The sequence below is a fragment of the Lemur catta genome, chromosome 3 (assembly GCF_020740605.2).
Source record: "Lemur catta isolate mLemCat1 chromosome 3, mLemCat1.pri, whole genome shotgun sequence".
Taxonomy (NCBI): Eukaryota; Metazoa; Chordata; class Mammalia; order Primates; family Lemuridae; genus Lemur; species Lemur catta.
The window spans coordinates 31,777,306-31,899,201 of record NC_059130.1 but is presented as its reverse complement, the minus strand read 5'-3'; the positions used below and the strand labels follow the sequence as shown (position 1 = coordinate 31,899,201).

Genomic DNA, 121,896 nt, shown 5'->3' with positions numbered 1-121,896 from the left:
TAATAGTTTGTGAAATGAGATATTCTAATTTTTGTTTCATGAAATGAAAATAAACACATTCATGTATCTTACTTCTTTTATTCCTTCCGTTTAAATGATTATGGGTACAAATAAATCAAACTTTTAAAAAGCAAATCTATGAGGTCAGGAATAAAATCTTCTCATATTGTGAAAAACTCTACAGCAAAAATCAGGATAGTTTGTTGATTTAAAGGCTGTTAAAAATTGATGAAGTTGTTGAGTTATATTTCCTAGAGATAAGTTGAAGAAAGAACATATTCATGCCCTGAGTTTTTGAAGCTCTGCAAAGGCCTGAAGAATGGGCAACTCAGAATTCCTTCCTGATTTTTGATTCTCAGAAACTATAAAATCTAAAACTAATCAAAGAAAAAGCCACCATCTTAAAATGCTCTTTCTTTTATATCTGTTTTTTTTTCAATATTTTCATCAAAATACCTTGCTTTCATTTTTTTGAAGTCTTATTGAGTAACTTTGAGAGTCATTGCCCCCAAAACTGCTGAGTCACCCAGTATCTGTGAAAGTTAGCAGCTCCCTAAGCTGAATATGTCCCCTGTCTCCTGAAGATAATGTTGATTTTAATGCTGATTGTCTATGGCTGGCGGGTTTCTGGGATCAAGCAAGAGGCACCCTCCCCTTTTTTTTGAGTCTTTGCCACATAACGTTTCTGCCATTCCTATTTTAATTAGACTAGACAGTTCCACGTGAATTGTCTGTCTTTCTCTCTCTCCCTCTCTCTCTCTCTCTCTCTGATATATTTTATCTCACCAGGTTCTACACTTTTAGGAAAAATGGAGCACTTTCCAAAGGAAACTGTGAGTACATAATTAAGCAGTCTCCTTTAAACTTTCTATACTCTCTTTCACAGGATAATTGATATTTTTTTTGGCTTTTAAGAAGTAGAGAATTTTAATTTTAACTCTCTTTTTCTGACTTTCTAACATTAAGCAATACCCTTACGTCTATATATAGCACCAAAACCTAGCAATGACTTAAGTTCATTCCCACAGAGAAAAACTAGGTAGTTGGAGCAAAACAATACCCATAAAGATTTGAGTCTCCATGGAATTGTCTAATTCTATAGTCAGACTAGTAATTGCAATTCACAGAGTAACAATTATAGTTAGGAGGAATAAAGGGAGACAAAAATTTAAACCCTATATTAAATGCTGTGGCTGAGGTAAGCTAGGGAAAATGGTGCCCATATCCAGATAAATGAAGGTGAACCCTATGATGATTTTGCTGGATCTTGTTACAAACAGGTTAGCTACTTCTATGGGAAAAGGATACTTTATGTTGTTTGATAGTATAAGGTTTTATGTTTCAAAAACCAATTACAGAGATGCTAATAATTTGAAATTTGTGATAATTGGGTAGAGGATGGCAGAATGCTTGATTTGTAGTATTTGTGAATAAAGCAAATTAAAAAAGTAAACAATATGTAAGCTTTATTTTTAAGTATGGAGAAAATAATATTTCATACTATTGCATGTAATATCATTCACTAAGTTAATTGCAAGTCGTTCTTAGTTATTTGTTAAGTTCAGAATGATCAGCACTTGTCCATACCATGTTAGCCTTTGAAAGCAATAAAATTACATTTCTATCTACAATTCTGAATTTTTGCTAATTTAAACCTTTTCCCTCATCAGTTCAATTTAATTCTACATATAGGACTTAGTAAATGTTAGTACAAATTTATGTGAAAAGTTGGCAGAGTCTTCTGGATAATCAAGAAGTTTTAGCCTAAACAGTAACTATACATGGTTAAAAATTACATACACTACAGACCTTCTAACAATAGGCATTCACAGGCTTAAGGATATCTGAATGTAGGTCCAACATGAGTAAATGCTTTGGGATGTGTAAGAGGGGTAGCATACTTGAGATTTGAGAACTAGCAATAGATAGAAACTTTTTAACTTGCAGGTTATGGAGAGCAGTGGGCCAAAAGTTTTGGAAACAGCTGAAGAGATCCAGGAGAGGCGTCAAGAGGTGTTGACTCGGTACCGGAGGTTCAAGGAGCTGGTTGCTGAGAGGGGTCAGAAGCTTGAGGAGTCCTATCACTACCAGGTTTTCAGACGAGATGCAGATGACCTGGAGAAGTGGATCCTGGAGAAACTCAAAATTGCAGATGATAAGAGCTATGAAGACACAACTAATATACAGGTCACTGTGTTCCATTGACTTCCACAGAGCAGACCCTAAGATCTCTAAGGAGGAAAACAGGTTTTTCTTGGTGTTAACGTTAAAGGGTGGGTGTGGGTACAATTGGATTCCATTTAGAAACAAAACAAAATGAAAATAAGCCAGGGGAGTGGGAAGTTAATTGAATTAAGAGAAAATCTAAAGGTGCATTTCCCTTTATAAAGTTGGAGGGGTGAGACAGAGAAAAGAAAAAAACAAACAAAAAGTATTAGTTTGTCATTCATTGAAGGCACAGAACTGTGCCTTATAATGAACTTACATTCAGATCGTACATTCCCGTAATATAAGTGTTTATCTGGTTAACTGTAGGGAGGCAATGTAATAGATAGATTAGACTATCTGTTAGGGACAGGAATTCTGCCTCTAAATAGCCCATGTCTTCAATTCCTTCAACTTCAGGGTCTTATTTGCAAAGGAAACTCATTCTAGATAGCATTTAATGGATGCAATATTCATCTGAAATTAAGCTATGGGGAAAACAGTAACTGAAAGTTCAAAGAATTTCTGATAAGCCATGTGATTTCAATATTTCATGACATTCAGAATGGAATTAAAGAGTCATCAGTGCTTTCTGAAGCAACTGTTCTCCACTTTTCTCAGGAAGACATGAGTTCACCAGATTTTTTCCTAGAGTTTTTCCAAATTGCTATTCATGGGTCTTGTTAAGTGCAAATGAGAGGTCCCAGTAGAAGAAGTTTGGTGGAAGCTGCCTCCCTTTCTGTTCACCTAGAATCATCATGATTGGGAGGAAGGATTACATATGCCTGAAAGTGGTAACTGATGTTGGACAGGAAGCACCTAGAATAAGAGCAAAGTATTATACTATATTAAATAGATCAATTAGTACCTAACAAGAACAGAGCCCAGAATGCAAAAAAAACCTCTTAATTAAAAAAAAAAACATTATTACAACCATCATCCTTCTCATTGTGCCCTACTTTCAATAGAACTCAGCTATGTCTCTTTTCTGAAGAGGGAAAACCCTACACCCCTTTATTATTCTAGGGTCTATTGAGTCTTGAAAATAACAAGGTATTTATTGAAAATTCCCTAAGACAAAAATGGGGACAGGAAAAGGCTTTCTCTGTGGCCTCTGACTTTGAGCCTGGGACCCTTTGAGAACCTGTGTTCAGTGGCTCTACCTAGAGCGAACATTTCCCACCATGACTTGGCCTCATTAGCCATAAACTCTGATTTCTACACTTCAGGGGAAATATCAGAAGCACCAATCCTTTGCAGCAGAGGTGCAAGCAAAATCAAGAGTCATTCCTGACCTGGAAGAAATCAGGGAAGTCCGATTTGCTGAGGGTCATTTTGCCCATGAGGACACCAAGGTAAACATATGGTAGGGCTCTTTCTAATTGCTGATTATGTTGTCTGGATTTTAATTGGTTATACCAGATGTAAACATTGATGTAGCTGGGTTGGAGCCAAGGCTCCTGCCTCTTATCTTCCACGGGGTTGAGGGAGAAAAAAATGATGGGATGTTTTTGTGTTCCTTGGAGTGAAGAAAAGAACTATGATACAAACGCTGCCATTAAGTGGCATAACATTCCTCCTCATGTCACTGCAGAAGAAGCTGGCTCAAGATCAAGCCCCCTTCAGCCTGTTCCATACCTTCCACATGAACTGGCTTTTTCAAATGTTCTTTCTAATTATTTCTTCTGACCTCAGTGTCTTTGTCCCTTAAATTCTTCAAACAAGGAATGCTCTCTTATTTGAATCTTCTCCACAATCTTTCTCCCTTTGTCTTTGATGCCTCTTTCTTTTCACACCCCACAGTCTATAACTACTATTGTACCTCTCCAAATTCCCCCCTCCCATTACTTCAAAAAAATCCTAAAATTCCATGTGTTTAGAAAACTTCCCTGAATACCTAGAACTGACGATCACCACCATTTTAATAAGCATTTACCACTCTGTAACCCATTATTAATGTATCAGGTATTTTCTGACTTAATCCACATACTCTTCTAATGTTTGTGCTAATGTGGTCAATTCAGAATCTTTTTGTGTGAGTGAACTTTTTATTGCCTATGTATTTTTTAAATTGTCAAAGCAAATTTGCATTACCTATTTTAAAACCGGGGCTGGTCTTTCTATGTGTAACATCAAAATTCTAGCCCATTTTACTGTCAGCAAAACACAGTCAGGGCACACAGACTTTAACCAGAATAGAGTCTTCTTATAAAGAAGAAATCATTAAAATGAAATCTCAAAACTTATTTATTTCTATAAAATGGAAATAATTTTACATTATTTATAGTTTTGTGTGTGACCAACCCCTACATTAATTAAAATATTTGGAAAATGTTGGAAACATTGTCACATTTGTCATAATCACCAAGGCTATCTCAGACAGTATCCCACTGCAGGGTTCGGAAAGAAATGTGGTTCACATGCTACTCTAAGCAATGGAGTAGTTGAAATAGATAAGATTCTTAAAGATATTACATAGATGGTACCTTCAATTTCACAACATAGATAACACATAATGGTCTGAGCTAACCCGGTATTCAAAGTCATCTATACAGTCTTAAACTACTCAGTTGCAAAATACTCTTACTGTTTTGATGACTACGATTTCTTTATAACTTAGGAAAGTTGTAGCTCTTATACTTCGTGGCAGACAGTTCATGCTAAATTATTTTTATGCTTTTGCCATTGCTATTTTCTGTGCTTAGAGCAAGATATGCTTATCATTTACCTGTCAAAAATCTCTGTTCCTTTAGACTCAGTTCAAATGAGCACTTTTTATGCATCCTTCCTCTTTCCCATTGTATTGTTTGTAATTATTCCATCTTCTAAAACCCCAAGGCAATTTTACAAAATTTTCTCTTATGGAAGATCATATTTGGCTTGGTTTAATAGCTATTTCCTTATATATCTGATTTCCTCCTTTAAATATTTGTTGATCAATGAATGCATGCATGAATGAGAGAGAAATTTGTATCCAAGTTCCTTTCTGCACAAGTCTCTGAGTCTGTCCCTGCTCCACAGCCTCTGTGCCTCAGTGATTCTGCCTCTCTTCCCCAAAGGCCCATCTGGAGGAACTGCGCCGCCTGTGGGACCTGCTGCTGGAGGTGACCCAGGAGAAGGGCTCCCTGCTTCTGCGGGCCTTGAAGCTCCAGCAGTACTTACAGGAGTGCGCTGACATCTTAGAGTGGATCGGAGACAAGGTATAGGACTTAACAGCAAGCACATAGGACCTCTCTCCTCTCTGTGCTGGGTACTCCATAGGCACTTACTGCAGACTATTCACAAAAAAGTCAGGGTGTCTGTTCCTTGACTTTGTTCCTTGGAAGACAGAGGAATTTTGACTATTTAAGAGTATTCCAGAGGCGAACATTGTAGGGGGTAAGTCTAAATGTATGGACCTGAGTATGGAGAAGGCAAGACTTACACAAAGCCCATGCATTGGAAGATGATCTAGGCTCACCCCTCCTTCTGCCTTCTTGATCTTTAACTCCTTCTCCTATGTTTTTGCTCTTATTCTGGGGCCTGGCTGAGAGTATTGCTGACACTTTCTCTAATGTCTTATCTCTCAGTGCCTATAATTGTGGGTTTTTTTTTATTTTTCAAAATACTTAAAGAATAATCTGAGAGTTAGGACTGAAGATTAACACAAGCAAGTGCCTAGTGAAATGATTTTGTGATACTCTGTATATTGCATTGAATAGAAAGGAGATGAATTTATTCCTCATGCTCCAAAACTCAATAGGGTGCTTCCAGAGGCTTTGGCCAACAATGACCCCAATTTTGCTAAATGATTGCCTCAAAGAGCACTGTTCCCTGGTCCAGGGTACTATCTCAGGAAATACACTCCTACTTCTGGCTCTTCCCAGGAGGGGTTCTCCCAGCTCCTCATGTGTTTCCATCTGAGCTATCCTGGGAATGCAAGCAGGGGTTTGGCTCTTTTGACCTGCAGGAATGCCTAAGTAATTGTTGATGACTGAATGAACTTTCTGTATCTATAGGAGGCTATAGTAACGTCAGTGGAGCTTGGTGAAGACTGGGAGCGTGCAGAAGTTCTGCATAAGAAGTTTGAAGAGTTCCAAGTGGACCTGGCAGCTCGAGAGGGGAGAGTGGACCGAGTGAACCAATATGCCAACGAGTGTGCCCAGGTGAGGTGGGAGCAAAAGAGCCATTCCAGGGAAAGGGCTCTGATCCATAGTGAGAACTTCTGCACATTGGTAGGTGGGATATGAGCGAGATGGGACATTGTGAGAAAACACGGAGTAACATGCTCTGATTGGTTTCCTCTTGCCTCTGGATACACCCCTTGTCAGTCTGTGGAAATGGAATCTGTGTGTGTGTGTGTGTGTGTGTGTGTGTGTGTGTGTTTGTGTATAGAGGGATTAAATTCACAATAAGCAAGAAGAAAACTTTTGTACCAGGCAGTACTAATGTTTATGGGGAATTTTCCTTAATAAAGTAACAAGTATAAAGTAGCATAGAATATAAAATAATGTTGGGCTATCATAATATACTTATACAATATCATTATATATCATTATTTTGGGGGGATGAGGAAGGGAAAGGAGGTAGACTTACTTTTATTTACTTTAGAAAATACTTAAATAAGTTTGAAATCTCTGAGCAGACAAAGGCTCAGTGTTGAAATAATGACCATAGTATATGCAAGAAAACTGGGGAACCAGTTTTTTGAGATACATATATACACAGACATATGTGTATATACATATATGAAATATTCCTATCAAATAAATAAACAACAGTCGGCTACATTGTGCTTTTGAACGTATGGTTTCATTATTATTGCAGGTCTACAGTCAGAATGATCTTCCTGTGTTAATAGAACCAAGATTTCAGGGTGAATAAGTGCCGGAGTAAGAAAAAGAACCTATGTTTTCCAATTTTTTAGGCCACATTTCCTATAGTCCTTAAATTTCCTCTCGCCACCACTTTTCTTTTATTATGGAGGTATTTCATTTATCTATTATTTTCTAACAAATCACCATGAAACTTAAAACAACAAACATCTTATTTGTTCCTAATTCGGTGAGTCAGATGCTTCAGCTGCTCAGCTGGGCTGTTCTCCTGGTCGCCCCTGGTGTCTCATGCGGCTGAAGTTATTCAGTGGCTCAGCTAGAGTCAAGGATTTAAGGGGGGCTCAATCCCACATCTGGGGCCCTGGTGAGGACAATGAGGATTCTTCTGTGTAGTCTCTCACCGTTCAGTAGACCATGCTTCTTTATGTGCCAGTGTTCCATGAAGGTAAGGGCAGAAGCTGAAAGGCTTCTTGAGGCCCAGGTGCTGGAGCCCATAGAAAGTTACTTCTGCCACATGCTGTTGGTAAACAAGTCAAAGGCCTTTTCAGACCCAAGACTTGAGGAGACAGATTCCACCTTTGGAAGGGAGAAGTGGCAAAATGGCGTGGCTTTTTTTCCAATCTACTACAGAAATGATGAATCCAATGCATTTAGAATATATCTGCTTGCTTTTTTGGAGTGGGGCCTACACTGCCATAATGGAAAGGACTATGCACTCAAGAAGGAGAATGTAGAAAATACTGTCGGGGGAGGCTTGGGAAAGGAAACGGAAGTGGGAAGAACCGGGGACAGGAAGAATGAGCAGGTGGGCATATGAGAATTCTTCAAAATTGCAAAGTATCAAAACAAGCTGATGCTACTAGTTTAATCTAGTATTCACAGATCTCTTTGCCTCAGATTGTTTGCAAAAATGTCTAAAATTTTCTGTAAAATCATATGTGTAAGCATGTGTCTATAATTCTGGGAAGAGAGAAATGGCTTTCATTGGATTTTTAAAGGTGTTAGGACCATAAAAGAGTGAAGAATCACAGTACTAGAGTTTGGGAAAATAACTCATATTTCACAACGGGAATTTTTCTCTTCTTTTCTCTGGCTTCCAGGATTTCCAGTGGATTTGGCAAACATAAAAAAGGTAGAGATCTGAAAATAACACCACGGCTGGGCAGCATGTGTTAGTCGGCTAGTTCAGTGCTGTGGGCACAGGACACAATCAATGTCTGGCTGGTTGGTTTTCTAGGTGTTGGTAATGTGAACCAGGTTAGAGCTAGGGAGCAGGGTTATAGTTTCTGGCTACAATGGTCCATCTCCACTTCTGACAAAGTATGAATCAATGTAAAAGGAGACTTGTTTAAATGATTTTTCATGTAATCTCATCTTTGCATAACTCCAGTGTTGGTTTCCTTCCGCAGGAGAACCATCCTGAGCTGCCCTTGATTCAGTTTAAGCAGAATGAGGTGAATGCTGCCTGGGAGCGTCTCCACGGTCTGGCTCTCCAGAGACGAAAAACCCTGTCTGATGCTGCAGACCTCCAGCGATTCAAACGGTATGGATCTGGCCACTGCTTTGCAGAAAACTTTAAAATAGCATCATGTTTGTTATTTGTATTAGCTTCCTTTTACTCTTGTTAGCAATTAGTGGTCAATACTTCAAACCAAAGATATCATGTGCTTGCCTTTGAGACAGCAAGGGAGGGGGTAGTTAAGTCAATATTGTGAAGATTGGAGATCAAAGAAATAAAAAAATAGCATTGGTGATTTAGTGATGGAAGCTCTGCAGAGGCAAGGAAAGCAGATTGAGAATTAGGTGGTGGTGGAAGGTGGAGTTGGGAAGAAGAAAAGCATTCATAAAGAGCGTACCAAGTTATGCAAAGTATCTTTGGAAGATCAACTGTCAGGAGATCTAGGTTCTTAATATCTCAATGGAAACAACTATGAAGCAAGAACATCTTATATTACTTTTTATTCGTATGTGGGAAGGCAAGGGAATTGCTCTTGAGTGACCCAAGGTGGTCCTGGCTGTGTGCTCTGTTGCACTGCTTGCTGTGCAATGCTACCATCTTCTTTGGTTGGAACTCTTGCCAATCTCTGACAGGGATGTGACTGAAGCCATCCAATGGATCAAGGAGAAGGAACCTCTACTCAGCTCTGAGGACTATGGCCAAGACCTTGTTAGCTCTGAGGCACTGTTTCACAGTCACAAGGGACTTGAGAGAAACCTTGCAGTCATGAACGACAAGGTAAGTCACTATCAGAGGAGTGGCTGGCCCCTTGAGCTAAAAGAGGCATTTGGGGGTTATCTTGCCTAGCAGCATGCCCCCAGAGGGCCTAATAAAGTCACTCTTTTCAATGAAGGAAAAATTCAGTGACACCTGAATATACCTCCTTATTTTAATTCATAACTTTTACATGGATACTGGATACTCCTTATTTTTATTTAAATTATTTGTATTTATTTATTATTTTTTGGGGGGAAACATAAGTTTTTTTTTTATTTCAGCTTATTATGGGGGTACAAATGCTCAGGTTATATATATTGCCCATGTCCCATCCATCCCCCTGAGTCAGAGCATCAAGCGTGTCCATTCCCCAGACAGTGCACCTGACACTCACCAAGTAGTCATACCCCCATCACCTCCCCCCACCCCCCATCTGCCCGAGTCAGCACCTTCAGAAATGGCCATTCCCCAGACGGTGCACAACACACTCATCATGTAGGCATACACCCATCCCCTCCCCCCACCCCCGTCTCAGTCTGATATCCAATTGGTATCCTTCCCCGAGGTACATTTAGGTGATGATCAGGGAAACCAATTTTCTGGTGAGTACATGTGATGCTTGTTTTTCCATTCTTTGGATACTTCACTTAACATAATGGGTTCCAATTCTCTCCAGGAGAACCAAAGAGATGTTGTATCACTGTTATTTCTTATAGCTGAGTAATACTCCGTGGTATACATATACCATAGTTTACTAATCCATTCGTGGATTGATGGGCACTTGGGTTGTTTCCACATCTTTGCGATTGTGAATTGTGCTGCTATAAACATTCAGGTGTAGATGTCTTTTTTATAGAATCACTTTTGTTCTTCTGGGTAGATGACCAATAATGGGATTGCTGGATCGAATGGTAGGTCTACTTGAATCTGTATAAGGTATCTCCATATTGTTTTCCATAGGGGTTGTACTAGTTTACAGTCCCACCGTCAGTGTATAAGTGTTCCTGTCTCTCCGCATCCACGCCAACATGTGTTGTTTTGGGATTTTTTGATAAAGGCCATGCTTACTGGGGTTAAGTGGTATCTCATAGTGGTTTTGATTTGCATTTCCCTGATGATTAGAGATGTTGAACATTTTTTCATATGTTTGTTAGCCATTTTTATATCTTCTTTTGAAAAATTTCTATTCATGTCCTTTGCCCACTTTTTGATAGGGTTGTTCGATTTTTTCTTACTGATTTTCCTCAGTTCTAAATATATTCTTGTTATCAGTCCTTTATCTGATGTGTAGTATGCGAAAATTTTTTCTCATTCTGTAGGTTGTCTGTTTACTCTCATGACTGTTTCTTTGGCTGTGCAAAAGCTTTTTAATTTGATCAGGTCCCGTTTACTTATCTTTGTTGTTGCTGTGATTGCCTTAGGGGTCTTCTTCATAAATTCTTTGCCTAGGCCAATGTCTGTAAGAGTCTTTCCTACATTTTCTTCTAGAATTCTAATAGTTTCCCACCTAAGGTTTAAGTCTGTTATCCACTGTGATTTGATTTTTGTGAGAGGTGAAAGCTGTGGGTCCTATTTTAGTCTTCTACATGTGGCTATCCAGTTTTCCCTGCACCATTTATTAAATAAGGAATCTTTTCCCCAGAGTATGTCTTTGTCTGCTTTGTCAAAGATTAGATGGGTATATGAGGATGGTTTTATATTTGGATTTTCTGTTCTGTTCCACTGGTCTGTGTCCCTGAACTTGTGCCAATACCAGGCAGTTTTAATAATCACAGCTTTGTAGTATAGTTTGAAGTCTGGCAAATTAATACCTCTCATTTTGTTTTTGTTGCTTAAAATTGCTTTTGCTAAATGGGATCTTCTCTGGTTCCATACAAAGCATAAAATTATTCTTTCTATATCTGTCAAAAATGATGTTGGTAATTTAATACGGATTGCATTGAATCTGTAGATAACTTTGGGCAGTATAGACATTTTAACAATGTTGATTCTTCGGATCCACGAGCATGGTATGGTTTTCCACCTATTTACATGTTGTGCGATTTCCTTCCTCAGTGTTTCGTAGTTCTCCCTATAGAGGTCCTTTACCATATTCCTAGGTATTTTATTTTCTTTGTTGGTATTTTGAAGGGTATTGAGTCCTTAATTTGGTTCTCCGTTTGACTGTTATTGGCATATGTGAATGCCTCTGATTTGTGTATATTGATTTTGTATCCCGAGATGTTACTGAATTCATTGATCAATTCCAGGACTCTCTTGGTTGAATCCTTGGGGTTTTCTAGATATAACATCATATCATCAGCAAAGAATGAGAGTTTGATCTCTTCTTTCCCTATTTGGACTCCCTTGATTCTGCTCTCTTGTCTAATAGCTCTCGCAAGGACTTCCAATACTATGTTGAAAAGTAAGGGGGACAGTGGGCAGCCTTGTCTGGTTCCAGTTCAAAGTGGGAATGCTTTCAATTTTTCCCCATTCAGTATGATGTTGGCTGTGGGTTTGTCATATATGGCTTGTATCATTTTTAGATAGGCCCCATCTATGCCTATTTTGTTAAGCGTTCTTATCATAAAAGGGTGTTGAATTTTGTCAAATGCTTTTTCTGCATCTATTGAGAGGATCATATGATCTTTATTTTTGCTTCTATTTATGTGGTGAATTACATTTATAGATTTGCATATGTTAAACCATCCCTGCATCTCTGAGATGAAGCCCACTTTGTCATGATGGATTATTTTTTTGATAAGCACTTGTATTCGATTTGCTAGAATTTTATTGAGAATTTTTGCATCCATATTCATAAGAGATATTGGTCTGTAGTTTTCTTTTTTTGTTGCATCCTTTCCTGGTTTTGGTATTAAAATTATGTTGGCTTGGTAAAAAGTGTTGGGGAGAATTCCATCCTTCTCGACATTGGAGAATAGTTTATGTAGGATGGGCAGTTCTTCTTTGTAGGTATGGTAAAATTCAGGTATGAACCCATCTGGTCCAGGGATTTTCTTTTTGGGAAGGTTTTTTATTGCTGTTTCAATTTCAGATCTAGATATTGGTCTATTCAGGAATTTTATTTCTTCCTGGCTGAGCCTGGGAAGGCTGTGTGTTTCTAAAAATTTGTCCATTTCCTCCTCATTTTCAAATTTGTGTGCATAAAGATTTTTGTAAAATTCATAGATGTCATGTATCTCTGTGGCATCGGTCGTGATTTCTCCTTTCATGTTCCTGATGCAGGTTATTACAGTTTTTTGTTTTCTGCTCTTGGTTAGCCTAGCCAGAGGTGTGTGAATCTTGTTTATGTTTTCAAAGAACCAACTTTTTGATTTATTAATCTCCCTTATGGTTTGTTTGTTGTCCTTTTCATTCAGTTCTGATTTGATCTTAATAATTTGTCTCCTTCTGCTGGGTTTGGGGTCGGTCTGTTCTTCCTTCTCCAGCTCTTTGAGTCTATTTATTAGATTGTCTGTTTGTAAGTTTTCTGTCTTTTTGATATAGGCATTTATGGAAATAAATTTTACTCTCAGGACTGCTTTAGTTGTGTCTCACAGATTTTGGTAAGTTGTGTCTCCATTGTCGTTTAATTCAAAGAATCTTTTGATTTCCGTCTTGATTTCTTCATTTATAAAATAATCATTCAGGAGAAGGTTGTTTAGCTTCCATGACTTTGAGTAAGAATGAGAATATCTGTTAGTGTTCATTATTACTTTTATTCCACTGTGATCTGAGAAGATGCATGGTATAATCTCTATTTTTTAAAATTGTGTAAGATATGCTTTATGTCCTAGGATATGGTCAATCTTGGAGAATGTCCCATGAGCTGATGAGAAGAAAATATATTCAGTGGATTTTGGGTAGAATGTACTGTAGATGTCAGTCAGGCCCATTTGTTCTAGCATTCTATTTAAGTCCATTATTTCTTTGTTTATTTTTTGTTTGGAGGCTCTGTCCTGTACTGTCCATGGCATGTTAAAGTCTCTGACTATTAAAGTTCTGTTATCTATCATTTTGTTCAAATCAAGTAGGGTTTGCTTCAAGAATTTGGGTGCACGTAAGTTGGGTGCATATATATTAAGTATAGTTATATCTTCTTGTTGAATTGTACCCTTCACCAATATATAGTAACCATCTTTGTCTTTCATTACTTTTATTGATTTAAAAACTAAGTTATTGGAGATTAAAACCACCACGCCAGGTTTCTTTTGGCTTCCATTTGCTTGAAATATCGATTTCCACCCTTTTATTTTCAGTCTAAATGTATCCTTGCAGGTTAGATGAGTTTCCTGAAGACAGCAGATACTTGGCTTGTATTTTTTTAACCATTGGGCCAGTCTGTGTCTCTTGAGTGGGGAATTCAATTCATTCACATTTAATGAGAGAATTGATAAGTGAGACTGATTTCTGTTCCTCATGTTGGGTTGAATTTCATTATTCTGTTTTCTCACTTGAGCCATTGTGATAACTGGGTTTTTATCTTTTCTTGAGTAGTTTTATATTTGTGGGTCTTTCTTGTGCTGGTCTGTGTGTAGCTCTGTTTTGAGTACTTCTTGGAGAGCTGGTCTTGTCTTGGTGAATTCTCTGAGTTTTTGTTTATCTGAGAATGTCTTAATTTCACCTTCATATATAAAGCTGAGCTTAGCTGGGTATAAGATTCTAGGCTGGGCATTATTCTGTTTCAGAAGAGTGAGAATGGGGCCCCAGTCTCTTCTTGCTTGTAAGGTTTCAGTTGAGAAATCTGGCATAATTCGGATGGATTTTCCTTTGTATGTTACTTGTTTCTTTCTCCTTACAGCTTGAAGAGGGGTCTCTTTAGTGGAAACTTTGGTGAGTCTGATAACTGCATGATGTGGTGTCTTCCTATTTTGTATGAATCTCCCAGGGGTTCTTTGAGCTTCTTGAACCTGTATATCTAGAGTTTTGGCAAGGCCTGGGAAATTTTCCTTAATTATGTCTTCAAATAGCTTATCCAACCCTTGCTTATTGTCTTCTTCACCCTCAGAAATGCCGATAACTCTCATGTTAGGCTTCTTCACATAATCCCACATGTCTTGTAGACCCTGGTCTTTTATTTCTCTGCTCTATCTCTGTGACTGACTTATTTAATTGGAAAGTGTTATCTTCAAACTCTGAGATTCTTTCTTCTGTTTGATCTACCGTGCTCTTGAGACTTTCCACTGTGTTTTGTAGCTCCCTGAATAAATTCTTCATTTCTAGGAGTTCAGTTTGATTTTTCTTCAATATTTAGATTTCTTTAGTGAATTTTTCTTCCAAATCCTGGATCTTTTTTGTGGTATCTTTGTGTTGGTTATCCATTTTTTCTTGCAGAATATTCAGCTTATTGATGATCCATGTTTGAAATTCTTCCTGTGTCATGTTGCTATTTTGAGTCTGGTTTGTGTCAATTGGTAGAGAACTAGTAATCCTCTTTGAGGGAAAGATTTCAGCTTGATTCTTTATACTCCCAGAGTTCTTTCGCTGAGCCCTTCCCATCTGGATCAATCCTTAGTTCCCTTCTTTCAGCTTTAGGCTGGACAGAGGCATGCTGTGCACACTGATCTTGGGCTGTGCAGCAGCCCAGGTAAGCGGCCTCCTCTGTCACTAGGGGGAGCCCTTCACGTGTTGTTCAGGATTTTGCTACTTCAGCTGGGGGGCTGCTCCTGTTGGGTCCAGCTCCAGAGAATTAATTTGGCCCGAAACTGGTTTGAGAGTCCTGTCACTGGGCTATTCTAATTGCAGACGGAAAGTGACTTTTTCCTTGCCTCTTCCTCTCCCAAGGTGGTTTCTGGCTCTCTCTGCGTGAAAGACAGTGGCTAGGGGGAAGGGGGTGCCCGCGTTCACGCAGCGCCCTGGCTGCTGCAGCTCCTGGGGGTAATGTTCCACCCTGCCCCAATGTCCGCAAGGTATACGCTCCACTTCCTCACAACTGGGGAAGCACTCAGTGTTCATGCAAAGGCAGAGCTCCTAGTGGGGGTCCACAGACTAGGGGATGGAGCCACCCAGGGAGCCGCCCAGTTCCCAATCCCTCCCCAGTGGCTAGGCTGTGGACCGCGACAATGGTGGCTGCCTGCTGCCAGTCGCTGACACTGGGGGCGAATGTTCAGGATCCGGCAGGGGCTGGAGGAGCCAGGGATTGAGGGAGCCCGGCCGCCTGACTAAAGGAGACAGTTCGGCATCCCCCAGGTGTCTTTCACTGCAGCCCAGCGCAAACCCTCTCCCACCAGTTGCAGTCCGCCCACAGGGCTCTGGGGTCCAAAATGCCTCCCGCTATTGTCTTCTCTCCACAGAGCCCTGTATCTCTCATGGTGATTCTGCACCAGCCTAATTGAGTGGGTGTGGAGGTCAGTGGGGAAACAAGCTGCTTTCCTGTGGGACTGAAGCCCCCTGACTCGCTGGTGAGGCGGGTACAGCCGTCCCATGCTCCCCTCTCTATTGTCCATCCCGCACTCTCCAGATTTTCATGATCTGATTTCCCGTTCATTTCAGTCTTTTCTTGCTCTCTGTGTCCCACGCTGATTCTCCGTGGATTCACACTGCTGTTCTTGTGGAGGAGCGATCCTCTAGCGTTGTGGCAGACTGAGATCCATGCCTTCCTCCCCAGGAGCACAAATCCAGGAGGTCACCACCACTCCACCATCATTTCCCAATGATCTAAATTATTTATATTTAAATATACATACATGACTTATATTGTATGGTGTTTTTCTAACATATTTCACAATTTAAAAACAAAAAGTGCATACCTCCAAGGATGGTTTCCTAATCTCACTCAATGAAATACCTCATGGTCGGAGAGTCTTTTCTTTTATCTAATCACGCTTTTTTCTGTTGCAACTGAATCCTCTTTCTTTTTGTTCTTCACTCAGTAGATCAGAAAAGTATTTTCTTCTTTTCCTCTTATAATAAATTCTGAGACTTGCTAAACCCACCCTTAAATTCCCTTTTAAAAGCTGGGAAATCCTAGTTTCTATATCTAGAAGAGTGGGCACAGGCACACTAGAACTTGGAACAAGCCTACTTTCTTGAACGATTCCTGCCCTTTACTTCTTCCCCTTCACAACTTTAGCTATGACATAGACACATTACTACTGAGTATGCATGGGACAGTCAGCCCACAGAAAGACCCACACTCACTGTGCTTTACTTATAGCCCTGTCCCTGTGAACGGTTTCTACAAACTCTCACCTTTTTACTTCTTTTATTCTTCCTTGTGTTTGTTTTTGTTTTCGTTTTTTTTATCCTAATGGTGAACAATAAAATCCCATGATTTGATGAATAATAGTAATGAAATTCCACACCCTAGACAAGATCTGATTATAGTGGAGTATGACGAAAGGGGTAATAACATGTGCAAAGTACCCATATCCAAGTTTTGCCCTCGTAACCCAGCTACTCAGGAATTGTGCTTAAAATGGTCTGGCATTACTGGAATTTTCTTGGCCTCCTTGGTGGAAATGTCTTTCTAACTCCCATAATAATAATTAGGGAAATGGTATAGTGGTGGTGAAGGAGAAACTGAGGTGAAAACCTTGCTCTGAGACTTAATAGTTGAATAACTTTGAACCAATACTTTACCTTTTAGTTTTCACATAAAAGGGGAATAAGAATAATTTCTACCTCATAATATTATTAAAGGAAAAATATAAAATGAGAAAATGCATGTAAAGTGATTAGCACAATGAGATAAAAAGTACTCAGTAAATTGTAATTATTAATATAGTGTGTTAGTGTCATAATATATCAGTATAAATATATTTATAAATTATCATTACTCATAGGATTGTTTTGGTATACTTCTTTCACAAATCTTTGCCAAGAGGAGTCAGAATCCTCAGATTCCCTACTAGGTTTCTTTTTCATCCCAAAGGTGAAGGAGTTATGTGCCAAAGCAGACAAGCTTATGCTTTCCCATCCTTCAGATGCACCTCAGATCCAGCAGATGAAAGAAGATTTGGTCTCCAACTGGGAGCACATTCGCGCCTTGGCTACCAGGAGATATGCAAAACTGCAGGCTTCTTATTGGTGGGAAATTCCTCCTCTCTGTGGCTCTGCCTATCTCTATAGGACACAGATACAATATCAAAAGCAGAACTAAGTGTGAAAGGAGTGAAATAGCAAGGGAATCAGCTCCACTGCCTGCTCAGTAGGGGCAAAAGATTCAATTTACCAAAGGAAATTTTTTGTGGACTGGTATAATATAGTAGTCCCTACTTATCCATGGTTTCAATTACCCAAGGTCAACTGCAGTCTGAAAATACCAAATACAAAATTGCAGAAATAAACAATTCGTAAGTTTTAAATTGTGCACCATTTTAAGTAGTATGGTGAAATCACTTGCTGTTCCGCTGCCTCCACCTGGGACGTGAGTCATTCCCTTGTCCAGCCCATTAGTCAGTCACTTAGTAGCTATCTAAGTTATCAGATCAACTGTTGTAATATTACAGTGCTTCTGTTCAAGTAATCCTTACCTTACTTAATAGTTCTATTTTATTATTGGTTATTGTTGTTAATCTCTTAGTGTGTCTAATTTATATGTCAAACTTTATCATGGATATGTAATTATAGTATATAAAACATAGGGTTCAGTACTATCCTGAATGTCAGGCTTGCACTTGGGAGAGGGTTGGAACTTTTCCCTGTGGATAAGGGGGTACTGCTGTACTAAGCATCACACCTCCGCTCACCTCCATCCTGCTGTCTTCCCATCGTTTGTATAGTCGTGGGATGCTATGGAGAGACTCATAACTCTGGAAAAGCAGCTGAAGAAACATTTCAAAATCCTGCTTCTAGCTAAGGAGCTGAAATAAATTTTCAAGCTGAAGAGCATGAAATAACTCCAGTATTATTTCCTGAAGGTGGATTAAAAGCTTACAAAACACCCTGATAACAGGCATCATTTCAGGAGTTAATTCTTATGCTTAGTCTTCAATAACCAGAAGATAGTATTTATCTTATTGTTATGATTTCAAACGAAATGATGAACATTTAATCTTTTGGAATAGGTAACTATTTTTGCAGTTTTTATTTTTTATTAATAGAGTTAAAGGAGAGCTAAGATATATGAGGAATCTTAACCCTAATTTTAGTCCCCTCTTACCATAGGGTGCTTCCTGTTATTTATATGGCATGCATTCATTTATTGCTGCATTATGAGTACTTTATTCCATTTCAAATACTTATGGGGTAGGTGTGACCTTGTAGTGATGGAGAAGTAATGCCCACATGTCACATCACACAATGACACACCTACCCTAGGAATATACAACCTGGGGTGAAGGCATGACAACCTGCACCACTAGAAGAACTAGTCCTACAGTCCCCAACCCCTGGGCTGCCCACCAGTATAAGTCCATGGCCTATTAAGAACTGTGCTGCACAGCAGGCGAGCAGTGGGAGAGAAAAGCGTCATCTGTATTTACAGCTGTTCCCCATCGATCATATCACGCCTGAGCTCCGCCTCCTGTCAGCTCAGCAGTGGCCTTAGATTCTCATAGGAGCGTGATCCCTACTGCAAACTGCGCATGCCAGGGATCTAGATTGTGCTCTCCATATAAGAATCTAATGCCTGATGATCTGAGGTGGAGCTGAGGCAGTGATGCTAGTCCTGGGGAGCGCTGCAAATACAGATTATCATTAACAGAGAGGTTTGACTGCACAGAGACCATAATAAATCAACTGCTTGCAGACTCATATCAAAACCCTATCAGTGGGTGGCAAGTGACAATGTAATAATAATAGAAATAAACTGCACAATAAATGTATTACACTTGAATCATCCTGAACCCATCATCCCCCACTGGTCCATGGAAAAATTGTTTTCCATGAAACCAATCTCTGGTGCCAAAATGGTCAGGGGCAGCTTAACTAGACTGTAAGTAACAGGAAGTACATCAGGGAAGGAGAGGGCTAGGATTAGAGTGAGGAGGACCTCACACATCTTAGCTCAACCCAACCCTAACTCTTTGTTCAGAGTTCTTTCACATCAGGTTTCTCCCTCCTGTCCTTTACCTCACCTTTCCCACAGGTACCAGCGGTTCTTGTCTGACTACGATGAGCTTTCAGGCTGGATGAAGGAGAAGACCGCTCTGATCAATGCTGATGAGCTGCCAACTGATGTGGCCGGTGGGGAAGTCCTGCTAGACAGGCATCAGCAGCATAAGGTAGAATGCAAAGGCCTCCCCAGCAGGAGGAGGGGGCAGGTGATTTGGTTCAATACCAGGAATGGCAGGAGGCTTCTTGCTGCATTTTGAGACTTTGTGTCTTGTGGCCACAGCACGAGATTGACTCCTATGATGACCGATTTCAATCTGCTGATGAGACTGGTCAGTCCCTCCTGGATGCCAATCATGAAGCTTCTGAGGAAGTTCGGGAGAAGGTAATCTAGTTTAACAGAGTTTGTGAAATTTTGATGGCATATTTAGCCCTTATTTAATCTCATAATAATATGATAATCTCTGAGTGGGAGGAGGATAGAAGTCATCTAAACATGTTAATAATATGGACCCAGATTTATGGTGCTCCCTTTGACATATAGTCATCCATCATTATCCACGGGGGATTGGTTCAAAGATCTCCCTGGGATGCCAAAATCCATGGATGGTTAAGTCCCTGATATAAAATAGTGTAATATTTGCATATAACCTCTGTACATCCTCCCATGTGCTTTAAGTCATCTCTGGATTTGTAATACCCAATACAACGTAAATGCTGTGTAAATAATTGTTATACTGCATTGTTTAGGGAATAATTACAAGAAAAGAAAAGTCTGAACATGTTTATACAAATGCATTTTTTTCCCATATATTTTGTATCCATAGTCGGTTGAATCCACAGATGTGAAACCCACAGATGTGGAGGGCTAACTACGCTGTTTTAGTCAAATTGAATCACTTGAAATTCTCACAACACAGTGTCTGCTTCCTCACATCTGAGCTTTTATGTTACCAAGCCTCTGACTTCTACCTAATATGAAACAGCCATACCATTTTGCCTTTGGATATATGCTCTGTTTTGTCACCTTTCCATGATCATCTCTAGACTATAAATTCCATAAGGACTGCACCTATTTCATCTGTGGATTCCCTAGTACTTAGCACAGTGCCAGGAACATGGCTGGCACCTATACCTTTTCTTCTCTCCTCTGTACAACATCAAATTAAGCTGTTTTTCTACATCTGTGTTTTTCAAATTTACATTAAGTAACAGGAAAACTTTAAGCACTCACAACTCCACTGGATGAAGACAACAGGTTTGCCATCATTCTAACCTCCGGGATCACAGGGCCTCTCTCCAGCCCCCTGATTCAGAGAGATTTTACTCCAGTCACAAAGTATAGGAACTCCTTGGGATGATAATAACAATAAGATGTGCAGGCCTCTTTGTTTCTCAATAGATGCCAGGCACAGCCTCCAGCACTATGCAACGTGTGAGGTTGAGATAGGTAGGTTTTGAATTCTCCCAGAACTCTGTGGGGATATTATAATATAGATTTTTATTAGTAATAAGTTTCTGCCAGAGGAATAGCAGAACCCTAAGTCCTTGAAAACTTACCTGTTATCCTGTGATTCTCAGATTTTGTGCTGCTCCTTTGGTGGAGTTAACACAGAAGCAGCTATAGTAAGTTGCAATTTCTTGGGTAGATGCTTGACCAGAAACAAAGGATTTTTTATGGATTTGAGAATGTCTCTTTTCTCTTTCCTTTGTGGTTCTAATTTTTCTTTCAGAATAAAATGCAAACTTCCTGGTCTGACATTTTAAGTGCTCTACGAATTTCATCAAATGCCCACCCTTTTTTAGATGCTGCATTTTTCTCTAGAGCTCATGGTACAATCTAACAATTACTTGGAGTTCGTATAATAACATTTTCTCATGGCTTCATGTCCTCCTACAATCCTGCTACCTGCTCCCAGCCCTTGGTACCTGCTTTCTGGTACAATAGTTCCTATGTTTTTTCATACTTCTACTCCCTGGTTCTTCCTACCAGAATTAGTCTTTTCTTGGTTCTTGATACATATTAAGTGTATTGTACTTCTCTCATGGCATTTTTTCCTAGGTAAAATCATTTATTTGCTTAGATGTTGAAACCTTAAGAGAAAAGCCTATTTCATATTCATTTTTGTATCCTTGAAATGGATTTGCATTTATTAGATGCTCAATAAATGTAGAATAACATAAATGATCTTCCTAATATACTGTCTTTTCCCTTCCAAAGATGGCAATACTTGCCAACAACTGGGCTGCCCTGCTGGAACTATGGGACAAGCGTCAGCATCAGTATGAGCAGTGCTTGAACTTGCACCTTTTCTACAGAGACAGCGAGCAAGTGGACAGTTGGATGAGTAGACAAGAGGTAGTGGGAGGGGTCCAACCAACCTCTAGAAATCAATTCTTCCACCCCGCACTTACCAGCATGACTACTATGAGCTCCCTCATAACCACTTCTGTGGGCCAAAACTTGTCATGGGAACTAGAGAATTATCCAAAGAAGAAAAGATAGGCCCTTTCTATAAGGCTACTACTATAATTCCCTCATGAACAAATGCATATAAAAATACTTAAATACATAGCAGAGAGGCTTTAAGCATAACTGAGCATAAGGCAAAAAGAACATCAACTTTATAAGGGCTCAAGAAGACAAAAATGTGACTTGATTGGGGAATTCCCTGTGGATAGACCCAGAAATATAGGTAAGAAAATGGCATAAGAACATTGGGAAGGAGGCTTGAAGCTCCTACTGTTTGAGGTCAGTCTCTATCTACTGCCCTAATTTGTGGTAATTCCTGGCTTGTTCTCCAACCATCTCCTCTCCTTCCTTACTTAGTCCTTGTGTCAGAGGTATTCCAAGAGGAATGCTTCTCACTAGTGAGGCATTGCTGGGGTGTGTGTGCCTTTCTGTCTTCTATAGGCCTTCCTGGAAAACGAGGATCTGGGAAACTCGCTCGGCAGCGTAGAAGCCCTTCTTCAGAAGCATGATGACTTTGAGGAAGCCTTTACTGCCCAAGAAGAGAAGATTACAGTAAGAAATGGGCTGTAATTTGGGCATTGTCTTCCTGTTTGTATACATCATCTCAGACAATACCTGTTCCTAGACAGAATCACTCCTTTGTACAGAAAAAAAAAGGAAGGGGGAAGAAAAGGAATCATTCCTATGACTACCAGAAATAGCATGAGGATTATTCTTAATCAAGTTAAATCCTTGTTTTATTGTTAGTAGTATTTATTTATGTGTTTTTAAACTCTTTGATTTAATTTTGTAAACATACAAAATGTTGATATAGCATTAAAGCCAAACTTCATACTTATTTTTAAAAGAAAAAAAAGTTAAAATACCCAAAAAAAGAATTACACCCATTTTTATCAACATGCTTCTTGGTCTACAAAGCATATTTGGAAAGATTTTCAAAATGGCACATCATTTTATTTCTTTCTGATGAAGTGCATGATTGTTGTTTTATTGTTTTTTTCCTCTCTAGTAATATCTTAATATAGTTTTCTCTTCTCTAGTAATATGTAGATATCTAAGTAATGTCTACTCTTTTCCTTCATAGCATATTTTTCCTTAATAATATATCTTCATCTTTGTGTTTCTCATCTAAGCTACTATAGAGTTTTCCTGTGAATCTTAATTACAGTGTCCAGAAGACTTGTCAATATATAGACAGGATTCAAAGGAGTGTGAGGAAGACATCATGGGTCCAATATATTATATATCTTTGGCTGTCTCCTAGGATGGTGCTGTCTTCAACTCCCCCTTCCCACATGTACAAACATACTACCATCACTCGCAGCAACAACAATCAAATTCCAAGTCTTCTTTGTTAATCTCCAATCAATTTGGAGCTTAATGTGGTCCATTATTAATCTATATGCATGTTCTTTCTGTTGATTCTCATTGGAGAAAGGCTAACACTGTAAAATAATTTATTCTGTGTAAAGTGCTATCATTTATTTTAGGTGATTTTCCCATTTTCCTAAAGCTCTAGCAATTTGAGAGATTATGGATAAATGCAGATAAAAATTTGCCTCTGCAATTTCTGACTCCTCTCCCCATGTAGCTGGAGGTATAAATGTAGATGTAGATACAGATATGTATCCTAGAAGAATAGATGGATAGACAGACTTGTACCACTGGACATGACTGTATCATTAATAATGTTTCCTCTTGATATTTAAGCACATGTCAAATATTTACCTTGTAGTGACATATGAATTCATTTACTGTAGCCTGGATATATATTGTGACACAGAAAAAGTAATTGACATGCCTAAGGTATATATTTTGAAATATAATTTATAACAGAAATCTCAATGAGGACCTAGATCTTCTGACCTTCCAATTTGTTCTCTTCCAATGTTGTTATGTTTCATCTTTAAACAGTTATTCAAACTGAGTGATCACAGAGGGAAAACCACTCTATTTTTTTTTTTCAGACATTAGACAAGACTGCAACCAAATTGATTGACAATGACCATTATGATTCAAAAAACATTGCTTCTATCCGTGATGGGGTATGTCCAAGGGCCCAGAGCTTCTGCCTTTCTGTGCACTGGGGTCAGGGAAACTCTTAGGGGTATGATGACCAGGGTGGAAGTTGAATCTCATGTACCCATGTTTGGTTTTGCTGACAGTGAGTTTGCTCATGGTTTTTGCAGCTGTTGGCCCGGCGGGATGCCCTACGGGAAAGGGCTGCCACTCGACGGAAATTGCTGGAGGATTCATTGCTTTTGCAACAACTGTATCAGGATTCAGATGACCTAAAGAACTGGATCAACAAAAAGAAAAAGTTGGCAGATGATGAAGATTACAAGGTAGGTAGGGGTTTCAGGCCCTGGATATACTTATGAAGAGTTAGTTTCATGGAATTACGATCTTGGAGCCGAATGGATTTCAGTGTTCAGCTGGTGATCCACACTTTATAGATGAGGAAATAGAGGCTCAGAAAAGGGCAACGACTCCCCCAAGACTATATATCCAGTTACAAATCAAGAATCTATATTCTGGTTTTCCTACACCCTGCTGTTCCTCACCCCTTTCCTCTAGCACAGCTTCCAGTGTTTCTTAACAGAATGGAGGAAGGGTAGGGATGATCTTTATTAGCTGCTCTGCCCCTTTACTGGCTCTTCTGCTCCCCCGAACTCCTATAGCAGGAAAATATTGTGTCTAATCCCAGAAATAGGTTCAAAGTTTTTGAAAGCAACTGGAAACTCAAAAATATCCTAAAAGTTTGACATAATACAGACATATAATGTTGTGGCTGGAAGGGAGCAATCCCTTATTTTATAGATGAGGGAACTAGGCTCTGAGCTGATAAGTAAATTGCCCAAAGCTATCAATTTATTTAGAAGGTAGTTTAACATAAAGGTTAGAAGCACAAACTCTGGAGAAGGTGCACCTGGGCTTAATTTCTTACTTTAGTTTGTGTGACTATGGAAATTCCTGAATTATCTCTAAGCCATAGATTTCTCTTTCTTGGAGTTGTACTAAACACATATTTTGTACTCAAAAATGTTACATAATGTAAACTATTATGCACACACATGTATACTCACAAACCTTAACATTTACCATCAGGGCTAGAATTACTCTCTTGATTTCTAGGCCAGTGTCTCCTGAAAGTGTTTACTTTTCCAGATATCATTTGGTCTTAAGTGTGTACTCACTATCCTTTTGTTCTTATATCTTGATAGATCTATGAACACTTATCTGTACCTTTCATTCTGTGAAACTAGATCGTAAGTGTTTGCATTCTCTAGAGGAATTATGGCACCAGTGTATGTTGAATAAACAGATCTCTCTATGGGGCTAATAAGTGGATGATCCATGTACTAGGAACAGAATGGAAAATAATCCTCACCTTTCATGACAGCTCCAACTGAGTGTTAATGCTTGCATGGGATGTCATATTCAAAATGATCTTCAGGCAGTATCTGGGCTCAATGGAAATAAATGCTGGATTGGTTAGCCACATCTGCCACATGCAGAAGGAGAGATGGGTCACATGAGTTTTCCAAGCACTGGACTAGTGCAGTTCTCCCTTGTATCCTCTTCTTAGTACAGTGAGATTTATAGTGAGAAGTAACCCCCATCCTTAAAATTTCTGCCCCTCATTCTTCAAGTAATGTTTTCTTCCTCTTCCCCCATCTTGTCTTAGGACACACAGAACTTGAAGAGCCGGGTTCAAAAACAGCAAGTCTTTGAAGAGGAACTGGCAGCTAACGAGATCCTACTCAATAATCTAGAGAAGACTGGCCAGGAGATGATCGAGGATGGTCACTACGCCTCTGACAATGTGGCTGCTCGTCTGAGTGAAGTTGCCAGCCTCTGGAAGGAGCTGTTGGAGGCTACAGCACAGAAAGGTAAGAAGCAGAGGTCTTGGTGAAAGGCCAGTTCCTAAATTCTGAAACCTGCTACATTCATCTCTCCCACCATGAATTTATCTGGTGACCTCTATGAAAAGGGATGCTGCTCATTTGCTTCCCTATGTCTTCCTTTGATGGGAAAGAAGTTTTTAAAATCCAGCCTAAACTTATCACACTACATCTTAACAAAATTTTATGTTTTCTTCATGTATGTAGATTTTTTTTTTCTGGATGAAATTAATTTTGTTTTCTTTACTTTTCTAATATTATTTTTTTCTTTCCCTTAAAGATCTATTCATGAACTATAAATTCAGTATTGGCTGTGTACCTAAATCTAGTGCACATATTTTGGTTCCATAAACTATATAAGACATTATGGCCCAAGTGATTATATTAGACATTCAAAGATTGTTGGTGTCCCATGTGATGATCCTATAATATTTTATTCTTATAGATCTTGATCATTTGTTGCTTCTTTTAACCTATCTAAAAGTGTTCAAGCTCTGCTGTAAGCTCTGAAAAAAATTCCCACATGTCTTCTTGAATAGTCTCTATTTATATTTTATGATCCATATACTAGGAAGGGGATGAAAAATAATTCTCACCTTTCATGACAGCTCCAACTGAGTGTTAATGCTTGCATGGAGTGTCATATTCCTCCATACACCTCTTACTTTGGAAAATTGACCAATTGTCAGCAATTAACACAGATAATGTGTTTTCTCTGTCAGTGCATCCCTTGTTATGGACATCAGCCTAGAAACATGACTCTGTCCTGGTTACAAAGAGATATGTCATACTTATGTTTTTGGATGTCATTCTGATTTTTGGTTTAGGTTAACAAAAATCCAAGTTGGCTATAACAATAAGATGGCATGACTACACCCTATTGGGAGACATATTGCTTTGCAGAATGCAAATAATTGCTATCATGTCACATTTAAAGAATTTAGCTGAACAGAGTATGAGTGATAAATTTTCTGGAAAAGAAAACTCTGGGGCATGGTTTGTGACAAAGAACAGGCACTATGAGGGGGCATATCAAAGTTCAGTGAAAGACATTTATTAAAAGAAACTTCCAAATATCAGAACTGAACCAACATCACATATTATGCTTCTCTTAGAAAGCAGGGTGTTCAGTTTTGAATTTCTTTGAAAAAGAGGTCTGAATAGAGAGTAACAAATAACGTATGAAAATACCAAAGATGGTTAAATATCTGACACAGAAAAACCATACCTCACCAGGGAATATAACTTATTGTTTATTTTTACTTTTAGAATACCACTAAATTCAAAAACAATTCTATCATCAAAATTCTACAAATTTAAATGGACTTCCTCTCTTTGGAATATCAAAAGAATGAGAACGGACGCGCTTGGGACTCTGACTCAGGGGGATGGGTGGGACATGGAAAATGTATATAACCTAAACTTATGTACCCCCATGATGAGCTGAAATAAAAAAAAAAAAGTTAATAAAAAAAATATATTATATTGCTTATTGCTTTCTAAATTGAGGGAAAATGTATTATAGTGCAGACAGGAGCAGTTATGACACTTAATGTCTTATAGCAATTGTCTTCTCCCAGGGACCCAGTTGCATGAAGCTAACAAGCAGCTGCAATTTGAAAACAATGCAGAAGACCTGCAGCGCTGGCTGGAGGAGGTGGAGTGGCAGGTCACCTCAGAAGATTATGGGAAAGGCCTGGCCGATGTGCAGAACAGACTAAGGAAACACGGCCTCCTGGAGTCGGCTGTGGCTGCTCGTCAGGTTTGCTGTTAGCTCTTTGGCCAATCACGGGCAATTGGTGCATACGTTCTGAGCACACCCATGATAAGTAATTATTATTATTATTAAGAGAGCAAAGAACCAAAGGTAAAAATTTAAAATTTTTAGTTGGCCAACTACCTCATCCCAGGATCTCCTCCAATCCAGCCAGGACACCTGAGTGCCCTGTGTCTCTTGTCAGAATCCTGTGGCTGATGTAAGACTTTATTGACTCTTCTAAACCTAACACTCTTCTCTCAGTCCAAAAATCTGAGTTTTATGTATAACCTTGTCACTTATTAGTTAGGTGATTTTTGGTAGGTCATTTTACTTTTCTGTGACTCAATATCCTCATCTGCAAAATAAGGGTTTGGGATAAAATTGCCTTTTCCTGTTCTGATATTCTGTGACTCAAACTTTGAAAATATTTTGAATCTTACCATTTTTTTTCAGTTCAGAAAATCGAAACCCACTAAAGTAAAGTACCTTTCCCAATGTCACAAAGAAAATTAACAACAGGGACAGGACTATGATAAGGTCCAAGCTCCTAGTTTCAGGAATATTTTCCCCAACATCCCACCAGACTGATATTTAAAATAAATTTATCCAAGATGTTTCTAGATCATGAATACTATATTATAAGTTTTGGAAGAATTCAGTGAAAATCCACTCCCAGTGACTCAATTTCTCATCCCAGGAATGCTAGCTTGTATTTAAAAATAATTCTGCTGTTCCCTCAAAGGTTCCATTACTCTGTCTTGTTAAAATACATTTTCATGTTGTCTGCTCTTTGGTCATTCTGAGTTAAATGAGAAAGACACAATAATCTATAAAAAACAGAAAAAAAGTCATTTATATGGCTTTAGGGATAGCTCCATGGGGCTTTAAATAGAGTAAAATGCTGCAGGTAAGAAAATCATACAAAGAAGGCTTTGAAATCTAAGTGGAGGAAGAGAGTTTCAAAGGACGGAAAGATAAAATTTGTTTACTTTTTAATTTAAAAGTAAAAAATAAAAAAAGACATTTTGAAGAAGATGAACCATGTATGTAATCAATTAAGAAACAGAAGAATAGGAGTGTGTGGCTTCATTTGGGAAAGTTAGGGCAGCTGATCACCAGGAACTGGTTCTCCTAGTGGGAGCAGAGGCTAAGATACGATGCTTGCAAAGGAAATTTTAGATACGGAATGTTAAAGTTGGAAAAGATCTTCAATATCCTTTAGCCCAAAGTATTCATTAAATAGATGAGGAAACTAAGATCAGAACAGGTAAAAGAACTTTCTCAGGATCAAATGGCAATGGAATGGCAGCCAAGAAAAAAAGCCAGGTCTACTATCTCCCTCGCCTGTGGCACCTGGCACTACATTAGAAGTTTTCAGAGAGTACAGTGGATCCACAATGATAATGATAGTGACTGTGTTTGAAAATCACTCTATTATGCTTTCCAGTGTCCTCAGAAATGAGAACAGATGGCTAGTGAGAGATTTTAATTTTAATTGTTTACAGATTCTTTAATTTTTTTATGAAGAAGTGAGTATATGTTTTAAGAAGCTATTGATAGCCAATTTTTTTTCCAAAGTGAGAAGAGGTAGATCAAACTCTTTATAGATTGAGCACTGGATGGCAAGCTAGAATAAGTTAAACCAATGCCTAATGTCCCTATACTTCCTGAAGAACTTTTCTTATTTACCAACCCCCACTAACCCCCTCCCCCTAAAAAAACCATAAACAAGTAAAACAAGCAGATGGACAAAAATTTGGGGTGCTGTGTTTCTGCCAGGCCAGTTATAGTTGACCTCACTAATCAAAATGGAATGTATCTCTTATAACTATTTTACCACATTGGCATGCAACAAAAATTTTATTTATAGGAAGATCCAGCAGAATCTTGTTTCTGAATCCCTTCATTCTCATATATGGCCCAAGTGGGGATAACTAGGTAGTGGCCAAGGCAATGTCTTCACATCTCTCTTTCCGAGGTTCTGACACTTGTTTTTTGTAACATCACATTTCATTTCATAGATATTGTTCCTGCTATGCAACAATCGTAAGCCTGAGGAGTTTCCATTTATTTATAGTTTTAGGTCATTCTAAAGAGAGAGAAAGAATATGGATGGGGAACTGAGATAGGAAAAGGCTGCTTCTTTTTTCTTTGGGGCCTAAATTTATCAACACTGCCATTTAAAGCTCTGCAGTTCTGATTTTTCTGATTTCCTTGAAGCATTCTATAAATATTTTGTCCTTTCTAAAATGTGTTTTGAGAACTACTTTGCTATAAATTGTCCTCAGTTTAATGAGTGGTCTTCAATGTAGCCACCCCTCCCACTCCGTTTCTCTGACTTAGACAGAGGTCCTAACACAGCTCATATGGGAGCTGATTCTCCCATGCCCCCTTCCTTCCATACCAAACTGCAATCACTTCCCTCTCAATGATGTAATTTCCTGACACCCATTCTATTTCTCCCTCAGGATCAGGTAGACACTCTCACAGAACTGGCTGCATATTTTGAAGAAACAGGCCATCCTGAGTCTGGGAACATAAGGGCAAGGCAGGAGTCCTTAGTAACCCGGTTTGAAGCTCTGAAAGAGCCACTGGCCACCAGGAAGAAGAAGCTCATTGACCTACTCCGTCTGCAGCAGATCTGTAGAGACACAGAAGATGAGGAGGCCTGGATCCAGGAGACTGAACCCTCAGCAGCTTCAACCTACCTTGGTTAGTACAGCCTGAGCAGGCTGAGCCATAAGGAGACACCCAGGTCTGCAGATTGTTTGAGATCTGAGATAACAGTGGTGAGGGGGTGGAAAGTTTTCTCTCAGCTTTTCCCCCTCAGACTCATGAAAATTTTGTGCAGTCTCCCATAAAAGTATTTTAAAAAAATACTAAAAAATTCACCTCCTAAAACTAGACATGAACAATGCCGTGAATTTAGGACCTCTGGGAAAAGCTAGAGTGTTCACCTTTTTGCTGCTTGCTCTGAAACTGAAGTTATTGTGAAGGTCCTTGGCTGAGCAGACATGGTTAATGTTTGAGACACTAAGAGTTTCCATCTAGGTTGTTGGTGGCTGCCTTTTATAAACTATATGAGCTATTTGTTACTAGGATAAAAGGAGTGAAGTAGCAAAGTATAATATATCTTTTCCTTTGAAAGGTAATAGTCACCAGTGTCAGTGCCAAGACATTTACACTGAAGTACAGATAAAAAACCCACATAAATGCAGTGCAACTTTGTGCGTGTGTTTGGGAGCATCAGAGGGGCTGGACAATGAGGGAAAGGACAGGGTTAGTCTGGGAAAACTTTATAGAAGAGAAAATCCTGAGGCTTATGGGAAAGATACAGAGAGTTTCTGGAGAGGTATTTTGAATGGGAAATATTGGGAAAGAAAGTTTTGAGGGGAACAAGGTAAATCATGGTTAGGAGATAGGGAAGATGAAGCAGACAGCAGGAACTGGGAATCTTATAGGATGGAGGAAGTCAACAGCAGGTGGCATTTTTGTGTGCTTGTTAAAGCCATGCAGTAAGTGAAGTACTTTTATAAGCTATTTCTAATCATTACAAATAAATCTTCAAACTGGTAATGTTTTGCCTTTTTCATGGTGAGAAAACTTACATTTAGGGGATTTAATAACTTTCTGAAGTATATAGAAATTAACAAGTGGAAGATCCTGCTTTGTATACCAAAAGAAAATTGGTTGCATAATATTGGACATTTGAGCTAAGAATTTACTTGCCTTTCTACCTACCTTCCAACAAAAATAGTGATTTCTCCATTGTCTTTTGTATGATAATGAATTGAAATCTCTTAGTACAAGAGGCAAGGGCAAAAACAAAGATGAGTACAGTTAACTCAGACAGATATTATACATTTAAGGACGTCCAATGAATGATTAGTACTTTACTAGGAAGAACCTTTAGATCCAAGGTTTCCAAAAAAAGTGAGGCACACTACTTCCATACACCAGGATGATCTCAAACCTTGAAATTTCCTTTGTCTGTAGGCAAGGACCTGATTGCCTCCAAGAATCTTCTAAACAGGCATGAGGTCATTCTGGCAGACATCAACAACCATGAGCCACGCATTCAAGCAATAACAGAGACGGGAAACAAAATGGTAGAGGAAGGTACGTATGATTCAGACCTAGTTGATCAAAAAATCACTCTGCCAGACCTCTGGGAAGAAGTTTGTATAATCTTAGGGTTTCAAGAGAATTTAAAAATAACTGATTCATTTTCCCACCCAATTCTCTTTGGGCATTTCTGATAGATGAGTATAGAGCTTTGTTTGTATATTCCAATAACAGGAATTATCCAACCTCATGAGCCAGTATTCCATATTTAGTAAACCCAAAATTATTAAAATAAAATGTTTTACCCTAATCATCAATATGCTTTTCTGTAGAAGTTACAGAATTCAGAGTCTAAGTTCCAAAACCCTGCAAAACAGACCAGGTCCCTTTCTCACGTGGAAGCTCCCAGGTCTGTGAAGATAGATCTAAGGATTGCAGTATCTTATTATGTATACAGTAAACAGTGCCATTACTTTACATTTTTCACTTTATGTGGTTTCAATGCCTCTTTTCAGTCCTAGTCTTCCCTATTCAGAAATTCCTGCTGTTTAAATATGATGTTTAGAACTGCATGTCATAGGCCAGGTGTGGTACAAGCAATTCAGATTACATAAGGATTTTCCTTCTGTTGATTGATGATCAATTGCTGCTAGCCAATATCCAGTTTTCAAAGAGTAGGTTAAAATTCAGTATGCTGAGCAAAAGTTCAGATCCCAACTGAGTGACTCAGGCAGACAAATGTTTATTTGGGATTCCTATGTTACTATAGAAACTTGCCTTTTTTTTCCCTTGAAATCTCTGACTGTAGTTGTGGATTTTGTATATTTCTTTGTCCAGTTCTATTGGTTTTTGTTTCATGTATTTTTGAAGCTCTGTTATTATGTGCACGTACACTAAGGATTGTTATTAATATGTCTTTGATTAAGCTAAATCTTTATATTATGAAATACTCATCTTTATTTCTAGTGATATTCTTTGTTCTGATGTCTATTTAGTGTGACTTTAAGATATCTTTTTGATTAGTTTTTGCATAGTACTTATTTCTCCATCCTTTTCCTTGAATTGTTTTTTTTTTTTAATGTATATATTTAAACTAGGTTTCTTACTCAGTTGGGGAGACTGAGGGGAGGAGATGGGTAGGTTCTTTTTGGGTTAGCCCTCCCTGAACTGCATGCCAGAAACTGCCCAAGGAATAAGCTGTGACAATTATAGGACATATTTCTTTCCCTTCTCTCAGGAGTCATAATCCTCTACTCATTGTCTGAAATTCTTTGTATCTTAGTTTGTTCTGTTTACTCATTGTTGAGGGTGAAAGAGCAATTCCTATAATGATAAATCCTTTATAGGAAGAAATGGAAATCTGTTGATTTTTCTGTTCAATTTAGAGAAGATGTGTTTTTGGAACTCTGAGTATTATCCACACATGAGTGTTCTGTTTTCAGGGTGTCTTTCACTATACCAACCCATTCACTACCACACATACATGTCTATCCCCAATTAGTACCTAGTACTGCTTCATCTGGCTTAGGAAACTCCAATTCCTAGAGAACTTAAGAAAAATGTGACATTGACTAAAATATAGCACCATCCCCATGCCTCTATTTTTATTTCCCAGATTATTAAATGATTATATAATAGAGTAGACGTTAATGATGGTCATAATCATTTTTTAATAACTGCTCCGTAGAACATTTTGCTGCAGAAGATGTAGCCTCTAGGGTCAAGAGTTTGAACCAGAACATGGAGTCTCTCCGTGCTCGAGCAGCTAGACGGCAGAATGATCTTAAGGCCAATGTCCAGTTCCAGCAGTACCTGGCTGACCTGCACGAAGCAGAAGTGTGGATTAGAGAAAAGGAGCCTATTGTAGACAACACTAACTATGGGGCTGATGAAGAGGCAGCTGGGGTAAGGTGGAGGGGGGGTTGAACATTGTCTAGTGAATCCTCACAAAAGGCTACTAAATTATTAATTTGGGGTTTGCTTAGGTTGTGGGACAGCTATAGATTGTGCTAGATTATTTGGGGTTCCCAGAGCCATCACCTTTGGCCTTTAGCAGTTGGGATTCCCTCAGAATTGACAGGGATCCCAAAAGATACACCACATTTTTCTAATCCCACAGAGATTCCTAGATTCTTTAAAGATTACCCAAATCCAAAAGGTGTGGCCAGAGATTTATGCCTGTCTTGGTCCCATCCTAAACTTCCCAGAAAAACCTTGGGCTTTCAATAAACCAACCATGGTTCTGTTGTTTTATGATATTGACACCTTAATTACTTTATTAAAATTGAATCAACCAGATGTTGGGGCAAGAAGAACCTCAAAGATCACAATTACCCTTTATATCTGTTTCTTTGTTTTGTTCATTGTCCTACAAGAAGCTGGTATAGTATTTCACAAACCTTTAGTACTAGAAATAATTGGAATGCACATTTAAAGTTACGCTAGATGTTTATCCTACAAAGTAGCATTATTAACAGCATCCTCTTTCAGCTATGATGTGTGTTGATAAAAATGCCTGTGCAAACCTGAGTTAATTTTGATTTCAGAAAATACATTAAAATTGTTATTTATTTATTAACTCCTATTTTCTTGAGCCTTGAAAATTTGGGCTAAAAAGGATTTTATAATAGATGGAAAATGGCTCTTACCAGGATTTAAGGCAGTCAGCATAACCCAAAATAATAGCAGTTGAATCATCCCCTGGGTTTGCTTAGTGTTCCTATCTTCATTCTGATGATCTTGTCATCAACACATACAGGCTCTTCTAAAGAAGCATGAAGCCTTCCTAGTGGATCTCAATGCATTCGGAAAAAGTATGGAAGCTTTACGGGATCAGGCAGAAGACTGCCAGGTAAGATGAACTTAGTGATGACAAGAATTGCACTTCGACAGAAGAAAAGGAATTCTCTTTATCAATGATTTTTACTTCTTACAACCCAGAAAACAATTGCAAAGAAAATACTAAGTTCTATGGTCCTTATAGGCAGTCAGGAATTGTAGCATCTGCAGAGATTTAGTACAAAAGAAGTTGTCAATAAATGTTATCATGTGTTCATTGGTGTCTTTTTGGCTTTTTCTTTCTTCCTTTTTATACTTCTACCCTTCTTGCTTTCTTTCCTTCTTTCCTACTTTTCTTTGTCTGCATCTCTTCTTATCTTCCTTTCTAATTCTCTTACTTAATTCTCTAGGGTTTTTTTATACCAACATTTACTAAATATCTACTGTATGCAAGTAGAATAAAAAATAATCTGGATTTGCAGGAAAATTAGTCTATTAGGAAGCCAGAAATTCAAGCACTATGTACATATAATAAATGTATGAACAGCAAAAAGAGTTTTGAAGAAAGAAGTCTTCTGTTCTCCTGAAATAAGAGCACTAGGAGATAGGAAAATTTTCTTAGCTGAGGTGATCCATTTTATCTGAGTTAATAAAGAAAAAAAAGATGGGTGGTTTACTATGCAGATAGGGAGGATAAGAGCTTTTCTAGTTAATAAGTCATGAGACCAAATGCACAAAGGCATAAAACAATCAAGTGTATTTGGGAAATGGGAAATACAATTGGTTAAGAATGTGAGGATGGCTCAGGTACTAGGTGAAAGGGAGTGTCGTGAAGATTGATGAAGCTGGAATCAAATAAATGATATAAAGGTGTTTCCTGTGGGTAGTGGAAGAAAAAAAGAGATACACTTCTTACAATCAAGTAATTCTTTCTAATGAGAGACTCTGAATTCACACACTTGGAGTAGACAAAAGACATAGACTCAGCGTGGTCAGGCAATATATATTTACATAGCTTGTATACTGTGCCTTGGCCAGGCTGTACACACTGGGTGCCCAAACAAGAACAGGTGGATTTATGCTTTGTAAGTTATGGGGAAATAGAGTACTTGAAGGATATGAGATCAGGGGTATCTGTGAAGGGAGGTACATCTTCAACTCCAATCTGAAGAAGGGGTGGGTCATTGTTTAGAAAGAGGGGTTATATTTTGCTCATTGTCTTAGAGATATGATATTTGCAAAGGTAAACATCAGAGAAAACTCTACCTTGGAGTGCAGGATGCTTTCTAAAGAGAGACAAAATATCTTTAATAACCTCAGCCAATGTTCTCAATTTTTAAAATTTTGTGGCTTTTCCTCTGAAAAGGAAGGTCCAGAGCTCCTTCACACAGTGACTTAAAGGCCAGAGGATGGGAAAAATTTTCAGTGGAGGCCCAGGAAAAGGGGAAGATGATGATGGATAGTGTGTCTTTCGCTTTCTGAAAAATTTTCTGAAATATTGGTGTATATAATCTTCTTGGACATTCTTAGGGAATGCATATTTACCCCTTCCACTTTAAGAACCAGTTGATTAGAGCATTTAATATGTTTCTAACAAACTACACGTATTCACTTTTTTGCTCTGCATTTATGCTTCCCAACCTGCCTATCCCCTTGTGTTAGAGTGGATCGGTATCTCTGACGACCACATATTTTAACCTCTGCATCCTCATGAGAGGTTCCAGCCAGAGGCTACTCTCTCCTAGGAGGGCCCGGGAACTGCCCACCGTTGGTGGGCTCTGCAGGGAGATATGGGTGACTGACATAGGCTTCCTGTTTTTGTTTAGCAACTACAGGCTATGCCAGTGGATGAGGCTGCTCGAGAAGAGAGAGTTGTGGCTTTATATAACTTTGAGGCCCGCAGCCCTCTAGAAGTCACCATGAAGAAAGATGATATCTTAACTCTACTGAGTTCCATCCACAAGGTGACTTTTCCTTCTAACCTTCTTTCCAGCAAGAGTGGCTCTTCCAGAGTCATCTCTCCCAACCCTGCCAGATATATGTGTTGTTTTCATCACCCATCCCTTTGCCTCTTAAATAACTATAACTGACTGAGTAGTATCTTTCCTCCAGATATTGTGCAAGAACCTATACATATCTGTTGGAATGATAATACAAACTTTACATTTAAAGACATGAAGAATAAAGTTAAATAATTAGCCCAAAGATATAGTAGATATGAATGACAATTCTATAATATATTTACAGAACTAAATTGTCCCCTTTGTCCCTTCTCTTAGCTTGTTCCTCTTCTGTGCAAATGTTCCTAGTGATGAAACAACACTGTCTGGGTTTAGGAGGAGTCTGAAGACTAGTATTTAATCAACTTGATTTTCTTTAGATCTTATGTCTGTGAGAACAGTGGTAAAATATTGGTTGGGATTTTTACTATTCTTTCCCTAAGAACTCAAGTAATTTTTTATACTCTAATACCTACTTAATCTCCAAAAGTCCTTGAGAAGAAAAGAAGAGAGTTTGGGATATTGTTACTCTAAAGGTAAAAGAACTTTTGGGGAGGCAAGCTATTTAATTGTCAAATAAGCTATATGCCAGGCCCTTTTTTCTCTTTGTCTAGGCCTCTTTACTTCACCATATTATTCTCTGAAGAAATTAACTACAGAGAGGTCCGTAAAGTCTAGCAAAACTAAAAAAATAAAAAATAAAAAAATTACATAAATGAATTCCAGAGCAATTCACAATTTTTAGGACCTCTGGAAATTTTTTTTTGTGCAATATTGTCATGCACATATGCTCTACCCCCAAGAAATCTAATTAGACCTGACTCCATGTGCTTTTTGTAAATTTCTGGTGAACAAAGTGCCCCAGCATTAGAAGAGCTGTCTTTGGTGTTTGAAAAAGTTAAGTGTCTAAAATCAAATGTCAGATTACTTGATTTCAGAACCTTACCTCTGCAATTCCTCAATTACTTTCTTTGTAATATGTAAAAATTACGTGCCTCTCCATAGAGACGGTTAGCTTCTCTTGGCCATCAGTCTGTGCCTGTGCCTAGAGACGTGGTTAAAGGTGTTGAAGCCTCTCCTATTTGTTCCACGAAGTAAGGTAGGAGTGGGGGTCTACTCTCCCTTCAGGACTGGTGGAAGGTTGAAGCTGATGATCACCAGGGCTTTGTCCCAGCTTGCTTTGTCAGAAGGCTGGCTCCTGATGAGTTCCCAATGCTCCCACGGCGGCGGCGAGAAGAGCCAGGCAGCATCACCCAGCGCCAGGAGCAGATTGAAAACCAGTAAGTTCTGGAGGCTACAGAACTGGACAATGTTTGGCCAAACATTTCCTATTGGCTGTAGACTCTGTAACTGTTAGGTTAGAGATGCCATAGCAAATTCTCAGATGTTAAGAACTGAAAGTAAATCTAGGATTCTTTAAACATTTCAGTTTTTTATGAGGAAAGGCAGCCCCAAAACCATTAAGTCAATTGCCTGAGGTCAGACACTTACAGAGCCATGTCTTCTGCCTCCCTACCCACATTCTTTCAAGGTCATTAAAAAGTCAATCTCCTGACATTCCTATGAACTTTGTTTATTATACCAGGCTGTTTCATATCCAGTTGTCAGTTGTCATGTAAAAATTTTATGTTTATAGAATGAGATGTTGTCAGTCATACTGTTGGGTCATTGACAATTTTATTATTTTTAAACGCAATACTATGTGTTCACCTCTCTGCTCCTCAGGCCCTTTTCCTTCTATCTTTGTTTCTTCCTCTCTTTTACTGATCTTCTTTTGATTTTTCCTCCCTCTCCTTTTTGTCTCTTTTATTCTTTACTTTTCCCACTCTGCCTCTACTCTTCCATTTTTTATCCAACTTTTATTCCCCTTTTCCCATTCTCTTGACATCTCCACCCAGGTACCATTCCCTCCTGGATCGGGCAGAAGAACGCAGACGTCGTCTATTGCAACGTTACAATGAATTTTTGCTGGCCTATGAGGCAGGAGACATGTTGGATTGGATTAGAGAGAAAAAGGCAGAAAACACTGATGTGGTACTAGATGATGTTTGGGAACTGCAGAAAAAGTTTGATGAGTTCCAAACGGTGAGAAAGAGGAACCTTTTCCTGACACCTTTTTTAGGGGTTGTCATTGTTTCCTTTTATCCCCATCTACTTCCACATAAACCTTTAATTTATTTCACACTTGTTAAATATCCTCCCCAAAACTATTGAGAGCTCTGCAGTTCAGATATTCCCCTGGGTATTGTAGTTGTCAAAACTTGGAAGGGAAATGCAAAGGAAGTTAGTTACCCTAACTGTGCAGCCTGAAGTCCCTGCCACTCCAAAATCCTGCTTGAAGTTCCAGTCTCCCTGAATTCTTCAAAACATGCCCTATACCATACTGTGTTCCCGATGCCCAGCTTGAGATGAAGTGTTGTGAGACAGTCTTTAAAGCAATGTACACTGTCTAGGGAATGGACACTCTTGAAGCTCAGACTTGGGGGGATGGAAGAGCACCAGCAATATATACAACCTGAACTTTTGTACCCCCATAATAAGCTGAAATAAAAAAAAAAAAGAAAAAAGAAAAAAAAAGTCTAATCATCGGGCATAGGTTGGGGCAGAAAAAGGGAAAGAACAACCTGACTTTACAGCCAGACAATTTCTAAGGTTTTGCCTACATAAAACCTTTTCATTGTCCTTTCTTCTCTCAGATTTATTCCATTGTCTTAACTAGAAGTGAGTGTACATTCCTTCCTTTCTTTCTCTTATGATACCCTCTACATGGAATTCTTTATCTCTCGCTACTTATGGGTTGAGGGAAAACTCCCTAGAGCTGTTTCTTACAACATCTCTTAACACAGGCAGATTGTAACTCAGTTAATGAAATTCTATAAAGGTGGAGATTTTGTAGTAATAGTAAAGAATATTACACAGCTCAGGTATAAATCACTCTGATGGCATAACTTAGTCCAGGGGAGATTTTAAGAAATCTAGAAAAATGTATACGCTTCTTCATACTCAAGCTACATATTAGTTCTCTTGGCAAGTTTTGGATAGCCCCTAGATGTCAGGGTGTTTAAGAGCAGTCTTCTCAGTGGCAGTTTAATGGAGGGCAGCTAAGTGTGCATAACAAGTGAGGTTCATATCTTTACTATTTAGCCAAGTAGGGGCAGAGATGAGCAGGCAAGAGTGGTGGACTCTTGAGAAGGGGATTTACATTGCTTTGGACAAATTTTCTTATCCAGGATTTGAAAACCAATGAGCCTCGGCTAAGGGATATCAACAAAATAGCTGATGATCTGCTATTTGAAGAACTTCTAACACCAGAAGGAGCTCAAATCCAGCAGGTAACTAAGACTCCCTCCACTCCTCCTCACCACCAGGGTGGGCTTTGGGAGTCCTCATTTCACTCTAATATACTCAACTTTATGTTCTGGAGATTAGCTAGGACATGCAGGATGTAATGGCAGTTTAGAACTGATGACAGGAAAGGCCAAAGACAATAGTCCAAATAGTATATCCATTTTTGTTGTCTAAATGAACTTAATTAAAGCAGGTTCACTTATAAACATTTGTTGATTGTCCTCTGTGCTCTCACATGGGTACTTTTATAGAAGGGATGGAAGGAGACAAAAGCATTCAGGGTTTCATATCCATAAATATGAAAAATATTCATATTTACCTTCAAGTGGCAGTGTTAGAAATGTTAGAACATATGGCAGTGGACATCAAGAAAATTGGGTTTAAGTGCTGGCTCTATCCTTGCCTGACTGTGTCCTTGGGCAAGTCACTTCATTTCTAAGGACCTCAGTTTTCACATCTGAAAAGCAAGAGTGATGGACAGCACAATTTCCAAATTTCCTTTTAATTTTCTGTACCAGGTTCTATAAAATTGAACACAAAGTTCTTGCCTTCCACCTCCACCCAAAAGTATAACTTTTAGACTGAAGTTATTTGAACTGACCTAAAATTCTTAAATTACAACACAGGCTCTCCTCCCTCTCACCACCACACACACGTAAGAAATTCTCAAATACATGAATGCAAAGAAAATGCAGATAAAGAAGCTTATTAGTGAGAGGGGGTTAATCAAGAAAGTTTATTGAAAGAGAAAGGTTCTAATAAACATAGCGAAGAAGGAGAAGAATATAGAGCAGCAGAGATGGGGGAGGGGACATTCTTCATCTGGACCTATTTTTCCATATAAGATCTGGACCTATTTTTCCATATAAGACCTAATGAACATTCATGAATGTCCAGTCTAGCTCTCTGGGTTCATAAACAGTGAGGATGAGTTTTCTGCCTCTTTTTGTGTTGGTTGTTATGGGATAAATGGGAGAAGGAATATGCAGGGGAACAATGTACTTGCCTCCTACAAAAAGTAGGGCTCTAATAGGCTGCTAGGTATATTCAATAGAAGATATGGAAAGGTATTATGCTTGTCTTAGAGAAATGTGATAGCTCCTAACTACCAAGGCAACACTTTCCAATCAATTTTCTTAGTTTGGAATCTTGACTCTGGCAACAAGCATCTGCTCCAGGATTCATGGTTCCACCCCAGTACATCCTTTGGGGAAGAAATCCCTTTCTCTACTGCTCTGGCAAAAACGAGCCACAACCTCAAGCGTTCAAAAAAAGAAGTAAAGCTATGCAATTTCTGAAGAAGACAAGAACAAGCATGATTTAAATCCCACCCAGTCTTCAGACACCACTGGGGTATCTGAGTTAGTTCTTTGTCTCCAGTCTGATGTGTCTGCCTCTTTCAGGAATTGAATGTCCGTTGGGGTTCCTTGCAGAGGCTCGCAGATGAGCAGCGGGAGCTGCTGGGCAGTGCCCATGCTGTCCAGATGTTTCACAGGTAAGAATTTTAACTCGAAAAGGCAGTGCTGCTCTAGAACCTAGTCACAATACTGCCAAATGTAGTCCCTGTGGTAGAACCATAGCTATCAGTTTAACCCTCCTCCCTGAGACACAGACAATTTGCCAGTAGGAGATCAGGTTTCTCATTAGTAGATTCTCTCTGGATACACAGGATACTCCCAGACAACCAACTTCAATTTTCTAATACCTCGGCTTGGGCCCTGGAACATAATTAATAGTCTATACATGTTTCCATGATAGTGAATGAAAATTAAAGTAGAAACAAGAAGTTTCAGAATCACATTTCTGAATTATAAGTAGACTGTAGAGGGCAACAGACATCACATTGAACTTAACTGCTCATTCAACATTATTTTGTTTGATTTTTCAAACCTTTGTTGACACCAAGAAACACACACAATCATACAAACGAAGCAGAAACCAAACACCTTCACTGTATACAATGTATTTTTGAAGATGTGGGGAAGGAAAACTGAGACTCAGATGGGTCTGGCTGTTCAGACAGCTTAAGATGGAAATCTGTGAAATATAATGGGTAGGCATGTCATTCTTCAGTCAGACCACCTGCTTCAAACTTAGGCTCCACCATTAGGCAGTGATGCAATCTTGAGACTGAGGCCCTTTTTAGGCCTCAGCTTTCTGATATGGATCATGGGAATGGTAATAGTAATTATGCCTCTAGGAGTTGTGAAGGCTAAATGAGCCTAAGTGTTTAGCACATTACAATGATAATGGTGGTAGCGGTGTTGTTGTTGTTGTTGTTGGTGGTGGTGGTAATGATGACTTTCTTGTGAGCCTGCTTGTCTGCCTCTGGTACACATAAGTGTTTAGCACATTACAATGATAATGGTGGTAGCGGTGTTGTTGTTGTTGTTGGTGGTGGTGGTGGTAATGATGACTTTCTTGTGAGCCTGCTTGTCTGCCTCTGGTACACATCCTAACTCCTAAACTCTCCACTCTCTTGTGTACCAGAGAAGCAGATGACACGAAGGAGCAGATTGAGAAGAAGTGCCAGGCTCTCAGTGCTGCAGACCCTGGCTCAGACCTGTTCAGTGTTCAGGCCCTTCAGCGACAGCATGAGGGATTTGAGAGAGACCTTCTGCCCCTGGGGGAAAAGGTGAGATGTGCTTCCAAGCTTTTTCAACACTTTTCTCTTCATGTTTATGCCTACACCAATGCTCACTTCTTTGTTTCTCTCTCCCAGTTCCGTAGTCTTATATTCTTTTTATCTTGCAACATACTTGTTCTTGTACCTGTCCCTAAGTCAAGACCTCTAAAAGCACATGCCCCACGAGCATTAGCATGGGGAAAAATGTATTGAACTCCCAGTGTGTAAGTGAGTACTCTGTGTCCCTTGCCTCTTTAGTGGGTTCCAAGCGACCAGAACTTGTGGCAGCTGGTTGTGGGCCGATAGTGAGGATATATAGCACATGTCCATATGCCTGAGCATGGACAGGATAGTCAGGCTTATGCCTGAGCATGGTGTAATGTTTTCTCAGTCAGGAATTGAATGAGTTTAACTCTGCCCCAACCCAAAAGTGAACTCTGGACCTTACCAGATACACTCAGAGGCATCAAACAGTTTGACATTATCATGCAGAGCGAAAAGAAGCCCAGAAGATGTCTATATTAGAAAGATTTTCACATGAAGAATGAGGATCCTTGGGTTCTGTAAGTGATGTCACAATTAACCAGAAGAATCACTTAACCACCCTTTCCCACAATTTTTTTCTCTTAAAAAGAAGTATGGTAATATCAATTTTGACTGCTTCAGGGAGTTATCATGTAGCCTGAATGTTGATGTTATTTTACATAGTATTAAGACATGGTTGTATATCACTGATGTCTGTTTGGGGAGATGAATACCAGGACTCAAACTCTTCTTTTGCTAAGATTCAGGTGCACCTCTAGGCTGATTATCAGAGCTCTTGCACCTCTCCAGGTGACCATATTGGGGGAGACAGCAGAGCGTCTCAGTGAGTCCCATCCAGATGCCACTGAGGACCTGCAGAGACAGCGCCTGGAGCTGAATGAGGCATGGGATGACTTGCAAGGGCGCACACAGGATCGTAAAGAAGGCCTAAATGAGTCCCAGAAATTCTACCTGTTCCTCAACAAGGCCAGGTAAACCTTAAAAGGCAGACTTCCACCAGGTCTGGCCCCTGAGGAGAGCTTCTAGGAGCAGTCTTGGTGCCGATGCTGTTCACTGCTAGGTGTGGAAGGCACTACTGTGTCCAAGTCTCATTTCTTATAAGGCACAAAAATTTCAGATTCAATGCTTCAAGCCATAAAATATTGAAGTTTGAAGGAATGTGAGGCCATCTAGGTTAAATTAGGCAAGCTTCTGTAAATGTATACTGGACACAAGGTACTGTGTTGTGGGGTGTTGGGGCTTTTGTTCAACTGAAGAGGCAGAGTAGAATATGAATAACTATGGTAGAAGATAATAAGGGCTGAAACATCCTAATAAACAGTGGGAGTCCAGAGGTGAAGAGAACAGGTGATGCCTTATAGATAAGGTGGCATTTCACTGCACCTTATCGGTCAGGATTTTAACAGAAGAGAAACCTACTCATGTCACCAGAACTGTGCAAACAAAGGCACATGGATCAGAAAGGTACAGAATGTTCATGAAGCAGGGGCAGCTAGAAGTGTGGGTTTGGTATGTTGGGCGTGAGGGGAAGAAGCAACAAGAGATATACTTAGAAATGTTGGGACCAAATCCTAGAGAATTTTCACTGTCTTGCTAGAGTCTAGATATTATCACAATCCAAAATTCATCTTGCAAATGTCCACTTCGTGGAACAGTTCCCACATTCTGTCCCATTGTATCAATCTCCCAGGAGGAGCATTAGAGTAGGAAGTCCAGGAAGCAGTAGCTCACAATGTAATATTTTTGAAGCAAAAAGGAAGCAATTTTGGCAAATGATTATAGTTACTCTTGACAGCCACCTCTCCAATTTAAAAACTCTGTAAAGCTGTAGTTTTTCACGTACTATAAATAAATAGCACATTCTCTAGAGTTAAGGTTTCCTATTAAGCAAAGAGTAAATACATTCTATATGAGATGCATAATTTATCATATATACTTTTAAGTTAATGTATGGTTGATATTTGACTTCTGGGAGGATAGACCTTAATCTAACTACTTGACTGCTAAAACAATAGGAAACAGGCCTTGATTTTTATCAACATTGTATGTGTTGGGGGTGTGTATAGTAGGCAGAGGCATGTGCTGGATTCTGTTGGAAATAAAATAGGAGAGTCTCCATAATAAGATATGTGTTTAAGCCCCAGAAATGACTTCAAAGGAACAGTAATTGACAGTAGTAATGGAATATGTACCAGTCCAAGATTCCAGAGGTCTGGGTTCTAGTCCAGATGTCTGCTTTTACTTCTATCACCGGGCAAATTACTCACCTTCCCTAGGCTGACTTCCTTATCTCCAAAAGGATAGCAGAAGTATTCCACTGCAAGAATTGAAAGAGATAATGTATATGAAGAGATTTTCAAGTGCAAAGAATTGTTGTCATTAGATGAGAGAGGGACAATAGCAAAACTAAGATCTGTGAAACATACAGAGCCAGATAACAAATGCTATTCTGTAAATGTTTTTTAGAGAGGGGGAAAGCTATAGAACACACACCTCACAGAAAGTTGAAAGGGATTTTTTTTTTTTTTGTCAACCCCAATATGTCTATTTCTTTAGGGACCTACAGAATTGGTTCAGTGGCATTGGTGCCATGGTGTCATCAAAGGAGCTGGCTGAAGACTTAACTGGCACAGAGATCTTGCTGGACCGACACCAGGTATGGCTACAAAAGCCATAGCCACTGATTACTTGACCTAAAAACCTCTCCTCATTTTACAATTTTTCATGGAATTGACATCTTTAGTCTCTTACCCCTTTTTCCCACAGGAGCATCGAGCTGACATGGAGGCAGAGGCTCCTACCTTCCAGGCCTTAGAAGACTTTGGTGCAGAACTTATAGACGGTGGGCATCGTGCTAGCCCTGAAATTGAAAAAAAGCTTCAAGATGTCAGACTAGAGAGAGATGATTTGGAGAAGGCTTGGGAACAACGCAAGAAGATCCTAGACCAATGCCTTGAGTTGCAGGTACAGCAAATTTCCAATTGTTAGCAGATTTAGCCTCAGTCTGTTCCTTCTATACAATTTTACATGGTTATTATAGGCTCAGGTCACTAGATTTTTTATGTTGTGAATACAAGGGCATCTCTTGATTATCTGACATTGTACTCTGTTTTGTAGACTTATCATTGCTTTATGCTCAGCTCTCATCCCTGTTAGAAAAGCCAAACAAGATAGTGGTCAGCCCTGGATGTGAAGTGGGGTGATCATCATTTATTTATTGATGGAAGGATTTGTCAATTGATTTTTATAAAGAGCCTACTAAGTGAAGGCCCTGGTGCCACAAAGATTAGTAAGATAGTGATCCTTTTCTCAGGTAGTGAAATTAGACATATAGACAGATCTTTCTAGTACAGTGAGATGATTATCAATAAAACGAAACATATGAGTGCGTTTATGCTAAACAGGAAGAAGTGATTAAAGCTTCTGCGAGAAAAGAGTGGGGGTGTCATAGGCTACCCTGAAGGATAATGTTTAACAGAGTGTTAAAGCAATAACCAGCCACTATTCATGAGGCATAGGAAATGGGAAAGAATTGGAGATAGCTTATGTATAAAATTAAAGTGTGTATTCAGGTAAGAGTAAAAGTTTCAGTATAGCTAAGATGCATCATATGAGTGTTTCTTGGAAGATGGTGAACACCTCCTGTGTTCCCTTTTTGTCACTGTCACAGGAGAGGAGTAAAATTATTTCCTCTGCCCCCCTGGAATTAGTATATTGTCTGCTTCTAATTTTATTCCCCATAGTTGTTCCAAGTGGACTGTGATCAAGTTGAAAGCTGGATGGTGACACGTGAGAATTTCTTGAGGTCAGATGACAAGGGTTCTTTAGACAGTTTGGAGGCCTTGATGAGGAAACGTGATGATTTGGACAAAGCAATCACTGCTCAGGTAATAAATACTAATATAAGAGTTCTAATAATAACTATTAGTAGTAATAGCAGAAGTCCTACACATTTGTCTGATATTATGATTTATAAGTATTCTGATTCACATTTGCCTCTTACAGAGAACTCTGAGCAGGCAGGGCAGCTGGACATTTGACATTGTCTTACCCAAGTCACATGTGGCCATTGGACTTTCTTAGTTTAAGTCTGGGATTCTAAAACTCAACTCATAAAATTGGAAGTGATTTATACATTGTCTATTTCAACATCCCACTCAACACAGGATTCACCCTCTCCAAGGATCATAGGGAGTGTCTATTTTTTAGGGAACTCAGTACCACATATGTAGCCCATCTCAGTATAATTGTTGGATATCTCTCCTCTGGTTGAGTTGAAATCTACCTCCCTGTAAGGCATTTACTCTTTGGTCCTGGGTCTGTTCCCTGAATCCACAAAGGATATCTCTGTTCTTTTCTAGGAGGGAATCTGAGTTTGCACCAAGGGCCTAATCTTCAGGCTTGTGGGCTCTCTCCTTTTCCTTCATCTAGGAAGGGAAGATCACTGACCTGGAACATTTTGCTGAGCGGCTCATAGCTGATGACCATTATGCCAAGGAGGAGATTGCTGCTAGGCTCCAACGTGTGCTAGACAGGTCAGGCTGAGTGATTGTTTTGTGAGCTACAGGAGATGTAGCAAAATGGTGAATTTGATAGCATTAAAATGGAGAGGATACTCTGAGTTTTTGTCTTTTCTAGATGCCTAAAACTATCTTGACACTTCTGGAAACTCTCTAACCTAGATTTATAGAATGAAAGACATGGAAATTACCTTCAAAATTACCTGGCTTAAGCACTGTGTTTTATATCTGAAAGCAATGAGACTATGTGAGAGGAAAAGGGCAGGTTGGCAAATGGGAAGACCTGTAGACATGGCATCAGTGTGTGGGGTAAAGGGTAAAGGGCAGAGGATGATCTAGCTCCCTCCTCCAGATGGAGGGCTCTCAAAGCACAACTGATTTCTGAGAGAAAAAAGCTTGGAGACTATGCTGACCTAAAACAATTCTACCGTGACCTCGAGGAGCTAGAAGAATGGATCAGTGAGATGCTGCCCATGGCTTGTGATGAATCCTACAAAGACCCCACTAACATTCAGGCAAGTCCAAACGGGGAATCTCAGAAAATTTCACCATTTCTAAATTGTTGGTTGAATGATCATCCCCCTTTGCATTTTAACACTGTCTTATTGTTGAGCCACTGGGCCTGTCATCAGGGACTTGAGTCTAATGCAGAGTAGGTCCTTCAGAAGTCACCACCACCTTGATTATGGAAGAGATATTAAGCCTTCCTTTCAATCCCTTACCTTATTTCCCTAAGTAAGAGAGTAATTTAGTTTCTGCTCTCCTTACAGAGGAAATACCTAAAACATCAGACCTTTGAAAATGAGGTCAATAGCCTAGGTGAGCATGTGGAAGGAGTCATCAACCTGGGGAACTCCCTGATTGAGCGGAGCGCATGTGATGGCAATGAAGAAACCATGAAGGTAAGGGTTCTGCTCAGGATGAGTTTGGGATTGCAAAGACACATAATGATAAATCTTTTACTCTTTCAATGTTCCATGTATGGCTACGTAGGATACGTTCTGTGCTCAGTAGTTTTCCACCTGACTATTGCGCAAGGAAGGAAGAAAGCAGTGATGCTCAGATTTTATTGCTCTCATCATGCTTAGTACCTGGAACTCCAAGAAAGCTTTAGACTTAATTCCTAAGTCATATCATGCTTGTTTTACATTTCCTATCCCTTCTGCTGAGAGTTTTTTGGTATTTGGATGCCAGTTGCTATAATCAGCCCAGGACCCTTTGTTCAAACTTTTCCTTTCATCCAACACCCCTGTTGTTTTCCCAGGTAAAGCATAACTGGTTTGAAATGTGTAATATTCAAGTATCAGCAAATTTTGGCTAATCTGTACCTCCAGAATCTTCCTACATTATCCTCTCAAGTAGTCACGGGGCCCATGGTCCTAAAGACCCATAATGACCCCTCACTTTCTTTGGGTTAGGGGCAACTGGAAGAGCTGGAGAAACATTGGAAATACCTACTTGAGAGAACAATTGACAAAGGGCAGAAGCTCAACGAGGCTAGTCGCCAACAGAGGTTCAACACAGGCATCCGGGACTTTGAGTTCTGGCTCTCAGAGGTAATTGCATGTTGAAATGGTGGGAGGCAAGTAAGTTTAATAAATACTTGTCAGATAAATGAATTTATACATGAACAATTTCCTTGACGTTTCTTGGGAAAAGTCTTAGTATATAGTTGCTAATCGTGTTCTCCTTAAAGACAGTTTTCACCTGGCAGCTTTATTGCTTATTTCTCAATCCCCAGGCAGAGACACTGCTGGCCATGAAAGATCAGGCCAGGGACTTGGCTTCGGCAGGAAACCTGCTCAAGAAGCATCAGTTATTGGAAACAGAGATGTTGGCTCGAGAGGTAAATGTGCTAGAATCCCACTCCCCAGCAGAATGGAAAAGTTTCTGACTTTTCTCTATGCTGTCTTAGAAAATTATTCGAAAACATAGCCTTGTAACACTGACCTTAGTGTTCTCAACCAGCAGTCATTTCAATCAGGTCAAATCCACGGGCTGCAGAGACATTGTAACAGTCACTGGTATTCAATTATCACTAAACTATAGATTCTAAGACTGCAGGAAGTGGATCCTAAAAGCTATCTAATTTATCTTCTCACAGATGCATGCATATAAAATATCTTCTAAAGCTATATTTGATCTGGTCTTTGAAAGAAAATGAAAGTTTACCTTACAGAATTAGACAAAACAAAATCAGATAGGGCATGTGAAATTAAGTGGAACTATATGTATACACTCTGGAAACCCTGTGGAGGATTCCAGTTGCATCCTAATATCAACCAAAACTTTGTCCTGGTAGCAGTGATAAAAATCATGGCAGGTGTTAATTTCATCCTGGCAAATTTTATATCATCAGTTTTATTTGGTAATACAGATTACATAGAAAGGGCAGGAAGTCAAAGGCTTTCTAGGTTCAAGTCTTCAGGACTTGCTGCTATTTCCTGTGACATCACAAGGCATCTGGGTGAGAATGGGAATAGACATAGAAGAGTCTGGGTGTGTTCTGTGGGAAGCCTAAGAATGTTGCCAATAGAGTAGTTCTTGTTGAATATTTCAGTCAAAAAATCAATCAATCAATTTGTAACTGTCAAATTCAGTACTGTGAAGGAAGACAGTCATGTATGGGGACAAGTGATTGCTCACCAAGATCTTATATTCTCGTTGGAAAGGGAAGGCAAATATAGGGGGAAACATCACGAAGAGGAACAGGACACATAAAGCAAAATGTAAAGTTTAAGTAATGTAATCATGCTATCTATATTGTTCTCTCATTCGGCCCTTACCCAACCGTAACATACACTAATATGTATACAACTCATATTCAAATTCACTACCTTCAAAATCAACTTATTTGAGCCAGGCTTTCAACCAGAACCAGTAGTGGTTAAAGTCTGGGATCTGTGTAATACCTGTACTATGCTGTTCACTGAGCACACTGGCCTTTCTAGGATGCACTCAAGGACCTGAATAAGTTGGCTATGGATCTGCTCTCTAGTGGGACTTTCAACGTTGAACAGATTGAGGAGAAAATGGATAGTGTCAATAAGCGCTTCCTGAATGTCCAGAACTTGGCAGCTGCACACCACGAGAAACTGAAAGAGACTTATGCCTTGTTCCAGTTCTTCCAGGACTTAGATGATGAGGAATCCTGGATAGAGTATGTACCACCAACTCACAATGGGTGGATAATCCAAGAGAGTAGATAATCCACCAAACTCGTTCCCATGTATGTTGACATGAAATATGTAATTGTTTTATGAAGTTGGTATTAACTTCTTCATGTTTGCCTCGGTCTAAAGTTAATGTTGATTTTATTTTTCCCAAATTCCTTCACTGGATGCAGGCAGAGAGAGAGAGACAGGTGTGGAGAGAGTGAGGAGCAGTTACACATATGCTGGGAACAAAATTAAGAATTCATATATGTTTGTTGTCAATAGTTCATAGAAAGTGTAATGCTCACAGAGACAGCTGGACATTTATGGCCTACTCAGCTGACCAAGTCATTGTAACTATTCTTTCTATATCCAATGTATCTTATATGACACTGAATTAGACACCATACAGACAATGCTCCATAGTATCTGCCATGATTTCATTACCAAATCTAGTTGTGTTTTAAAAACTATGGTTGGGAAAATCTTAGCAAATCAAGTTATTTTTCCTACTTCCCATTTAACCTGCCTCATTGTGTTTCTCTTCTACAAATCTGCTGATTCTTATGAGTAATCAGTGAATTATAGGGAAGCATAGGGAAATAAATAAGACATTTTAAAAACCTTTTTAGAAGCCATAAGAAAATAATCTTGTCTATATAGTCTTTGACTATGCTTCATGGTGACGTTCAAACATTTTGCACTTGGAACCATCCAACTGCCATGACTCCTGTAATAGCTCTGTAGCCCATTCTCGCTAAATTTATTACTGATATTAATAGGTAGAAATAATAAAAGCCATGAAAGTCATATATAATTTTCACATTTTTTAAAAGAGAAATATTAGTTCATATTCTTGAACAAAAAAAGAGATAATACACAAGTAGACAGGAAAAGAGACTAATGAAAGGATGTCATAACTGTGTATAAGGTCATCATTATGTTATTTTAATTCATATTGGCATAAGTTGGAAGTTTTGCAAATGCCTCTGCCACTAATTGTATTTTTGGTTATTGACACCAAGATGTTCCATAATTTACAACCTCTACTCCCCCAAGTCACACACACGTTCTTAGAAAACTATTGCTTTCGGGTGACCTCAGATGTCTAAACTACACATTTTCTGTTTCCTTTCTTGGCCCCAGGGAGAAGTTGGTGCTAGTGAGCTCACAGGACTATGGGAGGGATCTGCAGGGTGTTCAAAACTTACTGAAGAAGCACAAACGCCTGGAGGGGGAGCTGGTGGCCCACGAGCCCGCCATCCAGGTAGGACTAGCATATCAGACCTGAAAAGAGAGAAATAATCTAATAACAGTCCCTAAAGTTATAGATAAATAAGGAGGGCGCTACAAAATGTGAAAGTAAGGTGCCAAAGTCACAGACAGTCATAGAGTTCACAAGTGTTCTTTTTTCTTCCACATTTTGTCTCCTATGAATTATGGACAGGGATGTACACTCTTCCCTGGAAGGAGCATTTCTAACACCCCTGGGCAGTTGTTGACAATTGGGATACAGGTTGGGACATCTGGCAAAGCTGTACTCGAGCCATATGGGAAGAACAAAACCCTGGCTCTAACTTGGCAGCAGGATCACTCTGTGACCATGAATAATCCACAAAGCAGATCATGGAGAGTAGCCTAGCACAAGAGCTGGGATATTTGCCAAAAGATCAATATTTAAGAAAGTTTAGCAAGGTAGATCTTGCTGCAGCTTTCTTCATTCTCCCAGGATTTCCAAGACCATCCTAAATCCCAAGGAGTTTATAAACTATCTGAAGGGTAGGAAAAGCTGGATGCTTTGCCAAGGAACTGTGGCTAAATGGGGAGAGACTGCGGAGTGATGTGTGTGGACACCATGTGTTTTTCAGAATGTGCTGGATATGGCAGAGAGGCTGGGAGACAAGGCTGCTGTGGAACAAGAGGAGATCCAGGAGCGACTGGCTCAGCTTGTTCAACACTGGGAGAAGCTCAAAGAGTTGGCCAAGGCTCGGTGAGTGGAGACTAGAAGGCCCAACTCTCTTGCTGGATTCCAGGTGTTAGGCTGGTGTTGGGAGCATCTTACATGTCTGTTCAGCATTGACTGTTCTCCCCAACTACCCATCTATCTCCGAAGTCCCTGCTCAAATGCCAAGTCTTCTATGAGTCTTTCCCCCATTCACCCTAGGCAGAGTGATCATTGCCTCTGTTCTGAATATACCTTTCCTCTTGCACTTAATGCAGCTATCTCTTATTTCTGTTTTCCTATGCATCTTATCCTTCATGCCATACTATTAGCCACATATCTGTTTTGCTTTCTCTCCCCAGTTTTAATATTATGTGCACCCTTATTAATGGAAGAAGGAAGGAGCATTTTTCTCCCTCACAGTCCTATAGCAAATATGAACCACATAGCCCTATGGACAAATGTAACAATTTCTGTCTATAATTCCATGCCTTTTGCCAGTAGGAAGACATTTCTTTCTGGGAAATCAAAGGGATCTTCTCACTCTTTTGTGATTCCTTCATCTTACAAGAAAGAAAGCAGCACTCAAAGTAAAAAGAGACACTGCTTTGCTGATGATATTCTCCAGCTCTGAAATCTCATTTCCTTTTGTTTGGTCAGGGTTATCTTCCTCCAGTAAAGTTTCCTAGAGAGTAGATGATGACATAAAATGAACTTCCAGGGAAGGTGTGTCCTCCATGTCAAAGGAGATATGCACTGCTGACCAGTAGGTTGTGCTCAAGCCCAGTTCAATTGTGTTTGCCTTGTGAGAATAAGCAGGTCTTCTTGGATCAGATTGTGGCACTCTACTATACGCCCACTGCTTTCCCATTCATTCTTTTCCTTTTGGGGGCTTACCACCCTATTATAGAGGGCTTCACTTGGAAGAGTCCCTAGAATACCTGCAATTCATGGGGAATGCTGAGGAAGAGGAAGCTTGGATCAGTGAAAAGGAAGCTATGGTTGCCCGAGGGGAATCTGGAGACACATTGGCTGCTACTCAGGTAAGGAACAGGAAGAATGGATCAATTTTATTCTCTTTAATTTGGATCTTTCCTTAAATAGTCAGTGTTTCCACCTGTAAAATTAGAACCTTTATCCTGGTGGGAAAAGGAGATGAGGGAGATATGGATAATTCTGACAGTTTAAACATGAAAAATTAAGGTCCAAAGATGTAAGTAATTTGTCCAAAGTCATGGAACCAATCAGCTGTGAAGGCAGGACTCAAATCTTTTTTATTTTATTATTATTATTTTTTTTATTTGAGGATATTATGGGGGTACAAACATCTTGGTTACATGTTATGACTTTGTCACACCCAAACCATGATTTGAGGCATGCCTTTCCCCGCTACATTGCTTACCATGTCCATTAGTTATGAGTTTACTCACCCCCAACCCCCAATCTCTGAAGAATATTACTACCATGTGGGCACCATAGTGTCGATCAGTCAGTGCCAATTTGATCGTGAGTAACTGTGGTGCCTATTCTTCCATTCTTGTGATACCTCACTTCGGAGGATGGGCTCAAGCTCTAGCCAGGAAAATGTAAGAGGTGCTAGATCACTGTCATTTCTTATGATTGAGTAATATTCCATTTTATACATATACCAAATTTTATTAAGCCACTCATAGATTGATGGGCACTTGGGTTGTTTCCACATCCTTGCAATAGTGAATTGTGCTGCCATAAAAATTCAGGTGCAGATGTCTTTATTATAGAATGTCTTTTGTTCTTTTGGGTAGATGCCTAATAGTGCTATTGCTGAGTCAAATGGTATTTCTATCTTTAGCTCTTTGAGGTATCTCTAAATTCTTTTCCACAGAGGTTGCACTGATTTGCAGTCCCACCAGCAGTGTAAGATTGTTCTTATTTATCCACATTCTCACCAGCATTTGTTGTTTTGGGATTTTTTGATAAAGGCCAGTCTCACTGGAGTTTGATGATATCTCATTGTGGTTTTGATTTGCATTTACCTAATGATTAGAGATGTTGAGCATTTTTTTATATGTTTCCTGACCATTATTCTGTCTTCTTTTGAAAAGTTTCTGTTCATATCTTTTGTCCATTTATTGATGGCATTCTTTGATTTTTTCTTGTTGATTTTTTTGAGTTCTACATAGATTCTTGTTATCAGCCCTTTATTGGATGTGTAGAGAGCAAATATTTTCTCCCATTCTGTAGGCTGTCTGTTTGCTCTAATGATAGCTTCCTTGGCTGCGCAAAAGCTTTTTACTTTGATCAGGTGCCATTTATTTATTTTTGTCGCTGCTGTGATTACTTTGGGGGTCTTCCTCAAAAATTCTTTACCTAGGCTGATTTCTGAAAGGGTCTTCCCTACATTTTCTTCTAGGATTCTTAAGGTTTCATGCCCTAGGTTTAAGTCTGTTATCTATCATGAATTGATTTTTGTTAAGAGGTGAGAGTTGGGGATCCAGTTTCAATCTTCTGTATGCAGTTATCCAGTTTTCCCAGCACCATTTGTTGAAAAGAGATTTTTTCCCCATTATATATTTTTGTCTGTTTTGTCAAAGATTAGATTACCATATGCAGATGGTTTCATCTCTGAATTCTCAGTCCTGTTCCAAACGTCTATACCTCTTGTTCTTGTGCTAGCACCATACTGTTTTAGTTGCTATAGCCCTGTAGTACAGCTTGAAGTCTGCTAGACTGATACCTCCTAGTTTGTTCTTTTTTTCTTAAGATTTCTTTGGCTATATGAGGTCTTCTCTGGTTCTATACAAAGTGTAGAATTATTTTTTCTAGATCTGTAAAGACTTATAATGGTACTTTGGTAAGGATTGCATTAATTCTGTAGATCACTTTAGGTAGTATGGACATTTTAACAATGTTGTCAAATATTAATACCATGATCTGTGATGTGTTTATGAGTCAAAGACATCATGGTTAAAGGTCTTTTCTTATAGGTTATAGGTTACAGGTTACAGATTTTCTAAGGATTTCCTTGAATCCTGATGTTTCAGTGATTTAGAAAAAAAAATATTCTATGTCTAAACATTCGTTGCAGTTTCTACAAAATATAATTTTAGGAGAAGAGCCTACAAGACAGAATAGTTCCACAGTTTACAGACACCCTTTTTTATTTCAAAGTATTAGGGGGTACAAATATTTTGGTTACATGGATTGCTTTTATAATGATTCAGTCATGGTTATGTGTGTCTGTATCCCAGTTAGTGTTCATTGTACCCATTAGGTAGGTTTTTTCCCATCCCTTTCTCCCCACATGCACATGTGTACTCATCGGTTAGTTCCAATTTAGTAGTAATTACATGTGGTGTTTGTTTTCCATTCTTTATATACTTCACTTAGGACAATGGTCTCTAGTTCCATCAACATTGTTGCAAAAGGCATTAAGTCATCCTTCTTCATTGATGAGTAGCATTCTGTGGTATACATATACCACATTTTGTTAATCCATTCATGAATTGACAGACGCTTGAGTTGTGCTGAGATAAACATTTAAGTGCAGGTGTCTTTTTGATAAAATGACTTCTTTTCTTTTGGATAAATACTCAATGGGGGATTGAGTAGATCAAATAGTAGGTCTACTTTTAGTTCTTTTATGTATTTCCATACTGTTTTCCATAGAGGTTGTACTACTTTGCAGTCCCACCTTTCTCTCTGCATCCATGCCAGCATCTATTGTTTTTGGACCTTTTAGAGACACTCTTTTAAATGCAGGATTGGGTTTTCCAATAAAGAAATGAACAAGTTCTCAGTGTGATTTTGAGTTAATACAGATTTTGACAGCTTTTGAGAGAGTTGTTATAAAACAGTAATGTTCTTACGACCTTGGGAACTGTGCTTAGTAACCTCAAAAATTTAGAATTTACCAAGAACTCTTTGTGGAAATTAATTTTCTTTATGTAATAAAATAAGGTAAAGTTTAGATTTTCAAAAGAAATCTTCAAACCTGTACAGCATATAATTCAAATTATCAACTCCACTTATTTGTAAATGTCTTTTAGAACATGTGTGTGCACACCACTGCACATGTTCAAGCATTTTAACACCTTATATCAAATACAATACTCTCAAGGGCTTTTATTAATCAAACTTTTTATTTGAAGAATTGTACACTCATGGTGTAGTTGTAACAAATAGTACAGAGAGATCCCATGTATCCTTTACCAAGTTTCCTCCAATGGACACATCAATAAAAATAATACAACATCATAACGAGGATATTGAAATTGTCATGATTCAGTGAGAATTCAGAACACTTCCATCACCACAAACATCCCTCATGTTGCTGGTTTATAACCACACCCACTTCCCTTCTGTCCCCATCTTGTTTTTGACCCCCGGCAATCACTAATCTGTTCTATATTTCTATGACTTTTTCATTTCAAGGATGTTATATAAATTAAATCATACAGTATATGACTTTTGAAGACTGGATTTTTCACTCACAGTAATACTCTCATGATTAATTGAGGTTGCTGTGTTTGACAATAGTTCATTTTTTTTTTTTACTGCTAAGTAGCGTTATTGTATGAGTATAACACAGTTTACCATTCACATGTTGAAATGCATCTGAACTTTTTCTACTTTTTGGCTGTTATGAAAAAGCTACTGTACATATTCATGTACATATTTTTATGCAACATAAGTCTTCATTTCTCAGATAAATGTTCAGGAGTCCAGTCACTGGACCACATGGTGACTGCTTGTTTAGTTTTTTTAGTTTTTTTTTTTTTTTGAGACAGAGTCTCACTTTGTTGCCCGGGCTAGAGTGAGTGTCGTGGCGTCAGCCTAGCTCACATCAACCTCAAACTCCTGGGCTTAAGCGATCCTACTGCCTCAGCCTCCTGAGTAGCTGGGACTACAGGCATGCGCCACCATGCCCGGCTAATTTTTTCTATATATTTTTAGTTGTCTGGCTAATTTTTTTCTATTTTTAGTAGAGACGGGGTCTCACTCTTGCTCAGGCTGGTCTTGAACTCCTGACCTCGAGCAATCCACCCGCCTTGGCCTCCCAGAGGGCTAGGATTACAGGAGTGAGCCACCGCGCCCGGCCTGCCTGTTTAGTTTTATACAAAATCAAACTGTTTCCTAGTTTGTATGGGCTATGTCATTTTACACTCCCACTAGCAATACATGAGTGATGTAGTTTCTTCATATCCTTCCTAGCATTTGGTGTTGTCACTATTTTTATTTTAGGCATGCTAATGAGTGTGTACAGATAGCCCATTGTAGTTTTAATGTGCATATTTTAATGGCTAATGATGCTTTATACATCTTTTCATGTGTTTATTTGATGTTCGTATATTTTATTAAGTGTATAATTAATATAATTATATTTTTATTAAGTGTATTTGTATCCTTTATTCGTTTTCTAATTGGACAATTTTTGTGTTTGTTGGTTTTGTTTTACTGTGATAATAACACTTAATATGAGATCTATCCTCTTAATAAATTTTTAAGTGTACTTCACATTATTGTTGACTATAGGTACACTGTTATACAGCAGATCTCTAGAGCTTATTCATCCTGTTTGACTTATATTTATTCCTGATGATTCATAACACCTCATTTTGCCCTCTCCTCAGTCCCTGGTAACTACCATTCCATTCTTTGAGTCTATGAATTTGACTAACTAATATAAGTGGAATCATGCTATAGTTCTTTCTATAACTGGCTTATTTCACTTAGCATAATGTCCTCAAAACCCATCCATGTTGTCACATATTGGAGAACTTTCTTCTTTTTTAAGGCTAAACAGTATTACATTGTAAGTATACACCACATATTTTTTATCCATTCGTCAATGGACATTTAGGTTGTTACCACATCTTGTCTATCGTGAACAGTACTGCAGTGAACATAAGAGTGTTACTATCTTGTCAAGATCCTGATTTCAATGCTTTTTGGATAAATATCTAGGAAAGGATTGCTGCATCATATGTTAACTCTATTTTCAATTTTTTAAAGAATGTTCATGCTGTTTCCTATAAGGGCTGCACCATTTTACACTTCAACCAATTAGTGCAAAGGTTCCAGTATCTCCACATCCTTGATAATAGTTGTTGCATTTTATTTTTTATTTATAGCCATTCTGACAGGTGTGATGTGATATCTCATTGTGGTTTAATTTGCATTTTCCTAATGATTTGTAATGTTGAGCATTTTTATATACCTTTGGGAACTTTATATATCTTCTTTGGAGAAATTTCTAATTTAATTCCTTAGCTCATTTTTAATTAAGTTATTAATTTTTATTATTGTATTTTAGTACTGAGTTATAGTAGTTCCTTATATATTTTGGACACTAACCTCTTATTAGATAAATTCCTTGCAAGAATTAACTCATTCTGTATATTGCCTTTTCACTCTGTTGATTATTTTCTTTGCTGTGCAGTTTTTTAGTTTTATGTAGTCCCATTTGTTTATTTTTGTTTTGGTTGGCTATAGTTTCAGTGTCATATCCACACAATCATTGTGAAGATCAATGTCATGAAACTTTCTATGTTTTCTTTCAGGAGTTTTACAGTTTCAGGTCTTACATTTAAGTCTTTAGTCAATTTTGAGCTGATTTGGGGGTATAGCATAAAACAAGGGTCCAATTTCATTCTTTTGCAAGTGGTAGTCCAGTTTTATCAACACCATTTGTTACAGAAACTGTCCTTTCTTTATTGGGTATTATTGACAATTTTGTCAAAGATCAGTTGACCTTCTATGTGTGGATTTATTTCTGGGTTCTCCATTTTTTTTCCATTGGTCATTCTATGTCTTTATGATAATACCATAGTATTTTGATTACTGTAGCTTTGTAATATATTTTAAAATCAAGAAATGTGATTCCCTCCAGCTTTGTTCTTCCTTGTGAAGATTGATTAGGCTATTCTTTGTCTTTTCTGTTTCTATATAAATTTTAGAATTGATTTTTCTATTTCTTAAAAAATGCTATCCAAGTTTTTTTTGGTAAGGATTGTATTGAATCTGTAAATCACTTTGGGTAGCATGTTAAATATTTTAACAATATTAAATCTTCTAATCTATGAACACAGAATGTCTTTTAATTTGTGTCTTTAATTTCTTTCATCAATGTTATATAAATTTCAGTGTATAAGCTTTTCACCTCCTCGGTTAAATTTATTTTTAAGTATTTTATTCTTTTTGACTTTATTTTAAAAAGAGATTGTTTTCTTACCTTCTTTTTCAGATAGTTTATTTTTAGTATATAGAAATGCAACTCATTTTTATGTGTTGATTTTTATCCTGTAATGTTGCTGATTGGTTTATTAGTTCTAATGATTTAGTATGGAGTCTCTAGGATTTTCTATAAAAGATCGTGTCATTTGCAACAGAGACAATTTTACTTCTTCCTTTCTGATTCTGGTGCATTTTATTTCTTTTTCTTGCCTATTTGCTCTGGCTAGGATTTCCAATGCTATGTTGAATAGAAGTAGGGAGAGTGGGCTTCTTTGCTTTGTTCCTGATCATAGAGGAAAACCTTTCAGTTTTTCAACATGGAGTATAATGTTAGCTGTGGGCAGAGCTGTTATCATGAAATTGTGCTGAATTTTGTCAAATGCTTTTTCTGCATCTGTTGAGATGATGATGTATTTTTTTAAGTTTTTCCTTTGCATATGTTGAGCCATCCTTGCATCTCAGGGATAAATCTCACTTGCTCATCGTATATGATCCTTTTAATGTGCTGTAGGATTCAGTTGCTAGTATTTTATTTAGGGTTTTTTGCATCTATATTCATAAAGAATATTTGTGTATATTTTTCTTTTTTTGTAGTGTCTTTGGTATCAGAGTAATGCTGGTCTTCTAAAAGGTATTTAGAAATGTTTCCTCTTCTTCAGTTCCCCCCCTTTTTTTAAATTTCAGCTTACTATGGGGGTACAAAAGTTCAGGTTATATATATTGCCCATGTCCCCCCCATTCCCCTCGAATCTGAGCTTCAAGCATGTCCATTCCCCAGACAGTGCACATCGCACTCATCATGTAGGTATACACGCATCTCCTCCCCCCACTCCCATCCCCCCGAGTCATCTATAAAAAAGACATCTGCACCCGAATGTTTATAGCAGCACAATTCACAATTGCAAAGATGTGGAAACAACCCAAATGCCCATCAATTCATGAATGGATTAGTAAAATGCGGTATATGTATACCATGGAATATTACTCAGCTATAAGAAATAATGGTGATATGGCATCTCTTTGGTTCTCCTGGAGAGAGTTGGAACCCATTCTATTAAGTGAAGTATCCAAAGAATGGAAAAATATGCACCACATGTACTCACCAGCAAATTGGTTTCCCTGATCATCACCTAAGTGCACATTTGGGAATAACACCAATTCGGTATCGGACAGAGGTGGGGGAAGGGGGGAGGGGATGGGTGTATATCTTCTTCAGTTTTTTGAAAATGTTTAAGAAGTATTGGCCTTTCTTTAAATATTTGTTTGAATTCTCCAATGAAGCCACCTGATCCTAGGCTTTCATTTGTTGAGAAGTTTTTAATTTCTGATTCAATTTCCATACTAGTTATAGGTATGTTCAGACTTTCTGTTTCTTCATGATTTAGTATTGATATGTTGTACATTTTAGGAATTTATCCATTTATTCTAGATTAATCAGTTTTTTGGCATATAATTGTTCATAGTAGTTTCTTATGACCCTTTCTTATTTCTGTGGCATCAGTTCTAATGTCTCTTCTTTCATTTCTGAATTGATTATTTGGAAATAGAAGGTAAAGATATTAAAGGGACCATATTTAATGCAGTATACATACATAAAACACATGGTTAATTCAGGCATCCAATCTTACAAAGTAGATTAGCTTTCTAATCTCTATTTACAGTTTCTGCAAAAAGATCCATAAAATATAACATGGCCCATCTTGTTTTAAAATGAATAACATATTATTTTAATGCCTCAGACCACCCTGGATTAAAAATTATTTTATTTTCAAATGGTAATTTTGAAAAGGTATAATAGTCATATGAATTCTGTTTCTTCTTTAGCCCGGGTCACTATGTTGTGTAGGAAAAAAAATTGATGGAGCATCTTTATGACAAGAGGGAGGCTAAGGCAGCAGTGGGAGCAGTGGAGTGGTGGGTGGTCATGGTGATGAGAACGGTATGGACATATGCTTCATCCTCACTTCTCTTGCATTCTGCCAGCTACACAGACATCATGTTTCCAGGGAGCAGTCAGAAAGAGAAGATTTGGAGTGATATTCAAAAACAGTTCTGTGTTCCCCTTACCCCTTATTTAGGCCCAGTTCTTAGTTTAGGATGTCCTTGATACTTAATACTTTTTTGCTAGATATAATGTTTTATAGGATTATATAAATCTCAATAAGGGGACATCTTTATATATCACCTTGATCAATGCCCTCATTTCAAAACTGAAAAAGCTTAAGATCATATAATAAGTTATAAACAGTATTGCTTGATTCCTTTGGCTATTTTTTCCAGTAAGATTGTCATCTTTAACACGTGAAGCGTTTGGGGAAAGGAATTATGTAGAGTTGTTGCAGGGGAAGTGGACAGTCACTTAATCTATCAATTTAATTGACTCGACCCTGGTGATTAGATTAGCACTCGAATGTCAGTTGAGATAGATTTCCCAGTCTTGTTTGTTCTGATTCTCACTGACTCATTTATGCAGAATTTGCTGAAGAAGCATGAAGCTTTGGATAATGACTTTGCTGTCCACGAGACCCGAGTGCAAAATGTGTATGCACAAGGAGAAGACATCCTAAGTAAGGTGAGCTAGTCCAGGGATTCCAGAATTGGCCCAAATATAGAATCATTATCAGTGCAAAAATCATATTTAGAACTTAATAATCTATTCTAAGCTGCCTTTTGTTGTTTTTAGAAAATAATCTTCTCAATTGCTCTTTTCTGGAAGTTCTTTTTTCAGATTCTTATTCATATACCTTTCAGCTTTCCTTAAATCCTTTGTTAACATTTTTGCTGTTCTGAGCAGAACATGCTGTTTACAAAGGCCTTATCACTGGCTTTGGCTATGGAGTAATACAATCTGAAGATATTACTTTCTAAGCCTGTAAGGAGGAGGACCACAGTGAAATCTCTTTGTAATCTGAAAATAATTATATTGTTTAAATATTGTTTTTAAAAAGTCTCATTTATCTAAGTGCTATATGAAGACACCCCCTCCCCCGCCAAACTGAGGTGTTTCTGTGCCTTCTAAAAGCTTATACCAACTAAGAAAGCCATGTTTATGCAGGAAAACATGAGAAGATCATCCAAATGCAAGAGTGGAAATAACCTTTCACATGAATGAATAATAAAATAATTATACTAGACCTAGAGGAGAGTAGTTATATGTTTGGAATGAGGTAGATGAGAGCTTTTAAATGGTACTAAAGAATTCACACTTTTAGCCCTGGACACTCATCAGTAGTATATGTCTCTCTTCTTCCCCTTCAACTTTGGTACTGCAGGAAGAAAGTCAGAACAAAGAGAAGATTTCTGCAAAGATAGAGGCTCTGAATGAAAAGACCCCTTCTCTGGCCAAGGCAATAGCTGCTTGGAAGCTGCAATTAGAAGATGATTACGCTTTTCAGCAGTTTAACTGGAAGGCTGATATGGTGGAGGCCTGGATAGGTATGATGTGTCAGGGCCAGGGTCCCTTAGGTTTGAGAAATCCTAATAAATTGCCTTTTGTAGAATGGTTTCTTGTACCTTTTCTCTTACCGCTTGGAAAGAGGTGCTCCCTTCACTACCCACTCCTATCCTTTCTGGGCACAACTGCACTCACATGTGCATACACACACACAAATAAGCATGCTGATGGGTAACTAGGTACCGTAATTCCAGAGAACACATTTTTTGGGGAATTAGTGATTTTCATGTGTGATATTCAGAAAGGTAGGGCCATGGCAAAACATTCTAGGAAATAAACTAAAATGTTCAATTTACTTACAATTTATGTCTAATCTTCAATTTTCCTGTTTTTTATGAAACATTCAGAAGTTCTCTTGGACCTAGCTCTGTTTCAGTCCGTTTTATCCTGCCTTACTCTAGAAAAACAATCCATTGGTACCTGGTGCTTTCATAATCCAATGAACCACTTACTTTGAGAGTCAGGAAACTCTCTTGGTGTCTACTGTCAGTATTCTTTTTATACTTATCATGGCTTATGCAAGACCAACTCTCTTTCTCTTCTTATTAATTATCTTTTTTTATTTATTTTTTTTTAGCTGAGAAGGAAGCAAGCCTGAAGAACAATGGCAATGGTGCAGACCTCACTGCCTTCCTCCCTTTCCTGGCAAAGCAGGTGAGAGCAGGCTGCTGTGTGGGCAGTTGCCAGGGAAGCCCAAGACCCAGATCTCACAGAAGCTCAGTCCTCCATGAATATTCATTTCTAAATTTGGGTATTTTATTGTCTGTAGCATCTATAATATCGTTCCCTTTTTCCTTCCTAATATTGACAATTTGCTTTTCTTTCCTTCTCTCTCTCTCTCTCTCTTTCTCATTAGTCTTGCTGCTAAGTGCCCAACATTTGTTAGAGAACCAATGTTTGGCTTTTTTATTTTCTCTGTTTTCGTGTGTATTCTATTCCATTAATATATTTTTATATATTAATCATTGTCTTTTACTTTCTTTGGGATTAATTTGATGGGTCTTTAAAAATTTGAGATGGATAATTAGATTATCAAATGTTAGTCATTCTTCTTTTTTAACATATTGATTTTAAGTATAAAAATTTACCTCTAAGCTTTAGCTGAATCTCACAAATTTTATGTGATTTTTTTTATCATTTAGTTTCTGTAGTTTCTAATTTGACTTATTCTTTGACCTATTGGTTATTTGGTAGTATATTGTTTAATGTCCAAACATTTGGGAATTTTCTCATTATCTTTCTGAAATTTATATCTAGTTTAATTCCACTGTATTTTAAAAACATATTCTACATTTTTTTCCAGGAAGGATATTTATTTATTGAGCAACTAACTCATACAAGTACTGTGCTAAGAACTTTTTATAAGTTTTCACATTTAACCCTCACAAAAATTCAGTGAGGAATATGTTCAATAACTTTCCAGGGACAGTGAGGCATTCATGACACTTCAATTGAATACCAGAGACATTAATTTTTACCTGGGTATGTAGGAAAGAGGCAGGTTCTGCTCTTTCCCAATCTGCCTTTAGCTCATTAGGCATCCATTGCAAGAATCTCTCCTCCTGGATTCTGGGATAGGCAGCTGTGTTGCTTGGCTTCAGTCATGAGACACATGGAGACCTAGGCAATGTGTGTGTTCACGACTCAAAGTGTTCTAGAAATGCTGTGGAAAGAAACAAATGTACTGTACTCCAATGGGGCCACAAATGCCCCTCCTAGATACCTAGCCCTCTTAAAAGATACTCTATATTTTTTCAGAAGCTTGATTTATATCAAGCAAATGTCCTGTTTTGCTGTATATTACATGCACATTTGAAAAGAATGTGTATATTATTTTATAGTGATTTATGTTATTAACCAGATTGTGGTTATTAATCATGTTGTTTAAATACCTTGTTATTTTTATACATTTTGAGGCTTGGCAAAAAATTGTGCTGATATTTAGAATTGTGAAATCATATTGATGAGTTGATACTTTTAATTATGAAATATTTCTCTTTCTCTCTAATAACATTTCTTGACTTAAATTCTTTTTCAGATATCAGTATACTACACCAACTTTCTTTCTTTTCTTTTAGTGTTTGCAGTATATATCTATTTCTATCCTTTAGGTTTTGTTTAAAAAAATTATCTCTTTACATTTTAGATGTGTCTTTTGTGAACATCATATAGTTGGGTATTTTTTTTATCCGATTTGATAATTTTTTATTGAAAAAGTGAGTCTATTTACATTTGAAGTAATTAATTCATAAATTTTGGTTTAAAGCTATAATTTAACTCCCCCCACCCCCCACCCCCCGGTCTAATCCCCTGTGTTTTGGTCAGGGATTGAAATGATTCAAGACATAGTTTCAATTTTTCTTAGAACTTGTGTTTTTAGTTTGTTCCTAGAGACTTTCAGAGATTTCAGCTAACGCCCTTTGACCAGGTTTGCTCCTATTCCTACTTGACGGGCCCTGAAGTTGGCACTGTGACAATACTGAAAATTCTAGTTGGCATTTTAGATTCTTAGCTTTTTAAATTCTTAGCTACCGTTCCTGCTTGGCTTGTAGGACTTTTGTCTTCTATAGTTTCAGAAGCTTAAATTCCTTGAGGGGAAAAGACAGCAGGACAGTGAGTTTGCTTTTCTGCAGCTCTCTCTTGATGGCCACTGAAATCCTGGCTGTCTCGGTTCTCCGGAGCACCACTTTTTGTCTCTTTAGCTCCATGACATTGTCAAAATCTCTGAGCAACGCTTTCTCCTCAGCCTCTCCCCCAGTGCAGTTTATACTTCAAAGGGAAAAATAGAGAGAATATTGCTTTTACTGCAGTGCTGTCCCCTTCTCTCTGGAATTTTGATCCTTCAAGCAGCAGCTACCTGAGCTGAATTCTGATTCCTTTCGAAGAGCTGATTCTTTGTACTTTTATCCAGCTGTTAAAGTTCTTCTCAAAGAGAGAATTGGTCAAATACAAGACACTCTGTTAAAGCTGGAAGTAGAACTTCCCAAATGTTGTGATGTTGATATTTATATTTCTGAAAAAAATTCACTTGTGTAACTGGCACCTGTAGGAGGTCTCTTCTTAGTCTGTGTACTTCCAAAGTCTCCAGTAGTGTCCTGCTACTAATTAGAACACAGAGTGTAGAAAAACCGTTATAAGAGAGTCTTGAAAATGATGTATACTGTAGGAATATTTAATTTTGATTGAGAAAATTTGGAAAACCCATTATGCTCCAATATTCCCTTCATATTGATTTTGTACCTAGCCTAAAATCTAATTATAAAAATATACATACACTGGCACTTAACTTTAATTCCATCCCCAAATGTTCACTTAAGTCTTTAAATTATATTTTGTTTTTCCTGGTCATCATCTTAACTCTTGCCTGGCCTTTATCATGCCTATGATAAAAATCTGGCAGAACTCAGGTGTAAATGGCCCCTTGGAAACGGCACTGTTTCCTGTTCACAACCTCTCTGCTGGTTTTTCTCAGGACACACTGGATGCCAGTCTGCAGAGCTTCCAGCAGGAGAGGCTTTCTGAGATCACGGACCTGAAAGACCAGCTGGTGGTGGCTCAGCACAGCCAGACCAAAGCCATCGAGGAGCGCTACGCTGCCCTGCTGAAGCGCTGGGAGCAGTTGCTGGAAGCCTCTGCAGCCCACAGACAGAAATTACTGGATAAACAGTTGCCTCTGCAAAAAGTAAAGGAAAAAAAAAAAGAAAAATTGATGAGGCATGATCGGGCCTCTATTATCTGTCTATTAGCCATGGAATTCAGTTATAGATACTGGAAACCCCATTAGGTTAATCTACAAACATATTAGTGCATTAAAAGGGGTCAGGAAGACTTTCTTACTGAGCAAGAAGTAATTCGTTTTCTTTTTTAGGTTAATAGAAAGATTCTTTTTTTTTCAGATTCATTTATCAGTCATGCAGTTGACTTGAGATGAAAGCCAGACAAATATAGTGGAAAAAGTAGGTGAGACAAAAGGGTGGAAGGTCCTTGTATAAGGCAGAATTAAAACTGGCTGGCAGACAAGGTTGTCCTTGAGCTTTTTTCTAACTCAAATAAACAAAGCACCGGACAAATAGTCATGAAGCATGTTTTCAACTTGTATCACCCTTTCCTAGGTGGGAGACCCTGTGTATACCACTGCAGTAACCTATCTCTGAACCTTGATTGCCACATGTAGGAAATAGGGTAATATTACCATCCTGTTCCTGTCTTTCTGTGATATTACTATTAAAAGAGGCAATGGATCTAAAAATGCAGTATAAACCACTAAGTTCCATTATAGATATAAGGAATAAAATATTCTTCCCAGCCTGGCAACAAGTTAAGGCAGAGAGCAGGGGAAATTACTCATATTTTTCATATTTGCTCAAGACAAATCCCTTCAGAAGTACAATCTGCTGACCCAAAATCTGTGATGCATTTTAAGTTTAAAACCATTTTTGATCACCTGCTGTTTGGAACAAGTTCATGCTATTTTTTTTCATTCAGTAATATAGACAGTTTAGTGTTTATTCAGAGCATGTGGGTAACTCCAGACAGTAATGCAAGAATACACAGATTCCTGTTTAGGATGTAGGTTAGAGGGCAGGAAGTGGGTTTAAGCAGTGGTTCAAAAGCTTCAGGCATGAGATGGCACCTGAACCAGATTTAGAAAAAAGACAGGACAATGACTTAGGATAGTCAAAGAGAGGTCAGCTGGGTGTGGTCTTCAGAAGCTCAGAGGATAAAAAGAGGAAGTGGATAAAGGATAGAACCGATTTGCCTGGTTTGTTTATTCAATCATTTTTCCATTCATTCATTCAACATCTATTTTTGCATCTTTACTATGCATCAGGTAGAATTGGAGCACAGACTTTAGAATAAGTAATCATATAATTGAAAACTACCCTTGCCACTCTTAGAATCTTAGAGCTGAAATAATGTTGGAAGTCATTCAACCTCCTGATTTGTAAATGACGAGACTTGACCAATTTCACACAGTGAGAAAATGCCAGGACCAGAGCTTGTACCTCTAACTTGCATGTCTGTTCATCTGATCACATGGTCCCCATTGGCATTAGTCCTGCCCTTTACATTGTTGACCCTGCAAATATTTGAAGACAGTATTATTTTTATTCTCAATCTTCTCTTTTGCTGAGAGGCTTTATTGGGAAAGATAGAGCTGTCTTTTTATTTTCTCTGCAGGCCGAGGAGCTATTCATGGAATTTGCACACAAAGCCTCAGCTTTCAATAACTGGTGTGAGAATGCCGAAGAGGACTTGTCAGAACCTGTACACTGTGTCGACCTGAATGAGATTCGGCAGTTACAGAAGGACCACAAGGACTTTTTGGCCTCCTTGGATGGAGCTCAAGTAGACTTCAACTATTTACTGGAGCTAGACCAGCAGATTAAGGCCTTAAATGTGCCCTCTAGCCCTTACACCTGGTTAACAGTGGAAGTGCTGCAAAGGTTCTGGAAGCATCTATCTGATCTCATTAAGGTAACTTAGGACACAGCAGAAACTTCCTTTGGCTGCAGTAAGCATAACCACTTAATTTATTATCTACGTTGGGAGACTTTTGAGAAAGAATCACTGTTAATTATACTGGGTCAGCAGTCATGAGCTAAGATAATCTAAAAATATTGGGAAATATGTTTATAATAGGTATACCGTATGCTCCACAGTTTGAGCAGTCTCATGCTTCAGGGTGTTGAATAATTATTCAGGGTAGCAAACAGAAGCTCTAAGAGGTGATTCTGGTGATGAGTTATAAAAAGTTCATGACATTTGTATATATATTCAGAGCCTATATATTGCCCCCATCCAAGGCATTCCCTATATTATACACACCTCAAAAATGGTCCTTTTATGTGCTTATTTGTAATTTTTGTCTATCCATAATGGTGTTTATTATTGAAACATAAAAAATTTTAACAGAAAAATTTCACTGTAATATCACCATTTTTAGATGGCAACTCTTGCTACTGCCTTTCCCTTTAAGGCCATTTTTATGTTTATTTAAATTAAATTTCAACTGGGAAGAAAAAGATTGAGAAGGAGGGACATTTGCCTTTATCACTAGCTTACTTGTTACTGGGCCTAGTTTGAGACTCCTGAAAATACTTATGTGAAGTGGTGCCATGAGCTGTCTTCACATTTTGGAGCTAAGAGGAGGTGGGCTGCAAGAAATATGAGCACATAGGCATGTGTCTGTGGAACACAGATTAGACTGGGGGAGGGAATACATTCAGCTGAGTCTACAAACCAGTTATTTTACAGGAAAAAAAAAAGGCCTTGAATATGAGCCTTATCGTGTGATTTGGGGTTTTAGGAACGGGAGCAGGAGCTGCAAAAGGAAGAGGCAAGACAAGTCAAGAACTTTGAGATGTGTCAAGAGTTTGAGCAGAGTGCCAGTGACTTCCTCCAGTGGATCCAGGACACCAGGTGGGCTGTGCAACCTTCAAACCCATGAGCTGTATGCCATACTCACTATTTCCCATAGGGATAACATACATGTCTGAGGGGAGAGGAGAGATTCCTACAGCATATACTCTGTCTTAAAATCATCCTGTCATGTCTATGCTTTATATTTGGAATTGACTGTTTTCTGAATCAGTACCTGAAAAATCAAGAAATAACAATTTCATCCTGCTGCCCATTATGCACTGTTCTCTATTCTCTCTTTGATACTCTCACCTTTCTTCCTGTTGCTTGTAATTTCAGTCCAAAATAATAACAATCTCTTATGTTTGCACGGCGCATTGCACTTTACAAAGCACTTCCATATCCATTACCTCACTTAACTTTCAGAGCAACCTTGAAAAGTATGTGAAGCAGATCTTATTACCTCTATTCCCAAGTATGTGAGGAAGTTCAAGTAGATAAATTGACTTACTCAAGGTTACATATGTATTTACTGGGACACCTAAAAGCAGAGCCTACTGTGAACACCTAATATGAAGCTATCATGTTGCCTGCCTACTAAAGCTGTAATGAGAATTGAGTGAGATAATACATATTAATTGTTTTATTAAAAGAAAAATGTTCTGTATATGAAGATAACATTTGTCACATATTCTGCGGTAAATGACCTGGAAAAGAGTAGAATTAGAGGCTGCAATATGTTAGAATAAATGGTCAAAGTTGGTAGACTGTATCTAGTAGGTGAGTCAGAATTGTGTTTTGAGGGTCAAAGTGACAATCCATGATATATACTGTTTCTACATACTGATAAGGATAAATCAGACAATGAACAAAAATAAATCCTATATCTCATATCTTAAAAACATCTGAAAGAAGACAGAGAAAACAGTGTGCACACTCCTCTGCCTTTCATTTGGTTTCCTTTGTCACACTCTGGCAGTGTGTGCCAATCACTGAGATACTTCTTCACAACTGTGCTCTTTGTCCTGAAGCAAGGAGCTTCGTGGGAGGCTCTGAGCTTCCCAGAGTGAGAGAGACTTTGGGAAAAGTGGGTGGTTAGGTTCATATTTTGTGGCTACAAGGATTTGAATAATGTTTCATAAATCTGAAGAAATAAGATGATTGAACTATTTTATGTTAACATATGATTTCCCTTTTCTCTCATCTGATTCCTGTTCCGGACCTCCACATCCAGGGCTTACTTTCTGGATGGGTCAGTATTTTATGTTATCATGTCTGTTTTGTTATATTATTCTGGAAGAATTAATTAAGAAGACCTTAGTACTAAGGCCTGTTTATTCCATTACAATCTGACGGTGTTTAAGTACAAATGAGGGGTGAGAAGGAGAAGCTCGTATTTCATTCTGTGCCTATACCTCACTAGGTAGGGTCTTGCCCACATTATTTCAGTGCATATTTGAGAATAAGAGCTAGGAGGGACATGCAGGAGCCTTCTCCCAAGCAGAGAAGAAGTAGGGCAGCCCTCCCTTTCTCATTGACCTGGCAAGTTGGCTGATAGACCGAAGGGTTTATTTGTAAAAACTTAGTTTTGTGTGACTTCATTTCATGGAGGCCATATAGCTTGGGAGAAATAGAAGCAGAGAAGTAGAGGGGCTTTGAGTTAGTATGTCTGTATTAAATATTGACCTCTGATATTATGAGTAATATTTCCTTTTGGTTCTTAACTAGATCTTTGCTCAAAGAAACAGGAACTTTGGAGTCCCAGTTGGAAGCAAATAAAGTAAGTAATGTTTTGTTCATTAGCTGAGGATATTATCAGAGTTACAAAAAGTGCAAGAAAAAAGCACTTAAAGGCAACCCTGGTGATTGATACTTTCAAGCACCACATCACCTAAAGTCAAAAAGCCAAGGCTGTAGTCCCAGTCCTGCCATCAATTTGCATTTTAGCCACAGACCACCACTTCATGAATATGGGCCTCCATTTACTTAAATCTCTGACCCTTAATTTCTGTGTCTATACAATGGAGTCAATAGCTAAATTATTGAGTTACTGCAATGATTAAGTAAAGGAGCAGATATGAAAGCTCCTATCCTATAACCTGGAACACTGGCAAATCCCTGTTATTATTTGATGTGGTAAGATGATGCAATTGAATCTAGAGGATCTCTGACAATTGAGTGAAGAAATGAGCTAGAACAGTGTTTCTCAACCTTACTTTTTTTATTTGTCCTCCAAGAGAAAAAAATCAATTAAATCTAATTTCTTACTAACAAGAGAAATTAAATACTAAATATTAAAATGTCAGGTAGTTTTAACCTTTGAAGGGCAACAAGTCTTGTAATATCTAAGATTTTTTTTCACTGTTCCCCACTATCATCAGAACCAATTTCTCCCTCCCCTCCTTGGGGAACAATGTCCCTTCAGGGAGAAAGCATCGGCAAGATGTAAAAATTTGGCATATAGTGTGCCTAGATGACAGAAGCCCCTGCACGTCATACTAAACTGATGACAGAGGCCCAGAATTGAACACCGGGGAGCTTAAGTGAGCCCAAGAACTCAGCCACAATCAGTGGTGCAAATAATTCCCAGTGCAGATCACTGGGCACCCATGATGCATGGATCCTGGAAATTCTAGTCTATTTGCAGTAGACATATAATTACTAACTCTTAGATTTATATATTACAGAGTACCAGAGTGACAGAGGTCATCTCACCTAAACTTCCCACTATTTCATAAATGAGGACTTACAGAAGTGAAGTAGTTTTCCTGAATAGTTCCTTTTTCACAGAGGACAAGAAGATCCTTGAAAATAATTGAAAAGGACCAATTAAGGGAAATTAAAATTTTTCAGCCTCTTTATCTTCTTCTTCCACCTCAAGGTTTGGAGCTGGTGGCCTGGTTGACTGCTTCTCTTCTCTGTCTTTTTTCCAGAGAAAGCAGAAGGAGATCCAGGCGATGAAGCGTCAACTGACCAAGATTGAAGATCTGGGGGAAAATTTGGAAGAGGCTCTGGTTCTTGACATCAAATACAGCACCATTGGAATGGCCCAGCAGTGGGACCAGCTCTACCAGCTTGGGATGCGAATGCAACACAACCTGGAGCAACAGATCCAGGCCAAGTACTGAGGGCCCGTGGTCATGACAGGGAAAGGTGCAGGTGGTATGAGGTGTTAGGAGCTTAACTAAAGGCTAGAGTCTGGAATACTAGACAAAAAAGTTACCTCAGAGATGTACACACACCCTCTCTCTAATCAATACTCTCTTTTTACTGCCCTACACGATGAGTGTTTCTCTTTATACTGAAGTCTGTCCTGAAATAAGAGAGCCCTCATCCCCCTGAGTCTACACATCCCCCATCTGGACAATAACTGACTCTTGCATCCAATTTCTCAGAGTCCCTTTACCATCTTATGTGATCTATTCAAAAAACATTCCCTTTTGTAAGATTTTACCTAAAATATGATATCCAGAATGGAAGAAATGTTCAAAATGTGGCCTAATAGAGCAGAAAACTAGAAACTCATCTTTCTAGATAAATTAATTATATCAATGCAGCTTTAAGTCTCAATAACTTTTTGGCAGCATTTTTATCCACATCAGGGATTGGCACAGTTTTTCAGGAGACGGCCTGATAATAAATAATTTAGACTTTGTGAGTCATACAGTTTCTGTTGTAACTCTTCAGCTCTGCTGTTGTAATGAAAAAGCAGCCATAGATAATCCGTAAGTGGATGAGCATGGCCATGTTCCAGTAAAACTTTATTTATGGACACTGAAATTTGAATTTCACGTTTTATAAAATATTCTTCTTTTTTTATATTCAACCATATAAAAATGTAAAAACCACTCTTAATTCATGGTGGCAAGTTAACTTTGGCCCATGGACCTTAGTTTGCCAACTCCTGAGCTAGATTATTCAAATAGCAAATTGTTCGTTAAAATTCCTCTCTCGTTCATGTGGCATGTCTTCTGCTATTCTGTGTTTGTATAAAGGGCTAATTCATGTTTTTCCTTTCAGGGACACCATAGGTGTGAGTGAAGAGACACTAAAGGAGTTTAGCACAACCTATAAGTGAGTATGTCTTCATAGGTGACTGGTTCTTTGTTTTCCAGACCATTCAGAGTGAGTCTACAAATAGCTACCATTCTTTCCGCTCCATGTGGCTTGGTGGGATCTTAAATGAAGTTCTGGATATGCTAATTAGTTTCTGCCGTGGATTTTTATATAATATTTCTGTGAAATTCTTGGACTTAAAATATACATTTCTTTCATGCTCAATGTTTTACCCTTTTCCCTCTATCTATTAGGTTAAAAAAAAAGTACAGAGACACAGACAGGCTCTCTACTCAGTTCTCTGACAACTTTATGACATGTTAGTAAAGCTCCAGCTGATGCAGTAAGACATGTTTCTTTCTGTTCTAATTTGGTTCTCTATTGAACTTGATATGTTTTTATTCTTTAGGCACTTCGATGAACACTTGACAGGGCACTTGACTCACGAACAGTTCCGGTCCTGCATGAGAGGACTTAATTATTACTTGCCCATGGTAGAGGAAGGGGAACCTGAGCCCAAGTTTGAGAAGTTCCTGGATGCTGTGGATCCAGGGAGGTAGGAGGCAGACCAAGGGTCAGACTACAGGAGGGACTGGGGCTTGGAGGGAAAAGTGCAGAGAGAAAAATGAGATATAAAGCATGAAATTAACTCATCTGTGAATAGGAAGATACAGACAACAGCAAATGATATGGGCAACTCTTGGTGTACTTTCAAGATTAGCTCAGAAGTAAGTGGCACTAACTTCAACTTAGGCACTAGCTCTGAGATTTGCCCGATTCATTATTTGTGTTTGATCTATGAATTTCAGTTCATTCTGAGGATGAGATGTGAGAGAAGAATCCTTTCATGTATATGAGGTGTTAAGAAGACATGAATGATTCAGAGGCCAACACATGGGGATGGGGGATATTGTGTGCCTTTGAGGGTGTGGTAGAGTCATAGAGGATCAAGTTACTGTTAGCAACTAAGTCTTTCTAATACCAAGGACCAAAGAAGATCAGAAATTATTCAAGGTACCTGGAGACTGGTGCTGATGGGAAATTCCAAAACTCCGTGAAGAGTCAGGCTGGATGGACCTTGGGGAAACACAGTCTGGAGCTTAGTAAACAGTGTTTATTTGGCTGTAAGAGGGTGGGTGGGGGTATCAAAATGGAGAGTTCATCCTACAATCTCAGAGAGCTTAGCTGGAAGAGGCACTTGGAAAATTGGGCTTCCCTCTGTCTCAGAGACACTGAGTAAAAGGAGGAAGGCCCTTTCCTCCTCTGTCTCGAGAAGGCCCGGCTCCTGATGTGTGTCTCCCACAGGAAGGGCTATGTCACGCTGGAGGACTACACCTCATTCCTGATTGACAAAGAGTCAGAGAACATCAAGTCCAGTGATGAAATAGAGAATGGTTTCCAAGCTCTGGCAGAGGGCAAGGCCTATATTACCAAAGAGGACATGAAGCAGGTCAGATTCTGGTTGCCTCCACCATTATGCTGTCATCACAATCTGGATTTGCTGCTTGCCTACTCTGCACCCCCCTGCCCCCCACCCACCCATTTCTTTCCTCAGACCTCCTCTTGCACAAAACATCTTCTGTCTTGATCACCACATCATTTCCTTTTGACCAAGCTCAAAATCTTATGTGGCTCTCTATTGACTGTCAGAGTCTATCCAAAATCTGCAACTCAGTGTTTAAGGCTATTTCTTATACCTTCTATTCAATAAGCCACATGTAGGGAGCCAGATGGATAGAATAGTCAAAGGGAGTGGGCTTTTCTCTTTAATAATGAGCTGAGTTGAACAGTTGAGTTGGTCTTATTCGCTAGAAATTATGAATTTATGAGAAAAATGTGAGATAGGAACAGGGCTTGCTGCTCCTTCCAAAGGCTCTCCACATCCTGCATTTATGGCATATGGGAAGCCCCAAAGAACCAGCTGTTTTGAATCCCTATAACTGTATCTTTCTTTTTTTATGCTTTCAGGCCCTAACCCCAGAACAAGTGTCATTCTGCACCATACATATGCAGCAATATATGGACCCACGGGGCCGAAGCCATCCTGCTGGCTACGACTATGTTGGCTTCACCAATTCCTACTTTGGCAACTCACAGGCAGATCCTGTGGAGCACAGAAAATCTTAGTGTGGTGGGAAGTACTGGGAGATGAAACGGACAGGCAAATGCAAGGGATGAAAGTATAGTCATTTGTGTGTCTGTGTATTGCATTTATTGCAGGACCTAAAAAGAAATCTCAAGGTTTGAGGGGAGGGGTAGAAGGGGATAATAGAGTTGGAGGACAGGACCGGAGGCTATGGACTTACTTTGTGTACAACTAGTCACCGCCAAAGGGGCCAAGGTCTCTGTTTTTTTTATTTGCTGTGTTCGGCATATCTTTATCATTTTGTTTTGTTCTGACTATAAAACAAAGTATTTCTAATTTTAAAAACAGTATTTTTTTAAATAGGACAAAGTTAAATAAATGTATTTCTGAGAATTGTACTATCATCTAAAGATGGACAGCTAATTACATGATAAAGAAGGGCCACGACAGAAGAGATAAATAAAATCCAGGGTGATTTACAAATAATTTCTTTTTAGCTTTAGAATGTGTTTAAATTCTTACATTTGAAAATGAATATATTTGATATTCTAGGAAATATCAATATTATAGTCTGTATAGTGGAACTATGCAGAGATCAGCATAATACCTAATTTCTCCTTAACTTGTCCCTTTTCCTTACTTCACCATCATAGTAGATGTTATTCTCATAATGTCAAAACCCCAGCATAGCAGGGCCCCCTCTTGTCCTTTAAGCCCCCAAATTTCCTCTTTTTTTAAAATGTCAAAATATTAAGTGGGTACAAATGTTTTGGTTATATGGATATCTTTTATAATGCTTAAGTTGGGTCTTTTAGTGTGAATTTCCTGAATTTCCTCTTGGTCCACTGTATATAGACCAAACAACAGCAACAACAACAACAACAAACCATGTTTCTTGTTCTTCAGTTAAGAACTAGAAATCTCGTCTTTGACTTCCATACCAAGATCTTAAGGTCAGGTCTTCCATTTTGCGCTATGATGCAATTCAGTGATGCAATTCAATGCAGAATTCAGCCTCAACTCCTTTAACGGGGAGAGAGATTTACACTGATGCATTTTTATGTTGGAAAAGCAGCTGTTCACAGAGGCAGATACTTGAGCACATAGATGCACCCTTTGAATACTGATTTTTATTGTCCTGACATAGTTGAAAAATTCTGGTATTTCAATATCATCATATTTGAATTTTACTGTTTTACTAAATTGATTCACAGTTTCAATATTATTTGAGAAAGAAAAAATTAACCTGTTGCTTCAATAATTTTATGCATGAGCTTCTTAAATTCACAAAATGATATGGATATTTAAAACGATATATAGTAGCTTTACTTCTTTTTTTCATGGCCTTCTCGGATGCCAGCCATCTGATTCCTGCTTCTGTGTTTTTCCTATAGCTTGACATATTTCCCAGTACTCAATCCTCTCAAATCTCAGGGCTCTAGATCCATCTTCCTGTCTTCTCCAGTCAGACACAGTGCCAGGTGATAGCACTTTAGTCTTCTTCATCCACCTATATCATGAGATAGAAGATGCTGGACACTGCTGGCTCTGGCTTCCACCAACATCAACTAGACAAAAGATTGGGTAGCCTAAAGTGATACTGTCTAGAAACTCTAAATAATAATAGATGGGTGCATTGGGTGCTTAACGGATAGCAGGCTTTATTCTAAAGACTTTATTTAATCATCACCCCAAAACCCTATACAGTAGATACTTTCATCATTCCATTTCCAGGTGAGAAAATGGAGGCACATAAATGTTAAGAAACTTGCCCTACATCACACATCTAAAAAGTGTCAGGACTAGACTTAAAACCTAGCAAGTCTGACTCCAGAGTCTCTGGTATTAATTAGCTCTTTCAAAGGACCATGAGTTGAACACATGTGGTTATATTCACATCAGAGAGGTCTTTTCTTTGCTGTGTGTGTGTACCTGAAAGAAGAGTTTTTAAAGCACATAGTCATATCCTTAATCAAGGGAGGGTATTTAAATGACCTAGGAAGATTTTGCAGACTATATCTACTGTATAGGGTTTTGGGGTGATGATTGACATAAAGTCTTTAGAATAAAGCCTGCTATCCGTTAAGCACCCAATGCACCCATCTATTATTATTTAGAGTTTCTAGACAGTATCACTTTAGGCTACCCAATCTTTTGTCTAGCTGATGTTGGTGGAAGCCAGAGCCAGCAGTGTCCAGCATCTTCTATCTCATGATATAGGTGGATGAAGAAGACTAAAGTGCTATCACCTGGCACTGTGTCTGACTGGAGAAGACAGGAAGATGGATCTAGAGCCCAGAGACTTGAGAGGATTGAGTACTGGAAAATATGTCAAAATCAATTGTGTCAAGATCTATAGAAATAATCCCAGAAATTTCTATTTTGTAAAATAACTCCAAGTGATGTTTTACCCTTTCATGCTTAAAATTCCTATATTTGGAAGTTAGATGGACCTTTGGGTATTACTTGGCAATTCCTGGAACATCCTTGCTCAGTGTGTACTTAGAGACTTTTGCTGAATGTACTGAATAGACTGTGGAAATGAATTTGCTCATACAGCCTCAGTGCAGTGGGGGATTATTTCCAGCCTATAGTGAAAAAGACTTTAGGGTAGATGGCCTTTCTCTCCTGACCCAGGCTGTTTCTACCATCTGACTAATTTACCTACTTTTCTCCAACCTGTTTTCTTCTCTTGACATATAGCCTCCTTCTACCCAAATTTGGTTTTCATCAAATTATAACTAAAGGTTGTATTTCTTTCCTGAGAACATGTAAAAATATGGATTCCTATTTGAAAAGTATCTTCTCAGCCTTCGTTCTTCCTTTGTCTCTCAAGTCATGCCCCACTACTATCTCACTGCTAAATCATGCGGATCCTACCTTTTCAAAATCTTCTGTTTGTAATTTCCTTTAGTTTCCAATTTCACCATTCGTATTCAAGCCTCTTTGCCTTTATTTTTTCTTTTTTTTAATTTATTTTTTTATTGTTATTTTTTGAGACAGAGTCTCGCTGTGTTGCCCGGGCTAGATTGAGTGCCGTGGGATCAGCCTAGCTCACAGCAACCTCAAACTCCTGGGTTTAAGCGATCCTACTGCCTCAGCCTCCCCAGTAGCTGGGACTACAGGCATGCGCCACCATGCCCGGCTAATTTTTTTTTTCTATATATATTTTTTGGTTAGCCAGAACATTTCTTTCTATTTTTAGTAGAGATGGGGTCTCGCTCTTGCTGAGGCTGGTCTCGAACTCCTGACCTCGAGCAATCCATCCGCCTCGGCCTCCCAGAGTGCTAATATTACAGGCGTGAGCCACCGCGCCCGGCCCTCATTGCCTTTCTTTAGGATGATGGCAATGAATTCCTTACTGATCTCTTTGCCTCTGGTTTCTCCTAGCTGAAATATATCATCCTCTCCACTGCTCACTTAATTATCCTAAATCCTTTCTGGAAGCCACTCTACTCTCTGCTCAGTTTTACTGTGTCCTGTCTCCTACTGACAAAAGAGTCATGTCTGGAGCAAGGTATTCACACTGCTGCCCACCCACAATAAAGAAGTCTTGTCTGAAGCTAACTTCGGAACATCCTTTGCAAGGCATTTCCAGTTCCTCTGGACAAGGCACCACACTCTAAAATAGGCCTGTATTGTCTTACTATTAAGCCTTTGGCTACTCTGTCCTCTTTCCTAAGAATGTCTTTTCTCCCCCAGTCAGTGCGTTCAAAACTCACCCGTCCTTAGGAATTACTTCAAGTACTGCCTTAGACAAGAAGCCTTTTCTGATACTTTCCCCAGAGTAAACTCTCCCTAAGCTAAAGACAACATCAGTTTCCTTAATACATTATTAATAGTAGCAGCGGACATTTATTGGAAGACCACTATGATCCAAGTATTGTGCTAAATCCTTTATATGTATATGCATGATCCTGTTTAGCCACCAATACAAAACTATGAAGTTACAGCCATTTTACAGATGACAACTTTGAAGCTGAAAAGGTTAAATAACTTAAACCCAGAGTTGTAAGTTGAAGAGCTTGCATTCAAACTCCTACCAGAAAGCTATGTGAATTCATTGCATTTTTGCTTATCCCTAAGAATGTCTGGTGCCATGTATGACACAATGTAGGTGGAAAGAGAAACAGGCAGGATAGGTAGTTCTGCAACAGATTCAAAAGGATTGTATCCAACTTGGGGAATGACCCAAGCGAGGAGGGTCGTTGACAACCAGGATCATGAGGCCACCACAGAGCATCAACAATTATCAAGGAATATAGAAAGTAAATATATTTTTTGAAATGGAATCTACCCAGTTTGGATAATCAATTAAAAAAAGGAGAGGGGAGGAGGGGATGGGTATATTCACACCTAATGGGTGTGGTGCACACTGGGGGATGGACACACTTGTAGCTCTGATTTGGGCAGGGCAAAGGCAATATATGTAACCTAAACATTTGTATCCCCACAATATTCTGAAATAAATAAATATATATATATAAACCAAGGAGGGCAAAGTAATAATGAGTCAGAGATAGCAAGTACTACAGTTTAAAAAATACCCTGTAGGAGAAAACCTACCTTTTCATTTAGCGAGGCATAACACTAACCTAGCATACTGATATTCACTGAATTTCAAATCTTGGAAGAGCATTACAGGTCAAATAGTCTAATTATGCAATAATTATAGAAATCTCTGCAGTACCCCTGATAGGGCTCCTGCCAGCCCGGCCTTGAACTTGAGCACTCCAAACTTCCCTCATTTTGCTCTGCTCAGTTAGAAAATTCTTAACGACCTTAGTTAAGAAAATTAACCCCTAAGGCAATCACAGCAACAACAAAAATAGATGAATGGGACCTGATTAAATTAAAAAGCTTCTGCACAGCCAAAGAAACAGTCACGAAAATAAACAGACAGCCTACAGAATGGGAAAAAATTTTCCCATACTACACATCAGATAAAAGACTGATAACAAGAATCCATTTAGAACTCAGGAAAATCAGCAAGAAAAAATCAAACAATCCTATCAAAAAATGGGCAAAGGACATGAATAGAAATTTTTCAAAAGAAGACATAAGAATGGCCAGAAAACGTATCAAAAAATGCTCAACATCCCTAATCATCAGGGAAATGCAAATCCAAACCACAATGAGATACCACTTGACTCCGGTGAGAATGGCTTTTATCAAAAAATCCCAAAACAACACATGTTGGCGTGGATGCGGAGAGACAGGAACACTCATACACTGCTGGTGGGAATGCAAACTAGTGCAACCTCTGTGGAAAGCATTATGGAGATACCTTAAACAGATTCAAGTAGACCTACCATTCGATCCAGCAATCCCATTATTGGGCATATACCCAGAAGAACAAAAGTCATTCTATGACAAAGACACCTGTATCCGAATGTTTATAGCAGCACAATTCACAATCGCAAAGATGTGTAAACAACCCAAGTGCCCATCAATCCACGAATGGATTAGTAAACTGTGGTATACGTATACCATGGAGTATTACTCAGCTAAAAGAAATAACGATGATACGACATCTCTTTGGTTCTCCTGGAGAGAGTTGGAACCCATTATATTAAGTGAAGTATCCAAAGAATGGAAAAACAAGCATCACATATACTCACCAGAAAACTGGTTTCCCTGATCATCACCTAAATGCACATTGGGGAAGGATACCAATTGGATATCAGACTGAGACGGGGTGGGGTGGGGGGAGGGGATGGATGTATGCCTACATGATGAGTGCGTTGCGCACCATCTGGGGAATGGTCATGCTTGAAGGTGCTGACTCAGGGAGGTGGGGGGGGAGGGGATGGAGGTATGACTACATGGTGAATGTCAGGTGCACTGTCTGGAGAATGGACATGCCTGAGGCTCTGACTCAGGGGGATGGGCGGGACACGGGCAATGTATATAGCCTGAGCTTTTGTACCCCCATGAAGAGCTGAAATAAAAAATAAAAAAAAGGAAAATTATTAATTCTTAATGGGTTTCGGTAGCTAGGGATGGCATCTATAAGGCTGAAAGTGAAAAGTTACGACTTCTTTGTGAGTTGTGCACAGTGAGCAGAGCAGAGCCTCTGCGTGCCCAAGCAGCCTGGAGGAAGGGTAGGAGGCAAGATCAGTTTCTTCCAGGGGCATGAGGTTGGGACAGCTTTGGCCTGAAGCCCTGAATATCTGATCCATTGGCCTGAGTTCCTGGTCTATGCCCAGCCTACACAGGAGAGAGACTGTCCTTGTGGGCTAGCCTTCATCCTTTACCCAGCCAGCTCCCTCAGAAAGCATTTCTCAGAGCTGTCTGCACAGCCCGGTTCCTTAAACTATATACAATGAGGTTCAGGAGAGGGGTCACCACAGTATAGGTGACAGCAATAAGCTGATCCCTCTCAAGAGAGTAGCTGGCTTTGGGCCTCAAGTACATGAAGGAGGCACAACAATAGTGAATAATGACCACTGTGAGATGTGAGGCACAGGTGGAGAAGGCCTTTTTCTGCCCCTCAGCAGAGGGGATCCTCAGGATTGCTGCCAGGATGTAGGTGTAGGAGATAGTGATGAAGAAGAAGGAAACCAAGAGGACCATCAGGCTGAGAATGAGGATCCCCAGATCACTCAGTCGTGTATCTCCACAAGCTAGGATCAGCACTGGGGGGTGTCACAGAAAAAGTGCTGGATCTCATGGGAGCTGCATAATGAGAGGCAGAAAATGACCAGTGTCATTCCAAGCCCAAAGAAGTATCCACTCAGGAAGGAGGTACCAATCAGCTGGGCACACAGGGTAGGATTCATGCGACTGGCATAGTGCAGTGGGGCACAGATGGCCACATATCTGTCAAAGCCCATGACAGCCAGAAGGAAGCAGTTGGTGCAGGCCCATGAGGCAGAGAAGAACATCTGGACAGCGCAGCCCACATAGGAGATAGTCTGGCCCCTCACAGCAAGGCCACAGAGCATCCTAGGGATGATGCCCAAAGTGTAGCAGGTCTCAGAGAAAGATAAGAAGGAAAGGAAGAGGTACATGGGAGTGTGCAGATGACTATCCAGCCTGATGACTACAATGACGAAGACATTGCTGGTCAGGGTGATGAGATACAGAGAGAGGAACACGACAAAAAGCAGGAGTTGCAGCCCCCCAAAACTGGAGAAGCCCAGGAAGACAAAACCCCTCCAGAAGGTTACATTGGTCTGCCCCATTCTGACCAATATCCCTGATAGATTTGTTTGTTCCTTTCACCTAGTGAGTAGATGCCTAGCTTCTTTCAAAGGCAGGATGAGATGGATTCTCTTTTCCTTGTGCCTGTTGTAACTTGAAAAGGAAGCTCTGATTTAGACTGCAGTCAAACTTCAGAATGGTATTTGTTACAATAGACACAGATGTATGGATCCATTTTCACATGCATGTACAATCCTCACACATTCATAGGCACTCATTTCCACACACACATATATATAACTACATCTAGGGAGTCACATACAAAGCACTCATACATAATTATATTCATTTTATACCTTTAAAACTATGCATTGTACATTTACCATTAATGACCATATCTACTTACATCACAAATACATATGCATTCAGACAGCACCCAAATCTGTAGATACTGACCAAGTACATACACTGCCACATAAGAATACACATGTGGACATAAACATATTGCCTGTTAGAACATGAGGTAGAGGTAGGGGGCTTCACAGACATTATTTCATAGATCAAACAACAAAGGCCAAGAGAAGTGAAGTGACTTTCTTGAAGTCACACATACCAGGCTTAAAGAACAAATATGGTGAGACCTAATCTAACATCATTTCCCTCCTACAATGATGACTCTCCTCAGGCACTGTGGGATACTCACTAACATGAATATAGAATAAGAAACAGTTTGTTCGGTAACAATCATCTGTGTCTATACAACCCCTCTTTGAAGTCATTTTACCGTTTCCAAGTTCCTTGAGCAAGGTGGGGCAAGATCCTTTTACATGTGAGTCTATACTGAGCACCGAAGGATGAATCAGTGCTCAGGGCAAGTTGTGTATCTGGTGTCTCTTAGCCCAAAGATCAGCCATCAGGCTCTGCTGCCTCCCAAGATCTGCTGGTAACCAAAGTATGGGAGAAATTAGGCAAGGGAGTATTCTCCACTCACCTGAAGAGGCTCCCAGTGAGAGCAAGTCCTGCCTTTTAATAGTCATGCACTAGACTGCTTCCCAGCAGGCTGTCCTACAGGAGAATGCCCTGAGGTCCACCTGAGAAAGAGTGTTGTCTCCAAATGATACCAAGAAGCCTTCCACAACTCTAGCCCTAAGTGGTGAATCATATCTATTTCTATCCAAACAAGTTTTCTCTCTAAGGATTCCCCAATCCCAATGGCACTGTTTCAGGAAGTATATCTAATTGTGCCTCCTGTCATTAGTTGGGAATATCCTTTTGGGGAAAGCAGAAAAGGGAATGTGAGGAAAGAGATGCTAGGATCATGATTCAAACAATAATTTGTATGTATATTATGTGCTCAATATTATATTAATGATTTTCACATGATAAATCTTTTAAAATTTGTAACAACCTGATGAGAGATTGCATTAATAATTACATTTTATAGAAGAGGAAACAGTCCAATAGAGTTGAAGCAACTAACATCATTATATGGATTTTATACAATATGTGAGGATTATTATTATCACTATTTTTCACATAAGAAAACTGAGGCATGGAAAAATTAAATAATTTACTCAAGGTAACAGGTGACACAGCAACAAATAGACTCAAGAAGCCTTTCTCTTAATTACCATACTTTCCCTGGTACGCGGCATTGGTTAGGAGGATTGAAAAGATAAGTAAGATGTGGAATCACACATAACATGGATATAAATGTTGGCTTTATAACTATTTTTCTTGCACTATTGTTTTAGTTGTTGGTCCAGGGATTACAGCATATATTTTAAAAATAATCTACTTAAATTTGAACATTGAATGACTTCCAGTTAAATAGAGAAAATTTGCAATGGCATAGATCCATTTATGTAAATCCACCAACACTTGTCATAATTTTTAAACAAGAATATGCTATTATAAGAAATTGAGAGAAAAATTATACGTGTGCATAATCTTTTATATTTAACCAATGTATATCATCGTAAGTGTTGTTCATTCTTTCTTGCATATCCAGTTGAAAATTAAATGAATGTCATTTTCCTGCAGCCTGAAGGATTTCCTTTAGTATTTCTTATAGGGCAGGTGTGCTAACAACATATTACCTACATTTGTATTTCTTTAAAAATGTCTTCATTTTTCTTTTATTTGTGAAATGTACTTTTTCTGAATATAAAATTACTGCTCATCATAATTTTTTTCTTTCACCTTTCAATATGTCACTTTCAATATCTCCAGCTTCCAAAGTTTCTGGTAAGAATGTTGCCATTGATTGTATCATTGTTCTACCTTATGTAATGGGTCATTTTTGTCTTGTTTCAATATTTCCTCTTTAATGTCAGAAATTTTACTATAAGGTACTCAGATATGCTTTATGTATTTCTCTTATTTGTGGTTTGTTGAACACCTTAAATTAGTCAGTTAATATTTTCCACCAAATTTGGGAAGTTTGTAGCTATTATTTCTTCAAATATCTTTCTTCCTTTTTTTTGTCTCCTTCTGAGATCCCAATTACACATGTATTGCACCTCTTAATACTGTCTCAAAAGTCTCAAATAATTTTTCATTTTATTTCTATTTTTCCTCCATATTTTTAGATCAGATAATTGCTATTGATTTAGTTCCAAATTCATTCTTTTTTTTTTTTTTACCATCTCCAATCTGCTGTTGAGCTCATTTCATGAATTTTTAAGCTCAGCTATTGTATTTTAAAATCTGGGTTTCTAATTTTTTAATAATTTCCATTTTTGTACCAATTTTATCTATCTGTTTTATCTTTATTACCATATTTCCCTTTCATTCTTTGAGCATATTTATGATACTTAATGTGAATACTGCATAATCTAAAATATGAGCTCACTTAAAATCAATTTCTGTAGCTATTTTTCCTCTGTATGGATTGCACTTTACTAAATTTTTGTATAATTAAACATTTTTGGTTGAAAACTGAACATTTTAGAAAAGACTTCGTAGTGATTCTGAAATCTATTTTGTTTTTTTTCCTGAGGTTTGTTTTTGTTTGTTTGTTTGTTTTATCTAGTAAGCAGTTAACTTCCCAAGACTAAAAATGCAAAATATTTCTTACCACCTGCTTGCAGCAGTTGATGTCTCTGCTCAAATTGTTTGGCTCCAAAATTCTGCTTCTTTTCTTCTGTCTTTCCTTTCAGTCTGGCTTTCTGGTTATCCCCACTATGCGTACATAGTTTAGCTGCCTGCATGTGTGATAGCTCTCAGCAAATATTTGTAGAATTTACTCTAAGATCTTGAGACTCTTTCTTTCTATATTTCCCTAAATCTGTGAGCGTTCTGTTTGTTGTCTGACAACTCAAGCCAGTAAGGTGTCCACTCGCAGCCCTCTAACAGTGTGGTACATTCAGTCAAAGGCATGTCAAACACACAAATATTACCAAGAGTCAATCAGTCTTTCAAGAGTGTATTCCTCTCTCCTTGTGTTGTTTTTCTCTTTCAGTGAGCTTCCTGTGATAACTCAAGAGCTCTGGGCAAAGATAACACTCAGATTTGGTATGTCAGCTCTTCTCTTGCTCTCTCATTTACAGAATTTCCCTTTTATACTTTCAATTTTGATTGTGCTTTAAACTCTATTATCTGCCATCCTGAGGGTTAGGTGGGGTATGCTGAGGACTGCTCTTAAGCAAGAAAGTTTCAGACTCACAATTCTAACCTGATATGATAAAATAGTAATTTTTTTTATTTACAGTTTTTTTTCTTTCTTTTTTTTTATTTCAGCTTATCATCATGGGGGTACAAAAGTTCAGGTTATATATATTACTCATGTCCCGCCCATCCCCCTGAGTCAGAACTTCAAGCGTGACAATTCCCCAGATGGTGCGCAATGCACTCATCATGTAGGTATACACCCATCCCCTCTCCCTACCCCCCACCTCAGTCCCATACCCAATTGGTGTTATTCCCAAATGTGCACTTAGGTGATGATCAGGGAAACCAGTTTGCTGGTGAGTCCATGTGGTGCTTGTTTTTCCATTCTTGGGATACTTCATTTAATAGAATGGGTTCCAACTCTATCCAGGAGAACAAAAGGGTTTCCATATCTCTGTTATTTCTTATAGTTGAGTAATACTCCATGGTATACATATACCACAGTTTACTAATCCATTCGTAGATTGATGGGCATTTGGGTTGTTTTCACATCTTTGCAATTGTGAATTGTGCTGCTATAAACATTCGGGTACAGGTGTCTTTTTCGTAGAATGACTTTTGTTCCTCTGGGTAGATGCCCAATAATGGGATTGCTGGATCGAATGGTAGGACTACTTGAATCTGTTTAAGGTATCTCCATAATGCTTTCCACCGGGGTTGCACTAGTTTGCAGTCCCACCAGCAGTTTATGAGTGTTCTTGTCTCTCCACATCCACGCCAACATGTGTTGTTTTGGGACTTTTTGATAAAGGCCATTCTCACTGGAGTTAAGTGATATCTCATTGTGGTTTGGATTTGCATTTCCCTGATGATTAGGGATGTTGAGGATTTTTTTATATGTTTGTTAGGCATTCTTGTATCTTCTTTTGAAAAATTTCTATTCATGTCATTTGCCCACTTTTTGATAGGGTTGTTTGATTGTTTTCTTACTGATTTTCCTGAGTTCTAAATAGATTCTTGTTATCAGTCTTTTATCTGATGTGTAGTAAGCGAAAATTTTTTCCCATTCTGTAGGCTGTCTGTTTATTCTCGTGACTGTTTCTTTGGCTGTGTAGAAGCTTTTTAATTTAATCAGGTCCCATTCATTTATTATTGCTGTTGCTGTGATTGCCTTAGGGGTCTTCTTCATAAATTCTTTGCCTAGGCCAATGTTTGTAAGAGTCTTTCCTACATTCTCTTCTAGAATTCTAATCATTTCACATCGAAGGTTGAAGTCTGTTATCCACCGTGATTTGATTTTTGTGAGAGGTGAAAGCTGTGGGTCCTGTTTCAGTCTTCTGCATGTGGCTATCCAGTTTTTCCAGCACCATTTATTGAATAAGGGTTCTTGTCCCCAGAGTATGTTTTTGTCTGCTTTGTCAAAGATTAGATCGCTATATGAGGATGGTTTTATATTTGGATTTTCTGTTCTGTTCCACTGATCTGTGTCCCTGCACTTGTGCCAATACCAAGCAATATTTTAATATGAAGTACTTTTCAAGTTTCTGGCTCCCTTTGTTTATTTTCCAATGACTTCAAATAGCTTTTTTTTAAATTATTTTTGTCCATGTTTCATAATTTTTATCTATGGGAGGAATCACGTGATTTCTTCACACTATTCTTAATTCCCCCTTTTCTATTTTATGCCCAACGTCCTCATCCACCCTGTTGCTGGTTAAACACCGTCTTCTCAACCCATTCCTCAATTCAGGAAGACCACTTGGTATTAGCTGGGCCAGAGTATATCAATCTGTAGTTGCAGAAATTAGTGCAAGTGGTGGGCAGATGAATAAAGCCAAGCTCATAAATGTTTCTTTTGGTTTTACGTAACTCATGGTGAAAAGAAAGATGTGTAAGTTCCATAGGAAAACATTTCTAGCTGAATGACAAAAACAAAAACTGTTTATTTTTGTGAAATGCATTAAAAATTGCTTAAGGCAAATTTATAGGTTTAAATTCTTGTATTAGGAAAACAAACAATATTAAAACTAAACCATGATCTGTGTTTAAAAATTAAAATGTGAGAGAAAAAGTCAGCCTAATCCAAAAGTGAGAAGAAAGAAAATAATAAGATATGAACAATAAACAATAAAATAAGTAAAAAAAAAAGAAACAAAATCAGCAATATTAAAGTGGAAGTCTTTGAAGTTCTTAAGGAAATTGATAAATCCTTAACAACATTGATCAAACACAAAGAGAAAGGAGTCACCAAAAAACAGATATAAAGTAAGGAATATTAATTCATATCCTACAGAAAATTGGAGTATAATAGGAACATATTGTGAACAAGTTAGGGTCAATAAGTTAGAAAACTTAGATAAAAAGAAAGAATTCACTTAAAAGCACAACCTACTGAAAGTGACAAAAATAAACAGAAAATCTGAGTAGCTCAAAATTTGTTCAAAAAAATAGATTTCAAAGTATAAAACTTTCCAGACAGAAAATTCCAGATTCAGATGGTTTTATTAATTAATGCTACCAAATACTTAAGAAAAAAGTATAAACAATTTTCCCAAATTCTTTCAGGAAATAAAATGTCAGTGAACAATTCATATATCATTTTATGAGTCCAGAATAATACTAAAACTGAAACCCAACAAACATGTTACAAAAAGATAAAATTATAGACCACTATAACTCGTTAACATAGTTTCAAAAATGTCCCTAACAAAATACCTAGAAAATCTTACTAAATCTACAAAAAGGGCTAATGGAACTATTATAATAAGTACATTTAGCAAGAACTCAGCTTATCATAGATAGTGAAAGGGCAGTCTTACTAACCAACAAGGAAAAATAAATTTTTAACAGGCAACCACTTAGAGTAGCATAAACCCTAAGGTTAGTAACATGAATTTCTCTCATACAGAGATGTTTACCTTACAATTAAAAGAAGCTAAGCTAACAAAAGGAACAGAAATCCTCATTAACATTTGCCAGAGTTGGTCAATTCACATTCCAAACAGAAAAGTAGTCCCCGGGAAAGAGGAGGAAAGGCTAGACTGCCTAATGGACCGTCACTGCCTATAAAAAGTCTTCTTGAGCTTGTTTAAACAGTCTTGAAGTGTTCCTCGGTGGAGAGCTGAAACATGAGCATCCCCCACTTCTCCAAGGAGAGACATCTGGCACTACCAAGAAGAAAGAAGAAACCAATTCCTGTTATCAACCTACTAGCTGAGAGACAGAAAACGACAAACTCAGCAGTTTCTCAGCTATCCTCTACTAATAAGGCTACAGTCATAACTGCCATCCCCATCCCTCCTCAGCCTGCCCTAATAAAGAGTCAGAGTCATTTGGCCATGGGTCCAGCGTCTCTCTTTATTTTCTGGTGCTGTGCCCTGCTTCTCTTTGGAGAAACAGTAAATAATCACTATCCTAATCATTGTCTATCCTAATCATTGTCCGAGAGTTCTTTCTACCCTTGCGTACAGATGGCGTTCACACTCTAACAGATAGATAGATGACAGATCAAATCAATTATTTTTCTTTATATTAGTAACAGAACAAAAAATGAAATATTAAAATGTCAATTTCAATAACACCAAAAACATTTAAAAAATGAATTAAATTTAATAAAATATAAGAAAGTATTCTACACTTAAAGCTACAAATAGGCAAAAATTAAAACCTAAATAAGTAGAGATACAGTGTAATATTAATGCATAAAAAGACTCAATATTGTAAATATATGAATTCCCCAAAGTTATCTATATATTCAATGCCTACTTAATCAAAATTCTAGGAAGATTTGCTGTAGAAATTGATAAGCTAACTCTAAACTTTTTATGAAAACACAAAGACCTAAGAAATCTTGAAAAAGAAACTCAGAGGATTTAAAATCCTGATTTCAAAATTAGTATAAAATAACAATAACGAAAATAGCATACTATTGGCAAAAAGGTAGGAAAATAGATAAAGGAAAATAGAGTTCAGAAATGGTCACATACATAAACAATCAATTCAAATTCAACAAAGATGCTTGTGCAATTAAAGAAAGAAAGGAACATCTTTTCAAAAGATGGTGCTGAAACAACTGCATTTTGATGTTAAGAAAAACCAAAACAAAAAAGTGAAAATAAAAACTTAATTCCCATCTTATTCTATTAAATAAATTATTAAAAATAGAGCATGGACCTAATTGTGAAAGCCAAAGTTTATAGTAACTAAAATAAAACATAGAATAATATTTTCTTTATCTCAGGATAGGGAAAGATTTTTAGTCAGAACATCAAAAGAGACAGAAAAATTAGTACATAAAATTATGAAAATTAAAAACTACTCATCAAGAAGTAGAATGACAAAGCAAAATAATACAACCACTTTATAAAACATACCAATTTAATTTAAGCTAAACATAGACCTATTAAGTTTATTTACACACAAAGACTTATAAGAATATGTTTTAGTGTTTAATTCATAATAATGAAATGCTAGAATATAATAATGAAATAATTATGAAATAATAATGAAAAGCTAGAATCAGCCCAAACGTTCATAAACTGGTGAATAAATAAATAAATTGTGGCATATTCATACAATGAAATAAAACCTATCAATAAAAAGGAATGAACATGGAAGAAATGGATAAATCTCTAAAGCATTATGTTGAGCAAAAGAAGAGAGAAACAACAGAGTACATATATAATATGATTCCATGTATTAGTTTATCAAACAAGAAAATTTTATGATAGTTATAGAAATCAGCTCAGTGGCTGTCTCAGGCAGATGAGTGAGGTAGGAAAGAAGTAAACCACAATTAAAACATGTCTGGCCTCCAGATTGGCACCATGAGCTGCCATGTGGAACCTTTCCACTAAACAAATGCAATGAAATATTGCATACGCGTATTATTTTAACATGATGGTTGGGAGCATGGAAATGGAATCAGATGGACATGGACCAAAATCCTGGCCATATCATTTCCTAGCTGTGTATCCAACGGCATGTTGCTTATTTCTCTGAAGCTCAGTTTTCACATCTCAACAATTTTAACAAATTGATTTATTTTTTTAAAAAGTCTGTTCTTGCATTCTAGTATTCCTTTTTTTTACTTCCAAGTCATATTATCTATTCAAAATGCAGTTAAGTAAAATAATTATTAAATAAGTAAGTACAATTATACATAAACAGGGATTTTAGTGTTTCCAATTTTCAATAGATTATTTTGCTCAAAAATTATTAGCTTTATTTCTAATATTATTACTATCATTTTTAGCTAAGAATTTTGGTGTAACATAGGCTAGCCTTGTACTTCATGTAGGCAGGATGTTTGAAGAACCCAAAGGCTCTTAGAGCATGGCTCTTTCACACAGGAAGCAGTATTTAAAATTAAAGTTCGACCCAAGTGCCCATCAATACAGGGTGGATTAATAAAATGTGGAATATGTATACCATGGAGTACTACTCAGCCATAAAAATCAGTGAACTAATACCTCTTGTATTAACCTGGATGGAACTGGAGACCATTCTTCTAAGTGAAGCATCACAAGAATAGAAAAACAAACACCACATGTACTCACCATTAAATTGCAACTAATCAATCAACATTTATGTGCACATATGGAAATAACATTCATCGGAAATCAAGCAGGAGGGAGTGGGAAGGAGAGGGTGGGTAAATTCATACCTAATGGGTAAAATGCAGACTATCTGGGGGATGGGCACACTTATAACTTTGACTCAGATGGTACAAAAGCAATTTATGTAACCAAAATGTTTTTACCCCCATTCTATTCTGAAATTAAATCAATAAATAAAATTAAAGTTCAAGAAAAAAAAGAACATAATGAAACTTTCTGGAGTGATATAAATGTTCTAGATCTTGAATCCAGATATGATTACCTATGCATACACATTTTTCAAATGTCATTGAACTCTACACTTGTGGTCAGTACATTCTGCTACACGTAAATAAGGCCTCAATTTTAAAATACACTACACTGATTTAATAATGTAAACTGCAGATAGTAAGGCTTGACAAAGACTTCTTGGAAAATGATTTTACATTGAAGAGAGAATGAAAACATATTTGGAGTTTGCAGAAAATATACATTGCAATATTACCTTGGTTTATAATACCTTTTAAAATAAAATATGATGTTCATTTTTGGGTGATCATAATTCTCTGTTTTTATAACTATCATAAACCTAACCCTTATTTTTATTTTTATGGTGAATATGTGTTTACATTAAATAAAATATTACATATAGTAGTTCCTAACATAAGACATATATTCTTTGAGACAAATAAATTGCATTATATTATATTCTCAATTGTGTCTCACCTGTGAGTTGATATTCTTTCTGATATTAAGAGTGAAATCAGATGACTGTCAGAGTTAGATCATTTGTATCTGATATTCAAACAATTAAATGATATTAAGCTGGAACAGTTTGCTAGTCTGGGAAATTAGATGTTTTTGATAAGTGCTCATGCTTTAACGGAATCTTGAAAGCATATTACTCATCAGCTGCCAAAAATGTTCATTTGTTTTCTAAACACTTGTTTCTAGCTGCCACAGTTTCTGAAGAGAAATCTATCACTCAGTTTTTTTTCATGATAGATCAAATGTTATTTTTTTCTTGATAATTTCAAGATTTTTTTTTTTTTGTCTTTAGTTTTCAGAAGTTTGACTCATGTGTCTTGATGTAGATTTCTTGGGGTTTATCCTGTTTGATATTCACTCAGTAATGAAATAGAAAGTCTTAGCAAAGAAATAGAAAATATAAAGAAAAACCAAATGAAAATTTTCTTGGTTCTTCGTATGATGAGTGATTTTCTACAGGAACCTGGGTATTTGAAGTATCATATTATTGTTATTGAATCACATGGGAGTTTCAGCATAGGTCCAGTCCAGTTGTTCCTTGAAACAGAACAACCAATTTCTGAGGCAAAAAGGATTGCCAACGAAGAAAAGAAATTTTAATACCAAAGAGGTCTTGAGGGGAAAACCATTCTCAAATCTGTCTTCCCAAATAAGGGAGAGTCCAGACTTTTCAAAGAGGATAAATAAACAAAGGGCTGCAGACATTTTGGCTGGTCTTGTTGAAATTAGCAAGGGAAATTATCAAGAGTCTAAGCCCATGGGGTAGGTTACTGAGAGTGAATCTTGGTCAGGAAGTCTGCCTAGGAACCTTTGGAATCTCACCTCCTTTGTGTTGCAGAAAATCCACCATTTCTGGGAAACTACTCAAAAGGTCAAATAGTTAAGGGAGAGGATTATAAAAACTATAGAGGTCATTGAAATTTGTTCATAGAATGGGTTACATTATGACACTAGATCTCATTTAAACTTTCTATTTTATCTGGCTTCTTCTAATACCACTCCAGTAGGGAAAAGTGGGAGTGCCAACTTTTTACTACCAGATTGCTATAATAGAAATCCAGGTTCCCCATACAGCTTCTGTTGACACCTTGCGTGGGAAAAAATCCTCTTTACTGCTAGGCTAGATGAAATTTCCAGCTCCTCACTATTTTTCTACGTACACCACTCTGGCCACCCTGGAAGGGTGCTTCCTTGCAGCTTCAACAGCCTCCACTGACACAGCTGAGGATCAATTATTCTCTAGGGGAAGTGGTGAAAGTCCTGACTGTCCACTAGGAGTCCTCTGGCACCTTCCTAGTGTGGGGAGAAGGGGGGGAATCATTCCTTCTAAGAGAGTGTAGAAATCCCAATTTCCCATGTGGTCTCCACAGACATCTCAGGGAGGGGGTCAAGAGGGGAACTCATTACCAGCCTGCACAGATCCTAGCTCTCTATTCAGTCTTTGATGACATCACCCCAGTGAGGACATTGAGGCACACTGTTACAGTCTTGTGAGTGTGAAAGTCTAGGTTCCCCACTTGGCCTTTTGTGGCATAAAGTTACAGCATTTTCTATGGTGTTTGGCTGTAATAGAGTGCTTATTCTTTAAAAGTTTTCTGTCTTAATAGGCTGCCTGGCTTCCCCCCTTCATCCTGGTCTCCTGGAGAGCAGACTTTTGTTAGGGCTTTTTTTTTAAATCTGTGTCCATTGGTGGCTTCATCAGCTCCAAGACTGGGATATATGAGGCAACGAGAAAACTAAGGGAACTCACCACTACATCTTTGAGTTGCAAAGTTCCTGGCACTGTCATTTTACTCCACCTTTCATAGATTTCTTACATATATATGATATGTATATAATGTTCTGGGTTTTTAGTTGTACTAAGTGGAAGAAATAGGGAAAAAATACTTTTAGTCCATCTTCCTGGAGGCGGAAGTCATACTGCTGTCAGGTTTTATCACAGAGAGTTTCCTAAATTGAATGAGTGAAGTCTGTACCTCGAACCATTCCAAAGTTAGGTGAATTGAGCTATAGATATATAGAGGGCTAAAGCACATTATAACCTAAAAATATTTTAACAACAAAAAAATATTGACCAAGGTGAATGAAACCAATAGTATTTTCATTTTCTCCAAACTTCTGAATATATTAAGTTAAGTGTTTATAATGGCTGAACAATCATACTGAACTATCATTTGATAATAACTGGAAAACTTGTTATGATGAACTTTCTCAGAAACTGAAAAAATTAAATGCTAATGATAGGCAATATTTTTTGCAAGTCAAATAGATGCCCTGTCATTTTTGAGAAAGTAAAAAAAGGAACTGATAAAATTATCCTCTAATTAATTATTAAAAATCACTTTTAGTGATATACCATTAAGCTATTAATGGTATAGGACTTGGAAGGAATTCAAAGAATTGAATTGCATTTCTATTAAAAAATAAATAAATAAAAGCTCCCTCAATGCCTTTTTTTGTATTTCTGTCAATAGAGTTTCCAGTATTTCTATCTATAAAAATAAAACATTATATAATAAAATTGATCCTGAATTGTTTTATTTTAGCAAGAATAAATATTAATCATGAGTTTATGAGGTAATTTTAAAGCACTATTTTCATCCAGTGGTAATTTTGTATTAAAATTTTACTTTTCACATTTAATAAAATTCTCTTTTATATAAAATGTAATAAAACATTTTTTGCAAGCAATCTGTAAATATTTTTGCTGCAGAGAAGTATAAGGTGATCAACCAAACACATAAGCATAAACATATATATAAAAGAAGTTCAAAGAGAAAACTAAGAGATATCTTTTTACCTTTTATTTTTTTTAATTTTAATGTTATTTTTTTTTTTGAGACAGAGTCTCACCCTGTTGTCCAGGCTAGAGTGCCATGGCGTCATCCTAGCTCACAGCAACCTCAAACTCCTGGGCACAAGAGGTCCTCCTGCCTCAGCCTCCCGAGTACCTGGGACTACAGGCATGCGCCACCATGTCCGGCTAATTTTTTTTATGTATATATTTTTAGTTGTCCAGCTAATTTCTTTCTATTTTTTTTTTTAGTAAAGATGGGGTCTCACTCTTGCTCAGGCTGGTCTCGAATTCCGGAGCTCAAATGATCCGCCTGCCTCAGCCTCCCAGAGTGCTAGGATTACAGGCGTGAGCCACTGCGCCTGGTTGAGATATCTTTTTAATGGAAGATATAAAATAGCAAATTACTATTGCATTTAAATTCCACTGAATACATTTTTTTAAATGAGCTAACAGAAGTATGCTAATACATCAATATGTATAATATGGGATATATATCTCCACATGTAAAAAAATATATGGCAGCTCCCAATACGAAAATCACTTGCCAAGCAGATCTGAAATAACTTGAGACATTGATTATTGTATTTTTTATTTCCATAATGTTCATTTTGCTTTTACAGTTCTTTGGCTGAAGTTTTTCATGTTTCAAGGAGACTTATAATTACTTACTGAATAAATTTTATGGTAGCTACTTTAAAATCATTGCCAGATACTTCTACTATCTTGTTCATTTGGTATTGGCATCAGTTGATTGTTTTTCCTCATTTAAGTTGAGATTTTCTCGGTTCTTGGAATCACAAGTGATTTTCAGCTGTATCTTGGACATTTTGAATCTTATGTTAGAAGACTCTTGATCCTGTTTAAATCTCTTATTTTAGTAAGAGGTCTCTTTGTTAGGTTTAGTGCGTTAGTTCTGGAAACCATTCCTGGCTTTGTTGACATAGCCTCCTGGGCAAAGGACCCTGTCATCTACCAGCACTGGGCCAAGAGATGAGTTGGACCTTCCTGGGTTTTTCTGGCAATGATCATCCTGCTGTTGCTGCCAGCTTGGGTAGGGCAGAGGATGCTTTGTCTCCTAGGCTCTGCCAGCAATGCTACTGTGAGCAGACAAGGCCTAAATGGCTGATGTGAGACAGGGATAGAGTTAGGATACCAGCTTTGCTGGTATTGCAGCTGCAGCCAGATTAGAATTCCTGCTGCCATTGATGATGGATCTGCCCATTAAACCCCCACTGGGCTTTCCTTTTCTTGTTCCTTTGGCCAGAAAGAACAGACTTTACTTTTCTCTCCCTTCCTTTGTTTTAGCTTATGCCTGTGGACAGTTCAAAGTTGTAAACTGCAAGGCTCTCTGTATCCCAGTCTAGGATTCATAGGGGCTAAAAATAAATCCTAGAGAGCTCACTGTGGTATTGTTTTTCAAGTCCAGAGGTCTGTGGTCAGTTCACTTTCTCCTTCCCTTTCACCTTTCAGAGTTATTTTATGATTGTATTTGAAGAGAAGCTGCAGAGAAAAATGAATATATACAATCCTGTCCTGGAACCTGAATTAAACTTTTCAAGGTATTGACAAATTATTTTCCAAAATTCCAAGATGTTTTGCAATTTATACATCTTTAATAGCAGTGTATATGAGTTACAGTTCTTTCAAATCCTCACCAACAGTAGTATGTTCAACCTTTTTTAAAAATTTCAACTATTTGAATAGCTGTATAGTAGCATCATATTGTATTTTAATTTACATTTTGTAATGAATGATAATGCTGAGCATATTTTCAAGTGCTTTTTTCCGATCCATATATATTCTTTTTTTTTTTTATTTCAGCTCTTCATGGGGGTACAAAAGCTCAGGCTATATACATTGCCCGTGTCCCGCCCATCCCCCTGAGTCAGAGCCTCAGGCATGTCCATTCTCCAGACAGTGCACCTGACATTCACCATGTAGTCATACCTCCATCCCCTCCCCCCCCACCTCCCTGAGTCAGCACCTTCAAGCATGACCATTCCCCAGATGGTGCGCAACGCACTCATCATGTAGGCATACATCCATCCCCTCCCCCCACCCCACCCCGTCTCAGTCTGATATCCAATTGGTATCCTTCCCCAATGTGCATTTAGGTGATGATCAGGGAAACCAGTTTTCTGGTGAGTATATGTGATGCTTGTTTTTCCATTCTTTGGATACTTCACTTAATATAATGGGTTCCAACTCTCTCCAGGAGAACCAAAGAGATGTCGTATCATCGTTATTTCTTTTAGCTGAGTAATACTCCATGGTATACGTATACCACAGTTTACTAATCCATTCGTGGATTGATGGGCACTTGGGTTGTTTACACATCTTTGCGATTGTGAATTGTGCTGCTATAAACATTCGGATACAGGTGTCTTTGTCATAGAATGACTTTTGTTCTTCTGGGTATATGCCCAATAATGGGATTGCTGGATCGAATGGTAGGTCTACTTGAATCTGTTTAAGGTATCTCCATAATGCTTTCCACAGAGGTTGCACTAGTTTGCAGTCCCACCAGCAGTGTATGAGTGTTCCTGTCTCTCTGCATCCACGCCAACATGTGTTGTTTTGGGATTTTTTGATAAAGGCCATTCTCACCGGAGTTAAGTGGTATCTCATTGTGGTTTTGATTTGCATTTCCCTGATGATTAGGGATGTTGAGCATTTTTGATACGTTTTTTGGCCATTCTTATATCTTCTTTTGAAAAATTTCTATTCATGTCATTTGCCCACTTTTTGATAGGGTTGTTTGATTTTTTTCTTGCTGATTTTCCTGAGTTCTAAATAGATTCTTGTTATCAGTCCTTTATCTGATGTGTAGTGTGCGAAAATTTTTTTCCTCCGATCTATATATATTCTTTAAGTATTTTAAAAATCTGATTGTCATAATATATCTCTGATAATTTTGATACTTTTGAAATATGTTCATTTAATCAATTTTAAGTAGTCATTGCATAATTGGAAGTCCTGGAATGCCACAGGATATTAAAACTTACCAGCAGGTGGAATTTCAACCTTGCTTTTTTCAGAACTCCTTCCCAACACTTCAACCATGACAAGATGATATATATTCACTCTCCTCCATAGCACTTTTCTTACCACTTTGGTACAGTTGTTTTCATCTGTTTTTGTCTGATTAGTGTTTTAGCCCGCAGCTTACTATAGTACAATTGGTTTCTATGAGCACTATCTTCTTTCCTCCACAGAGGTATAAAGCCCTTGTGAGAAGATACCATTCCTTATATTTTTCTGAGTTCTCCTGCAATGCTTAGAGTAGCATTAACACACCGTAGATTCTTCTTAAATACCCAGGAAAGGAGTGAGTGATTACAGGGAAAGAGTGAGTTTGTGGTGAGTGGTACCAAAAAAAATCCACATTCATAGAGTAGTTTAAAATAGCAAAACTGAATGTATTCAGGAACTACTGCAATAGAGGAAAACAGACGTCATTTAATACTGAAGTCAACTTGGAATAAAGCGTGGAAAAGTAGCCAAAGAACAAGGAGTGGAGTCAGTGAATGGAAAATTGCTAAATGGAGACATCCAGGATAAGGAGGAATCATTGTCAAACTGATCTAACAGGATTCTTGCTGAAGGCAGGCCAGGATGATCATATACTGCCTGCAGGAGGGTGGGGGGTGAGGAATTTGATCAGATATTAAGAGTGGTCAGATGTCAAGGGTAGGAAATTATCTGTAAACTGACTTAGCAAAATTGTTGCTACAACAGAGTGGGGCAGGCCTGACAAGGATGGACACTGAAGCCCGAGTTCAAGGTCTAATTGAGAAGAAGGCTTAGAGGAGCCTGTCTGAGGTTTGGTCAAGGACAGTAGCTTTGTCAGTGGAACAGTGAATTCAATGATCATTAGGGCTGCACTTTGATTCACTTTCCCTGCCTAAACAAAACTTATAAAGTAGCAGGAAGACTTATTGATGGTCAGGACATGAACTCTGTAAGTTTCAAAGCCCCAGAGATTCCCAGAAGAGTTTTACAAGTCACATGCTACACTAAGCCTTGTAACTAATGAGAGCAAATTACAAAGTTGTGTGAGAAAGTTCTCTGCTCCCTCTGATGAAGGATGAGAGGAATCCCCTGGGATCTCCTAAGCAGAGCCAAACCTCTAGAGCTGAGGAATCTCAGGCTCTGATAATAATCAGGTGATATATTTAAACTATTAGAAAGGAAGGCTCCAAACCACTACAATTTAGTAAGTGGTGAGGCCTGATGACAGCACATATGGCCTAGCCTTACAATGCATGTCACAAAACTCTAGAGCCATAGAAAGCTGAAGCTTGCACAAACTCAGTACTTTCCACCTCACCTCTCAGCTGGGGAAACTCAAATTCAGAAGATGCAGCAACTTTCCCAATGTCACTAAGCTAGTAGTGATAAAAGTAAGAATCCACACTCAGGCTTCTGATTTTCATGCTTGGTGAACCTCTGTTTCTTTTGAGAGGTGAACAAAGCATGCTTCCAACAACAATGTGAAGACTGTCTTTGGAAGAATATATTATAACTGTGACAGTGAATTGGCTTTGGATCCTGAAAATATACACAAGGTAGGAAGCTATTCTAGATGGTTTGACTTTCTCCTCATAATTGTCACTACAAAAAGGAGGGGTTCTTGGGATAAAATTACATATTTTCTCCAAATCATCATTTCTTTTTCACTTTGGAAAGTGTGTGTATTTCTTTTGTCAGTATATCCATATTCCAAGTTAAATTTGACACAGGTGTAATTAGGGACAACTTTAAAAATAGGTGAGAGTAGAGTGGGATATAGTACCCTCACTACACACACACACACACACACACACACACACACACACACACATTCATAAGACTGTAGAGAGAGATTCTGACATTCATATTCTATAGCTGGTGATACACCAAATAAATATTCAGCACACAGTTAAGGCTAGATAAAAAAAAACCTGTCTTAAAATTTGTATTGGTTATTTTTTGCAGTTTCAAAATGCTTATGAATTTAATGATGCCTTTGAATACAACCCCTTGCCTCTCCAGGCTGTGTTTGAGGGGGTAGGACATGTTTTGTGAAATCAGACTGTTCCTCAGATAATATGCTAAAAAGAGCTTGGGTTGTATATCAAGGACACAAGGTACTAAAGCAGCTTCTTGTTTTGCCAATGTATTCTATTTTTTTCCTTAATATATTTATTTAACACTTTAGTCCTAGAATCCATGTAGTTGCCTTTCTTATAAAATTACTGTGAAGAGTAAAGAGAGCTTGAGAGCCTTGGTGTATGAAGTACTCTGCTGATGGAAGGAATTTTCACAATGGCTTAGGGTCAAGCAGAAGGGATCTACTGGGACCTGGTATTTCTGAGAGGGAAAGGATGTCTTCTGAAGGAAGTCCAGAATGCTGCAGGGAGCTTATCATATGGGAAAGTCAAGCAATGATCTACAAGTGGATTTGGAAACCAAAGATATTCATACCAAATTTGTATACTAAAAAGGCTTACACAGAAAGGCCTCAGGAGGAAGCCTAAGGTTTCCATAGATACTGTCACTCATAATATACCCTTAGGCAAGAGCACAGAAAAATACTCTAGACTTCTCCTTGGTAGGTGAATCCTCACAGATAAGAAGGATAGATACAGTCAGAGAAAGGTAAACTGGAATGGAAAAAGGCTTGATAGAAGATAAGGAAAGATTAGGTCACAAGATCCACGTATGACTATGAGAGAATAGGGTCTTGTCAGGTCTAAGAGGACAAAGAATCAAAAAACCTATAAGGTAGAGTCCATAGCGTCATGGATTATGTCTAGAACTATTTCTAATTTAGACCATTTTACTACTGCTTCTTCTGACTCTCAGTGACAAGCTAGATCCTGCCAAGAGAATGTATGAGCTTAGCCTGAACTAAACCTAATTAGAGTGAAAAGTCTGTTAATCTCCATGCTCAAAAATTACATGCTATACAATGCTGAATTTGGTAAACAGACCTTGTTTATAGATTAAACAACTTTTTGATTATGAACTCATCTATCCAACATTTATTGGGAATTATTACCCTCTTAAAATGCTCTGTATTATCACCCTGAAAAATACAGAAGTGTATGACTCATAAGTATATTTCCTCAAGGAAAGGGAAAGAAATGGAAAAACTATATACAATTCAGGTTACAATAGTTTGCTTCTAGTTACACAAATACCACTTCCTATCTACTTTTATTTATAAAATAAGTAATCTGTCCTACACATTTCACAGCTGCCCTATGCACTTCATATATGTGCTATGAGAGTAAAATCAATAAACCTTTGAAAGAATTTGGGAAAATGTAGACTCTATTAATGCTAGTTATTAAATATCTTGCCATATGGGACAAGAAAAACAGTAGTACAATATAATGCAAGGGTGAAAAATGTGTTAAATATAAGGACAAGCAACATGTTGTAGAATTCAGAGAATGATGAGATTAATACAGATGCAGAATATTAACAAGTTCATACAATGGCTAAACAAATTTTTGGGGGGAGTGTTGAGCTTGGCATTCACTCATGACAAAATCCCAACTGCCACCTTTTTGTACAGAGTCTATTTGTCAAGACCATCCACATATTCTAATTAATTGCTATTAATCCTAAGAGTTCTGAGGTATTCTCTCTCTTTTCCTCGCCTCTTCTCAGGGTATAGGAAAGGGAGCATATTCTTCATTTTCCTTTTATATTTTAGGACATAAATGATTTCTCCAAGAAGGGATAATGACTTTGGGATTCTCCAACAATTGTGAGCCATTGTCTAAGTTTTTAATAAAATTACTAGTAAGTGAATTCTCAATATTCACTTAGTAAATATTTGGAAACCATATACTATGTGGAAGTTGCTGTGTTGGGCCCTGACTCTGTTCCTTAGCCACTTAGGAGTTTTTACAATGTTCAGAGGCTCATCCAAATCTGGCTCACCTGATGCATCTGAATCTCCTTCATCTAAACATCAACTGGATTATTTTCCCCTTTATTATATTATCAGAAAATATAATAAAATTCTTTAAAAGTTAGGCCACAGCAAGCTTTCTTGTTATATAAGTCATTAATACTGAAGTGCTGAATAAAGAAAGAGATGAATGAATAAATGGAGAAAGGAGGGAAATGCATCACCTATATATACATGATTTTGCTAAACCAAATGAAAAAGCAGTTGTTAGTTTTAACTCTGATGATTTGTCTTATTTACAGCGCAATTTTAATTTGATGACATCAAAGAATAATGGAGAGCTGAATGTTTATTTGTTGTTTCTTTTAAATTTCAGACATGCAAACAATGAAGATCAACCAGACTATCCTGAAGGAATTCATTCTTGTTGGCTTTTCTATATACCCACATGTACAGACATTCCTCTTTGTGGTTTTCTTTTGCCTCTACCTTCTCACCCTTGCAGGTAATCTGGCCATCATGGGTCTAACCTGGGTGGACAGGTCTCTCCACACCCCTATATATCGCTTCCTCAGTGCGCTCTCCTTCTCTGAGACCTGCTACACATTGGCTATTATCCCTAAGATGCTGGAAGATCTGCTGGCTAAGAACAGAATCACTTCTGTCATAGGTTGTGGCTTACAGATGTGTTTCTTCTTGGGACTTGGTGGCACAAACTGTATCATCCTCACTTTGATGGGATATGATCACTTCCTGGCTATCTTTAATCCTCTAAGATATCCACTGATTATGACCAACATTGTATGTGGATTACTTGTGGCCTCTTCTTGGGCTGGAGGCTTCTTTATCTCTCTGATAGAGACTGCACTGATATTCAGGGGCTCTTTCTGCAGCCCCAACCTCATCAAACACTTCTTCTGCCATATGCAGGCAGTTGTCAAGCTGTCCTGTATAGACAGTGACCTCACAGAGTTCATTGTAACAGTGATCTCAGTGTCAGCCTTGCTGAGTACCTTTCTGATCATTATCCTGAATTATGTTTTAATACTTTCCACTGTCCTCAGGATCCCTTCAGCTGAGGGCAAGAAAAAGGCATTTTCCACCTGCACCTCCCACCTCACAGTGGTCATCATTCACTTTGGTTTCGCATCTATTGTTTATTTCAAGCCAGAAGCCTCAGGGGGAGATGACACACTCATAGCAGTCCCTTATACTGTCATCACCCCTTTACTCAGCCCAGTCATATTCATCCTCAGGAATAACGACATGAAGAATGCTTTTAGAAAGATGATGGGAAAGACACTTGCCTTGAAAAAATAATCTTGCACTATTGCTACTGATTTGAAGCATGGCTCAGTGTCCCCAGAATTCAGTGGGGCATTTATCCTGTGACCTCTGGAGAAGCCTATACCATTTGCTTTTATTCAGAGATTGGGATATGGGGAGCAAGTGACTCAGTCTAGGACATGAGCCATCACAGGCATTTACTTAGCTTGTTAAAGATGTTGTCCAACCCTTCTACTTTCCAGTATCAGACGAAGAATGTCCTATAGATATGTGGATTCTGCCAATCAATTTCTAAGTGTCCTGCACTATTCATGAAGTGGGAAAAGAAAGAGAGTGAAAGAAAAAAAAGGGAAAAAAACCAGCATATATAACTGCTGCACTAAGAGATTTTTTAAATATCTAAAGAAAGAAAAGTTCAGGAATTTTTCTAGGCAAGATTGTGAAACACTGGCTGTACCTCCCCCTAGATAAACCATTTATAATAAGAGATACACCCTGCAAAAACTACCAACTGTCTATTAGTGCATATGTGGATACACACACATATACACACATACACAAAAATTTTTAAGTGTTCATGCCATAATGATTAATAACACCGTGTTCACAACTGTGACCTTCCATTGACTGTCAAACACTAACTCTGAATATACAGGGTATCTTGCAACATTTCTTCACAAGAGTAAACAAAACATTAGAGCCTAACTCTTCTATGACTGAGGGAACCATGGATGTGAGAAATGTGTCTCCATTTTCTCTAAAGTGAAGACATTCAAAAGCAAATTTTAAACTATGCCATGATATTGAGAGATTTGACAAAGAAAACTGTTGGGGGATAATTTTGGCATGGCATACAATGTGTAAAGGACAAAACCAGATGAACACAGCATCAGTTGTTTACATCACCAGGAATAAAATAAGAAACATTATGGAGTTTATGTCACAGAAGAGTAGTGAGTGGTCTTACTGAAAATGCAAACATGCAAACTTAGGGAATTTCCTGAATCTTTTTTTCAATTGTGTTGTTAGTCAACTCTGTGACTTCTCATGAAAGATATAAAATTCGTACTTGGATTTGGTGTACATATAATATATATTATAAAGTATTGAAGTAATTTTGACCCTATTATTTATGGAACTGTTATGAAGATAAAAGACATAGTAGAGAAACATTATTGTGCACATCAGCTGATTACGTTTAACCCTGTCCAAGACTGTCTTTCCTTCTTTGGGATTATGTTTGTGATACATGTGCAGGTGGAATCTAATCTCTGCTATCTGCAATCTGTGATCATTGCTTCAGTGGCAAGAATGTTTCTTTTGCTTTTATTTCATTCCTGGCCAATTTGCTATTCAAACTAGGGAAGCTGTAAGTCTTCGAAATAAATATTAACAATTTTCCTCCTCATGTTGGGTGCAGAGGATATATATGATTTGTAGATTCAAATTCTTGAATAAGAATTTAGACGAATTAACCTGCTTTTGTTTAACACGTGAATCCATTGATGAGCTAGAAATAAGTAACTAGACGGAAACTGAAAACACCCAAAGACTTATGCACATATGGGCACTTGCTTTATGACAAACATGGCATTGCACAGCAGTGAGAAAATGATAGACTGTCAATAGCTGGTGCTAGAAAATAGGATATCCATATGGGAAAAACAAAATCTGAGATTTCTGGGTATCCAAAACTGAATTTGAGAAGCAAAACAATAAAACTTTTAAAGAGTGAAATAAGATGTCTTCAACTTGGGGAAAGAAGTACTGTTTAAATTGTATGGAAAAAACAACTAAAAATAAAAAAGATTAGGTCAAAAGTGAGAAATTTTATTCATCAGAAAGGTACTATTTAGGGAGTGGGTAGGAAAGCCAAATAATAAAACTATAAAGATATTTAAGAAAGTGATTATTGTAAAATTTAGGAGTGATGACTAATGACTTTTGGAAGGAGGGGTCTGTGGTTGGGTTGAGGAAAAGCACATGGAGCAACTTCTGGCTGGTGAAGATCTTTTTCTTTACCTAGGTAGCAATTACAAGAGTGTCTTACAAAAGTTTCCCTAAGCTATGTATTTGTTTAAATGATTTTCTTGTTTTATGTTTTATTTTATAATATAAATATTTTTTAAAAATTTAAAGAAGAAAAAAAATCTGCAATACATAACTGACAAAAGTCTCTCTCATCTAGTATATACAGTCATTCGTCACTTAACAATGAGGATACATTCTGAACAATGTGTCATTAGGTGGTTTTGTCATTGTGCAAACATCATAGAGTGTATAGTATAGCCTATTGCTCCAAGGCCACAAACCTATGTGGCATGTTACTATACTGAATGCTGTAAGCAACTGTAATTCAGTGGTAATCATTTGTGTATCTAAGCATATCTAATTATAGAAAAGGTACAGTAAAAATATAGTATTATCGTCTTATGGGACCACCATTATATATGTGGGCTGTCATTGATCAAAACATCATTATGCAGTTCACAACTATAAATAATCCCTACTCTGAAAGAAATAAACAAACAAAAAGACAATAGTAAAAATGTTCAAGAGATGTGAATAGAACCTTTATAAATGATAATATTCAAATGTTCAATAAATAGCAAAAAGGTTCTTGAACTCATTAGTAAGCATAAAAATGAACCTCAATAATGACTGGCTCATGTCTTCTTTCCTAGCACTCTGGGAGGCCGAAGTGGGAGGATCGCTTGAGCTCAGGAGTTTGAGCCCAGCCTGAGGAAGAGTAAGACCCTGTCTCTACAAAAAAAGTACAAAAATTAGCTGGGCTGGTGGCATGCGCCTCTAGTCCCAGCTACTTGGGAGGCTGAGGCAGGAGGATTGCTTAAACCCTGAAATTTGAGGTTGCAGTAAGCTATGATGATGCCACTGTACTCTAGCCCAGGATACAGAGTGAGATTGTCTCCCATTAAAAAAAAAAAAAAAAAAAAAAAAACCAAAAAAACAAAAAGCAACTTAAATCTAAGGCATGAAACTATAGGAATTCCAGAAGAAAATGTTGGAAAAGCTCTTATAGACATCAGCCTAGGCAAAGAATTTATGAAAAAACCCCTAAAGGCAAACACAGAAACAACAAAAATAAATAAATGAGACCTGATGAAATTAAAAAGCTTCTGCATATCCAAGGAAACTAACATAAGAGCAAATAGATAGATAACCTGCAGAATGGGAGAAAATATATGCATGCTACACATCTGATACACAGCTGATAACTAGAATCTATGTAGAACTCAGGAAAATCAACAAGAAAAAGTCAAACAACTCCATTAAAAAGTGGGCAAATAGCATGAACACAAACCTTTCAAAAGAACACAGACTAATGGTCAACAAACATGAAAAGATGTTCAACATCTCTAATCTTCAGGGAAATGCAAATCTAAACCACAATGAGATACCACTTAACTCCAGTGAGAATGGCTTTTATCAAATAGTCCCAAAACAACAAATTTTGGTGTGGATACAGAGAGATAGGAACACTCATACACTGCTGGTGGGACTGCAAACTAATACAACCTCTATGGAAAGTAATATGCAGATACCTCAGAGAGCTAAAAGTAGAACTACCATGAGACTCAGCAATTTCATTACTTGGCATGACCCAAAGAAAAAAAGGCATTCTATAAAAAAGACATCTGTACTTGAATGTTTATAGCAGCACAATTCACAATTGCAAAGATGTGGAAACAACCCAAGCACCCATCAGTATAGGGGTGGATTAATAAAATGTGGCATATGTATACCATGGAGTTCTACTCAGCCACAAAAAACAATGGTGATCTAGCACCTCCTGTATTATTCTGGATGGAGCTGGAGGCCATTCTACTAAGTGAAGTTTCACAACAGTGGAAAAACAAGTACCACATGTACTCACCACCAAATTGGTACTAACTTATCAACACTTATGTTCACATATGTCAGTAACCTTCATTGGGTGAAGGCCAGGTGGGAGGGGGGAGAAAGGGATGGGTATATTCACACCTAATGGGTGTGGTGCGCACCATCTGGGGGATGGACATGCTTCAAGCTCTGACTCAGGTGGGGCAAAGGCAATATATGTAACCTAAACATCTGTACCCCTTAATACTCTGAAATTTAAAAAATGAGGTACCACCACATATCCACTTGAATAGCTAAAATTAAATGGTTGGATTGATAAGTGTCAATGAAACTATGAAGCAAGAAGAATTCTAATGCCCCTGGTAAGAGTGTATATTTGTTCAATCACTTTAGAAAACAGTTTGGTATTATAGACTTATTTTGGGGATACTCATATCCTGAGGTCAAGCTTTTCTACTCTTAGGTATAAGCCTTAAAGAATTGTGTGCACATGTATACCATAACAGATATATAGACTGCTGAAAGAAGCAATATTTGTAAAATGGCAAAACTGGAAATTAATCAAATATTCACCAACAGTAGAATAGGTAGAAATATGGCATATTCATATAGGTATCAGCATGTGTTGAGCCTAAGAATACTGAGTTATAGAAATGCCCCCTGTATTTCTGGAGACAAGATTTGATTTCAGAAGTCACATAAGGCTTTGCCTTAAAGAAAAAAGAAATGTGTTAGTTCAAAAGCTGCCTTGTCTCAGGAGGGTGTCTCCTTGATCAGTAAAAGCTGCACTTCAAAGCGACAGCTGTAAACTGGGCCTATGGTTCTCACCTGTTTTGAAAGAGGAGGCAGGCCTCTTCTTAGAGCCATGGGTTGCCAGAGCTGGCAAGGACCCCCAGAGATGAGAGCTGATCAGAGAGATATGCTAATGCCCAAGCTGGGCCCAGAAGGAGCCATGCTGTTAAAGTAATCAACACAAAGCACAGCTCATGTTGACTTCTGAAATCATCTCTGTCTCCAAGAACACCATCACCGGAGCCAAGATGTCTCTGTTTTTTGCTAAAGTAATAGCCTTATCAGAAAACTTAGAAGTTTGCCCCAAGAAGATTTTACAACTCATTATTCCCCTAGTTAGAGTTAGTTGAAGGATCTGTAGTAGCCTTTTAGAAGACTTTGACCCTAAAGCAAACTGCCTGTCAGTATGTAAATCCCGTTGCCAAGGGCAACGGGAGCTTGTATCTACCCTATATAATACCTGTGTGGATATTAAGTTTGGGAGATATTTCTAGTGGGAGGAAATATCCCCATCCGGATACCCTCCTTTTATCTATTTTCATAAACTTTTACTTTATAAACTATATCTTTGGCTCTGTGTTATTATTATTATTTATCTATTTTCATAAACTTTTACTTTATAAACTATATCTTTGGCTCTGTGTTATTATTATTATTTCTGTTTCCTACCATTTTTTCATCCTTTGCGATGACCCCTGCCTGAGAGACCCGATCGGAAAAAAAACCTCTTTGCAGGGAGCGGGGAGCGTAGCTAACTCCCTGCAAACTGGCGTGGTCAACTTAGAGACCTGATCCTAAGAAAGAGAAAAAACCTCTTTGCGGGGAGCGTAGTTAACTCCCCACAAGCATGAAATAATAAAAGTGAATAAAGTATAACTAGACACTTCAGCATACATGTGAAGTTCATTTTCTCCTCTTATAGCATGACTTTCTTCAATTATTTAAGACATATGTTATAGTTCAAGGACTTTGTTTCTGAACCAATTTCGTATTAGATTTTTCTAAATTTTTATACCAAGAAATTTCCGTGATGGGAAGTAGTGCAAATATTCTATCAAGAGCAATGTAGTAAAACATTAATGGAGAAATAAAATAGGATATGAATGGCTTCTGTTCTTCACCTAAATGTGAAGTGTCTGCTGTAAAATGTGTCCATTTGTCTCTTCTATGTTTATGAAGAATTAATTCTATTCAAGACACTGCACTAGCCATGGGAAAAACAAAAACATGCAAAATATAACTCCAGCTCTCAAGAAATTCACATTCTATTGGTGGAGAGGCTATCCATTATGGTGTAACATGAACTAAGGTTTATGCAGATTTATGGGATTGCATGCTCATAAATTAGATAACTTAGATGAAATGGAAAAATTCCTAGAGTGACACAAACTACCAAAACTAATTCAAGAGGAAATAGTCAATATGAACAGATGTATTACAAGTAAAGGGATTGTATTAGTAATCAAAAAACATGCCTACAAGGAAAAGCCCAAAACCAACTGAATTCCCCCAAATAATAAAAGAATTAATACCAATTCTTTGAAAACATTTCAAAAAATTGATGAGGAGGGAACAGTTCTCAAAGCTAGAGAAAGAGACATCACAAGAAAAGAACACTACAAGCCAATATCTGTTATAAACATGGATGCAAAAAATCCTTCACAAAATGCTAACAAACTGAATATAGAAACGTATAAAAAGAATTACTCACAATTAACAATGAGGATTTATCTCAAGAATGTAAGGTTGGTTAAACATTCCAAAATCAATGAATATAATATACCATACCAATAGAATAAAAACCATACAATCATCTCAGTAGATGCTGAAAAAGTGTTTAACAAAATCCACCATCTATTCATGATAAAAACATTTAAGAGTCTAGGAATAGAAAGGAACTTTCAGGAACTTTCCCAACCTAAGAAAGAATATATATTATAAAACTACAGCTAACATCACATTTAATGAAAGTTCCTAAGATCAGGACCAAGGCAAGCAAATATATGTGTTCAAGCCATTTCTGTTCAATATTGTGCTAGAGGTTCTAGCCAGGGCAATTAGGCAAGGAAAAGAAATAAGCTATCCAGATTGGAAAGGCAGCAATAAACTATGTTTATTCACAAATGACATATAGAAATTATCAGAAATTTGACTTAAAAACTTTATTATAAATACAAACAAGTTCAATAAATTTGCAGGACCCAAGATCAATATACAAAAATCATTTGTACATCTATGCACTTTAAATAAACAATCTGAAATAAAACAAAGCAATTCCATTTGTATTAGGTTCAAGAAGAATATAATACATATGAATAAATTTAACAAAAGAAGTGTAAAACTTATATTTTGAAAGCTACAAAACATTCTCAAAAGAAATTAAAGAAGATCTAAATGGATGGAAAATTACCTTGTGTTTGTGGATCAGAATACATAATATTGTTAAGATGGCAATGCTCCCCAAATTGAATCACAGATTCACCTCAATGCCTAGAAGAATTCTAGCTTGTTTCTTTGTAGAAATTTACAAGCTGATTCTAAAATTCATATAAAATTGCAAGATACCAAAAATAGCCAAAATAATTTTGAGAAATAGGAACAAATTTGGAGGACTTACACTTTCTAATTTCAAAAGTTACTGCAAAATAAAAGTAACCAAGAAAATGTGATACTGGTATAAGGATAACTACATAGTCTAGAAATATACCACATGTCTATCGTCAACTGATTTTTCACAAGAGTGTCAAGACCACATAATGGGGAAAGAGCAGTCCTTTCAATAATTGGTGCTGGAACAACTGGATAGCTACATGCAAAATAGTAAAGTTGAATCCTTACCTCATACAATACAATATACAAAAATTAACTCTAAATAGATCAAAGAACTAAATGTAAGAGATAAAACTATGGAGCCATATGGTAGTAAGTCTTTATGCCTCAGATTTCATAGTGAATTCTTACAGATATGACACCAAAACCTGAAGCAATAAAGAAAAAAATAGATAAACTGGAATTCAAAATAAAACACATTTTTCCTTCAAATGACACTATGAAGAAGGTGAAAGGACAATCTACAGAATAGAAAAATATTTGCAAGTCATATATCTGATAAAGAACTTGTATCTAGAATATGCAAAGAACCGTTACAACATAATAAAATGAAAAATAACCCAATAAAATGGGGAAAAGATCTGAATAGATATTTCTCCTAAGAAGATATACAAATGGCCAATAATGATGTGAAAACATGCTCAACATCATTAATCATCAGAGAAATGAAAGGCAATACCATAATGAAATACCAATTCACACCCACTAGGATGGCTAGGATCAAAAAGACAATGATAATAAGTGCCGGTGAGGATATGGAGAAATCCTCAGTGCTGTTGGGAATATACAATGGTGCAGCCGCTATGAAAAACAGTATAGAGTTTCTTCAATTAAAAAAATAGGATTTCTTCAATAAATTAAAAGTAGAACTACCATATGATCCAGCAATGCCACTTCTGGTCACATATCAAAAGGAGTTATAACAGGTTCTTAAAGGAATATCTGCACTCTCATGTTTATTGCAGCATTATTCACAGTAACCAAGACAGGGAAGCAAGCTAAATTTCCATCACCATATGAATGGATAAAGAAAATGTGGCATATTCATCCAACGGGATATCATTCAGACTTAAAAAGAACGAAATCCTGCCACTTATGATAGTATGGGTGAACATGGAGGATGTTATGTTAATGAAATAGGCCAGACACAGAAGGACAAATACTACATGATCCTACTTAACTGAAGAATCTAAAACAGTGAAACTCATGGAAGCAGAAAGTAAAATGATGGTTGCCAGGCACTGGAGTAAAGGAAAAACAGGGAAATATTAGTCAAAGAGTATAAAATTTCAGTTACACAAGACTAATAACTAATTCCTAGAGATCTACTGTACAGCAGAGTGTCCATAGTTAACAATATTGTATTGTATGCTTAAAAATTTGCTGGGACGGTCAATCTCACATACATTATGTGTTGCTATGAAAAATAATAATAATAAATAAAGAAGACAGGAGGAATATTGAGAAGGTGGTGCATATGTTCATGACATAGATTGTGGTGATGGGTTTTATCCATATACTTATCTCTGAACTCAAGTTGTATACATTAAGTATGTACAGTTTTTTTGTATGTCAATCTTACATCATTTAAGTGGTTTAAGAAAAACTATGAATATTAACAAAGGGATAGATCATAAGAAGCAAAGGAACACACTAGAAAACAGAAATAGACACACTTAAATATGGTCAATTGATTGTTGACAAAAGCACAAAAGCAATTCAATGAAAGAAAGATCATCTTTTCAACAAATGGTGGTGGCAAAATTGTAACTTCACAAGTAAAAAAAGAAAAAAAAAGTAAACAGATACAGACCTTACACCTTGTACAAAAATTAACTTAAAATATATCATTTACTTAAGTGTAAATTGTAAAACTATAAAAGTTTGAGTAATAATAGGAAATAATCTTTGTGTTCTAAGGTTAGGCAAAGAATCCTCAGACTTAACACTAAAGGCATGACTCATTTTAAAAATTGCTAAATAGGACTTCAACATTAAAAAGTTTTCCTCTACTAAAGACAATGCAGACAGAGGATGAAAAGAGAAGCTACAGATCAGGAGAAAATATTTGCTAACTACATATTCCACAAAAGACTAGAAAATAGAATATATAAAGAAAAGAATCAATTATTTGTTTAACTAACAATTGGGCAAATGACATAAAAAGACATTTTACCAAAGAGGATATACAAATGGCAAATAAACACATGCCAAGATATCTAAAATCATCAGACTACAAGGCAGTGCAAATTAAAACCACTATGAGATACCACTTTAATATAAAAATGGTGATATCAACAAATGCTGGCAAGGATTCAGATAAACTGTAATTCTCATACACTGTTGGTAGGAATGTAAAACAGTCCATTCCCACTTTGGAAAACAGTTTGGCAGTCTTAAAAAAAAAATACATGCAATTACCATAGGGCCCAGCAATTGAACTTGTGGGAATTTGTCCCAGAGAACTGAAAATTTATGTTCTCACAAACACCTGTACATTAATGTTTGTTGCAGCTTTGTTTGTAATAACCCCAAACTAGAAACCAACAAGATCTCCTTCAAAGAGGGAATGGCTAAAAAACTTGAAATATTACTCAGTAATGAAAAGGGACAAACCATTGATACAAATGTAACAATCTGTACAATTGCTACACAATTATGATGATTAAAAAAAGCCAATCAGTAAAGGTACATACTGTATGATTCCATTTATATATATATATACACACACACACATATATATATACACACATACACATATATCTCCTTCAAATTAAGCAATTATAGAAATTGAGAATAGATTAGTGGTTGCCAAGGGTTAAGAAAGGGGTGTGGGTGAGAGAGAAGTGAATGTGTCTATAAAAAAGCAAAAGGACGGATCTGTGTGGTGATGAAAATATTCTATTCCTTGATTGTAATAATGTCAATATGCTGGCTGTGACAGTATACTGCAGTTTTGCAAGATGTTCCCATTGAGAGAAGTTAGGTAAAGGATACATGAGATCTTTTTGTATTATTTCTTATAATGGCATATGAATCTACACTCATCTCAAAATAAGGTTGGAATCAATATGACTTGAATTTAATTTGTCTTTGCCACATACTAGGTGTGTGATTCTGTGAAAATCACTTACTCTCTCTAAGCCTCTTAAGAACAGTGTCTCTCTTTCTGCTTCCCAGATGCTTGGGCCATGAAAAACCAAAATAGTACCTTGGACCTACCAATAGAAGCCTTATATTGAATGTAGCAGGACCAATCACCCACCTGTGGCTTGTACAACCCCATGAAGCCAAGCTGCCTTGCAAGCCCTGCCGACTATGAGCTGCTCACCACTGTACACTTAGATGAGAGAGAAATAAAATTTTTATCTTATTTAAGCCACTGCATTTCAGGGGTCTTGGTGGTTAAGACTGTAGCTACATTGTATTGCTAAGATAATTAAATGAGATTTTTATAAAGTTCTTAGCAAGGTATTCATTATATACTATTTAGTAATTGTTTGGTAAATGGCAATTGTGCGTTTTTCCCAGAGGAAAAAGTATAAAAGCAGTTCCCTCTGCTTCATTTGACTACTTTCTCTTGTTTCCTCATCACCCCCACCTTCCTAAAACTATCTGGCCCCTTGACTTCCAGAACACTGTACTTTTGTAATTCCTTTCTTGGTCAACTTTTGACATTTTTCCTTCTTTGGTCTGCCAAAGTCCATTTCTCCAGCATGCATATTCCTCTTTATTTCACTTTTTTCCTTGACTCTGTTCCTCTAGTTAAATCTATTAAATATAATTGAATCATCTTTATTAATTTTGACTCCCAAGCTTATAATATGAGGAAATACCTAAGATCCAGGCCAAAATTTCTATTAATAATTTATTGCTTCATATGTCTGCCTTTTCCTTGAGCTCAGTATGTCAAAACTGAACTCATCACTGGTGTTCTCATATTGTTCCTCCTGTGTTTTCTGAGAATTATCACCTCCTCATCATTTTAAGCTAAAAATCTCAGAGATATTAATAGCTGTAATTTTTCAAAGTATTATTTAATCTTTTGCAAAGTACTTATTTGTAAACCTGTTAGTTTGCAGTAACAACAAATGTCTGGTATCACATAGAGGACAGACCAATCACTTTTACTGCAGTGCACTCCCTCCCCAGTATTGCATCCTAGACTGGTCATTTGGGCTCTGATTGAATAGGAGATTAGCACATACTCCTGGGAGTCACCTACTCATCTGTGACAGTTCCAGGAGACCAAGAAGCAAAGAAGCAACCTGTGTGTGAATAGCAGTCAGGAAAACCAGAGTTGCAAGAGAAAGAAACCCCATCATTTTCAGAAACAGACTCGAATCTGAGGCAGGAATCAGGAATCAGCAATTGTTCCTCTGCTTATCTTCATTCCAATTATTCCCTGTGTACCCACTTGGCCCAGTGTTATTTACAAAAAGATGTAAAAAGGGGTGAGAAGGAAAAGACACTTCCCTCCTGGAGCACGCACACTTATAGAAGAGAGATAAGACATTTCCCCCTTACACATAAACACAGATAAGTGATAAGGTGCAAAGGTGGAAATAGTTTGACAAATAAACATTTTCTCAAAAATTTATTAGTCAAAAGAGTATATCAGAATTCATTTGTCCATAACTCTCTTATTATTTTATTTGTTTAATAGAATTTTAGTCTTGAATTATCACTATATCTGTCTGCCCCATCAGCCCCTCTGAAAGTAGGGTTTTCAGAAGCACTATATGGATAGCATTCAGGCAATGGACCTGAGGACTGTTTTCTACTTCACTGTAGCTCTGTGTACTTCTAGGCCTTGCTCTTTCATGGTATCACCTATGCCCTACAATGCATGGCCCCCGAGGTGATTTAGACACAGTCTTGTTGGGGAGAGGTAGGTCACCATGACGATACATCCTGAGAGGCTATGTCCCCAATGAGGATGTGATAAGGCTTGGCTACTGTTGCCCCTGTTTGCTTCAGAGCCCCATCCACAAACCTCCCTCCTGTCATGCCACAAATGACTCAGAGACCAGCATGAGGGATCAGCTTTATTGAAGAGTGACCAGGGCAGACCATGCCTGCCCAGAAGCAACAGGTAACCAGCCTATTGACGAATATACAAAGACAGGGTATATGAATGAATGTGGAGGACAGGTAAGGGAAGAACTAGGTGAACGTCTATCAGAAACTTTGCCCTTATTCATCTTAGACATCCTTAGATCCTTCATTTACTCCTTGTGATTTTCAGACCCCTCATAATTCTGAAAACCTCTTGAATTTTTCCAGACAGATGTACAACATGCTATTTTAATCTTATAGCTTTATGTTTATGATTATGAATATGGTACCTGAGAAATGCATTTGAAAGGCTCACAAGTGTAAGAGACATTTTTCAGTGACAGTGGGGTAAAATGCTGGAGATCTGTAAAGATGTTGGATAGAGCAGGAAATTCTGTATGGGAAGGGTGAACTCCAAAAGTAGAAGACAGGGTAATGGAGGCAGGAGTCAATCTTGTTATGTTTAGGGGATAGCATTCCCTTTGCCCTAAGATCAGACCAAAAGTCATACCTACCATATCAAGTACATATCAATACAGCTCAAATTCAAATGGGATTTAAAAAAAAAACCCTATTCATTGAATTTACTGCCATACACAGAGAAGCCAAACAAACAAACAAAAAACCTTATTTTATATAAATGAGTCCATCTAGCTATACCCATGGATGACATCTTATTTCCATGCAGAATATATAGGACAGAGGTCAAGTTTGCTGCCATACCTTCATAGCCAGATTATCTGCATTTATCCAGCTCCACAATTTCCTAGATGTGTGATCTTGAGAAAATATCACTCATCTTTCTGTGTCATTTATAAATAGAGATAAGGTGCTTAAACTCATTGGGCTGTTGTGAGGATTAAGTTAAAACATCAAAAGTACTCAGTACCTTGTACATAGTAATCTGTCTTGTTATTATGTCTTCTCTATATGCCATGTGGACACAGACTGAGCCAGTAATTATAATTCCAGTGAGTCCTCAGTTGTTAATTCACAAAATTCTTGGCTAGATGCATTGAGATTCTTTAATTCGTGATGATCAAATGAAGAATTCAAGGAAAATATAGCAATATAAAATAAACTTAGTTTTCTCTGAAAGTGGGATATGCCTATGTACAGAGCTCTTCCCACTGTGTCTCTGGACACAGGATTCGTTGCTTCCCAGGGAGGATCACTGGAGTCCAGGAAATGTACTGTTGGGGCTTTATTTACATAACCTTTGGGAGGTGGCAGGTAGACAGGAGTCCAGGCAAGTGTGCTAGTGTAAATAGCCAACTTGAATGATCCAAGTAATGCCTACATGCTTTCAGGCCCATGGACATACGTATGGAATTGCCAATGTGTTTTAAAATAATAAATTGTTTCATAATGTGAGCACATAGTCTTCTGATAATTTTCTCTTTCATGGTCACATAGTTCAAGGAAGTAGGAATGACAGATATCATCACCAGTAGCACCAACACTCACTATTTGGTAAATAAGAACACAGGTTCATCTTTCTACCACTGAAACAGAAAAGCAGCATTAAATTCCCAAATTCCTAGATTATTACCTTATTTATTTCTTAACTAATTTGATAAATATTTATCGAAAATATCATATCCAAAGCTCTGAACCTAACTAGGACAAAGAAATGACTGAGAGCTTCTGCTACTGAGGAAGAAAAATCCAGGTAAATAAATAATTATCAACAGATGTGTAAGTAGGGTCATAATCACAACTGCAGATATGAGAGACCTTTTGGACAAAATCCTCACAGAGACACTGGTGTTTATTATGTTTATTCATGTGCAAAGACCAGATGAATTCTGATGTGAGTGGAAGGTTAAATAAGAAAAACAGGTAGTAGATGCGAAGGGGAGGATGATGGTGAGAGGGGGCACTCCAGGGCACATGAAAGATAAATTGCACAATACCATAGATATAATTTAGTCTTGAGAAGACCTATGGGTAAAGAGCTGTTCTTTGTTCTGAGAAAAAATGAGATGGTAGAAAATTCTCAAGATTCCTTCCATTATTTATCCTTTGAAACCTAAGTTGCCAAAGGAGAGATACCACTGTGTGAATGTTAAAAATTTCAGGTTCATCTGTTGGCCCTGATGGTGGAATGCTGCCTTGATATAAAGATCCTGTAAAGCTGATAGAGGAGGGAGGTGGCTCCCAGACTGATGAGGGAAAAAAGACATAGCCCACAAGTTAGAGCAAATAGGAAAAAAAGATTAAATAAAACAAGAGTCCAGTGCACACAGAGCACTGATACTCAGAGATCCAGGAGGGAGCTGAGTACTGTGATTCAGAAGTAGTTTATGGAGCAGGGACTCTTCAAGGGGGGCGGGCAGACTTGGAGCAGGATGTATCAAAAGGGAAGAAACAATATCTGACAGACATTAAGGGCCAAAGCTGCCTCAGTTGGAGAAAATACTCGCTAGCAGTAGTAGGCCAGTCTGAATAGCAAGCAGGATCTGGTTTGAACAACTGAGCTGGAAACCCACGAAGATGATGATGTAAAGGCTGCCTCCCACCCTCCACCTCATTTTCCAATAACTTCTCCCCTGTCCCTCAGGAGTGACTCTGGCCAATTTCAGCCAAATTTCGTGCAGTGCTGTAACTAGGAAAGACCCCTAGTTTGTATTTAGTTTAATTATTTACATTTTCAAAATATGTGTCTGAATGAAGTAAATTATTCAAAACTACACAAATCAAGACTGAAACTCATGCCATTAATATGTATTGGGTGCCTACTATGTTCCAGCTACTGCTCTGTTTACTGAGAATAGAGGGGTGAAGACAAGTTTCTTTTCAGACTTTCTGTCATTGCTCAGTCTGAACTCAGCATCTGAATTCGCTTACCTTGGCTCTTGGGGGTTTCCAGCCATCATTTTTGACTTTTCCCCATCCTCTATTATTACCTACCCACCATGCACGTTGAGCTTCCTTCCTACCCTGTTTCTAACCTTACCACCCTACCTTCTCTCTAAACTCTTGCTCAGAAAAGTATCTGACACATTGTCACTGTTTCCAAACTGGAGATTATGGGGATATGAGGGTACAAAAAAATGTACCAAGGTCCAGGAAGAAATAGTGGCACAGATCAGATTCCATGATTTCAATTCCCTTATAAGCTCTTCTTAAAGTTTCTCTCCTTGAGAAAGTGTTTCTTTTCCTTTCTCACTTCTCTTTTCAAAACCATTCCTCCCTCTTCACAAGGAAAGGCATAACTGAATGTTGCTGCATGGAAGCGCCCCCAGAGGGTAAGTTAGTGCCAACGCCAATGTCAGTGCTCAGAAAGTGAATGACTAATAACTGTGTAGCAAATCCTTTGGTTTCCAATCTGTTTGTTTCAACACAGTTGACACAGGAGCTAATCAAGTTGTCCATTAATAGTTTAATAACATAATTTTGATGATAGATTATTGTATATTTTGGAACACAAGTAATAAAAAGTTCATGTAATTTAGTGTTATTACTATAATGAAACAACTGTCATTCTGGAGCTATGGTCCATCAATGTCGCTTACATGTGAGTTTATTTTCTCAATTTTTATCTCTCAAAGTAAAAGTAAAAATGGAATCGACGCTATAATCTTTCTTATTGTGGTAATTAGTCTTCCTAGATGTACACAAGCATTGATGAAAAGTGCAATCCACATTATTATAAGATAGTTTTCCAATAAATTTTTAAATGTTTGTCCAATAAATTCTTCAAAATTTTTTTTCCTTTTTTTTTTTTATTTCACTTCTTCATGGGGGTACAAAAGCTCAGGTTATATACATTGTCCGTGTCCCATCCATCCCCCTGAGTCAGAGCCTCAAGAGTGTCCATTCTCCAGACAGTGCGCCTGGCACTCACCATGTAGTAATACCTCCATCGCCACCCCCCACACCCCACCTCCCCAAGTCACCACCATCAAGCATGACCATTCCCCAGACAGGGCACAATGAACTCATCATGTAGGCATACACCCATCCCCTCCTCCCACCCCTCGTCTCAGTCTGATATACAATTGGTATCCTTCCCTGATGTGCATTTAGGTGATGATCAGGGAAACCAATTTTCTGGTGAGTACATGTGATGCTTGTTTTTCCATTCTTTGGATACTTCACTTAATAGAATGGGATCCAACTCCCTCGAGGAGAACCAAAGAGATGTCATATCACCGTTATTTCTTATAGCTAATACTCCATGGTATAAATATACCACAGTTTACTAATCCATTCGTGGATTGATGAGCACTTGGGTTGTTTACACATCTTTGCGATTGTGAATTGTGATGCTATAAATATTTGGGTACAGGTGTCTTTGTTATAGAATGACTTTTGCTCTTCTGGGTAGATGCCCAATCATGGGATTGCTGGATCGAATGGTAAGTCTACTTGAATCTGTTTAAGGTATCTCCATATTGCTTTCCACAGGGGTTGCAATAGTTTGCATTCCCACCAGCAGTGTATGAGTGTTCCTGTCTCTCCACAACCACGCCAACATGTGTTGTTTTGGGACTTTTTAATAACGGCCATTCTCACCAGAGTTAAGTGGTATCGCATTGTGGTTTTGATTTGCATTTCCCTGATGATTAGGGATGTTGAGAATTTTTTCATATGTTTGTTAGCCATTCTTATATCTTCTTTTGAAAAATTTCTATTCATGTCCTTTGCCCACTTTTTGATAGGGTTGTTTGATTTTTTTTTGCTGATTTTCCTGAGTTCTAAATAGATTCTTGGTATCAGTCTTTTATCTCATGTGTAGTATGCAAAATAGTTTTCCCATTCTGTAGGCTGTCTGTTTATTTTCGTGACTGTTTCTTTGGCTGTGCAGAAGCTTTTTAACTTAATCAGGTCCCATTCATTTATTTTTGTTGCTGCTGCGATTGCCTTAGGGGTTTTCTTTATCAATGCTTTGCCTAGACCAATGTCTGTGAGAGTCTTTCCTACATTTTCTTCTAGAATTCTAATCGTTTCCCATTTAAGGTTTAAATCTGTTATCCACCGTGATTTGATTTTTGTGAGAGGTGAAATCTATGGGTCCTGTTTCAGTCTTCTACATGTGGCTATCCAGTTTTCCCAGCACCATTTATTGAATAAGAATTCTTGTCCCCAGAGTATGTTTTTGTCTATTTTGTCAAAGATTAGATGGTTATATGAGGATGGTTTTATATTTGGATTTTCTGTTCTGTTCCACTGGTCTGTGTCCCTGCACTCGTGCCAATACCAGGCAGTTTTAAGAACCACAGTCTTGTAGTATAGTTTGAAGTCTGGCAAATCAATACCTCCCATTTTGTTTTTATTGCTTAAAATTGCTTTTGGTATACGGGGTCTTCTCTGATTTCATACAAAGTGTATAATTATTTTTTCTAAATCTGTGAAAAATGATGTTGGTAATTTAATAGGGATTGAATTGAATCTATAGATTACTTTGGGTAGTATAGACATTTTAACAATGTTGATTCTTCCAATCCACGAGCATGGTATGGTTTTCCACCTATTTACGTGTTCTGCAATTTCGTTCCTTAGTGTTACATAGTTCTCTCTATAGAGGTCCTTTACCTCTAGTTAAATATATTCCTAGATATTTTATTTTCTTTGTTGCTATTTTGAAGGGTATTGAGTCCTTAATTTGGTTCTCTGATTGAAGGTTATTGGCATATATGAATGCCTCTGATTTGTGTGTATTGATTTTGTAACCTGAGACTTTACTGAATTCATTAATCAATTCCAGGAGTCTCTTGGTTGAATCCTTGGGGTTTTCCAGATATAACATCACATCATCAGCGAAGAGTGAGAGTTTGATCTCTTCTGTCCCTATTTGGACATCCTTGATTCTGCTCTCTTGCCTGATAGCTCTCTCAAGGACTTCCAATACTATGTTGAAAAGTAAGGGGGACAGTGGGCAGCCTTGTCTTGTTCCAGTTCTGAGTGGGAATGCTTTCAATTTTTCCCCATTCAGTATGACGTTAGCTGTGGGTTTGTCATATATGGCTTGTATCATTTTTAGGTAGGTCCCATTTATGCATATTTTGTTAAGCGTTCTTATCATAAAAGGGTGTTGAATTTTGTCAAATGCTTTTTCTGCATCTATTGAGGGGATCATATGGTCTTAATTTTGCTTCTTTTTATATGGTGAATTACATTTATAGATTTTCGTATATTGAACCACCCCTGCATCTTTGGGATGAAGCCCACTTCGTTGTGATGAATTTTTTTTTTAATAAGCACTTGAATACGATTTGCTAGGATTTTGTTGAGAATTTTTTCATCTATGTTCATGAGAGAGATTGGTCTGTAGTTTTCTTTTTTTGTTGCATCCTTTCCTGGTTTTGGTATCAATGTTATATTGGCTTGGGAAAATGTGTTGGGGAGAATTCCCTTCTTCTCGATATTGGAGAATAGTATATGTAGAATGGGCACCAGTTCATCTTTGTATATGTGGTAAAATTCGGGTGTGAACCCATCTGGACCAGGGCTTTT

At 37.9% G+C, this 121,896-nt stretch overlaps 3 protein-coding genes across 3 annotated transcripts; 2 read left to right on the top strand and 1 right to left on the bottom strand.

Annotated features, from left to right (window-relative positions):
• Positions 1-747: 747 nt before the first annotated feature.
• On the top strand, positions 748-75,323 carry SPTA1 (spectrin alpha, erythrocytic 1). Its single transcript, XM_045547035.1, has 52 exons — positions 748-833; positions 1,948-2,187; positions 3,435-3,560; positions 5,265-5,405; positions 6,204-6,350; positions 8,429-8,562; positions 9,111-9,255; positions 17,087-17,241; positions 19,244-19,379; positions 19,493-19,594; positions 21,431-21,568; positions 22,124-22,234; positions 23,650-23,727; positions 23,872-24,027; positions 25,371-25,575; positions 27,168-27,349; positions 29,815-30,058; positions 31,343-31,465; positions 33,099-33,316; positions 34,170-34,262; positions 36,016-36,153; positions 37,318-37,469; positions 38,088-38,274; positions 39,420-39,521; positions 40,941-41,032; positions 42,028-42,172; positions 42,998-43,179; positions 44,765-44,864; positions 44,975-45,172; positions 45,952-46,095; positions 46,640-46,743; positions 47,081-47,243; positions 47,499-47,630; positions 48,147-48,284; positions 48,470-48,574; positions 49,680-49,888; positions 51,030-51,150; positions 51,752-51,873; positions 52,736-52,868; positions 61,514-61,612; positions 62,313-62,475; positions 63,072-63,148; positions 65,967-66,176; positions 67,676-67,972; positions 68,805-68,917; positions 70,092-70,109; positions 70,586-70,637; positions 71,791-71,978; positions 72,878-72,931; positions 73,323-73,469; positions 74,219-74,363; positions 74,882-75,323. The coding sequence occupies exons 1-52, from the start codon at positions 810-812 to the stop codon at positions 75,038-75,040; spliced, it is 7,287 nt and encodes a 2,428-aa protein (XP_045402991.1). The 5' UTR covers positions 748-809; the 3' UTR covers positions 75,041-75,323.
• Positions 75,324-81,245: 5,922 nt separating this feature from the next.
• Positions 81,246-82,186, bottom strand: LOC123634639 (olfactory receptor 10Z1-like). The gene is given in 2 exon segments (XM_045546376.1): positions 81,246-81,646; positions 81,649-82,186. Coding segments are annotated over 2 exon segments (939 nt in total).
• A 20,000-nt stretch (positions 82,187-102,186) lies between these two features.
• LOC123634638 (olfactory receptor 10X1) lies at positions 102,187-103,146 on the top strand. Its single transcript, XM_045546375.1, has one exon. It carries the CDS (start codon positions 102,205-102,207, stop codon positions 103,144-103,146), a length of 942 nt encoding a protein of 313 aa, XP_045402331.1. The 5' UTR covers positions 102,187-102,204.
• The last annotated feature ends 18,750 nt before the right edge of the window (positions 103,147-121,896 follow it).

Coding starts and splice junctions, on each gene's coding strand:
- SPTA1 (XM_045547035.1), top strand. CDS start 810: ATGGAGCACTTTCCAAAGGAAACT. Junction 71,979..72,877: donor GAGCAACAGATCCAGGCCAA/GTACTGAGGGCC, acceptor TTTTCCTTTCAG/GGACACCATAGGTGTGAGTG. Junction 74,364..74,881: donor CCAAAGAGGACATGAAGCAG/GTCAGATTCTGG, acceptor TTATGCTTTCAG/GCCCTAACCCCAGAACAAGT.
- LOC123634638 (XM_045546375.1), top strand. CDS start 102,205: ATGCAAACAATGAAGATCAACCAGACTATCCTGAAGGAATTCATTCTT.